At 39.7% G+C, this 123,836-nt stretch overlaps 1 protein-coding gene across 1 annotated transcript; it reads left to right on the top strand.

The window, feature by feature from the left end:
* Window positions 1–14,551: 14,551 nt before the first annotated feature.
* On the top strand, window positions 14,552–117,790 carry wscd2 (WSC domain containing 2). The gene is made up of 9 exons (XM_036598761.1): window positions 14,552–15,039; window positions 61,776–62,843; window positions 81,935–82,049; window positions 87,359–87,543; window positions 92,442–92,563; window positions 94,646–94,820; window positions 102,752–102,924; window positions 103,237–103,438; window positions 115,670–117,790. The coding sequence occupies exons 2-9, from the start codon at window positions 62,483–62,485 to the stop codon at window positions 116,020–116,022; spliced, it is 1,686 nt and encodes a 561-aa protein (XP_036454654.1). The 5' UTR covers window positions 14,552–15,039; window positions 61,776–62,482; the 3' UTR covers window positions 116,023–117,790.
* Window positions 117,791–123,836: the final 6,046 nt, after the last annotated feature.

Raw genomic sequence — 123,836 nt, 5'->3', positions numbered from 1 at the left:
AATGGTCTTAAACGCTGGAGTTAATATAGCCTATAACTGCTAATTCACCAACCTTTAACCCTGTAATGCAGAAAAGAATCTGGCCTAGCTAGTAGCTAATGAAAAGGCAAAGAGAAAGATTTAAGATGGACACTGATAATTTGGAGACTAATGAACATTTGCATTTTTAAGCACCCCAGCTGGTTTCCTGATACGTTTCATCCGCAACAAGAAATTGTCAAAAACTAAAAAGCTGCGAAGCTGAAGTCGCTTCTCATTTGCCAGCTTCTTGTAGAAATGTTCCCCGTTTCACCTTAGAAGGTACAGCAGTTACATTCTGGCACCTCAGGCAACATTTAAAGTGGAATGGAAAAATTCAAACAAGAAACTGGGAATGAGAATCGACTTCAGCCTTGTAAAAAATCAAACATTGAGAAATATTTTACAAGAAACTATTCTACTTTGTGGAAAGGTTTAGGGTTCCTGCCGGAGATGCGAGAAAAGTATCTATAGCTGAGCTAAACTTTAACAGACATCGTGACATTGACTGATTCCCTGGTACCTTTTTAATATTTTTAGTTTTGGTGGTGGTTAGTCCCTCTGGAGCAGAAGTCATCGAGTTTGTATACTGCCAGTTTCTTGTTTTTCATAAATATATCTTTGAATTTCTATTACAAAACACAATTTACAGTAAGTTTCTGCTCTAAATAACATTTGGGCATTTCCCACATTGAGAAGCTGACCAGCTGGTCATAAAATGAAAACTGGAGAAATTTTTTATCTTAAGTGGATGAGAGTTAATATGCTGAACTAAAGCTAGCTTGCTAGCTAATTAAGTTCCTGGCAGCTTTTTGCCACTTGCCTTCCATCTTCATATTAGTCACACATGGAAATTACTACATCGGTGGGTTTGTATGCTAGCCCAAAACATTACTGGACCATCAGGGATTCTCCCAAAATCCAGAAGGAGGTCATGTTTGAAGTGGAAATTAAATAGATTGATGCATGTATAAAACATGCTAGCAATTTAGCATGAATACATTTAGAATGAGGTACTATTTTAAGTGGAAATAAAAAGACATGACAGATTAAAGCCAAGCAGAAAAGATATGCAAAATTGATTTTCATGAATGTCAAGATAAGATAACATTTGACTGGCCTACAGGACTACATTCCAGCAATATCAACAGTGTTAGAGTTTATGCTAATCCCTGTGGTGGTTACACCATGCAGAGACAAACTCAAATGAACTCAGGATGTTAATCTATCCCCAAAGATTTCATAGCATTCACTTGTTTAAGCTGTAGGTCAAAGGCTAAAATTACAACAGATACGATCCCCTCACTAAATATAGTACGCTGTAGCAGGAACAACTCTTTTCTTAGGTTCTTAGCCCAAGAACCCAAGGCTATAGGCTAGAGTTTCTTATGACTAGAGTTTAGAGTTTCTTTGGCTGCATGCTAGAGTCGGACATGGTGGCGTCGTCTCTGTTGGATGTGTAGAATGAAAGGCCTTTTTTCAACAGCCAAGGTGGGTTACCTGTGGAATAAGCTCTGCAAAAACAGGGTGGGTGCTGTTACAAAGGCGCCATTGTCGCTGGGGGCCATAGGCCACGGCAGTTGAAGCCGCCCAGCTGCAACCTCGTCTTTGAGTGTGAACATTATGAGGACATTACAAGAAGGCTGAAGCTTCCAAACATGCCATGAACCCCAGCTATTCTGAACATGGTGACAATGGTGGTTTTCAAGACTAGTGTTACAAAGCAGGCTTGGTTTGGGGAAAGAGGAGACGGAAAGAAGGCCACACTGTAAGTGTTGTTGTGGTTCCCGGAAAATCTGCTGCCCTTTCAGAGGTGAATCAGTTTATGACTTTGGTTCTACTTCGATTTGGATTGTGTAATATAGATGATCTACAAATGGCCAAATTATTTATAACCTACAGAGAAGCTTTATTTCAGGATTAGTGTTAGGATTTGGGTTAGAATCATGATTAAGGTTAGATTTAGGTTTAGGTTGAACAGGCATAGTGGCCTAAAATTAGTATTTAATGTGTTATTTGTTCTGTTTTCATCCCTCAGTTCTTTTTTCTTCATTTAAGTATTTTCTTCTTTGTTAAAGTAATAATTTAGTTGAAGAATTAGCCAGCTAGCAGAAAAAAAGTTCAGAGTGAGTAAGGTTTAAGGTTAGGATTATGGTTAAGGTTAGGGTTAAGATTTATTTTTAGAGTCGAGGCTAAGATTTAGCTTCAGTGTTAGGGTTACGTTTAAGTTTAGAGTTGAGGTTAAGCTTGGAGCTAGCTTGAGTGTTAGGGCTAGATTTAGGTTTATATTCATGGTTAAAGTTAAGGTTAGAATAAGTTTTAGGATAAGGTTTAGGTTTAAGTTAAGGGTTGAGACTAAGTTCAGAGTGAGCTTGAGTGTTACGGTTGAGGCTAAGAGTCGGCTAAACTGTTAGGGTTAGGTTTAAGTCTAGGTTGAGGTTAAAGTTAGAGTTAGCTTGGGAGTTAGGGCTAGGTTTAGGTTTAAGTTTAGGGTTGAGAATAAAGTTAGGGTTAGAATACATTTTAAGACTAGGTTTAGGTTTAAGTGAGGGTTGAGGCTAAGGTCAGAATGTGCTTGAGTGTTAGGGTTTCTTCTTTAGTTTAGGGTTGAGGCCAAGAGTTAGCTTAAGCATTAGGGTTAAGTTTAAGTTTAGGGTTGAAGTTAAGGTTGGAGTTAGCTGGAGTGTTAGGGTTAGTTTCAGGTTTAAGTTTACAGTTGAGGCTAAAATTAAGGTTAGAATAAGTCTTAGGATAAGGTTTAAGTTTAGGTTTAGAGTTGAGACCAAGGTTAGAATTAGCTTGAGTGTTACGGTAGAGGCTATGTTTCAGTTAAAGCTAAGAGTTGGCTTAACTGTTAGGGTTAAGTTTAAGTTTAAGTTTAGGGTTGTGGTTAATGTTAAGACATACAACAGATGTAGCTAATGTTGAATTTTTTAAGGTTTAAGTTTAGGTTTATGGTTGAGATTACGGTTATGGTTAGGTTTATTTTTAGGGTCGAGGCTAAGAGCTTGAGTATTAGGCTTATGTTTAAGTTTTGAGGTTTGAGTTAAGGTTAAAGTTGGAGTAGGGCTAGATTTAGGTTTATGTTTACAGTTGAGGTTAAAATTAAGGTTATAATAAGTTTTAGGATAAGGTTTAGGTTTAAATTTAGGGTTGAGACTAAGGTTAGAGTTAGCTTGGGTGTTAAGGCTAGGTTTAGGTTTAAGTTTAGGGTTGAGGCTCAGGTTAGAATGTGCTTGAGTGATAGGGTTTCTTCTTTGGGTTTAGGGTTGAGGCTAAGAGTTAGCTTGAGCATTAGGGTTAGGTTTAACGTTGAAGTTAAGGAGTACGCTTGAGAGTTAGAGTTTGTCTTTGTTTTAAGTTTATGGTTGAGGTTGAAGTTAAGGTTAGAATAAGTTCTAGTATAAGGTTTAAGTTTAGGGTTGAGTAAGGTTAGAGTTAGCTTCGGTGTTACGGTTGAGGCAATGTTTTGGTTGAAGCTAGGAGTTGGCTTAACTGTCAGGATTAGGTTTAAGTTTAATGCTGAGGTTGAAGTTGGAGTTGGCTTGGGTGTTAGGGCTAGATTTAGGTTTAAGTTTAGTATTAAGGTTTAAGTTAGGATTAGAATATATTTTAGGTTTAGGTTTAAGTTTAGGGTTGAGGCTGGAGTTAGAGTTAACTTGAGTGATGGGGTTAGGTTTAGGTTTAAGTTTAGGGTTGAGGCAAAGGCTAGGGTTAGGTGTAAGTTTAGGGTTGAGGCTGAATTTAGAGTTTGCTTGAGTGTTAGAGTTAGGTTTAGGTTGAAGTTTAGGGTTGAGGCTAAAGTTAGGTTTAGGTTTAAGTTTAGGTTTTAGTTAGGGATAAAATGAGTGTTAGGGATAAGTTTAGGTTTAAATTTAGGTTTGAGATAAGGTTAGCATTTGCATGAGTGTTTGGGCTATTTTTAAGTTTAAGCTTATTAAAGGTCAAAATGAATTATGGTTAGTTTTAAGTTTACTGTAGGTTTTAAGCTTGGGGTTGTGGTTAAGATTATAGTTAGAATGAGTTTTAGTATTAGGTTTAAGTTTAAAGTTGATGTTAAAGTTAAGGCTAGGGTTAACGAGAGCACTAATTTTAATGTTAGAGAAATGTTAAGGAGAATAATGGATGTTCAGTGGATGTTTGCAGTTGAAGTTATTGACATGGTGAACACAGTAGGCCATCAGAATAAAATGTTGCCTTGATTTTCCATTATGAAATGTGTGAATGAGTCTAAAATCGTAAGGTTATGAACAAAAAGTCTTTTCTAACAACCCTCATGGGCTTTTACAGTGGTAGCAGCTGAGGAATCCATCATGACTGTGGTGCATCTGTAATCGGTAAAACATTAGTATTCTGTTTAAATTTGACCTAGGCCGAGCCCGCGTTCCCCTAGAGACTCATGTTTGAGGGAATATTAAAAATGCTTGATACCTCAGCAATACCCCCATCCCCCTCCCTCACGTTCTGGCCTCCAGGCTATGAGGCCTCTGTTTATAGTCAGTGGTGCCTTTGCAGCCTCAGATTGGTGTTGCTGTCGTGCACTAGCAGAGAGACCACCTACACTGGCAGAACTGTATTCTAACTGAATTGTGTGGAAATAGAGGGGCGAAACAAAAAACAAAGTAATTCATGTGGTCTGAAGGCATTTTCTAGCATGTAGGCAGACAATGTGGAAGTCCTTGGGGAACTTTAGTTTAGGAGTTCAAATCTGTTTCACTGTGCAGCCAAAAGCATCATTTTTACCGCACTAACAAAAAGGGCACAGTGATTCACCAGTTAAGACTCAATCTGTCATCCTGCTCACATTGTGAAGTTCGTTCTCCTCCATTGTGTTCCTCAGTCAGCCAGATCATAGTTGACTGATAGCCAGAAAACAGTTTTCCTGCTTGCAGTGCTTAGTCTTTAGCACCATCTCTACATGAATCAAATGTAAATCTGACACATTTCTGGAAATTTTGATGGACAATTATTATTTATTTGCTGAATGTAGCATATTGGAAAAAAAATAACATATAATATGTGGTGTATTTTTCTTGATTTTGGATTTGTTTTTTTGTTTTTTGTTTTGATGTACAATTTGGATCCAGTCTCTTTTCGTCTTCAGTATCTTCACTGACTATGTATCATTAACCTTAAACATTTGTAGAATCATTTACATTTCCTGTGCCTCTGGCTGTCACACTTCCCCAAAGAATAATAGATCCGCCCCCATGCTTAACAGTTAGCAAGGTGTTCTTTTCATCAAATGCTTATCCTTTTTCTTCCAAACATACCATTGGTAATCGTGGCCAAAAAGTTCAATTTTTGTTTTATCAGTCCCCAGCACTTAATTCCAAAATGCATCTGGTTAGGTATCGAGCACTGCAGAATGGGCCAGTACATCACTAGTCTTTTGTTAGCCAAATCTTCTCATAGGTGCTTGGCAGTGATGGGGGGCTTTGCTTTGCATACCTGAGCAGTCTAGTTTTTCAGAGATTTCTTCTTGGCCTAGGGTCACATACTTTATTATGCTCTGGAATTGTCTACATCTGACTTGAAGTAAGGCCTAATGAGTGCAATAAGCTCTGAGACCTGGAATGGAATTGACTCAAAGACTGCCCAAACTTTTGAGCATGCCATATTTAATTTTTTTTTAAAGTTTTTTAACATATTACATTTAGCAAATAAATGGTATTTGTAACAAAACCTTTGTATACAAATGTATTTCATTGTTGTAAGGGTTCTGATTGTGTTGTTCCACAATAGGAAGATACATTAAAATTTTGCAAACCTGCTCAAGTATGATCTCAGACTCAAGTCTGCACTTGTACTCAGACTTGTCTTGGACTTCTTGCATCCTTGCACTGCATCTGTTCGTATTTGTTTTGGACAAATGGTCTGGCCACATTTATGTTTGCAAGTAGAAGAGAAGATTTAAAATCCAGTAACGATGGTCACTGAGTGCGAGTTATTCATTTTTCAGGAGATATTTCTAAGGAGATTAGACAAGATTAGATAAGATTAGATAAGATAATCCACTTGCATAAGGAAGGAGGAAGCCAAAGGAAAATAAGCTAAAAAACAAGAGTCTCCAACAACGGAGTTCAAGAAATGATTATAAGCTGCAGGGAAAATGGTTTACAACCACCTGTAAGACCTGGTAGACACTGGAACTGTCCACATCAGATAAGCAGCACTGAAAGCTTTCATCTTTGAGAGAGAGGAGAAAATCAAGCTGCTTCAAATCTGAAAGAATTCACAGGTGTTTCTGTCCATCCTTCCACTGTGAGAAGACAACTCAGCGCTATGAGTCTTAAAGGATGTATAGCTGTCAAAAAAGAAAGTTGACATTATTGTATGTGTTTGGGATTATTTGCACTGTGTCAAGCACGAAACTTCTAAGACTAAACTTTGGAGGTGTGCAGAATTGTTTGAAAAACTGAAAGCAAGTCTTCTGAAATAATGGCAAAAGGTGGATATACTAAATACTGGAAAAATTGGTATTTTATAAAGAAACAAATAGCGGTTTATGTGTAATTTTCTGTTAAAAAAATATTTTTTTTTGTTTTTTTCCTATGGTGCTGAAAAATAAGTAACTAAATAGTTGTTTTGACTGGAAACTGTGGCACAGTTTATCCTGAGTATTTTGCCAATTTCCTTCTATTTTTGTCCATTCTGGTTTAAAGTGGCAAGTAAACAGAATCAGAAGAGAAAAACAGAACATACTAAATCGTTTTGAAGGCTCTGGGGCCGCAATAAGAGTCATTTACAAGGCTATGGGGCTTTATTCAGAGCCATATTGTCTGCATGGAGAAAGTTAGAGACAGCAGTGGTTAGGTTAATTCCGACACTATTCTGGCCAAAACCTCTCAAGAAGCAAACAGTGAAACCATACGCGAAGTTGTAAATGACCCTCTTTTGTCCTCATTAAACTGTTCAACATGTGTTGAAACACCATGAAGTTTCACATGTCAGTGCAGTAGGGACTATATTTTTGGTTTGGTAGGCAGTTCAAGGTCCCTTTGCGAATCTCATGATTAAGCCCCACAGCAGCGGCCTGGAGAAAAAGTTCATTTTGGCCCAGCCAGCAAAACAGCAGAGAGGGGGAGACTGATTGGAATTGACAGCACTTGGGGGCCCCTGCGACTGGAGGAGACCATCCGCTAACCTCTCTGCAGTGATGTCACTCAGAACGGGTTGCGTTTCTATGCTTATCAGCAGAATTCTCTCTCTCTCTTCTCGTTTCGGCCTAATAAAGCATCAGCACTTCCCGAAGGCTGCAGCCTGAGCCAGGCTTTTAGCTAGGGGAGGTCCATCAGAACGAAGTTGCATGCTAAAGAAAGATGTGTCAGCGACCCTCTGTGGAGTGCACTGCGCTTGATATTACAAAAGAAGAAATGTGCCTTTCTGAGAATAGATTTTTGTGCATGCAGTGATGACTCATAAAGGGCAAAACTGCATGTGTTAACTAGAAAAACCCTAAGCGTTTCCTAAGAGCTAACCAGGCTGGACAGGATATTCAAAATAATGAAGTACGCTTCTGGGACATATAATACACTATGTGGCCAAAACAATGCTAATTGTTGAGTTTCAGTGGTTCAGCCGTACTCGTTGCTGACAGGTGTATAAAATCAATCACCTAGCCATGCAATATGCATGGAAAATCATTAGCAGTAGATTGGATCACACTGAAGATCTCAGTGAGTGTAAATGTGGCACTGTCACAGGATCGTTCACGAAATTTCTGCCCTGCTAGTTTTGTCCCATCCAAGTGGAAGCCTCTAGGAACAACACCAGCTCATCCACAAAGCGATAGACCACAGTATGACACGTAAAAACTGCCTCTGGAAGCAACATCAGCACAACAACTGTGCGTCAGGAGCTTTATGAAAAGGGTCTCCATGGCCAAACAGCTGCACACAAGCCTAAGATCACTATGCTCAATGCCAAGCATTGGCTGGAGTGGTTTAAGGCATGCTGCCACCGGACTCCGGAGCAGTGGAAATGTGTTCTCTGGAGTGATGAATCACGCTTCACTCTCTGGCACTTTGATGGATGAATCTGGGTTTGGTGGATGCCAGGAGAAGACTACCTATCAAAATGCATAGTGCCAACAGTAAAGTTTGGTAGAAGAAAGATGTGTCAGATGTGTCAGATAATGGTCCGAGGCTGTTTTTCAGGTTTTTGGGCTCTTTAGTTCCAGTGAAGGGTAACATAAATTCTACAGCATACAAAGACATTTTAGACAATTATGTGCTTCTAACTTTATGGTAACAGTTTGGGAAAGGTTCTTTCCTGCTCCACATTCATTCCCATAGCTTTGGAATGGGATGTCCAACAAGCTCATTTTAGGTGTGATGGTCACTGAACCAAAGCTCAAGACACACCTGGCCGGTAACTAATTGAATTTTCCGTTTTTATTTAAGCTTTCGAATGAACACACTAAACATAAAAACTAATCTGCTTTCAATAGGATACAATTGAGCTGACAATAAATACAGTTTACATGAAATTAACTTACTATAATGATTACAGTTCATAGGCTGAAGTACGTGCCACAAAATCCAATATGCTCAACAAAAGAAAAGAAACTGTGAGGTAGTTACACATGGCAGACATTTTCACAGTTGATCTGCTGCTGCTCAAACTGTTTGAACGAGTCTGTGCCAACTACACCCAGGAGAGCAAAGGAAATGAACTGTGTTTTTAACTACTTTTACTCATTTTCATTACCATTCAAGTGATTTATAAGGCTTTAGATTTTAACACTATGTTGTAGTCATATTTAGCATTTTATTTAGTTTTTCACTTGTTTTTTCAAATTTGTCAGGTTTTTTCTCATTGGAAAATGGAAAGTACCATTTCTGACCATCTTCAGGCAAAAATATTTTGTTGGCAAAAATTCCAGTGCATCCCCAATCTTTATATCTTTATATGCATTTTTTATTTTTTGCCAAATTTTGAGCTTTATATTGATGGACGTCCCCTAGCTCCCCTTAGTCACTGTCATCATCTTCTAGCTAGGTTTCTCCCTACCACGCAGTGCTTCCAAGCTGGGAGGGTGAAAGCAGAGTCATTATTAAAAAGGATTGAAAAATAAATGGGAAAACTCTTAATGCACATTGTGCCCCTCTCCTTAGTAAAAAAGAGCCACAAGAGGGAAAAGCCCCCTTGTAGTGGAGATATGTGTATTAGCAGTTGCCAGAAGAAGTTGAAAAACACATTATTTCCTCATTCAAAGAGAAAAGAGCCTGGTGTGTATGACTGGAAAGAACTGAAGAACTGCCTGAGGGCTTTGTCATGATGCCCGCGGAGTGGACAGACCATAAGGACTTAATGCTAATACATGCTTTCTTTGAGACATGTAAAATGCCATTGCTCAACATATTTGCAGAACACTAGCTGCGAATTCACCCATGTTGGTTAGCATCGTACTGACTGATGGGGAGATGTGCTCTTGGAAATCAACTGAGAAATGAACTCACAATGTGGCTTCAAGCACGTCTTGACTGATCGATCACATTTGGGCTAAGCAGAAAATTGGATTTTTCACTGAACTATCACTTTAAATGCTTGGCGACTTTATATCAGAGGTGCAGCTCTGTGATAGTGTTGCTAGCAGACGTTCACCAGACTAGAACTATACGACTGCTTGATCCTCTGTGTCATCCACTGGAGATATATTTGCAACATTCAGTCACACTGACAGCAGCCCTTATCTAAATAGCCCTCAAAAACAACCACCGCCATATTTAAGGTTTGAAAATCATGAGTGTTAACCCAGTGGAAAATGGAAAAACGAAATCAGAGTGACCTTCATCTGCAAATTAAGGGATTACAGGGGCCTGAATATGGTCCAAACAAAGAATTGTGGGAGCTCTGCTGTGCCCTTCCTTGTGCCAAAGGGTTGGGAGAACCTCCCAGAATCACAGAGGGAAGGAAGCACTGAGGATCACAGAAGATAGAGAGCCACTCATCTGTGTGTGAACTGGCAGTGGTACAGCAGGGTCTTAATTACCAGTTCAACACAGTTTCATTTACAGACAGTCAGGTTCATAAATTTTGCTGACAAAGTTATTGTTTTCTACCATAGCATATTGGAGATATAGTAAACAATATGAGCTTGAACTTTGCTGAAAACTGAAGTCTGCACTTTGAATTTTTGAATTTCATCCCAATATGCTGTGCTAAGCTAAAATAAGAATAATTTTGTGGACATCCAAATATTCAAGTTCATTGTAAGTAGATAGTTGGATGGGTGATGAATGGATAAATGAATGACTGGACAGATGATAGACACATAAAAATGAAGGATGAGTGGTGATTATTAATCACAGAATCATAGTTACTAATCGACTAACACCAGTTAGCTTCCTACCAAAAGGTGGTGTCCTGCTTATTCAAGGTTAACATCACATTGCAAACTAAAGCTGATAATTACTGTGCCCAGTTTAGGAAAAAAATGAACTAGTATCTGTGTAAGGAAGTAGGAACCAAAGAATAATCCTTAGCAGTTAGAGTTAAGACTAAATAAGACCAGAATGATACCTTTTTTTCCTGATTGGCTCTTTACATGTAATGTAACCCACTGCAGCTATGCTAGCAGTGTGTTACCTCTTATTCAGAAGTGGTTGGAATGTTGTATGCCATATGCCAGATGTCACCAATCTTATCTAGACAGCTGTGGGTTTTCATTCCAATTATGCAAAAGCACACCTGATTTCCACTTGTTTGATCATCTGGTCTTGTAGGAGGTGTGCTCCTGCTTGGCTGGAATGGCAACTAGCCAGTGCTTTGCAGATAAGATTGGTGACCCCTGCCATAGCCCCCTGCCAAAGCCATAAAGAAGAATGGAGCAAATGGAGGACATACACTCCTATTTTTATGCCTATTTAAACGAGTTCAAAATAAAACATGCATTTAAGTATACTTTAATGTGTATATGGTGCAGTTACATACTGTTTCAGTGAGTGTCTTAACATCTGTCAAGGTTTGCCAAAGGCTCAATTACTACCCCACTGTACTGTGTTAGTGCCTAGTGAGAAGCTCCAGAAAATTGGTATGTAAGCTCTGAAAGATTGGCATGTTTTTCAGTACAACAGTGATATTGTGTTGCAACACAAATGATGAAATAAGGCTTGGGCTGAAAAACAGCTAAACCATCATTTAAATCTCCTGATGGCAACATTAGGGGATTCTCCTGTAAGGCACCTTGTGGTCCTGAAGGCAGTGCTGACACTTCTTGGGTGTAGGTGTGGTATTTACATTGACGCCTTTGGTGCAGGGCGGCCCATGGTGACTGGTAAAATCCTTAATGGGCGCCTCATATTGACATGGACACAATTGTACAACCATGGCTCACAGAAAGATGCAGTTTCTCAGAGCTTTAACATATTTAAGATATAACAATAGTGAGTAAAAAAGCACATTAGCCCATAAAATTTCTCCATAATTTAATCATTGAGAAGTAAACAAATTAATTCAGAGTGGTTTGATCTAAATGATTCATTGTAGAGAAACTTACCAACTCAGATTTCTTTACAGTGGTGGTGACAGAAACCAGAGTTTATTATGTCTATAAATGCAAATATAGTTGTTTTATTTACTATCCAAAATGACCAGTGATATTGATATTGTGTGAATTTCTACATAAATCTGACCTAAAATGTGACCATATTTTCTTCTACTTCATAACAATAGATAAAGAGAACCCAATAAAACAAAAAGCACAATCATATAGTTTTTCATTCATTTGAAAAAAAAAATTCATTTCACTTTTTGAACAAAATCCAACGTTAAATGTCTTTGTTGACAAAAGTATGTGAACCTCTGCTTTCAGTAACTGATGAGAACTCCCTTCCCTTGAGCAGGAAATACTTCAACCCAACATTTCTATTGGATTAAGGTCTGGACTTTGACTAAGCCATTCCAAAATGCATCAACCATTCAACTATTCTTTTTGGACTAACTGGTGTTTTTAGAGTCATTATTGTGTTTCTGCAGGACCCACCTTTTGTTGAGATTAAGCTCATGGATGGATGCTCTAAAATTTTCCTCTAGACTTTCTTGATAAAATCCAGATTTCATAGCTCCATCAAATGATTGCTAGCTGTCCTGGTCCAATAGAAGCAAAACAGCCCCAAACCATGATACATCCACCACCATGTTTCACAGTTGGGTTGAGGCTCTTATGCTGGAATGTAGTGTTTGGTGTTTGCCAAACATATCATTTCTCCTTTAAGCCATAAAGGTCTATTTGCCTTAGTCCTCCACATAACATTATTTCAGTACTCTTTTTGCTCACCCAGGTTGTCCTTAGGAAACTTTAAACAAGCAGCAATGTTATTTCGGGAGAGCAGTGGTGTTCTCCATGCTGTCATTCCACACATCGTTTTCTTGTTCAGTGTTTGTCTGATTGTGAACTCATGAACACTGATATTAGCCAGTGTAAGAGAGGCCTGCAGATCCTTAGATGTTACTCCAGTGTTCTTTGTGATCTCGCAGAATGTTATGCTCCTTACTCTTAGAGTCATTTTTGTTGGATTACCACTCCATTTGTACATGATCTGCCTGATAGTGGACAGTAGAGTGCAAAGTTACATTAAACTAAAGTCTGTTTTTGTCTTGTTCTGTAAAGAGAATGGTGTATTCCAAATCAAACCACTTTAAAAGACTTTGTTTACATCTTAACCATTTAATAATGCAGAAATGTAGAAAAATCTGGGGAATTTATTTTTGCACTGGGGCCCATTAGACTGTAGTTACACTACTGCCTGAAGGGTTTTCATCGGTGTTGCAGTTTGAGGAAACACTGAATGATCCTTGAAGAACTACTCCATTTTTTCATTTAGGTATTTCTGCTCACTAGGCTACTTGTCACATAGCCTACAGGCAAGTTTGGACAGAATATATTTAGAATACATTATGATTAGACAGATTGGAAAACTGCTGTTGTACTTTCTATTTAATTCACAATCATCCTCACTGTCACTGGTTGACAGGTTTTTTCATGTAATTCATCTTGTTAATATGTTTTATTGAAAATTCACTTATTTAAGTTACGAAATTCTCAACACATTTTTTTGGTTCTCATCCACAGCTGCTCCCAAAATCCCACTGCTTTTTCCTAAAATAAGCAAAACAATTTGCCATATTCCAGTATCAAAATCTTGCATGGTTGACTATAAAGTGAGTAGCTATCCAATTTTCAGATAATGAATGTATGTAATTTGCTGCAAAATGCATACACGAGTACAGCACAATACCAATGCTACATAAACATGTCCACTACTGAGGAGACTTTTTAGTTATATTGTCCCTCAAAAGGGCTCAGTAACACTGAAATGATCACATTGATTTATCAGTCTACTCAGGCTTTAGCACAGCTCAGTAACACTGAGGTTAATAACTGATCATCACATTGATTTATCAGTCTACTCAGGCTTTAGCACAGTTCAGTAACACTGAGATTAATAAGTGATCATCACAATGATTTCTTGGTCTACTCAGGCTTTACCAGAGCTCAGTAACACTGAGATTAATAACTGATCATCACAGTGCGTGCATTTACATTCATTTAATAAACTGATCACAATCAGATTTCTGCAGTTATCTAATTATTAAAATGGTCATGTAAACATCATACTCCGATTTCTTAGATCAGAGTAAGGTGTAGAAATCTGACTAAGAAATCTGATGAAAAGAGCTGGATTTTAGGTCAGTAATCGGATTACTGCATGTATACCCTTACTTTGATTTCTTTCGGATTTCTGTCTGTCAGCACATGTGCGAAAACAGACTGCGGTACCGGAAATAAGCAAGCAGCATTTAATACAGCACCCATGAGACGGCAACACAACACTTTTGTAGCGATGCTGAAACCTGCTGAAAAGTACATGCTTGACGAAACGAAGGATTTCAATATTCTTCATATTCTAGATGATGTATTTTCTTATTTTCAGTTAAAGTGACTCAATGTTTTTAAAAAAGCCATGGCATGAAGTTTGAGTTTTGCCCTACATCTACGTCACGTTTTCTTCTGTGAATTTATTGGCTGGTTGCGAAGCAGAAATACCACTTTTCCCTGACTCATGTAAAATTTTCCTTTATCTGATTACCCAAGTGCATGTTAACGCATTGATCAGATTACTGACAAAATCTGATTTCCTGCAGTTATCAAATTATTCAGTGCATGTAAACGCACTCATTGATTTATCAGTCTACTCAGGCTTCAGCAGAAACTATTCTGTTTGTAAAACGTCTTTAGAATATGTCGTGCATTATTATAAAGTAGTTAATAAACAAACATTGATGGTGTGTATTCAGAACTGTGTTCTGAATACTGCCTACAGAACGTAACCTGGACTGAATACAGATATTGATTTCTAAATATTCTGAAATACATTTTTCCCAATACTTGTAATGCTTTACATCCCAATCCTGCCTACAAGTCTACAAGAGAGGCCGCTGTGGTGCCGTGTCTCTTTAAGAACTGTAGGCAGTGCCGTGTGTGTGGTGTGAGTGTGCGTGTGCGTGTGTGTGTGTGTGTGTGGAAAGCGCCTGCGAGCCGCGGGCATGTCAGACAGTGTGTGTGTGACCGCGGAGAGGGAATCACACACGGCTCTCCGCACCTCCTCAGCCTGCCCTCCATCCCAAACCAAGCGAGAGGACGACACCTCGCCTCGACCTGGTTTGGCGCGCTCCTTCTGTGGCGAGAGACGCTCGCGCCGCGCGTGTTTTCGGCGGGAAAAAAGAGAATCCATCCCCGGTCTGGGGGCGGGGGGGTGTACCACCGTGTGCAGCGGTACACATACGGGACGCGCAGACTCTGCGGCACTGCCGAGGAGAGACGTGAGGAGATAACGGCAACGGCAGCGTCTTCCTCACCACAGAAACGGGCGACACGGCGCATGAGGAGACACGCCGGAGAGAACCATCAACCAAAACATCCCCTGTGTCTCAGCTTCACCCCCCGCCCTGTTTGTTTTTTGAGGCAGCCCGAAAAGTCTTGACCGAGGAGCCGTTAACGTATCGTTACCTCAGGTAAAGCAAGCGTTAAAGACAGTTCGGCCGTTTTTAGTGAGCTGAGGTACACATTCCTGTCAGAAATGTCCTCTAATTCATGTAGGAAGGAGTGAAAAAAGACAAGAAACACGGTTTCTCTCTTCTCACCCCCTCCCTCCTCAAAAAGAACGAGTTCATTTACGCTAACGGCTGTATAGATATGGATGTAGCTGTGGGGCGAGACTGCTAGCAAAACATTTCCTAATAAATTCGGACAGCAGGCTCGTCCGACTGAACTGCTGCGGTTATTAGATGATAAGCCCACTATAAAGTAACCTCCACTAAAGAAGGAGGACACTTGTCCGTTTGAAGGCACTTCACCTTTGGGTTCCTCACATACCCAGACAGTCAGCTGCACTGATCCAGTTAGTGCTGCCTGCTCTTATGAGGCTTCAGGGCCACAGCGCTAGAGTAGAGCAGCCAAACCTCATCTAAAACACCTGCTTCAGCTCAGCAATGCCTTCACGAGTTCAATTCGCATTTTAGAGGAGGGAAAAACTGCTGTTTGCAGTGCTGTGACCACCCAGGACCTGAATTTGGCCACCTGGGCCCATATTCAGAAGCCTCTCGGAGTAGGAGAGCTGGTCCAGGATCTGTCCCTAAAGTGTAGTAAATAAGAGAGGACTCTAATCCTGGGTCAGCACTCCTATGCTGAGGAGCTTTGTGAGTGTAAGCCCAGGTCTCATAAGGGGTGTGTGTCTCTTTTCTTTTTGCTGGACATGTAGGGCTGGACGATTTGTGAATATGTTATTTTGGATAACGAGTTGCGATATTTTTGTACTGTGATTTCAGTTGTGATTATTGTCTATAAATTGTAGTCCAGGCCTGTTTTTTGGCCAAGTAAACCAGCTTTTTTAGGGTTCAGGCTCAAGCACTAAATGTACCCTGATAGCAAGAGGATAGTGGGCCACTGTTGGACAGCTGTTGGCAAAGCTGGTGGTTCGCTGGTGTTTTGTTCAGCGTTTTCTGGGCGGCCCACCACTGGTTAAGCAGAGGGTTAGACAAAATTTCATTCATCATTTTATATTAGGCCTAGTCATTTTTTTCTTTCAGTTGTTTGTAATATTTGTCTAAAATAAAAGGCTGTGTGCATTTAAAATCTTTTTGAGGAGAATAAAAACTAGAGCTGTATGGAGGACAGTAGTCTGGGTGGTCCGAGGGTGGACCAGCAGTGGCAAACAGTCAGCGGCGTGCCGACCTTATCAAGGCAGTGGACTGAGATATGCTTGCTATGCTGGTAGTGTGCCCGGATGGCCAGTTAGCTTGTGTTGTTGTGTTCAGTGGCTCTGATTTGTCAAACTCTACACAGTTCATAAGCTTGGCTTCTTAGGGAAAAAGATCCCAACTTAAAACTTGTCGGTGAGCTCTTACAATTTGAAAATTCCACTTTTTCAACGCCCTATAGACATTGCGTGTAGGTATTGATGGGTATCAGTATCATGGCAATATCAGTAGAAAGTATTGGGTTGGATTTCGGAAGAAAAAAAGAATGAATCCAATTCTGTAACACGTCTGTGCTGAAACACCACACATTCACACTGTGTGATATTGTATACTATTTCTCCTGTGAGATTAGTAAAGTGATTGCATGAGCGAGTTTGAGTCTGATAGCCTACTTTTAAATGCTGTTGTTAAGTCAGTTAAACAGTTCATTTTAAAGTTCAGTCATTTTTAAAGAAATGTGATCTCAAGATATCAGAAAATAAAAAATGGCACTGTGCCATTTCTTGTTTTCGTCTCTTGGCAAAAGATGGTTTGAAACCAAATTATTAGATCTAAAGTGCTTGTGTGGAAAATGAGAGCAAATTTCAAGTGATTTAACAAAACAGCAGCCATTCCTCTAGGACTGTGTTGCAAAGTAGCCTTGAAGAAATGGACGTTCGGAGATGACAAGCAGAAGTGGCCCCTCTTATGTAAGGTAACCGCTGTTTTGAAGCCCTTTCACAGAGTTTGACATCCTGTCTGATGAACCGCAGGACCACTGCAAGTGTAGAAGTTGTGAATATTCTGCCAGAAAGACTCAGCAGTGAAGAAGGTATATGAGAAGAAGATATTTTATATCCTCAGTGGAATTTGAAAGATAACAGTTCAGTAGAAATTAAAGAGTCCTTGGCATAGGCCCTGTCCTTGGTCCAGGTCTTGGAGCACCAAGACCCTTACTGATCCTGCCTGATAGGGACGGCAGGGGCGGAGCCTAAACCCCTAGACAACCAAATAAGGACCCAATTTGTGGTGGTGGGAAGGAAGGAGGGGAACGGCAAAATGTAAGACCTTAAAATCAGAATAGGTACGTAAGGTCGCTTCTTTTTAAAGACAGGTGTAGGCCTGTGATTGGTCAGGAGTAATGAATGACTATCATAGCATTAGCTTTCGCTAAACCTTCCATTTCTGCCCCCATTCTCGAACATGTTGCTGAAGACAGGGACAGAGAGAATAGAGTCATTTGATGATGTTTATGCTGTTTCCTATGCTGTTATGCAATTGTTATTAGAGCTTGAAATATTTGTCTGAACCTGACTTGGGATTTGGTCGGGTTCAGACACCATTTCTGATGGTCCAGTGTCAGGTTCAGATTTCACCTTAACTTTCTCATTGCTCCGTCTTCTACCTTTAACAGTTTTGGCCTTTTTTTGAGACTCATTCTGTGCTCCGGCAACTTCAGACCTTACTCAGTAGCTTCCCTGCAGTTACTGTGTAATTTATAGTAGTTACTGGATAATAAAAAGGCCCAATCCTATTTTACCCCTTACCCGTGTCCCAATTTTAGTTGAGATAGAGGGGTAGGGCAAGGTGTTAGGGCTACATTAGAAGGTTAAGACTTAAGATTAATTACTGATGAATAAGCCTAGAAGTGGTGAACAGTTTTAAATCTGGCACTGTTGTTGGTAGCGAGGTCCAAAAGGCCAGTAGTTTTTCCATTCGGATGCCCAGACGAAGCCGACTGGGTAGACCAATCCTTTTGTGCGATGTAACACGAACGAGGAGCATTCAAAGAATAGCGCTACTGAGGACCCACCTAGCTTTTGGAACAAAGCTAGTGAGGCTCTTGTTAGGAATGAGGAATTTTATTCGGTTTCTGTTTGTTTGTGGTGAAGCTGGGAGAGTATTTTATTGGGCCGCAACTGGGTTCGGATTCAAGGGCCAAGGCAAAATATTCTTGGGTTGGGTTTGGGGTGTGTTAACACTTTCAGGTCCCTTAAACACAAAGAGCCCCAGTTCAGCTCCTCACTCTCATAGCTGTATAACTTGCGTATTACTTTAATAGCAGTTTGCATGATCTGTACTCCTTACTATAGACTAATAGCTGAAGAATAAGCCTGAGTATCAAGGGGTTAAATTTGTAGTTGTTACAGTTTCGTGCTGCCGGAGCACCTCTTGGGTGTACAGCGTGTTCATGCTCACGCTGAAACCTTGCTTTATTTCCGCTGCTTTCCGCTGAGGCGTCTCAGAAATGTCAAGCGGTCACGAGTCCTCTGAACATGTCTTCATTCTTTCTTTATTTTCTCCACTCCATCCCCAGTGCCTCTGTCTGTCTGTGACTGATCTCTTTCGCTCTCTGTGTGCATGTGTGTGCGTTAAAATGTTGTCTGAAATGTAATTAGACTCTGTTAATGCTTCACCTCACAGTTTTTTAATCAGAGCGCTGATGCGTGCAGACTCTCTGACTCCCTGTCTCTCTGGCTCTCTCTCTCTCTCATGTTGCAAATGTATGCCAGAGCACTGTTTACATAATGAAGTGCTAGGACACGGGTACATAATGAACTGCTGGACGAGTACATCTGTCCAGCGGGTTTTTTTTTTGGGTGTTTTGGGCACAAATAGATCTCCCTCTGAAATCTTCTCACCTCTTGCTGTGCTGCATAGAAAAATCAAAGAACAAGATACTTAAGTAATAATAATAATAATAATAATAATAATAATAGTCTTTTTCTTAAGTAACCATATTATTTATTAAAAAGTAAAGAGCCTGGAGCTCCACTTAGGACATTTGTTTGATTTAATGTACCAAAAACAGTCACAATTCATTTTTACATGACCCTTCTTTACTCTTTAGAATTAAACAGGCTGTTTTTATCACTGGAGATTGATATATGTAAATGTGCTCTGTTGTTATTGGGTGCTCTGTGTTGTGCTTCATTCAGAAACACTACGTAAGAGCCTCAGCATGACTGGGTAAGCCTAAACTGTTGCAGTCTGAATGTGTGGATATGTTTGAATGTGTTGCTTTTTTGTGTAGTAACAAAAATAAATCAAAAACAAGCCGAAGCCTAGTTTCCATAGATGGACTGTGGGGAGTGAGTGGTACGTTTTGAAACTTTAACAGTGCTTACGTGCTACGCCAAACTCTTTTATTTAAAAAAAAATGAAAATTTGATGTTTTGTTATATGGGGCCTCTAAGAGTCAGAGTAGCTCTCCGAAAAGGAATAACCGAAGAAAAGTTGGCGCTTGCTTTATGAAAGCATTCTCTTTTGTTCTCAACCTTGAGCAGAATTGCAGTGCAGCTGTAGTTTGTTGGTCTTTTTTGTCTCTTGGTAAGCCTGTTGGCCCATACACAGATTATGCTTCAATTCAGTAGATGCCAAGGACTGATTTCACAATCCATAACAGAACATTATGCATGCACAAATGAAGGGAATTTAAAAAACAGTGACAGTATGTAACTGAATATGCGTAGCATACTCTATTCTTAAATTCGAGTGTTGTGTAACCGAAACTGCAGCCTAAAGATTGACTTGGCGGTAAACATTTAACAACCATTGTTGCCTCCTGAATGACTCCTTTAAGACTGTCTGAGTGCCCCGGAGGCGCTGAAGCACAAAGATCGTCTGAAGCCTCTCTGTAACAGTTAGGATCTCAAGGCCGTGAAGCTTTTGAGAAATTGCCCTGCAGAATGTTAATGGGTGTTCTTCATCATCTGCTCACAGCAGGCCTCTGTGGTGTTGGTCAGCCTTGACAGAGTTGAGGTTATAGTTTGTTGGGCTGAGCTAATGACTTCTGGTCAGTCGAGTGGCCACTATGAGGGCTTGTATAAATAGGCGCTCTGAATTCTGCGAAAGGAATTCTTTAGTTATATTTGTGGCATCAAAATAAAAATGGAAGAAAATATGTGTTGACTATATTAATGCATGCATCTGTTAGGGCTGCATAATTAATGATTTGCTAATTGCTATTGGGTATTTGCCGTACTCATTGCTGCAATATGCAATGAGCCCATTAGGAATTGACTTATTTGAATTTTTAGGGCCAATACCTGTTGTGTTTAATAGTAAACAAGGCTTTAAGCACCTGCACTTAGCTTGCATCAAATCCCATGTAATGTTTATCCCTTTATTAATTTTTTGAATACCTTGTTGTTCTGTTACCGTAAGGTCTTCATCAAGTCTTCAGCATGTTTCCCTATGTCTGTAGTCTTAGTAATTAGTACTCAGGATATCATTCTGAAGGTAATGGATAAATCCACATCATAGACAGTGCAGTGCAAGAACAGCCTAAATGGATTTACACATGCCAGATTGTGACCAAACAAAGAAGAAAGAAGCTTGAGACTGAACACTGCATTCTCACCGGATAGCCTCAATATGTTGGGCAGGTTGCGAGCTGCATGTTTGTTTGGCTATAGTGGACAATGATTTTAAACTAAGACTCGAAAATCTACACACCGGCCGTCATCTCTGGCTATGTGTGCAAGAGTCAATGAAATTACGTTACTGAGGGAGTTGTATTTTTGCCAAACAGCCACGCTGTTCAATCTTACCCTTTCCTCACCTCACAGTAATTTTTTTTTCATTCTTTATTTTTTGCTTGCGCAATGTTGCCCGCATCTGTTCCGCACAGAAATTCGATTTTACTCAACATGTGGTCCAGCCTTCAACATCCCACCCACAGCGTTACTGTTGAGTAAAATCAAATTCCCTTCTTCGCCATCTCTGTGAGCAACAGATGTGGGCAACATTGCGCAAGCAAAAAATAAAGAATCTTTGTAAAACTATACATTAGGGACACATTGGTAAGATAATAGTGATATTATTGATCCGCAATGTTTATGTTGGATTACAAGGTGATTTTGACATGATTGGCCAAGACGATCACAACATACCGTAAAAATACTGTGAGTGATTAGAGGCAGGAGCTGATACTGGTAACACTATTTTGATGGTCTGTATATTATAGTTTTTATACTATATTTGTCCATACAGTGCAGCCCTAATATGTGAAACATTGCATGGATGTCTGTTAAGGGGTCATATCTGTGTCATGCATGGCTGTGATGCACATAACGCAGAGCTCACTGTCAACGCTAGTGCACTATTTAGGGCCTTTTAATGACTCTGTCCACATATAACTGCATGCAAACGATGCACTAGTGATCTAAATGGAAGAATCCAAAGCATTTATGGGTTATGTTAATATGTGTGGGTGTGTTTTTTTGGATGAATATCTCGAGAAGCTCATATCTCTGTTATGCATGGCTGCAGTCCAGATAGCTCATTGCTGGATTGCTATTAAGAGCTGCAGAACGGTGCACCACACTTCTTATCAGGACTCTCTCCACAGATACTACTCCGGGTCTAAAAGCGGAAAGGGTCAAAGCTGTGCCATTACAAGGTCAGGGCGAGTTCTAAACCGGAGCTCGACAGTCTGTGGCAATGGAAATCAATTGGAATTGTCCCGGAGGCTGTCCTCATTGCGCATGAGATCGAACTTTATGTGTCCTCTGCAAGCTGAGCAGCGATAAACAGGGGTCACAACATCATGCGGCGTTCAATCAGTGGAATCTGGGATCGAGACTAATCATGCCTGACTCAGGCCTCTTTTGGCTTCCTCTCCGCTTTGGTTTCCGAAGTTTTATGAGTTGTGTAATTGTTACCCCAAGGGGGTATTGTTAGGTGCATGTGTCGTAGCTCATTATAGCATTAGAATGCATGATATGTAGATAAAGCTCAACTCACGAGCGTTGAACGTAGTGAGCGTTGAGCGTAGTGTTACAGGGTGACACTGAATCTATAAGTTTTGATGATTCCATAATAATTCAGAAAGCTGTACAGCATTGAGAATTAGCATCCAGAATGCCTGTCGTTCCAAAAGGTGCAGGCCAAGATTTTGTGACAGCTAATAGAAATAGATAGTTACACTATATTAATAGAGTTCTCAGAATCCTTTAAGTTGTGAATAAACTGATGCTTTATGAGGGTCTAGAGTGTTTACTGTTGTCTAGACATATAAGTATGACAAATGATTCCAAACTTTTGTCTGTCTGGTAATTTTCTACCAGAAAACAGTTGCTTATTCACATAAATTTATGGCACTGAAGAAAATGTAATTTTAGTGATTTAACTGTATATACAGGTTCCACATGATGTATTACACCAACATATCTTTTGCCAAAAGCATTGTTCGAAGTAATAACTGTGTTGATGCAATATTTACCTAACCTGACCAATAGTTCCTGAACTGATGTGTACATCTGAATTGCTGAAATTTTAAACACTACATGTTTCATATGCTTTTACTGCACCGTAGGTCTGTAATCTGGGCGTGAATGAAGATCTTGGTGTTTTTCTGTTCAACATCAATTTCTTGCTCAGTCACAACGTTTCAAAACAGGGCAGTGCGAGACAGATCAGTTTAATAACTGCCCCGTAATTTGAATTTATAGTCTCCATTTAACTGCTTTGAGGCTTGTGTCCCCAAATCCCCTGAGCCTGACCAGCTCTGTGTGTTCTTTTGTGGGATGAAGCTGTGCGTGTGTCCCAGGGCTCTGAGTTCAGCATGGCTGGAGCTGCACTGTCTGATAGCCAGGCTCCAGATGAAGGCCTTGCCCTGCAGGCAGATGGGTGTAGATCATGGAATATCAGCTGATGGATTGCCACGGGATTGGATTGTCCTGCTTGTGTGTGGGTGTGTGAGACATAGAGAAAGTTTTATTATGTCCACAGGGAGAGAAAGAATGAAATAGGTGGTCAGAGGAAGATGGAGATGGAAAGCTGCAGATCATGAAAAAGAGGAAGACAGAGCAAAGAAAGAGAGAGAGAGACTCCACCAAAGGTCAGAAAGAGGCTGTAAATCCTTTTGCGTATCCAGGCACACCCGTTTTAATAGCGATGATGGAGAACTCTGGAGATGTTAGTGCCATATTTATGTTTGGGACATTGTTCGTCTAAATGCATTTGGGTAGGAAAAGACTTTAAACCGGTGTTTTTTTTTTTCTTTTGTTGTTCTAATTGTTGATTGTAAGCTATCTCTCTTATCCTTCTTATCCTCCTTATCTTCGTATTAACCGCTGGATGACCCATAACATCGCTGAATGGCTCAGTGGCCAGCTAAGCCCACAGAGCTGATCAGTAAGACTTTGCATGTGACGTTTATGTTTATATTTTAGACGCAGCTGCTGACGACCAGCAGTAGCTTCAGAATAACAGATATACGGCATGGCTAATTCTAAGCTCAGAGATGGACAAAGAGAAAGTTTTGGCACTGCACTCGGGATCTACTCAAAATGATAGCGGTGGTCCCACCTAGCTTCATTTTTAGGGTGAGTGAAGTGGAAAGAATATCACAATGTTTATAGGTATTACTAATATTATTGGTGTCCTATGTATTATGACACTAATGTAAGCTACTAAACAGGCCTAATCCAAGTGGTCCAGAATGTCAGCGCTTTCATGTGGAAGGCCAAGAACTAAGAATGGTTGAAATTGTCCATTTTTCATGGTATTACACTGCCTGTTTAAACATTTGAGGACACCTGGACTTCTGCAATTCTCACTGTTACTTTCAGATTCAGTGGAAAAAATACTTTTACCAAAACACTATGTGCTATTCCTTTAGCTTCAGCACTGAGCTCCATGCTCATCAAAGGCTACGTTCCCACAACAGGTAAAAGTGGCCCAAATCTGATTTTCTCACAAAATCCGATTGTTTTGTTTGGCTGTTCACAATATCTTTTAAATGTGACCTATATGTGACATTAGTCTGAACAGATCAGCTCCCAAACTGACCCATATGCGCAAAAGAACAGTGCTTCACGTTGCTTCACGTGACGGCTCATCCAGAGGTAAACAATCCTGACTGCCCACAAACGCTAGTCGCTCCCGGAGCTTTCGGTTTCACCTTCACTAGTGTCACAGGACTGATTATGAAGCTTCACTGACTGACAGCTGGGCTCATCACCCAGAATGTGTTCGAGCTCACAGTAAAAAGGGCGCATTATTTAGACACGGTCACTTCTTTGGTTCGTGTCCTCAGAATCTTTAAACTTTGCTTTCAGACTTTTCCTTGAAGCTACAGCCTCGTTCTCCTACGAGCGGTTGAGATAAGTGCCTTCTAATTTTTTGGGTACAGATACAGAAACATCAGCCTAAATGTTTATGAGTCTTAGCACTGCGAAATGATGACAAATGTCAAGTTGGATTGATGTAAAAGACACATGGATTCCGATCTGGCTGTTCAGACAGAGTGCCTTTGCTGCACATTGGATACTTGAAATTGAATTGAGAATGTCAGATTAAATGTGTTTTTTCGCTGTTGACACTGTCACACAGGTGACACATCTGGGTCACATATAAAGAAAAAGATCGGATTTGGGTCACTTTTACCTGCTGTGTGAACAAAGCCAGAGTGTCCTCCTTCATATGTAGAGCAGGGTCTTTTTTCCAAACTGTTGTTAGAAGCACGTACTGAACTCTTTTGGCCCAAATGTGGTTTATAAACCTGAAAGATGTAAGTGCTGACATCATAACAAGAGATAAAACACATGGCATTATTCCTCAGGTAGCACAAATATTGCTGCAAATATTTACACTGATATTTTTTCCTCAAAATAAACCTGTTAAGCATTTCATGTCACAGACAAAGAAAACTCGTTCTTTTGTCATTTTGAAATGATAATAATTCTCTTACATTCAACGGGTAGCATATCTATTATCATGATATTATACAATAAAACAATATGTAATGGTGTCTACTTTCAAACGATATCATAATATATTCATCCGTCATAATAATGTGTGTCAAATTTGTGTTTCAGCACTACAAGAGAAAGTGTAAGGTCAGCAGCACTGCAGACATCATTCAGCCTCAGATAACAATACAGTAGTGGAAGCTCTGGGCAGATTACAGAACACACCATCACACCAAGAAGCATCTTACCCATACGGTATTTCAAATGGGGACCATACACTCGCTGCTCTCTGAGACTCGTTTTCGCTCCGTCTCTTCCCCTCTCTCCCCAAGCGTAAAAGAGATAATCTGCAGGGCGTTTTGATCGGTTGCGAAGCGAGTCTAGGAACAGGTCAGTTTGCTGCGGAGAAGCTGTATACATCTCAGCCAGATTTCGCGGCTTAGGCTCGGATTACAGGCAACACTGAATCCTTCCACTGAATGTTACTGAATGACTTGCCAGACAGCAGGCTGAACAGGGCAGGTAGAAAGAGGGACAGGACAAAAGCGTAGAAAGTGAAGGAAAAACAGACACTTTGGTAAGTACGGTTTCTTTTTGCATATAGGTGGATGGGGTATGAATGAGTCTACATACATATATGCAAGCTTATTTTTTAACCAGACACTGAAAATGTCCTTAAAATGTTTGATTTAGATATGTATATTGGTTCCACATGGATAAAATATTACATCAACACAGCTATCCACCTCTCATCTGACTTACTTTTAACAATAGCTGGTTTGATGTAATATATGTTCTTCATTTGGAAACAGTGTACACATTTGAATCATGTAAATTTAAGCATGTTTTCACTTATGTGATTTCTTTAAATTGCTCTCCAAGTTTGAGAAAATAACTGTTTTGGCCAGATGGTCAAGCTCCCCAGCTGTGGATGCACTTGTGCGTTTTGCTTTTCGGATTTTAAGGCCTTGAGGCCTTGTGTATGTATGTGTGTGGGTATTTTCATGCGTGTAAAAGCATGCGTGTATATCGCAAAGTAAAAGCCAGCAGGGTTCCTCGCATGCCGGGATCCAGCGGCTTATGTCTTGCAGCTCCGTCAGCGTGTCTGCTATCTCTCAGGCCGTGACTGATGTGCTATCTCATGGATGAAGGGCCGGCAGCCCTTGTGATTGATGCCGGTGGTTTGAAGGGCTCTAAAGGGGCGGCTGGGAAACTGTCCCACTTAGAGCCATAATGGAGGATGGGGATTTGTGGTCCTGTGGGTGATGGATGTGGGCTCATAGTGAGCAGTGGCCTGTGAAAAGGGCAAAGACAGTGGCATGGCAAGAGCCCTAATGGACACTTGGCGAGCTACGGAAAGTCCACCACAGCATCCCCCAAAAAGTGACTTAACAAAGTGTGTGGTTCATTTGAATCTAGAATCTTAAACGCAGATAACGGAACTGTGATTATGACTTTTTCTTGGATGCACAGTGAACATACATGTTCACTAGACACTTTATGCGAGTCTGGGTCGAGTCTTAATTCTCTGAGGTGCGAGTCTGAATTGAGTAATAAGTTATTAGTTATGCAGTTAAGTGTGCTATATAATGCACTGCAATGAACAAAGTACAGTGTACAGTCTTACATTGCGACTTCCTGTAGCCATCTGTCTGGGATAGTCCTCCTGAGTCAGTCTTGGCCAGTTCCTTTTACTTTTACATCCTTATCTACATGAACAACAATGAAATCATATCAACTCAAGATCACTTAGAAGTGATCTGTACCTTTTTCGCCACATTTAATGCATCTAGCACTTCAGTTTTCTCCACCAGATTGAAGGCCTTTCTAACCAAAGGTAACAATAAAAGCCTCAATATTGGAGCCATATCAGACCTAACAGCACTGTGAGCTGCAAGAGGATGGCATCACAGTAAATGACTGCGCAAGACAGAATTGACAGGCAAAGTAGCACCTCTTACGGTTTATTTACCAGCTATTTTCCAGCGTTTCAAGAGCAAGGTTTTTCATTTCCCGTCTTGGAGGGTTGGTGTCCAGCACAATCTGTTAATTTCCCTACTCAAACACACTTAGTAAGCCTGGCAATTAACAGGTAAGTTGAACCAGGTGTTTTTTGAGCAGGGAAATCACCTAACTGTGGCTAACATCAGCCCTTCAGGACTGGAACTGAAGAACCTAGGCTTACATTCCTAATGCTCTTTGCTATCCGGTGTCGACCAGAGGAGGATGGGTTGCCCTTTTGAGTCTTGGTTCCTCTCAAGGTTTCTTCCTCTTACTCTTAGGGAGTTTTTACTTGCCACTGTCACCATTGGCGACACTCATGGGGGCTTGGACAACACCTATTGTAAAAAGCGCTATATAAATAAACGTTGACTTGACTTGACATTCCGAGTTGAGTTGCAGTCTACATCCAACTCAAGTGTGACTTGAGTTTGAGTTGCTGACTCAAGTCTCCATCTTTGTGGGATGGCATCTGTCCCTGTTAGTGCCAAAATGGCACAATATATAGATGCACTTTGTAGATCTACAGTTACAGACTGTAGTCCATCTGTTTCTCTGCATACTTTGTTACCCTGTTCTTCAATGGTAAGGACCCCCCACAGGACCACCACAGAGCAGGTATTATTTGGCTGGTGGATCATTCTCAGCATGTTAGTGTGTGTTGTGCTGGTACGAGTGGATCAGACACAGCAGTGCTGCTGGAGTTTTTAAATACTGTGTCCACTCACTGTCCACTCTATTAGACACTCGGACCTTGTTGGTCCACTTTGTAGATCAGAGACAGTAGCTCTTCTGTTGCTGCACAGTTTGTGTTGGTCATCCTCTTGTTCTTCATCAGTGGTCACAGGACGCTGTTGGCTGGATATTTTTGGTTGGTGGACTATTCTCAGTCCAGCAGTGACACTGTGTGTTTAAAAACTCCAGCAGCATGGCTGTGTCTGATCCACTCATACCAGCGCAACACACCGACTGTTCCGACAGCGAAAATATTCTCTATAGTGGATCTTAATATGTATTTTTATGATACATGCAGTTGTATACTCTAGAATACTGACAATACTCATAGCCCAGAGCTATGCTTAGAAAAGTGTTTTGTGATGTAATTTATCACAATAATGATAAAATATCACATTTCCCTTGTGGTTATTTAACACAGATGAATCCAGAACACTCAAATGCAGATAAAACAGCTGTGTCCATGGCATAAATGTCATGGAATCTGTCCTTATTACTGCCAAAATGGCAGAGATGAATTTCCTGTTGCACGTATGATGGATCCGTAGCCATTACTGCCTAGAGCCAGGACTGTGAAGGCAGTGATGGATCCTTAATGGCAGATGACTACAGTGTATCATCATTACCGTCATGAGATGAGGTCAGTGTGTTGGGGGCACATATGATAACGGAGACATTATCTCCATACACAGCTGCCGGTGGCAAAGAGCTGCAGCTCTGCACTTATATGACATATATGAGTCATACATGCGCAACATCTTATATTATGGATGGTTGGTGAATTGTGTGCTTTTCAGGGTCCTTTAATAAGAAGAAAAGTGCATGCCACTTTGGTGAAACAGCAAGAAGTGAGGGGCTTAAGGTGACTGAAGAGACATGACCTGAGACTGTCTGTTGAAAAGTGTTAACTTTTTTTAAATTGGATTTTGCAGGTTTAATCCCTAAATAGCCAGTAAACTTATATCTTATACATTAGGAATTACTCAGCCCTGTGTTTTTGTCAGTTTTAGTGTAGAAACTGTTAGTAGAAAATTTATTGTAAATGTTAGATAGTTACCTGATGATTTACAACCCCAATTCCAAAAAAGTTGGGATGCTGTGTAAAATGCAAATAAATATAAATAAAAACAGAATGCAATGATTTGCAAATCTCATAGATCCATATTTTCACAATATTCACTATACTATTCAAAAGAGAACATAGAACATATATCAGATGTTGAAAGCGAGACAATTAACAACATTAACTCATTTAGAGCTTGATGGCAGCAACGCATCTCAAAAAAGTTGGGACGGGGCAACAAAAGGTTAGAAAAGTAAGTGGTACTAATATAAAAGAACTAGAGGAGCAATTTGCCAAATAACTCACATGACTGGGTACAAAAATAGCATTTTAGAGAAGGAGAGTCTCAGAAGCGAAGATGGGCAGAGGTTCACCAACATGCAAAAAAAGTGTTTCTCAAAGTAAAATTACAAAGACTTTGGATATCCTACCCTCTACAGTACATAATATCATCGAAAGATTCAGAGAATCTGGAGAAATCCCTGTACGCAAGAGACCAGCGATGAAGGCCAACGGTTAATATTGGATGCTTGTCCTCAGGTGGCACTGCATTGAAAACAGGCATGATTCTGTACTGGAGATCACTGCATGGGCTCAGGAACACTTCCAGAAATCATTGTCTGTGAGCACAGCTTGCTGAGCAAACCACATATGAGCAGGATCCAGAAACGCTGCCAACTTCTCTGGGCCAAAGCTCACTTAAGATGGACTGAGGCGAAGTGGAAAAGTGTCCTGTAAATGAGTTAATGTTTTTCATGAAATGTTAAAATGTCTCACTTTCAACACCTGATATGCAGTCTGTGTTCTATTGTGCATAAAATATGGGTCTATGAGATTTGCAAATCATTGCATTTTGTTTTTATTTACATTTTACACAGCGTCCCAACTTTTTTGGAATTGGGGTTGTAATAATAGCAACGTGATTACATTATACTGCATAGACTTTGTTACACTCCTGGTCAATCTTTATCCATTTCTTGGTTCAGTATTGCTTGTTTGTACAGTGTGGCAGCTTTATTTATATAGGAGAGCTTCTCTCTACAACTTTATCACCTCTTGAATGGCTGAATGGCAGACTGGTTACTGAAAGAGCCGTGCAGAATGGAGAGGAGGAGAGAGAGAGAGACATGGAGATGGACAGACAGTGAGGGAGTGTGTGTGTGTGTGTTAGAGATAGCGAAAGAAAGAGAGACAGACAGACGGAGAGACAGAGTGGGCCAGAGGCCATTGAGAAAGCGTAAGAGTCTGGGTATCGGTCCTTGGGAAAAAGGGGAAAATAATGGAGTCTGAAAATGCAGTGGGAGATAAGCCTGGTCAGGTCAGATTAGGCTACAGGCTGGCAGGGAACGCTAATTAGCTGCTCAGAATAGCAGGCCTTCTCCTGTTCACTTTTCAACTTGTCCATGTTCTCCCAGGCTGGCCTTTATGTGTGAGGGCTGTGAGGGCTGTGGCACGGTGCACAGGCTTGTGTGTGGAAACCCCCTAAGACCCCCAATCTCACTGAGGCATCAAATACTACAGCACCAGTCAAAGGTTTGGAGACACCCGATAAAGGCTTTTGTTCATAAAGGTTTATGCTGTATCCTTGAAGTTTGTCTATAAAACAAATATAAATACTGAAGTTGATTTAAAAATGGTTTTTGCAAGTTGTACTGAGCAGTCGCAGCATATGCCAATCTTCTTCAGGCCTGTTGGTAAAGCATCACAAGTGGTTTCTAAGAAAGCTGCTTGAGTTTGCAAAGCTAGAAAAAAAACACTTCATAAGGCTACATGACAGTTTGCATGCTATGTGCTATGTCATTCCACCCCAGAAAGCGTTATGTCACCACAAACTAACGTCAGCAAAAACCTGTTAAATGGTGCAGCAGTTACATTCTGTTACATTCTACATTTAAGGTGGAACAGGAAAATTCTAACAAGAAGCTGGCAAATGAGAAGCTGACTTCAGCCTCGTAAAAAATCGAGCGTCAAGAGATATTTTACAAGAATATACTAGGACATCAGAACATAATGAGACATATTTAAAGCCCAGATGGAATGAATATAAAATGTTATGGCTCACAAGGTGGTTTGATTTTTGTTGAAAGGACAAAATGGCTCCTCTTAACATTTGGGTTGCCGACCCCAGACATAGGTGTTATGTCAACCTGACATTAATGTTGATAAAAGCAGCCTTTATGACAACTGCTTTTATAAATGTTTATGTAGGTTCATGTTAGCTATCATGAAAAGCTCATGTAATTGTATAAACATGACCTACTGTACGGTGTTTCCAAAAAATCAAACTACCCTCCAAGCATGTTGTTAGCATATCTAAAAATAACTGTGTAGTTCGTTTTGAAACTCTGCACTGCTAGAGGCCTGTTCCACACAGTGACGCAGGCAACCAAGTGACATGTGGACCAATCACAGTCAGGGGCAGGTCTCAGCACCAAAATACACAGTGATTAGTTCTGTTTAGCAGCTGCCGCCCACCACACTAACAAATATTCAAACTATCACATTGTTTTGGCCAAACAGATGAAATTTATTTTATTTAAAATATACAGCCGGCTTATGAGTTGTGTCCAAACTTTTGACTGCGTCTGGTTGTCTGTTGCTCAGCCTGCTGCTTTTCACACCTCTTTCTTGTCAGCTTCACAGACCTAGATCTCAGCCACAGTGGCAGCAAAGTGAGACACACCGTCAGACCGCAATAGAATAAAAGCTGAGAATCAAACCGAGGGAGGGAACACGAAAGAACAGAATCAAAACTGAGGAAGCCGAAAGTGTGCAGTGGAGAAGAATCCAACGTAACAGGACGGAAGATGGGATACAGCCTAGCGGAACGTAATCAAACAGAATGGAATCAAAGGGACAGGAGAAGGATTGGATGTGATATTCCCAGCTTCTCTTTTGATCTTCTGGTAATGCTGCACTAAGCCCGCACCGCAAAGCCCCATTAATATTAAGCATGCAGCTCCTCAAATCCCTCGATTTTTCACTGTATTACATTTAATTCTCCCAAATTAAGTCCCATATTGAAGTAATTAATACTCTGACACAGCTACCATCAACACGAGAGGGAGAGACGGATACCGTAAACAGACTGGTGCAGTTTTCTCCTTCTCTCTGTTTGTTGCTCTCTCTCGCTCATTTTTTTTTTTTCGTTCTGAGAGAAGCTTTTAGGCCTGCTTGGCGTGTTTGGTAATGCACTCATTATGAATCTCTAATTGCATTCAAGTGCCACGGGCTGAAAGTCACAGCACAAACAAACAAAAGCATTAAAAATGAAAGCCGTCCAGGTGCCTGAAAAATGCAAACATTTCTGTTTATGAGAGGAAGCTGTTGAAAAAGAGGTGATGAAACATCCAGCCATGATGTATAGTGCATTTGACAGGACATACTTTAAAATGTTCTTCTTTAACGAGTTCTTTTTGTCCTTTTTTTTTAAAAAAAAAATATTTTTTAAGCAAACATGATTAGGCAGCTTGCGCCAACTCAATTCTGCTTTTGTGTCCTATGATGTAGTGCAATTATTTACAAAGACCTGCAGCATTAAAACATGGAACATCCTTTCGGAAAGTCTGCTTTTCTGCCTCAATTTCGGGCATGAAAAACAGAAATCGTAATGCAGATCAACAGTCTGTTTTATAGCACCCTTACGTGCTATTTTCTTTCCGCTGTTAAATGAACGTGATGAAACATCAAGTAGCGGTTCACCTGGAGTCTGTTCGCCACTCAATGAGTTGGTCCCAGTCTGTATTTGCATGGGACATTCCTCATCCCTCTAGCACGTTTCCTTTGGAAAAATCATCAAGCGTCCACTGTAGAATACAGTCAAAGAGTGATTCAGCGGCTAGAGTAAGTATGGAAAGGTCTGCTGGCACTCATAAATTTTTCAAGGGTGAAGGTTTGGCTTGTAGTAACTAGTGCTTAATGGCTAATAAAATCATAATGTAGAGTTTTATTGTAGCTACTGAAAAATCTGTCCATTAAGCGGTAATTGACACTGGTCCCAAAGGAGTCTTTAGTACCCTATAGTACCCCCTGCTTCTTGGACCGAATGGCTTGCTTCATTGCTGTATCGTTTTGCCACCAGCTGAAGAGGTAGACCTCAAATTGGATAATCTCCTCTAAGGAGTCTTAGGAATTACCCTACATTTGTGTGTGCTTGCGGCCCCCTCCACTTCCGGCTTATGTCAATGAATGAGCTCCACAAAGAGACATTTGGCAAGTCGCAGAAAGACAAGAATGAGGTTGAACCATGTTATCTGCTAATCGCTAGCAGCTTTTTAGAGTGCAGTTTTGCTTGTTTCTTGTCGCTGCTTGACCTCCACCCACACTGTCGGCTGTCCTGGGTTTTCAGATTATTTTGGGACACTTACTGGATTTTTGAATTTAATTCTATGTGTATCTTTAATAAGCAGAACATAAACATCTGAAAACCTCAGTCTAGCTATTGTTAGTATAACATATGTATAGCTGTATACGTGGATAAAATAAGCCTGATCAGAATGTATTTATTACTTTCAATAATTCAGTAATATTACACAGTTCATGTGAACTTGAACATGAAAATCATGTGATTAATCTATATCTCCTTCAGCTAAACAAGGGCTTCTAAAGACAGTTATTACATGGATCAGGTGGGGTTGATGAGGCCTGGAGCTTAAGTCTGCAGGAAGGTAGAATTCCAGGAGCAGAGTCAGAGACCACTGTTACAGAGGTTTTTGAGGGTAATTGCTGTTGTTAGTTGGATGCTTGTTGATTTATCTGTACGTCTCCCGTGATCACTGTCCAGCGTAGTCTGCCCAGGGTGCCAGCAAATATGCTGTATGTGTGAATGTACCAAGTTTTACGTTCTCTATACATTTATTTTAAAAAAAATGTGATTGTGATTGATTTGGAGTTTACAGTTTTATATTTACAGTCATTTAAATTCAGTTACTTTACATGAGTAGAATTCATGTGTGACTGTTAACAAATCTTTAAAGCGACACAAAATATTGTTTGGACTGTGAAGTCTATAGCCATGTCTCAAAGTCAAAGATGTAGCCGAGGAAGGCTGCATTTCCTGGCAGTTACCTTACAGAAGGCTGTCCCATTTTGTAGGATCCTTCAAAAGTGGCTGAGAAATGTGTCCTTCATTTCTGAAAAATGAACGGCTAATGTATCCGTCAAGACATCCACTCACCCACAATCCTCCACATGCAGTGCAAAACTGAAGAACATAAATAGCTGTGAATGGTGAAATTCCGTTGTGCAAGACTTTGTAATATAAGATAAAATTTGAATTAATATTTTTTAAACACAAAAATAGTCACGTTGTGTTGCTTACATCCTGCTCAGAGCACCTCTAGTAGGTCTCTCCTACCTTGTATGCAGCCTTCACTTTGAGACACGTCTAAAACGGCAAAGATGAAATGTCTTTTCACATCTTGTCAACACCATATTTCAGTAAAATTACACCAAAGTGATATTTCGGTTTGCAGAAAAAACTTTGTGTCTTTAACGGCCAAGAAGTTCTGAGATGAAATGATGCTGGAAGACTAGAGCAGAGAAATTATAATAGATCTAGATAGATGCCGTGGTACAAACCACCTTGCCTCTGCCACAGACTGCTATATCTCAGTGCTATATTATTGATCGAAGTTGTGCCAGACTTAGTATCTGCATTTACTGCATCTTTACATTTGAAAATAGATTGAGAATTTAACCAAAAATGAGGTCATACCAAATAAAAACCCAAATGCTAGGAAGCAAACATTAACCTGCTCTTTCCATCCTAATGTCTGCATCTCATCCAAATGGGGCAGCATGTGAGTGTGTAATGCTGATCAGATGTGTCCTGGAAAATAAAAATACTATGTAACTTACTTAAGCAGGTTTATGTTCAAATTGCTTATAATTGTGGGGCAGAATATACTTTGGCCAGGAAGTCCAAGTGGATGCTGTTCTTTAGAAATCCCAGTACTACTCACACTACCTGACATTTTTCCTTACAATCTGTTTACTTGTCAACATAGTGGTGCCAACACGTCACGGTTGACTTTGGGCGAGCATCACAAATTACACAGTCTTTCACCTGGAGGGATCCCTGACAATGAAAGAGAGGTGAAAATACAGCCTGAGGAACTTGCTGCTGTAGATGTTTCTGCCTTCACTGGTGAAAATCATGTAGTGTGAAAATTACTGGTTAGAATTGGCCTGATTGGTTCTTGTCTAGATGCCTGCCAAGCACAGTTGACTCAGCTATCTGAGAAGTCATTTTTTCACACTCTGCACTCATGCTCCAAGTTCACTTAGAGCCATTGACTGAGATTGAAAACCAGCTAGAGTCCTTGCTTCGTTGGCACAAACTCCGTTCTTTGGAATGTGTGCTTCACAGCAGACAGATGGTCATGCTGGGTTTGATTGAGAGGCATGTGAATGATAACAGAGGTGGATTGAGGTTGAATGAAGGTGTTGTTCATCAGTGTTAGTTTAACTCCTAGTTGTCTAGAGTTATTACTTGATGTATGTTCTTTAAATGGGTTCAAGTCTGCACTTCTGGCTTTTTTTAGTTCGTTTCAATGTGAAAAATGACAAAAATCTGTAACACTTAATGAAGTGTTTTCTGACTAATATTGTTTTGCATTTGTTAACATTAATAACACATGAATTACTACATTAATAATAGTTAATTAATAATAAATAAACAAGTAACAACAACAGCAGTTAATGTTATTTTAACATTATTTAATGTATTTGTTAGCCCTAAAATCACAAGATACTACGTTAGTAATGGTTAGCTAATTTTTTTACTTTCATTCTGTTGTATTGATTCAGCTCCTGGACTACTTTACTCTCACTTTGGAGCTTTAGCATTTTATATTAGACCAATAAAATACGAAAAGAGAAGAACAGAGACACCCAAATTTCAGTTCTTGCTGATAGATGCTGGATGGACTAAGTAGTTCCACTGCAGTTCTATGAGTTACTCAATACTTAATATACCTGATGTAAAATGAAAACTAGTCATGTCTTAGTAATAAATGTGTGTTTCATCTAGTTTTCCTACAAAATGTAAACATGCACCAACATTAACCTGGTGTTAACATAACACTGAAAACCCCTTAAGTGGAAATTAGCATGGAAGAATCAGGGGTTTTCTGATCTGATAGGTCAGTCCTTAGTGATTTCCTGACTGTACATTGGTCAGTTTCACACAAAATGTAGATGGACACATGAATCCATTGATTATACAAGGTGAGAGGCAGGTGACGTGTATCGCAACCCTCTTCATAGCCTCATAACTCTGGATGTGAGTCACGTATGACTTTGTGATAAGGTGGAATGGAAAGGGGCACTCTACAGATTCAGGAAATGTTTGAACCATATATCTGCGCTATATTATCAGAAAGATCGAGAATCATATGTAGAAACATCGCAATTTGACGCGCCGGCGAGGACGTGCACCCAAGAGGATTGATGCAGTACTTTGTGCTGTTCGTGTAAACAAATACATTTCTTATTGTATGTTAGTAAACACTTATTACAAAGTGTTACCCAAAAATATATAACTCTTAATCTATAACTATTCATCAACTCTTCTACTTACAAACACAATTATGGTATGAATTAAAAGTTTCCAATCTGCCTTTTCAACATAATGTCTCTGCTTCTTTGAACTATGAGTGAAAAATAAGTCATATGAAATTGTGACAGTCTGACAATAACTGTGACGTCTGAAGGGTAATGGAAAGTAACCCAAGCTGAATTAATATTGAGGCTACATTAGATGATTTATGCAGTGTAAAGGTACATTATAAATTGCATGTACTTTTTCTTTCATACTTTCTTTGCTTCTTCTCTCTTTGCCTTTTTCCCGGAATACTTTAGCCTAGTTCCCCTGTCTCTCTTCCTTCCTATATCCTTCCATCTCATTCTCTTTATTCCTCTCTGACTTTGACTTTCTCCCTCTCACTCTCTCTCTCTCATTCTCTCAGATAGGGGTGGTGGTGTTATGTGTCTGTGCAGCTCATATTTTATTCATGTTTAGAAAGGTTTCCGAATGGAGGCTTTGGCAGTGCCTGCGAGCACACAGTGACTGGGGCATCAGTCACACACATACACACACACACACACACACACTTCTGCCTCCCTGACTGCCCCTCTCTTTCAAGTACACACAGACACTCACTATATAAACAGCCATGAAAAATCTCCCAGCCTCCTGTTGTTAGTTTTCACTGTCTAAACCCCCTCATATGTCTTTCTCTCTCTCTCCATCACTGTCTCTATGTGTCTCTCTCTCTTATATAAGCCAGCAAGACTGAGATCAGGTGTTTTGACAGCTCCGATATCTACAGTGTCCTCCACTGCTCAGCAAGGCGCACAGAGCACATACATATGTCATGTCTGTATTGTGTCTTCTACCTCCATGACTCTGATAAGGATAGAAAGAAGTGGACAGCTAGTCACCGTCCAGCATGGTTCGTCCTTTCGGATGTTAGAGGGAGGGCTCTCCGCTTTAGTGACCAGTCAGCAAGTCGAGAATACGCTAAGCCTATATTGTCTTCCTTGCTCTTGTCTCATCTTTACTCTTTCTTTTTCTCTAGTCTGTTCTCGTCTCTTCTTGTCTGTCTCTTGTTCTCTGTTTTGCTCTTGACTCCTTTTATCTTTTCTTATCTTTACTATTTCTTCTTCACTCTTGTTGTCGTATATATTTGCAGAACATCACCTGAGATAAAACAACTCATGCAAATTCACGTGACTCCTAGTTTTTGAAGTTTTGTCGGGGCGACAGCTTTTGTAAGGAGGAGAGAGAGCAGCAAAAGTGTTCTTGCGAAGGGGAACGATGAAAAGGAACCATAAAGAGCTAGTGTGGAGAGAAACAGAGCTGCAGAGAGAGACAGAGAGCAGGAGAAGGAGAAGCTGAGAGTTCATGCGAAGCGAAAAAGCAAATGAGTTTGAGATTAACTGGCTGCGAGAGATCACAAGTGATCATTCATGCACACTGAACAGATTGAGCCTTAGAGCTCCTGTGTGCGTCTATGGGTGCAAGCGTGTGTAAATCCCTCTGTGGACTCTAAATCATGCATCGTTTTCACACGAGTGAGGAACGTAAAAAGAGATGGCATGGAACCCTCCTTGCACACATCATAAAAGATTTAATATATTTCATTTCAGTCTGAATGTAATATGTAACGTTCTGTGGCGTTAACTATCTCAGCGTAAACACGAAGCGTGATTACGTTTTGTCTTTTCTCAATGGCGTTGCGCTTAATATGTAGAGACAAAGCTTGTTATTATCTAAAGAGCAACAACAAATTTAATATTTGAGAAAGTTTAAAGTTAAGTATTATGCTGATAATGGATCTGATTTTTAGCTGGTGTCACCTGTGGAGCTGCCTGTGATTAAATGAGCAGAAAAATAGGACGGATAAATGCAGAGGGAAGAGATTAATTGAGAGAGATAAAGAGATGGAGGAAAGTAATCATTTCTTCTCTTTAGTCAGTTGCACTTGTTCTACGTGGGCATAGTTTTAAAGGGTTCATGTACATATACCACCCAGTAAAATGAGTGTTGGGGACTTCTTGTGCTGGTTTTGGAGTACAAACAACACCAGGAGTGATAAATGTCCCAGTGTTAAACTATGAACAACACAAGTGTGCATAACATCAACGCTAATCAGTGTTAATCTAACACTGTAAGTTTAACACTGATGACAGGGTGAGTGTTACTCGCTCCAAAGTTGCACCACATGTGCTCTAAAGTTGAAAATGAATTCTTTAGGTTCATTTCATTCTGCTGATTTCACTGTATTAATCACCATCCCAACATCCACATTGTTAGATATAACTACCTTGTACTTTCACTCACTGGCTACATTATGAACTCCACCATATTGGTGTACACTTATATTATACTTATTATATAATAAATTATATAAATTATAAATAAATATGTTTGTCAGCTATTCTGCACCTCATTCATAATGGAGTGTTGGACCATTCTCAACAAAGCAGGAACACTGACATGGTATTGGCATGGTAGTGAGTGTGGTGCTGGTAGAAACGAGATCTGAAAATGTAGCATTGCTAAAGTTTTTACACAGTATTTGATGGCTGTTGTACACATGTTATATGCCTGAAAAGCTAATCATTATCGCTGCTGTCGGAACAAAACCTTGCATCTCGAAAATGCTAATTTTACAGGAGAAGGAAAAAACATACTTTAGTTTCAGTGTAAGTCAGTGGAACCAGACTTTTTTCCAAGTAATTTTGGCCTGTTTCTTTTGGCCCGTTCATCATGAAATTTGAGCACAATGTAAAGGGCTACAGACATTTTTAAATTATGTCAAAAACTGAAAACGGCAAAAATGGAGATATGACAGCAGCAGTATGTAGCACATAGGTGTTGTGCAATTCCATGATATAAAGTTTGAGCTAGCACATACAGATACGTGTCTCACAACCTGATTATAAGAAAGCTTTTATAAGAGAATAGTTTCTTTCAAATGTGGATCTAGCCAAGATATTTCCCTTTCTAGTTTTGTTTTAATTCTGTTTTCAAGACTAATAAAAGCCACGAAACGTGCAGACATTGAGACGCCCCTCAGGGAGGCCTTTGGAATGTTCCAAGTTCAAAACCGTTCTGATCAAAGCCGCTGCCCTCTAGTTGGACTTTCTCCACTTGATTACAGCATCAATCTTTCATGAGCAAAAGCAGCCAACAAGCTAAAGTAACCCAGCAAGAGGAGAAGGTCAACCAGGTATGCAGAAAATAAAGGTTTAGTCAGAAATTTACAGAGAACATGTGGTCTAAACCTCCAAGTCTTGAGCTGAATTCAGTCTGCAGTTCATAGCAGACCGAATAAGGTTGGTTGAGTGGGGGAATTTCAAATGGTGCTGAAAACAAATCACTTGGGCAGCTGTTTAACGGTACCAGATGAAGAATTCCGACTGTTTCATCAACACCCAGCAGCGATGTATGGTTTTGTTTTAATCTTGTTTAAGATATCTAGTGTCAGCTGAACAGCAGTATATTATTGCCAGACTCCACATTCCCAAACATGGTTGAGGTTTGCGATTTTACGCTTCTAGTGTTCTTTGTTGACTTTACTGGCAAACATTTATTGTGGAGCACAAAGCTGGTGGGAGAATGCTTTCGCTCATGAGCGCTGAGGAACGTTCTTGGCCTGAGGCTTTTAAACCGTGTTAAGGTGCAGCCAGAGCTGATGACTGACAGAAGGTGTCTCTCCGGCCCAGCCTGAGCGTTTAGTCTAGAACCTTACCAAGTCATTCCAAGTGTGAGTGACAGCTTTTAGATAACACCAGAGCAACCCCGCCCATCCAGTCTATCTGTCCCTCTGTTTACTTTACTTCCTTTTTTTCCTTGCTTCTCTCTCTTATCTGCTTTGACTCTTTTTTTACACCTCCCTTCACTAGTTTCCCCAAAATCCTGATTGTGCTGTTGAGCGAATGAGAAAATCTGAGGTCTGTCCGACTTTTTAATTCACTGAAGACCAGGCACGGTGCTGGTCTGCTTCAGGCCTTATTCTGTGTGGGGTTAGATCAGATTATCTGTCATTTCAGGAATCCAGTTCCTCTGTTGCCATATCAGACGTGGAGGGTGCACAGAGGGGCAGAACCAGAAACAGAAATAGAGTGAAACTCAGAGCGAAAGGAAAAGCACAAGCGTTTGTGCAGGAAAAGAGAGCCACCCTCCCCTCAGGCTGTTGCAATACTGCAGCCTTCCTGTTGAGCCACGATGTGTGACCACAGCCTGTACTCACATATTCTTGATGACACGACCAAGCAGGGTTGACACAAGAACACACTGCAGGAACACACACTGTATATGTATAGATGAACTGTGACTGTGTTCCCACTGCAGGTAAAAGTGGTCCAGATCCAGAAGTGATGCCACTTTCATATATGTTACTGAAGTCTGTATCCAGTATGTGGCAATGCGTCCTCTGTCTGAACATTCATCACGGATTTTCATGTCGAATCAACTGAATTTTCGTCATAATTTTGCCTGCACAGGAACAGGCCCTGCATGGCAACATCATCAGAATGACTGTTACTAAGGTTACGCTTTGCATCTATCATTTTGGAGGACGAACGAGACAAGCGTGGGTGGTGTAAACAAATAAGCACAGTGCTGTCTAATGAGAGGAACCTAACTAACTTTTTCAAATCATTTGCTAGCATTCTTCTTCATGGCAGACAAACAAAATAAACTAAGCTTCCTTTCTCTATTTGGACAGCTTCTGCAACTACAACTACATCTCCAAAAAAGTTGGGGCACTGTGCAAAATGTAAATAAAAACAAAATGCAATGATGTGTAAATCATTTAAACCCTATATTTCATTGAAAAAATAGTACAAAGACAACAAATGTTGAAACTGAGAAATTTTATTGTTTTTTGAAAAATATATGCCCATTTAGAATTGATGCCAACAACACGTTTCAAAAAAAGTTGGGACCAGGGCATGTTTATCACTGTACCTCTTCTTTTAACAACACTCTGTAAGCGTTTGGAAACTGAGGAGACCAATTGCTGTAGTTTTGAAAGTCATATGTTTTCCCATTCTTGCTTAACATAGGATTTCAGCTGCTCAACAGTTCTTTGACAGTTATTTGTCGTATTTTGCATTTCGTTTTGCGGCAGATGTTTTCAGCGGGTGACAGATCTGGACTGCAGGCAGGCCAGTTTAGCACCCGGACTCTTTTACTACAGAGCCATGCTGCTGTAATACATGCAAAATGTGGTTTGGCATTGTCTTGCTGAAATAAGCAAGTTGTTCAGCATTAATGGTGTCTTCATAGATGTGCATGTCACCCATGCCATGTGCACTAATGTCCCCCTACACCATCATGAATACTGGCTTTTGAACTGTGCACTGATAACAAACTGAGTGGTCTTTAGCCCGGAGGACACAGTGTCCATGACTTCCAAAAAGAATTTCAAATGTTGATTTGTGGGGGACACTTTTCCACTTCCCCTCAGTCCATTTTTAATGAGCTCAGGCCCAGAGAAGGTAGCAGCATTTCTGGGTCCTATTTGTGTACAGTTTCCTTATTTGCCTTTTAGAGTTTTAACTTGTGGATGCAGCGATGAACTGTTTTCACAGACAGTGTTTTTCAGAAGTGTTTCTGAGCCCATGCAGTGATTTCCACTACAGAATCATGTCTGTTTTTATTGCAGTGCTGCCTGAGGGCCCAAAGATAATGGCCAGCAAATACTGGTTTTTGGCCTTGCCCCTGGCATACAGAGATTTCTCCAGATTCTCTGAATCTTTTAATGTTATTATGTACTGTAGATGATGAAAAGCAAAAGTTCTTTGCCATTTTATGTTGAGAAACCTTATTCTTGAATTGTTGCACTATTTGCCAGCACAGTCTTTCACTTTCACCCCTCCTCATCTTTACTTCTGAAAGACTCTGGGATGCTCTTTTTATACCTAGTCATGTTACTGACTTGTTGTCAATCAACCACAACTTTACCATCCTTTTGTTTCCGTGTCCCACCTTTTTTTTTGGAATATGTTGTTGGCATCAAATTCTAAATGGGCATATATTTTTCAAAAAACAATAAAATTTTTCAGTTTCAACTTTCAATATGTTGTCTTTGTACTATTTTCAATGAAATATAGGGTTTAAATGATTTGCACTGCTGGGTGGCTCATCATAATGTAAACAACCAAACAACAAAATCAGATTTGGGCAGTAAATTGGATTTGGGCCACATTTACCTGCAATCTGAACGCATCTTGAAGAAATCCAAAGATCTCACAGTACGGTGGTATAGAATGGCAAACCCTCATAAAGTGTTGCACAGGCTATGTATGTGTGTAGGTGCCTGCAAATGCTCTTAATTTGATCCCTCTAGCCCTCTAACTGCATATATTTCAGCCACGTGTAATCTTCATTATAAAATCATTTAGACAAGGTGGCAGGTGTGTTAAATAGAGCATTGGCTAAACTGTTGTCCATCACTCACCACGGCTACATACGGGGCCGTGTGCAATTATCTAAATGGACTAGGCTTTATTTGTGTATGTATGCCGAGTGATGTAATGCATTGTAATGTGATTTAATGAGAGCGCTGGAAAAAATATCCAATCACTGCTATTGTTTTCACTCTGGTGCCCTTGGTCTCATTATCTTGATTAGAAAAGCTCAAAGTGTTCTCATTACACGGGTCAAACGTGGCACATATGCAGAGAACGTTCTGGACAGTTTGATGTTTGCAGTTTTGTTCTAGAATGTGCAGAAAAAGAGGCAATTTAATGAACCGTAGTGAATGTGTAGAGAACATTCTAGAGTCCTGGCCTTAAGTCTTAATTTGTGCTGTAAGTCCAAACCACTTGAATGACAGTTGTCATGTTATTCATTTTGTTCTAGAACTTCACTTTCATTCTGGAACAGCCTTCATTGTTAAACTTAACATTCATTCTACAACTCAACTCCTGTCGCTCTAGAACTCCATTCGTTTCAGGACTTCAGTTTCATTCTAGAACACAATGTGTCCTTGAACTCACACAACAACTGAATTGTGTATTACTTCGCCACGGCATGGACCACAGAGTGTACAGATGAAGTAAGAACCTTTCCTGTTTAAACTGAGGGGCTGACGTCTTATGGTCAGCTAGCTAACAGGCTAAAAGATAAACAACTCCATCATTAATATCACAGGCTTGAATTACAGTCCTTACGGTATGATTAACTGTAAAATGGCAGTATAACAGCCTAAAAATGTCACTTAAATGGATTACGTGCTTCAAATGTTCGTGTGTCAGTCAAAAGTAGCGTCAAACCCAGGCTAAATCACAAACGGCTTCGTACTGCCTAAATAGTGTGCTAGCTATGAACGTTTAGAAATTCTCGCCTCTACAGCCAAATAATGCATCATTTATCGAGTATGGATGTGTCTGAGTTCCAAATGACTATTTCTTAGCTGTAATTCGCTCTGTTGGGATGCAGGATCCAGTATTTAAATTCCAACGTAGTGCACTATGTAGGGAGCACGGAGCCATTTGAGATTCAGCCCCAGCATGAGAAGAGGGGAGCTCTTGGACTGATGCTAAATAAGACTTGCGGTGGTAATTTGGTGACCAAAAAGTACTTATAAAGCCAAACAAAGCTGTGTTATCATATGTTCATTGCTGTACGACAAAAAATTTAAAAAGTCGTGAAACGATACCATACTCTAAAGGAAGTACATTTCTTGGTGGAATACTTGTTTATGTTGATTATTATTAATAATAACTTAAATTAGTTTCTGAAAAATGGTGTATTTTATCATATTTTATGTTGGCCACCGTTTTACAAAAGCCACTTGAGGCCGTATGATAATGTGATTTTATCCCAGGGAAAGGAGATTTTATCACCCTTCCTGTGATAAAATCGCAGTAACGCACAGCCTCACATGGCTTATTGCTGTCATATTCTACTCATTCCACTCATTGCAGAGCGTCATTTGATCATTTCACACTAGAATGTACAACCTCATTTCCAAAAAAGTTGCAATGTTGCAAATGCTGTGCATAATGTAAATAAAAATAGAATACAATGATATGCAAAACATGTAAACCATATTTTCAAAGGAAAATACTACAAAGACACAATATCAAATATTGAAACTGAGAATTTTTATTGTTTTTTGAAAAATATATGCCCATTTTGAATATGATGTCAAAAACATGTTCCAAAAAAGTTGTGACGGGGACACGTTTACCACTGTGCTTCAAGACCTCTTCTTTTAACAACACTCTGTAAGTGTTTGGTGACCAATTGCTGTGGTTTAGAAAGTGAAATGTACCCATTCTTGCTTGATATAGGATTTCAGCTGCTCAACAGTTTGGGGTCTCCTTCGTCATATTTTTCATTTCATAATGTGCCAAATGTTATCAGTGGGTGACAGGTCTGGACTGCAGGCAGGCCATTTTAGCACCCGGACTCTTTTAATATGGAGCAATGCTGCTGTAATACATGTAGAATGTGGTTTGGTATTGTCTTGCTGAAATAATCAAGGCCTTCACTGAAAAAGACGTCATTTGGCAGCATATGTTGCCAAAACATGTATATATCATTCAGCATTAATGATGCTTTCACAGATGTGCGCGTCACCCATGCCATGTGCACTAATGCAACGCTATACCATCATGAATACTGACTTTTGAACCGTGCATTGATATCAAGCTGAGTGGTGTTTAGCCCGGAGGACACAGCGTCCATGATTTCCAAAAAGAATTTCAAATGTTGTTTTGTCGGACCACAGGACACTTCTCCACTTCCCTTCAGTCCATTTTAAAAGATCTCAGGCCCAGAGAAGGCGGCAGAGTTTCTGGATCCTGTTTATATATGGTTTCTTCTTTGCGTTTTTGAGTTTTAACTTGCATTCGTGGATGCAGCGATGAACTGTTTTCACAGCCAATGTTTTTCAGAAGTGTTTCTGAGCTCATGCAGTGATTTCCTCTGCAGGAATCCCTATTTGAATACTCATTTTGTTTTTTAAAATGCGGCTGTGCAAAAAGGACCAGTGTCACTGTAGAAGGTGGCTCGTTTCACCCTGATGATTGATTTATTTATTTATTTATTTATTTACCACCTAGCAAATGTGGCTGCTGTCTGGCTATTGCTAGTGAAGTGGTAGGACTGAAATGCTCTTCAGGAGGAGTACAGTATGAAGCAGTCATATCAGGGAAGCCCAGACTATGGCTCAAAGAGTACCTTTGTCCTCTTTGGTGAGTGGAGGACATCGTCTGACCTCTCGCTGACAGACTGGCCCTGTTCATCGGTCACTGACGATAATTACCTAAAATAGAGTTTTAGTTAACCCAGCCTGTTTCTGACAAGGTCTGCTGACTTTGGCCCTTGATCAGTTTAAAAGTAATGTAGAGCCGTTTCTTTTTCTCTTTAATTATTTGAATGGCCCTTTGAAGTTTTCAGGGACGGCATGAATTAAACATTGAACGGCGAGTGCAGTCATACAGACGATGCTCCTTGGTTTGTTCTTTAGAACTACAGTAAAACTGTTCAGCATTTTCTGAGGGATGTGTTCCCTCTGCCATGTTTTCATTTAGTCATTGTCTCTACTTTAGGCCTGACCCTCCTCCTTCGAGTCACTACGGTCGCTCTGTTATGCTGATGTGGGAGAATTTTTGGCGTTAACATCTCATGCTAGCTGCTAAATCCCATGCCCCATTGTGGAGCCCTGCTCACTTAGCTCTATGATAATGCATGCCAAAACACGGCCACTGTACGGCATATGGATGAGCGGATTACGGTATTTTCAGCCTTTTTACTTACCTCTCTCTCCCTCTCTGGAGTGAATAAAGGCATGGGCACTGAGGCTAATGGACTGTAGAGTATTACACAGATTACAATGGGGCACTTCTGGCCGATCCCACCGCTTAGCTTTTTAAGCTGTGCAGCCTTTGGCCTAGCCCCAGCTGTGTGAACCAGCGAGGGGCGCTGAGAGTGGTAGATTTACTCTTACTGCTTTGTTTTGTTTGCTCGTTTGTCAAGGGAAGGCAAAAGGCAGGTGAAGTGCTGTCTTTGTGGTTTGTTTAGCAAATTTATTCTTTCTGTTCTCTGACTCTCTTGCGTTCTCTCCCTCCCTTTCTCTTCCTCATTTCTCTCTTCCACTTCTCCCTTTTCCTCTTCTGCACAGCTCTGGTTGGGCCAGTTCCCCTCCCATGATCCCTCCTTTGCATCATCTTGGCATTTCAGCCACTTCTGAGAAATCTCAGCTCAAGTTACTGGCCAGTTCTTGACAACACAGCGCATGCAGTGCAAGCTTGCACGGACTGTGTGATGTGTCATTTAGAAACCACATTGGTTTTCATGCTGCATCCTCCTCCCGGTGCAGGGATGCCGGGCGGCGGAGCATTATTGATGCTTTGGCAGATAAGCATCTGGCTTCCGGCCTGCAGCCATTTCGCTGCTAATTTCAGCACTGCTGCTCTGTTTTGCTGTATCAGTTCAAGGCATGACAGAAATACAGACCCAGAGGAGAGAAAGACGACTCGCAAAGCTACTGAAAAGGCTCTGTTGATAATTGTGAGTTGTAGAGTTTGAGCATAAAAACGTGTTGCTTTGGCTGTTGTTTAGTTCGAGCTGTTAAAGATTTTCTTGTATTTGTGTTTTGCCTGGCACTTAAGTAACATGGAGGAGATGGAGCTTTGGGCTGTGTGTATAAAACCAGGTAGGAATGCTGATCTTTCTTTCCTGCCCATACACATTTATAAATTATGACACAAAACCCATTACACTGATCGCAGGTCAGCACTCTCATCACTGTGAGAGCTCTGATGCATGTGGGCTCAGGAACCATATGAATAAAACATCCCAGAACAGTGCTGATCTCAAATCAGTTCCCCGCTGTTCATACAGTCATACTGTATGAAAGCCTGTAGGCCTGAACATCACAGTGTTTTTATTTTTTCAATGAACATTATGATATTTCACATAAGGAAGGTAAGGGTTCTTTCTAGCATTGGCAAGTGTGTTTTCAGAGAGGTAATTAAGTAGTTTAGTATTCTGGTTAGGATTAGATTAGGACTGCATTGCAATTATACTGCTATATAATGTAATAAACCTTTAGACGTATTGAAACCTGTGATGTGATGCATTATTTTGTCCAAAATTATTTATATTTGTTGGATAATTTGAGTGTATTGATTCATCCAAACCCCCCAAAATGAATGCTGTGATTCTCACAGGACACAATAAAACATTCAGTCACTGGTTAGAGGCTAATGTTGCACATTCTGCAATATCATTACTGCTATTATTTCATTATGCAGTCATTTCTATACATGTAGCTTTTTGTAGCCTTTTCTTACTATTTTCTTGGTGTAGATTGTGTATGCTGATGATCACTGCTTTCATTGGCTGTCTCAGCAGAGTGGCTGGTACATCGTGCCATGTAGGAAAGCTCTATAATAGCTGTAGTGGAGCACAGTATAGAGACACTGTATATGTTTGGCTTTCTAAGTTTGTGCTGAGAGTCAGATCTGTTCCCAGTTTATGAGCCAGGTAAGCATATCATTTCACAGCAATCCTTAATGCAGAAACCTTTGTAAGTAGCCACTACAAGATAATGCCATTTTCCTCTAATGGAGTTTTCAGTGTTCTGTTAACACCAAGTTAATGGTGGTGAATGTTTACATTTTATAGGAGCTCTCTAGATGAAACACAGATGTTTGAAGCTTGTAGCAGAACATATGCTTTACCATGGATGTTTCTGTTTCTACAGTCACATGCTTTCTATGAAAGGGAAAAACAGCAAAAAAGACAAAACAGCAGAGACGTCACGTTCCACAGTTTCTTGGATGGTAGATACAATGACAGTTGACGTACATGTGAACGACGTTTTGTTTACTGTCTCCTTTAACGTGTCATCTTAGGCACAAAAAACTGATCTGAGGCACAGCAATGTGCTGCCTCATCATTTGGCAAAAAAACAAGTTGGTGATGGGTAACTCAGGCAGACTGTGGTAATTTCCTTGTGTGTTAGATCTATTGCCAGAAAGTCTTTATCATGTAATCTGGCTTTCAGCTTAACCGAGCACAACTGATCTCACACGAAATTTGCTCAAGATTTCATTTGCATCTCATACCGTGCGACATGCAATAAATATGTACGACCAAATGGTTTACTTGGTTCTACAAGTTGTGCATCAACAAATGGCCTAACTGCACGGGACCAAGGTTAAACTTCAAGGCGAAGCTTTCTAACAAAGTGCCTGGTGAATGTAAACTGCAAGCGCCATTTCTGGATGAATCTGGCTTTTTAGCACGCAGTGACTGAATTCACTGTTTACCCAGAAGGAAACTGATCCCAGGTCCGTCTTCGGCCTCGGAGCGTCTGTATGAATGCGGGGTCTGTTCACCCATACAAGACACACCGAGAAAATGGCTGTAAGTGGCGCGCAGACCTACTCTGTGGGATCAAACAGCAGAGTGGAACTCTCTGCGGATTACTGGCGAGAGACTGCTCGCCTGCCGTCCGGGCATTTGAGCGGGCACCCGAGTAATTAATTGAAGTTTGGCTTGGGGCCAGTAACTGGCACACGCCATGATCAAAACATCTACCCCCCCCACCCGACGAGAAAAAACTGGCGTGAAACCCACAGACTGAGAGATGTGTATGTGTGTCTGCAGAACCCATTGAGGACGGGGGAGGCCAGACGAGGAGGAATTGCGCAAAGTGCGATACATCATAGGAAAAACAGACAGATGGGCTATGTAAGTTGAGAGCACAATAGGTAGGACAGAGTATTATAATGTGCCGTAGCTAATGTAATGTAGGATGTTCAGCAGATGAGAATGGAGTGGAGCAGATGTAGAGCTTTTATTAGTGAAATTGGACAAATAGGCTGGGTTATGTTTTAAAAGCATGCACCGGCTGCGTGTGCACACACGGACGCAGGATCAGCCGAGTGAAAGAATCAGTTAGGGGGAGTCGCTGGGGCAGCAGATTTTAACGTAAACCATGTAAATCATTGTGGCCGCAGCCGCAGAAGGCAGTGTTTAATTTGACGTGAAAGCCACGCTACTGAACAGACTACAGGAACGGAAAGATCGTCCACAGCCCTGAGAGAGAGAGAGAGCAGTGGCGAGGAAGAAAAGTGACAGAGGTAGCTTGTTATGCATGAGGTCAGAGGAAGGAAACAGTCTACGGAGAGCCATAAACACGTATTGAACGTAACATTACACAGAGCCCTCAACAGAACCCTCATTCTTTGAAATCTGAAGGGGTCTTCTGCACCTCCAAGGTTCATTCTCAGAAGTAAGTTGCATTTCCTGTCGATCCAAGTAATCCCAGCCTCAGTCAGTTATGTTGAGATCTGGGCTCTGGAGAGGCCAGTTCACTGTTCTGAGAAACACCAGCAGCGTCTTTGTTTGATTTGCCAGTTTTCTTCTTTTTGGTCTATTTCCTTTTCTTAAGGGCTTTGTTTGTCTGCTTGACCACAGTCTGCTTGACCACAGTCTGCTTGAGTCACCCATCACCGGCTTGTTTTTTTTTGCCAAAAGATGAAGTTACTCAGTTTTTTTGTGCCCAAGATGACGTTTAAAGTGTTGTCTTCTCTCAGTGGACGGATGGACAGAGACTCCTGTGAATTTTTTCAGATCTGAAGCGAGAGGAGAGTTTGTTGTTCTCCTTTCTCTCAAAGATGAAAGCTTTATCTGATGGTGACAGTGTTGGTGGTCTTCTGTGTCTTGCATGGTTGTTATAAGATCTAATTTCTCTGTCTAACTTCATTTTTGGAAACTCGTGTTTTTTTTCCCTCCCTTGGGGAATAGTCTGTACATAATGGCTGTCCTGACTGAAAATGAAAAAAAAAAAAGAAGGGTGGTCCCTGACTTTTACACAGTATACACACTGACTGGCCACTTTATTAGGTGCATCTACTTGGTATCAACATTCATCGTCCATTTTATCAGATCTGCTTATCTAGTTACCACTGCAGTGCTTAATACCTGCTTAGTAGTGCCCCTGTGGGGAACCTGATGAAGGTAAAGTGGGAAGACAAATTATGCAGAGAAACAGACTGACTACAGTCTGAAATTGAAGATACACCAAATTGGTTTAAAGTCACAGTTGAAAACTTTTTGGACTTGGCCTAGACTAAAATCCTTGGTAACACTTTCTATGAATGTCGCATATGTAAGCATCTATAAACACATTTATAACGTGTTATAATGTATTCATGAGGCATTATAAACGTGGTTATAAATATTTATAAAAAGAATTACACTGAATTACACTTTATAGCCATGTTTATTATACATTATGAATTGTTAATATAATGCATTATAAATAGTGTTAATAACATGTTATAATGTCAGTGCCAAAGAAGTCAGTCCCAGCTTGGAGACTGTAAAGTAAAGACAGATACCAAGCTAACGGTGGTGTACATTGACTTTTCCACATTGGGTAAAACACTGATGGCAGCACTAGTTTAAACTCTGACATTTGAAGCCTGTAATGTGCTTTATTATGTATGTTTTAGTGTTTCAGTAAATCCTTCAGTAAATACTTCAACTTGAAGCCTCACTCTTAACACTGGAGGAGGCTTTAGTACAGTACGCTACACTTTACTTAGAGCAGACAAATACGACTTATGAGCTCTTATAATTTGTTATGATCAGTACTTATAATGCATTATGTTAACAATTCATAATGCATAATAAACATGGCTATAACGTATAATGCATTTTTATAAATATTTATAGCTATGTTTATAATGTCTTATGAATGCATTATAACATGTTATGAATGTGTTGATAGATGCTTATAAAGGTGACATTCATAGAAAGTGTTACCAAATCCTTTTTCTCTGAGTGACACTAAACCTTATATTTATTTTATTAAAACAAATGATTGAATATTTTATTTTGTCACCACAAAAACAGTCATAACATTACAGAGACTTTACCAAATGTTTCGGGAATGACTGTATTGGTGGTGACAATTTCAGCTCATTTTGAAAATAACTCCAAAATGCTAGCCAGTACACGACTGGCAAACACAGCTCTGAATAGTTGTAGACACAAAAAATCGTAATGTTTTTATTAAAAATGCAAAAACGTTAACTCAACAGTTTAGAATGTGTTTTGGTAGTGACAGTTACATTTTTCAGACATGTTCCCTTCAAAGGAATGGGATCTAACTGCTCACCGTTTGGCCATGAAGGACAAGGACGCGCTTAACTTCAGTCTGAATACTTTTTTTTTTCTTAGTTAATAACAATAATAAAAATGAAAAATTATTTATATAGCACTTTTCATGCGGGTTGCAGCTCAGAGTGCTTTATAGGCAGGTGACAAAGCTTAACAGTAATAGACAGAATAAATTATGAGTATTAATTTAAACTATTATTATTATTATGAACTAATAAGGTAGAATGGTCCATATATATGCATAAATTCATCATAGGGCTGTTTTAAGGAGTCTTAAAGGAACTGGTTGGCAAAAAGTCCAGTGTTGTAGATTATAAGGCCAGTGTAGCTACCAAGTAATGAGAGCTTTGTGCAAACTGCCTACTGTAGCGGTTATGCTCTCTGTCCCATCCTGCCACACCAGACAAATGCAGTGTGTCAACAAATGAGAAACAGCTTTATCTGTAGCACCATCACCGTGCCTCATGCAGTCAAAGGGCAAGTGTTTCCCCTCAACCATTATGCAGTGCAGCAATGCAGCATTCTGCCTCTGCAGTGCTACTAATTCTGCAGCTGCCTCAGTCCCCTCACCATGCCTCATCATTTCAACAATGCTGTCTCCATGCTCACATTAATTAGCCAATGCTTGCTGAGTCCGAAATAGCTCCCTGTATGACAAATAGTACTCCACGCAGAGAGTGAAAGCCATTAGCTTATGCCCTTTCTATTGCACTAGAATAGCAGTTGAGATATTCAGCCTTTTTACTACCAGTGCTACCAGAAATGAATGTATGCCAGTGTCACAAAAAGGTGAAGGTTAAGGTGAGACTGAAGGGACTACCTTTTATAGCAGCCACTTCTGTGCCAGTTTTATAAATCATTGACTCGTTTTTCCTCCCCAGACCATCCTGGTATTAGCATTTACATTTCTTTTTTCATTTCAGTTTGCATGCTGTTGGTGCTTACAGAGGTTGGAGGTTACAGAGCAGACTGTAAATTACTGAGAATCCCTAAACAAGCCTCTGTTTCGGCATGGCTGTCTTTGCTATGGTGATGTTTTAAGAAAAATGAGCTGCTACTTAACACAGTATTTAGGCCAAAAGTACTAATATGGTCGATAATAAAAGCTAGTTCGGATGATGAGTGGTTGGCATAATAATATCTGGCCTTTATTGCTAACTTTTATGGGTTATTAGGAACATTAGCTAAGTAATTCTTGGAAAATCAAACATTTCTTTAAATGGGAAATTTCTCCAAACGCAAGATGGGCAAAGGGTTTCATGGCTACTAAACACACTATACCAAGAACATTTTAAGCTTAGCTGCACTGAGGGTAGCTCACCCTGCCCCTCATGATGATCAGCTATACTATGAACATATCGCCCTCACCATCTTGTATTTCCACTCACTGGCCACTGCATGAGCTCCATCTATCTTATAGGTCCACTGTCTACGTGTAGAATTACAGACTGTAGCCCATTTGTTGCTGCACATTTTATCAGTTGTCCTTTACCTGATTCATCAGTGGTCAGTTTCAAACCACAAGACCTCTGTTGTCCAGATGTTATTTGAGTAGTGATTGTCAGTGCTACTGCTAGGTTGGGAGTGGCCTGCCAACCAAAAATATACAGTAAAGAGTGGCTCTGTGGTCTGAAACTGACCACTTATGAAGAGCAAGTGGGTGGCTAACAAATTTTACATGAACAGTCTCTAAGGCTGTTTTTACACCTTGTTTGTTTGCTAAGGTCTGAACCAAAGTTTGGGTTTTCTTGATATTATATCGTTTTCATTTGGTTCAGTTGGTTTCATGCTACAGAGGCTACATTTTGTAGAGATTCAAGTGCTCTGTTACTTTCAGGTTTGCCACAACTTAATCCAACACAGTCTTACTTTGCATGAAATGTGAGACGCCTAGCGTCTATATGTATCACAGGCAAAGCAATAATAATACACTTTACTTGATTTGTGCTTCTTTATGACTGGTTTGTCAGTTTGAATGTAATCAATCAGGTCGACAATGCAATACGTTCTGCAGCCCATGAGCCAACATTAAAAGCACTGCTTTGCTATTATTTTGTTGCTGTTATTAGAAGCAGCTTGTGTTGCAAGAATCAAATGGTAAAACTAGCAGATGATTTGGACAGTAGAGTGCTAATGTGCTGCTAAATGAAGCAGAAAAACATGCTGTGATGTGGAACTTTCTCGTTTAATGTGGACCACCACAAAATTATGTTCCCTCCTGCAGAGAACTGAACCAGGGTTTAGTTGAAAGCCGACCGAGACCCATTGTTTTTGATGGACAATGCTTCATTATTTTACTGCACTCTCGAGGACGGGTGGAGTTTTAACACTTGTCAAAACGGGCCTAGACTATTATTAGCACCAAATGAGGTAGGTGTAAAGGAACCTTGTTGTTCTCCAACATGCTGGACCTGATAGAGGTTTCTAATAATATCAGGAAGAAAGTTGAGTGGTTCTCGTTTATGGGATAAAAATTTGCACGCTTCCCTGATTTCTTTTCCCAGAGGTATCAAAGAATGTGTTCTAAGCGTGAAACATCTGACCGTAAGACGAGGAGCATGGGCGACCTCGTTAATTGACTCCACCTGCCTTCCCAGGATGCCATTGGCCAAAGCCTCCCCTGTGGTGACAGGCTGACAGCAAACAGAAAGTTTGACATGGGTTGAGACAGAGCCAAACCAGACAAACATGTGGAACGGATCAGCAGAATAATTTACCATGGGAAGCATTTTCATTCCTTAAACACATTTTTCCTGATTTGTTTTCGGAGATTTCTCACAGTCTGAACAAGCACGATGTTTTATTCATTACCCTTATAAATATTTGTCTTGTGATTTTTTTTTCTTTCTTTTTTATAGCGCTTTGAAGCGTAGGTTACATTTATCTGACGGGGTTGGCAGCATGAGAGTTGAGAAGCAACATAGATTGCTTAGATAGTTTTCACCTCACACACATACGTTATAAATCAGAATTGTTAAATGGTAAAACTGCAGACCATACAAATTCTGTAGACTTGGAACATGTTTTGTTCACTTTTGGTGCACAGCTGTGAAGCCAAAATTATTGATTCCCTCATTATTTTTAACACAGTTAACACGTTTTCCTTCCACAGTAGTCCAGGATAAATCCCAGCTGATTGCATATCATATATTGCTGAGATAGAATTCACTAGCCTACTTGTTTGACTGTATATATGACATATGAGGTATACAGTAATTAATATAAACTTGCAACCACTGTTGCTCTCAGAACCTTGCATTCACATGATGAAAATAACATTATTGTATTATCGATTAAGCTTATTTTGTCCATTAATCTACAGCCCCATTTCCAAAAAAAGTTGGGATGCTGTGCAGAATGTAAATAAACATATAATGCAATGAAATGCAAATCAGATAAACCGTTTTTTAAAGGAAAATACTACAAAGACAACATATTAAATGTTCAAACCGAGAAATTGTTGTGAAAAATATATGCCATTTTGCATTTAATGGCAACAACACATTGCAAAAAAGCTGGGACGTGGAGCATGTTTGCCACTGTGTTCTTTTAACAACACTCTGTAAACGCTTAGGAACTGAGGAGACTAGTTGCTGTAGTTTTGAAAGCGAAATGTTTTCCTATTCTTGTTTGATATAATATTTCAGCTACCCAACAGTTTTGGTGCTCATCTGTTATACTTTCCATTTCATAACCCTCCAAATGTTATCAGTGGTGACAGGTCTGACTTGCAGGCAGGCCAGTTTAGAACCCGGACTCTACATGCAGAATGTGGTTTAGCGTTGTCTTGCTGAAATAAGCAAGGCCTTCACTGAAAAAGACGTTGTCTGGATGGCAGCATATGTTGCCAAAACATGTATATATCGTTCAGCATTAATGGTGCCTTCATAGATGGGCGTGTCACCCATGCCATGTGCACTAATGCACCACTATACATCATAAATGCCAGCTGTTAAACTGTGCACTGATAACAAACTGAGTGGTCTTTAGCCCGGAGGACACAGCGTCCATGATTTCCAAAAAGAATTGCAAATGTTGATTCGTCAGACCTCAGGACACTTTTCCCCTTCCCCTCAGTCCATTATAAATGAGCTTGGGCCCAGAGAAGGTGGAAGCATTTCTGGGTCCTGTTAATATATGGTTTCTTCCTAGCGTTTTTGAGTTTTAATTAGCATTTGTGTATGCAGTGACAAACTGTTTTCACAGACAGTGGTTTTCACATTGCAGTGATTTCCACTACAGAATCATGTCTGTTTTTAATGGGATGTGTTGTTTGGAACGTGTTGTTGGCATCAAATTAAAAATGGGCGTATATTTTTCAAAAAAACAATAGAATTTCTCAGTTTCAACAACTGATGTGTTGTCTTTGAAGAAATTAAATATAGGGTTAGGGTTAGGGTTAGATCATTGCATTTTGTTTTTATTTACATTTTGCACAGCTTCCCAACTTTTTTGGAAATGGGGTTGTAGCTACAACATCCAAGGGGCAGAGAATGTGATGGCAGTGCGGGTGGTCTTGCTGGGTCTTTGAGCCGTGTTTTATTTACAGCCTTTTGCTGCAAGGTCCCATAATGCAGTGCTGCAGCAGCATGGCCCAATGCCCAGCAGTAATGAAGTGTGTATTTACTGGATGGCCTGAGGACAGTAACCTACGGCGGTTGCCCGTGTGGCCGCTGTTAATTCCACCATGGCATTCCTGGAATGACCAAATATTCACAGACCTGTTTGGCATGTGCGTTGAGCAGTAGCCAAATCAGAAGTGACTGGCCTGTCCAGTTCAGGGGAGGGTCAGCCCGTGATTTGTTTTGTGTTCTTAATCAGGCTCACATCTCTTGTTCTGGCCTGTCTCTCACTTTCTCTTTTTGGCTGGCTGGCTTTCGCCCACCACCCACTCCCTTGGCAAAAGCCCAGATCCTCGGATCATAATTCGTCCCCAAACTGACAGACTCACTGACCCTCTCTCGCTCTTTCTCTCTGCTGGTAAGAGTGTATCAGGCACAGGGTTTTTACACACGTTAGTGTCACTGCTAGGTTGAGGGTGGTCCACTACCCAGAAATTTCCAGCCAAGAGCAGCTATGTGGTCAGATACTGACCACTGATGAAGGGCTGTGCATCAAACGTACATCTAACTTGTACAGCAGCAAGCGGCCACTACTACAGATTACTGATAACAGCCTTTTGAGAAATAACCTCAGTAATTGGTTAAAAGGTTGGGGTGGCTGGTAGTCAAGTGGTAGGCAAATGGCCAAAGGTTGTGGGTTCAAATCTCAGGACTGACTGGGTATACCTGGTTGAGCTCTTGGGCAAGGCACTAAACCCATCTACTGCCCTAAGCAGGGCATAGTCAGGCAAGAAAGTTCCTTTGGGGGATCAATAAAGTACAAAACGTAAGAGAGGAGGTATTTTTTTACTTTGTATATTTGACGGAAATAAGCTTCAGCTCATATGCCATCACTGTGTTTGGTCCCACAGAGTTAAAGATCACTACCTCAGGATCTAGCACTTAAAGCGCTAGCTTAGCCAGAAGCTTGCAGTGTTTTTTTTAGAAGCACATGTCCCGGTGTCTGTTCTCGACAGCTTTAGAGGTGGAGCTTACAAGTACTGTACCACCTGTAATGTGGTAATGAGACTAATTACTACACATGCATCTCAGTAACTGTAGACAGAGACATATGGAGCGTAACTGGACCCTCATACCTGCCAAGCAAGGACCAAGCTATAGCGCAGATAAAAAGGGACTGTTTCCATGGTGTCTTTCTCAACTCTGGATATAAATGTGTATGTGTGATTGTGACATTTCCCTTTGTGCCTGAAGGAGAACGAAGCGGGGAAAATATCAAATAGCATGAATAACGTGCACTCTGAAAATTTGCCAGAGCCATCTGCCGCAAATTGCTCATACCTTTTTACTCGATCCATTTTGTTCCTTTTATAGCAAACCTGTATCACGGTCTTTAAAATGTCCCAATAAGAAATTGCTGAAAAGTAGATGGTCGGTGCATGACTAGAAAAAAGAGAGTGGTCAGCGTATATGTTGTGTGTAATTGTAAGTGCCTTTATTTGCTGTTTGTCCACTTTATTAGAAACCCCTACCTTGTAGCTCAATTTGCTGGTGTACAGTTAGAGACTGTTAAGACTATTAATGCTTAATTTGTCTTATCCACTCTCTCACTCTTTATCAGTGTATTGAAAGCAAACTCAAAATTCTTGTAAACTAACGTAAAAGTCAAGTGGACATTGAAGTTAACTTACTGTGATTATTGTCATCTCTTATAACATCACAGGCAGGTGTATCTTCTGGAAAATGGAAAGTCCATGAGTGTGTTTACGTGCACTTAATAATCCGATAACTGCAGAAAATCAGATTTTGTCGGTAATCTGATCAACACGTTTACATGCACTTGAGTAATCAGATAACACAGAAACTCTGGGTCTACATTAGTCAGACAGTAATCGGATTTTTACTTTGCAACCAACCATTAACTCTCAGAAAAAGACGTGACGTAAACATGACGTAAAACTCAAACTTTATGCTGTTTTTTTTTTTTTTAACATCATGACACTTTAACTGAAAATATGTACATACATCATCTAGAAGAAGAAGAATATTCAAATCCATTTTTTCGTGTTTGGTTTCCTCTCTCCAAAAGTGTTTTGCTGCCATCTCGCAGCAACGCTGCTTGCTTATATCTGGTACTGCTGTCTGTTCTTGTGCATGTGCAGACTGAGAAATCAGAAAGAAATCAGAGTAAGAGTTTACATGTTCTGAGGAATCTGACTACTGAGCTAAAATCCAGCTCTCTTAATCGGATTTCTTAATCGAATATCTAGATCGGAGTATGGTGTTTACGTGACCGTTTGAATAATCGGATAACTGCAGAAATCTGATTATGATCGGATTATTGAGCTCTATTTATCCACTATCTCAATGGAAGTTCTGTGGTTAGACAGTAACGTTGAATAAGGTAGATGCTATAATGGGCTGCGCATTAGATGTGTGAGATTCTGCACACATTGTCCAATTGCGCCCCCTAGCCATTGCTGATAGTATCATGAGGAAGCAAGCTTTAGCCAATTTTCAGAAAAAAATCAAAAATGTGTTTTCAGCATGCATAAGAGGAAGGTGGACCTCAAATCTGCCATTAACCTACACACTGAGGAGCGTCTGAGATTCACAGCGCTTTTCTCTAGTAACCTAGTGATTCAACATGGCAAGAAACATGGTAATGCTGCATAGAGCTCTGCTCAGGAGAGCATAAATATACTTGTGTTTTTCTTCTGAAACTTACTAACTTGCTAAGCTAACTTTTTTTGTTGTGGTTTGGTAAAATCGCACATTTACAGCCTATAAATCACTTTTTGTTCAAGTAATAAAATGAATTATACTGTCTGTGTTATGTTAGCCTGCATGCTAATTTAACTGTAACCTACAATTATTATTAGGCTGGGATATATAACTGTTTCTTTTGGGCTTTAACAACTTTGATGGAACCACATCAGTCATTTAAGTCAGTGTTCATGTTCTGCAAGGAAAGATGTCCTATGTGTAGGAGGCTGCAGCACGGCTTTAGCAAGCATGACCACTAGACATAATAAAAATTCTTGCCACCTGCTGATGAAGAATGTTCTGAAGCCACACTATGTTGGGATTGATATAGAACATGGACTATACATTAAAAGAAAACAGGTTACAAGATGCGCATTCTTTACTTTTGTACAATTTAAAGTCATGGATGCTGTGTTTTCTGACATTTTCTTTATCCAACGTCATAGCCACTGCAGTTTGTCTACAATGATTCCTGACACTAAATCAGCTTAACCATCTTGCGCATGACAACAGTGGGGCTACAGTCTGTAATTGTACGCCTATATAGCAAGTCCATAAGGTAGGTGGACTTCAAAGTGGCCAGTGAGTAAGCACTGGTTTTGCTATTTGGAAGGCTCTGTTATTGCAGTGAAACTGGTCTGCATGCTCGCCTTGACTAAGCCTTTAAATGGTCTTTAAACTCCAATGGACTGGCTCTGGCGTTGGCACCATTTTGGCACCACACTTATGTTACACATGCGTGCACACACACACACACACACACACAACTTCAATTGTGCCCAGAAGTCTGACAAGTTAAGAGACCTCAGAACAAAAAAAATACTTTTATAATGTTCCCCTCCTGGCCTCAAAGGAATCCAGAGATTTTTTCAACGTTTTTACTACACTTCAGTAAATGCCTGCCTAACTAATCCAAAGTAATTTTTTATTCCAATGGGGTTTTTTTAGTGTGAGGCTAAGGGAGAGGACAGCACATCTTTTTGTAGCAGCACATCCTGGCTTGCAACAAAGAGTGTGATGCTAATGAGACCTTCTTAAATGAACAAAAGTGAACTGTGGAGTAATTTTAGGGAGCCATTTGTGAGATGAAAGTGTGGGGTGAAAATATCACGTTTTCAGAATTACCCTCACTGGCCACTTTATTAGGCTACGTTTACACGGCAGGTAAAAGTGGCCCAAATCTGCATTTTCTCACCAAATCCAATTTTTTTCTTTGGCTGTTCACATTATCTTTTAAATTAGTCTGAACAGATCAGCTTCTAAACCGACCCGTATGCGCAAAAGAACAATGCTTCGCGTGGCGTGCTCGTCCAGAGGTAAACAATCATGACGGCCAGCGAACGCCAGTGGCTCCAGGAGGTTCAAGTTTCTTCTTTGCCAGCATCACATGACAGCTGGGCTCATCACCCAGAATGTGTTCGAGTTCACCGTAAACAGGGCACGTTATTCGGTCACGGCCACTTCTTTGGTTCGTGTGCCTGGATTTTTTAAACTTTTTTTATATTATTATTATAAATGTTTATGAGTCTTAGCAGCACAAAATGATAGTGAATGTCGAGTTGAACTGATGTAAAAGTTGCATGAATTCCGATCTGGCTGTTCAGACTGAGTCGCATTGCCGCAGGTCGGATACATATCGGATTTCAGTACCACATATGACAGCGTCTGAAATTGGAATTGAAAACGTCAGATTCAGTGCATTTTTTGCTGTTCACATTGACACACAGATGACACACCTGTGTCACATGTGAAGGAAAAGATCGGATTTGGGCCACTTTTACCTGCTTTAGCTTTAGAAACCTTTACCTCAGAGATCCACCTTGCTGGTGTAAAAGACTGTAGCCCAGCAACACTGCTCTGCACTTCTACCAGCACCATACATACTACCATGTCAGTGTTACTGCTGCGCTGAGCATGGTGCACCACCGAAACAAGATCTGATTAACAGTGGCTGTGTGGCCAGAAAATAACCAGTGATGAATGAAGTAGAGATCTGTAATTGTACACTTTTTTAGAGGACCTATAAGGTAGATGGAGCTCATACACTGACCACTGCGTGGGTGCGCAAGATAGGGGTTTCTGATGAAGTGGACAAATCCTGGTGAGATCATTCAGTTTTTCCAAAATCTGTTTCCAACCCCACGCACCGTCTGAAAGTGGGAAGCCACTTTCTTGTCCCAGTGATCTCTTATACAACAGTGCAGTGTGGATCTTGTGTTACTGATGCACGCTGTCATGCAGAATTTAGTGCTTAGTTAAGACTCTCACTACTGCTTTTGCCTAACCGAATGTGAATAAACATTCACAGGACTACACTGTCTTGTCTGCCAACAATGTTGGAGACTTCAGCTCTTCAAAACATTATTTAAAAAGCAGTTGCTTGCATTGATTCTTTCTACTTCAATGAACTTGATTTGGGTAATAGTATTATATTATTTGGGTAATAATACAGGGTGATTCAAAAAGGTTCATCTGATTTCGAAGCGCCATATTTTTACAACCATGAGGAGCCTAGGAACCAATCACATACCAATTGAAAGACTGACTGTCATCGGAAGATGGCTCCCTTCAGTCTGCGAGGAGACGGCAACCCCTGAGCAGAAAGCGTTTTGCGTTCTCCACTTCAATAAGAGTGAATCCGTCATAATTGTGCAACGTGATTTTTGGCAGTGAACTTCCAACAGCTCAGAGCATTTGCCGTTGGTTCCACAACACCGGTTGATCTCCAGAATCACATTGAAAGAGCCGTGAGTACAGTGACACCCGACATGCTCAATCGAGTATGGGATGAGTTTGACTATCGCATTGGTGTTGTCCGTACAGCTGGAGGAGGTTCATATTGAGCACTTAAATTTACATAATAAACTTTATGATCACTTAAACCTTTTTTCTGAATCACCCTGTATATGTAATAGTCTGAAGCTGAAAGCAGTCCTAACCAAAGGAAAAGATGAGACTTCCAGAGAAAGTCCAGAGTTCCTTACTTACTTCTTTTTTTTCTTTTTTCTCCATTTCAGTCTGAAAGCAAAGGATGACTCAGGAGTGAATCAGCGGTGATTTGACTGACAGGCGGCTTGGTGGGAAACGAGGCCTCGAGAGAGAGAAAGTGAGTCTAATAACAGAAGGGAAAGCGGCACCACGGTGAGATCGCCTTTCGGTCAGCGAAGGGGATCATCTTTCTCAACATGGCCTCCACCACTGAATCGTTTTGGACGTAGAGGGAGTCACTGGACAGACACACCTGTAGTGACAGGAGAACTACTTTAGTTGACTTTGGACTGCGGACAAACAGCTGGAGTCTAATGCTCTCACATGCCCTAGTCGTAACAACATCAGTCCATGGACCTAAAGAGGAAACTCAACAGGGCACTTTTGGAGACCCTTTAAGAAAGTTTTTTTTCTCGACTCCTTTTCATGTTAGCTTGTTGATTCTATATGGTTGCTGAATTCAGCTGAATGCCCTGAGTATCCTCCCCTTGCAACCAGACAATTTTAGGGAACCTTGTGGAACATCTCCTGTCGGCTTGTTGACACTGTCCTTTAGTTGACGAAGCAGCTTGAGGTGAATGCTCTCAATGTCGTCCCTTAGCAGCTTCAATCTGTGGAGCTAAAGTGGAAACCCTGGACAGTTTTAGGGAACCTTGTGGAATGTTTTTGTAGGAACGTTCGCTCCTCCCCCTTTCATGTTTGTTCGAGGCCCAAGTGTGCGGCTGGAGGCTCCATCATGGCCAGGGCCCTGCTGAAGATCCAGCGCTACTTCCGTCGGAAGCCCGTCCGCTTCTTCTCCTTCATCCTCCTCTACCTCACTGCCGGCAGCCTTGTTTTCCTCCACTCTGGATTCTCCGGTGACAGTGCCCAGGCTGGCCGTGACCCGCTCACCTTGGCCGAGAATGGGCCTCTGTCCTCGGAGGGCCGTGGCCTGGGGCTCATCGGCAGAGTGTTCAAGGACACACGGAGGGCCGCCCGCAGGTTCGGGCCGGCCTGGACGAAGGGGAACGGGCAGGACAGCCCGGCGTGGGTCGGCGCCGGCAGCAGGAGCCGAGGTGCCAAAGGGAAAAACACCAAAGAGACAGAGGAGGGGAGAGGTAAGAAAAGGCTGGTGTCTATCAAATTACTGAGGGCGAATGATTTGGGTTCAACTAATCTAGTTCAATCTATAATTTCATACATGAAAAGAATCAAAACAAATGATGCAGTTGCTGGAACCACTGTTTATTCAAACAGCAGTGATGTTGGAAACTAAGCTTATGATTAAATGCTTGAAAGTGGTTGCAGTCGGTCTGATTATCTGATAGTGTTGCCCTTGGCGACACTTATTAGGGGTTGCACCTGCATTTCTGGAAAGCTGCTTTGGGAAAAGCCTTGTATAAATACATTGAATTGAGCACATTTGTCTGCCTGGTTGAAATGTAGTGGATTTAGAGAGGCTTCTCTGAAAATTAGGGTTTTGTCTCAGCTGGTTTTATCATTGTATAAAGAAGTGAATAGAATAATAAAGTAATTAATTACACAGAGATACATTTAGTTATTTGCATAGGCACCGCAGCATGATATTCAGTAACACAACTATTGTCAGTAGAGTCTGCTAGATCACTGGAACAAATGGCCACATTCAAATGAAAATCACCAGTTGGGTCTATAATGAAGCCGTGTTTGCTGGGACAGGATGTTCCTGTACATGTGATATTGTCGTCTACCCTGCCAAAAAAAAAAGCAAATTAGCAGAAGGGGCCGGAATGCATTCAGAGGTTCAGTGGTGGTTCCTGGCAAGAGTGGCAACTTACCAAGGGAAACACCGGTGCTCCTGGTTTCCTGTGGTGTGTCTCAGTGCCTGCCAGACTGCTTAGTACAATATACACTGATCAGGCATAACATCATGACCTCTTGTTTCTACGGTCATTGTCCATCTCCACTTACTATATAGGTGCACTTTGTAGTTCTACAATTACTGGAACAGGGTAAAAGGGGGCTAACAAAGTATGCAGGGAAACAGATGGACTACAGTCTGTAATTGTAGAACTACAAAGTGCACCTATATAGTAAGTGGAGCCGATAAAATGGACAATGAGCGTAGAAACAAGGAGGTGGTCATAATGTTATGCCTGTTTATTAATACAATTATTAATTGATTCCGGATTCTGGACAATGCACACACACATACACCATCTACTAAAGCTCAGGCAACTTTGCTCTTTAGCTTGTGTGGTTTTCAGAATTAAGTAAATAAATAAAAGTCACATATGAAATAATATTAAATGACAATGAACAGAGCAAATGCTTTGGCTAATAAACTACCCTCCTGTTTTGTTAATGAGGTCCAATGTGTGGGAATGAGATCCGATGTGGGTGAATAGCAGTTTAATTTCTTTTAGTGATGCACACAAAAGTTAATAGCGCCCCTTAAGAACTACCTTTAGCATGCTCAACATGAGCGAGTGAGTTACAACACAAGGTATAGTCATTATAGTGGAGGTGCTTTGAAATTTAGCTTTAGATTTCTGTGGGAAGCCAGGTTTTATCATTTTATTCAAAATGTTCAATCCATCCATACCAGTGATCTTGAGGGGCCAGGTATGTTCTTTCTGTTAAACTTTCGCTGCTGTATTGAGGTGAAATCTGCCACAAAAGAGGGTACTCCATCTCTGAAACCCACTCTCAAATTTTAACATGCTCTTTTAACATTCTGAGGATAATTGGTACCACAAGCAAAATAACATCATTAGCTAACAAACAGGTTTTCCCTTGAATCTGCATGTTTAATTGTAGCTTTTTTGCAGGGACTGCATGCTAACTTACATTACATCCATTGGCTAACAACAGGTCTTTTGTGTTGACGAGTGCATCATCACCGCGTTCACGAGGCGTTGGAGTGGTTTAGGGCACCTAGGGCACCTAGGGCACCAAAAAGTTCTGGCCAACCCCTGCAAAAGATGACTCAAGTCTACTGCTTCCTCTCAGTTATTAGCAATCAATATGTACTGTCTAAGCTGTTTCTGGCACACTAAAGGAATAGTTACACCAGTTACACCAAAAGTAGTCCATGATCCAAGACATTTGGTGTTAGAAGTTCTCTTCTTTCTGCACTGGAATAATGATGTTAATGGGCAGTGTAGCTAACAAATGAGCTTTTAGTTTATAACCACCAGTTAGCATTGTGCAAATGATCACATACATCAAACCAAGTTGTTAAGTAAAAACTCAAATAGACTTTTTTTATGCAGTTCCTGAAACTGATCTCTATAAAAACTGTTTGATTCAAATGTGTGATATTTTAGGCATACAGTTAGCACAGGGCTAATTGGTGCAATATAACTTTCCACTACTTGTTAGCCTCATAGCTCCAGTACAAAATGAAAAAAATCAAACATGCCTCAGATCAGGGGTATAAATATAGCTCCAACCCTAAACTAACACACCAGATCCAGATAATAAAGGCCTTTAAGGGCATCTGTACATGAGAGCCAGTTGTCTTAGGCAAACCTGCCTTAGATTGTCAATGACATCCTGAGGAAAACTGTAAATTGCGAATAACTGAGAAGGGTGAGGATACTTGAACCGTCCTTTGGAGTAGTGGGCCAAACCTATTTGGCTATTTGCTTCTTTAGATTTGTATTGGAGCTACAAGGTTAACAAATAGTGCAAGCTTTTAATGGAACAATTAGCATTCACCATTAGCATTATGCACACTGAATGGGCACATCATAACATGATTTTACTCAAAGATCATCAGCTTTTTATTTAAAACTGTTTTAGAAACTGCATAAAAAGTCTATTTGAGACGACTTAACAACATGGTTTTGGGCAAGTGTGTGATCAGGCATTTAGGCTTTCAGTTTACAGGTGGTGGTTGCTAATTGGTGGTTGTCAGCTACTTTGGACATCAACATCATATCTCCAGTGCAGAACTGAAGCAGAGTTTGGACACCAGTGAATCTGTTGATATTTTATGTTCAGCGTCTGGGCTGATCCAATGCCTCAGAGAAACGGGGAAAATAGTGCAAACTTTATTTTCTGCCAAACCGTTCTTTTGAACCGAATGTCATTAAGTAATTTGAGGTCAGGTCTATTTGAAAAGAAAAGGTCAGCGTTTAACCGCAATAAAGACTTGACCGGCAAGGTCACATACCTCTCCACGACTGCCTTTGCACGCTAATGATTTACTACAGATGTGCTAATTGCTGCACACGCCTCTCTCTCCATCTCTCCGTCTCGCTCTCTCTCTGGGGAAAAAAATGAACATGTCTCATATTTGGCATGTTTAATGGAAAGAGCAGTGTTTATGGCAGTGAAGTGGTTCCTTTGTTAGAACAGGCCTAATTGGCGGAACAGGGTTTGGCGCACTGGCCAGTAGAGACAGCCAGACAAGTTAATGAGGTGAAGGGCCATGGCCCTGTGACTGGGAATTGGGCCTGTCCTCCGACAGTCTGAGTAAACAATAATAATAACCTTTTTGGTTGTTTGTTTCCCTACCGCAGTTCTAGAAGGGCATTTTTAGTTCACTGTTGCACGAGCTTGTCTGTTTGAAAATCCATTTTTGAACTTCAGGCCAAAAGTGTGGAAATAAGTAGGGATTTTTGACGTTGTAAAACTATTTTAGAAGGTTTAGTTTACCAGCTAACCAGCACAGCACATGTATTAATGCCTAATTTAACCAAATATGTTGTTTCAGAGTATTCTTTTGCAATATTCCATTGTATATTTACATTGTTTGTTGATAACATTGAGCCCTTTTTAATTCTTCGCACACCCCTAAAGCCAAGTGTACACTACACTACATGGCTGTCTCCAACCTGAGAATAATTATATGGAGCTCTCAGCACGGATATCATGAAAATGTGAATAAAACTAATAGCCTTGGAGTTTCTGTCTTAATGGTTCAATTATGCCAGTTGACAACTGTTTTTAGTAATAACGTTACATTTAATATCACATTTGTCAGTTTTGGCATCAATATTATATCAAAATATGATCCGATTCTTTTCTGACAAAGATAAAAGTTACATTAAAGCCTTTAAATTAACAAAAGGAGCTGTTACCAACAATGATGCCACCGATTTGATCAAAAACTGTGTAACTGTGTGTATAGAGCAGCTGCCTTCGGTTGACTGATGGTAGATTATTTTCAGCACTTGTGGAATTGTTTAAACTTAGCAAAAATCTCATTTATATGGAATACGCTTTCAGAAATAAAGGTATGGAACTGTCACTGGGGCAGTATCTCTCTTGTCACTGGGGTGGTGCTGTCAAGAGTACATCTCAGTACCTTTAGTCAGGGAACATAACTGTACCATATTCCATTGATATTATATTTTCTAAGTTGTATTGACTCCACACACCCCGTCTCGTCTCCAGGCTTTTTATTTTATTGTTCTGTTTTAAAACATTAGGTTAGGAAATGGTACAAATATGTACTTTTCACCATGAAAAAACTTATTCAAGGTGCACAACTGGACCTTAAAACCACTGTTGTACCTTTGAGGGAACATTTATGTTGTTTATATCTTGATCAACAAAAATGTACCTGCACAGAACCTTTATTCCTAACAGTGTAGGTCTACTGTACAGACACTGATTTAGCTTGCTCAGTTGTCAACTATGTGACCAAATGCTTTGGCATTACTTATAACGACAAATATTCTATGTTTTCTCAACCACTGGGCCTGGACCACAAGTGGGCAGTGAAGTACCCTCTTTATTAGTCCCACAATGGGGAAATTTCACCTCTGTATTTAACCCATCCGTGCAGTGAAACACCACATACACACTAGTGAATGCACACACACTAGGGGGCAGTGAGCACACTTGCCCGGAGTGGTAGGCAGCCCTATCCGCAGCACCCGGGGAGCAGCTGGGGGTTAGGTGCCTTGCTCAAGGGCACTTCAGTCACGTACTGACGGCTCAGGGGATCAAACTGGCGACCTTCCGGACCCTCCAGCCCATGACTGCCCCCACTCACTCATGAGTGAAGGGTTTTGCTGAATTTGCCTCCATTCCACCTGATTTCAGGTATAAAACAAGCTTATATTAGCTTAATCTGTGTTTTAGGTTTAATGACAATTTTTCAAAAATGTATTTTTTTTAGCAAAAACATTTTTTTCTAGTGATGAATAGGTGGACACTAAGGTGGAAAAGGTTGTGAGCCCCTGACCTTGGCTACTTAAAGTTTGAGAGCATAATTTGCAAATTCACTTAGTTGGGTATTTGCAGTATTTTAGTTTGAGTTTAATTATCATGAAACAAGGGAGGATTCCATACGTACTTACACGATGGTAGAAGTGAGAATTGTGACACCTAACGTGTCTCCTCTGTACCAAAAATGAACGAACTTCGGGGGGATATTTCCTCCAGATTTGCTCGTCTGTTTTGGATCGTTGTTTTGCTGCATAATCCGATTATGTTTCTGCTTCAGCTTGTAGACAGATAAACAGACGCCCTCCTTAAGAATTTGCTGATACAGGACAGAATTCAAGGGTCCTTCAATAATAGCATGTTGTCCAGGTCCTGAAGCAGCAAAACATTCACACTTCTTCAATCTACCACCACCATGTTTGAATGTGGGTTTAATATTCCTTTGGTGGACTGCACTATTTGCTCTACAGCAGATATAAATGGACCTGTGTTGTCCTGCGAACAGTGTTCCAAAAGGCTTAACAATTGTTCAGATGCTTTTTTTGCTAATGTGAGATGAGCATTGCTGTTTCTAGTTCTTTCTTACTGTGGAGTCATGAACGCTGACTTTAGCTAAGGCTGGAGAAGCCTGCAGCACCTTGGATGTTCTCCTGGAACCTTTAGTGGGTGATGTGGCGGGCTGGCCACTCCTGGGAATATTCGCCAATGTGTAGACAATGGTTCTCACTGTGGCTAGGTGATAGTGTTCGGTCCTAGAACCTTAGAAACCTTCTTCATGTCTTCATGTACACTTTTTTTATCATGGCCTAGTCTACTTGTTAAAGTGACCTCTTCACTCTGACGGTAAACTTTAATGAGTGAGATTAACTTTCAACAGGGTTGCATTCAACAGGGCTGCATTCAAGCCTGGCTGTGTTCAAATAGCTGAATCTCATCATCAATTAGATTTGCTTAATTTTTTAATTAAGGGCAGTTTACAGAGAAACACCAAATAAATGACATCAACGTCAGAAGAATAAGGTCTTACAACATAAACTGATTTCAAAATGTAATCTATGCCCAAAGGATTGATCTTAACTAATCAGTTGGTTGTCAGAAGTTGCTTGTGAACAAAACTGATTCAATTATGCTGCTTTTTCCACTTCCTTTCTGTTAAAGCCACTTGTAGCCTTGGTTGAATTATAGATAATTTTGTGAATCATCAACAATAAGACAAATGTACTTCATAATGCTGGCGTTGGATTTATTTGATGTGTAAAGAACCGTGATCTAACAAAGCTGAATATTAATTGCTTTTTATTTAAATTGACTAACAAACTGCCTTTGTGAACAACAGAACCATGACAAAGAATAAGTCACAAATCAGATGGATTTTGTCAAACAACTCTAATAAAATTGCTCTGAAGGGAAAGAATCACAAAGCAGTCAACAGGCCCCATGAATCTTTTATACAATGATAGATAGCACTGTAGAACAAAGAACGCTCTGATTCTACCAGCTACTACATTTTTCTCTCACCACTGTGCACATGCACACACTAGGGGCGGGCGATATGGCCCTAAAATAATATCACAATATTTCAGGGTATTTCTGCGATAGCGATATTTTTGGCGATATGACAAAACACTGAATAATATTTTATTAATTTCAAAAACATACTATTGCAACAAATTAAATGTTAAAGTTTTATTTTGTATGAATATGTGTTTCGAATATTCAGTAGAAATAAAAAAAACCTTATTTTTCTATTTCAGTAACTTACCAACTCTGATTTTGTATAAAATAATAATAATAAAATCTAATAATGTAACAAAGGTAATGTATTGTAACAAATGTAAAAAAAATCGACCACAGAATTAAAGTGCGGAACGTTTGTGCATGCATATAAACTGCAAATGTAAACAATTACTCGTAAAAAAGAATAATTCAAGTAAAGCTTCACAGTAAATGCAAAACAAATACGGCCTTCAAAAAAAGGCATGATGTGCAACACATGCACCTTCATTTCTGAAATGCTGCCTAAACATGCTGACAATTAGAGGCAGAAATTAGTAACCCGTGTGGCTTTCCATGCACCAGCATCACAGTCTCAGATTCTTTGTCAAGAACACAAGCATGTTCACTGTAGCAGGCTTCAGTGCTGATTTTTGGCAGGTCACAATATTGCCTCCTGTGCTAAACAGCCATTCAGAGGCTGCACTGGTAGCTGGGATGCACAGGTATTTTTTCGCTAAACGACTAACCCGAGGAAAGTTAATCTCGTGCAGTTTCCACCACGCAAGAGGATCACTCTCACTGTCTGCTGGAGAACACTGTAAATAGCTGTTCAGCTCTGCCTCAATTGTCTCTTTTTCAGACTGTCCACCCTTGTCAGGTACTGCCCTCTTGAAAAAGCTTCCAAGAGTCTTCTTTGGCCTCTTTGCATCACTTACTATGCCTTCTGCTGATCCTGAACCTTGTAAAGGTGCTTCAAAGGCAGAGGTGCTACTCTGTTCTGACAGAAAAGATTCCATCTCTTGAACTGCTCTGGCTTTCATGATCTGGATCTCTTCTGGGCCCATGTACTGAGTGTGGAAGCGTGGTTCAAGCATAGTTGCCTGACTTATCAGTTCCTCAACCTCAGGGTCTTCATTCTTGCTGTTCAAGTACTCCCGTATTGAGTTTTTTATAGTCCTTCACTTGTAGAATGTCACTGTTAAATAACTGAAGCACAGGCTTCAAACATGAAACAGTGACATAGTCCTCAGCAGACAGTGCGTCTGTAAATTCTAGAAGAGGACCAAGGGCCTTGTTCACGGAGTCAAGAACCTCTAAATCTTGTCACGTCAGGACTAGGTGCCTTGTTGACCTGTCAGCAGTCAAGACCTGAGTGATGGCCTTTTCTTGTTCCAGTAGCCGCTGGATCATCCTTTGCCTAGAACCCCATCTCGTGGGAGTTTCTGTTACAAGTTTATGTTGGGGTAGGCCCATGTCTTTCTGAACATCTTGAAGAGCCCGTTGCCTCTTCCAACTGTGAGAAAAAGCACTCACAATCTTTTTGCAAACTCCCACTGCTCTGTCAACCCTGGCGTCCTTCTCTCTGCAAAGCAAGGAAAAAAACGTTAAAGTTAGGCATTTGGAAACCGTATATTTTTAATATCAACATTAGCTTAGCATGAATATTAAATGACTTGATAATGCAAAAACTATGTAACATTTCTCAATTTATAGAATTTTAATCTCCTCAAGGTCCAAACAAAACAAAACAAAACTTATATCTATAGTACGATTTGATGGGTAAACAGAAAACAAACCAGTCAGTTGCCCAGGCTAAAATATATGCTACAGTTCCACCGTTCACCACTAATGTACACTGGCTTTGATTCACTTGGTAGCAGTGAATCAGTTTGACACTGACAATGACTCTATAGCAAAACGAATTAGTTGAATCACAGTCGGTTAATTGAATCACAATCGGTTAATTGATTCGCAGTCGGTTCAGGAAAATGAATCAAACTTTCTATCAGGCTCTGAATGAAACTTCAGACAACGTAGACGTTAATTTCACATGATATCAGACGTTTTATGGGCCCTCTGTGTAACGTTATTGTAAGGGTATTTGTTCATGTGCTATCTTAACGTCAAAGGGTGATATTTCATAGAAATTAATAAAGGAAACTTACCAATAGCAATGTGGAGACGATGTCCAAAGCATGACAGTCTGGTCCAGTTATTCAGTTTGATTGTCTTAACAACGTTTGCCCCGCTGTCCGTTGTCACACACACTTGTTTCTCCTCTTTGAGACACCACGACTGGAGAAACTCCCTTAAACCATCTGCTATATTTTGCCCTGTGTGGTCCTCGGGAAAGTAGCTCGTCTCAAGACAGGAGCTGCACAGCTTCCATTCGCCGTTAATGTAGTGCACTGTTAGGCTAAGATAAGGCTCTGTAGTTCTGCTTGACCATATGTCCGTGGTCGAGGCGTAGAACTCTGCACAAGACAGTGAAGCTGCTACCTTATCACGGCATTTTTCATACATGTCCGGGAGTGCTGTCCTTGAAAAGTATTGCCTTTTAGGAACGCTATATCTGCAGTCTAGCTTTTTAATAAGCTGTGTGAAGCCTTCCTTCTCAACTGCTTGAACTGGCATCATATCTTTAGCCAAACAAGGTGTTTCCCCCTTTTGTTGTTACAGGCTTCTTGCATATCTTGCATATTACTGTGGTCTGTTGTACATCCGAGATTTTATAACCAAACCACCTCCACACTACTGAAGTCGCTCCCCTTTTTTGGAACAAACTCCTCCACCACAGAGCTGCTTTCCGCCATACTTCTTTCTGTTCCAAAATGACTCACGTAACGAACGTACGCAATGCGCATGACGCCATTATGTCAACAAGTCAGAATATCGCTATTATCACGATATGGATTTTTTTTATCGTTTAAAGAATTATACCGGTATTAACGCGCACGATACGATATGGTACACCCCTAGCACACACCTTCTTCAGCTCTTTTCTTATGCTATATTCTTCTCAGTCACTGGCCATTTTATTAGAAAACTCATAGGTCTAATTTGCTGGTATACAGTTGGAGACTGTAGTCCAGTTGGCCCATGAATTTGCATACAGTGTTCTCCTTATTGTTTTTTTTAGGATGGTCAAGACAGCATATTCATATAGGTCACTTTAGATAGCTCTCCTCTACTACCTTGATTACTTCCATTAATATTCATTTCAAAGTTAAGCCAGTCCGGCTCCCAAAATCCTTTGGCCTAACTGTTCTTTGAACCACAGGGAGATCCTAAAAAAGCTGGAAAAGGCTAGTACAGGGAGTGTTTCCGTCTCCTCTCATTAAGCTAATCCTCTGCCATGTTTAGGCATCACGAACAGATGGTTCTGGAGCATAAAGCTCCAGTCTGACATAAAACCACATGCCGCTCATTCTCCTCAACCATATGCAAAGCGTCTTCTACAATTAACATCTGATAAAGACGAGGTGGCGGCACTCAAGAGATCAGAATGTGTTTAATGTCGTAGAGAATGGGAACCCTCAGAGAGAAGGGCTCAACTGGATGCTAACAGCCGGTACCAGTTCTTGAAACCCTTTGTAAGCGTGGCTGGCAAGTTTCAGAATGAGGCTTTGGTCTCATTTAAAGGTGGAAATGGCACAAAATGTTTACCCAGTTGATTTCAAGTCTTTGCAAATCAGATTAACGCCACTTTCATATTTGGTCCCAGATGGTATAAATACATGACCATATGACTAAGAACAAATCAGGATTTGTTTTTTGTGTTATTGTTTTTCTACAGCACGTAACTGTGGTCATCATCCATTATTGCCAGTGGGTCAGCAGAGGTCTTGCGTCACTCATTATAAAAATCCAAACTACCTCTGGAAGCAACATCTGCACAAGAACCGTGCAGTGCGAGCTTCATGAAAAAGGTTTCCATGGCCGAGCAGCTGCACACAAGCCTAACATCACTGAGCGAAATGCCAAGCTTCGGCTAGAGTGGTATAAAGTATGCCGCTGCTGGACTCTGGAGCAGTGAGAATGTTTACTGTGAAGTGATAAATTACGCTTCACTATTGGACAGTCTGATGGATGTGTTTGGCAGATGCCAGGAGAACACTGCCTAACTGAATGCATAGTGCCAACAGTAAAGTTTAGTGGAGGAGGGATAATGGTCTGGGGTTGTTTTTCAGGGTTTGGGCTTGACCCCTTAGCTCCAGTGAAGGGCACTATTAATGCTACAGCATACAAAGATATTTTAGGCAGTCATATGCCTCCAGCTTTGTGGCAGCAGTTTGGGGAAAGGCCTTTCTTGTTCCAGCCCAAGGTGAGGTCCATAAAGACATGGTATAATGAGTTTGGTGTGGAGGAACTTGGCCCCACTGAACACTTTTGGGATGAACTGGAATATTAATTGCAAGCCAAGCCTTCTCATCCAACATCAGTGCTTGACCTCACAAATGCTCTTTTGACCAATTGGGCATAAATGCAATGGAGGCTGTTACAGCAACAAAAGATGAGGAGGCAACTCCGTATTAATAGATGATGTACAGCAAGCTCATATGAGTGGCCATATAGTGATTTTTTATTATATCGCTTATTTTTGGACATTGATCAATACAGACTGTTGTTCAAAATTACAGGCAGGCTTAAACAAAGTGCCATATTTTCCTGTGGTGGTAATTTAGCTCTTGGTGAACCTCAGAACATTTCCAAACATTGCATTATTACAGCTCTTCACTGTTAAAATTGGAGCAAATTTCTCAAAATATTTGTGGCATCTTACATCGTCTCAGAGGATTCCAAAAGAGAGTTTCTCAGATTTGCATGGTAAACAGGAAAAGCGGCAACGATGCAAATCAGATATCTGACTCTTACTTACCATGTTTTCTAAACTTCCTGTATGTGTCCCATGCAATCTGTAGATCCTATATATCTTCACAGACTTCAGTCGGTCATTTTTTTTTTTCTCTGAAAGATGTCCTGGATTCATTGTGTCGTAGTTCTCAGTGGTTCTCCCTCATGCTCTGAGGGAGTTTTTCATTTGAGTCTTGGTTCCCTCTCAAGTGGTTCTTCCTTATGACCTTTGGGAGTTTTTCCTTTCCAGTCTGGGTTCCTCTCAGAAGCCCGTTTCCATCTAGTTTACTAGTTTTGAACCGTTTGGATTGAGCATCATAGCATACACTGCAGCTGCAGTTGTAAAGGTACATGAAGAGTAAAGTTGACTTGCTTGAGTTTCAGTTTCCATCCGTACAGATAAAACTTTCACCATTACGTTTGTAAACATCCGTCTGAGAAACATGGAGTGAGTTTACAGAGAAACTTATCTTTGCACTTTTATTAAATTTTATGGATGGTGATTTTGAAACCTGGCTGATGTTTTTTTCCGCTTTGTTTTTCACAGAAACTGCTACCCTCATCTTGCTCATTAGAATCCTGGACTCATGTTCTTGTGAAGCTAATGTGGGACTATGGGCCAAATTCATAACATCTATACAAAATAACCTTGTGGTAGTACCTTTGATCAATCTCAAACAAGGATTTTACTGTGGACTGTTTATGTTTATGTAACATGGGGCACCACCACACTTTTCCCTCATTTGCACATACCATTAGGAATTCATAACAAAACACCTCAGAAATCCACACCTAAACCAGTCCAACAGTAAACTGGAACAAAGCCATTGTGGATCGAATCTTCTTATCTATAATATCTTTAGACATGTTTGGTTACACATGCAAGTCATCATCAAATATGCATGTACATCTACTAGTTTTGACCTGTTTGGATTGAGCATCATAGCATACGTTGGATTTGTAAAGGTACATGAAGAGGAAGTTGACTTGCTTGATAAGGCTTACAGACTGCCACAAACATTTGCTCTAAGAAATGTAAACACAAGAGCACCTTAATAAAGTAATAAGCCATGGCAGCCCATGCAATACAGTGATTTTACACAGTTAAGGGATGTTGTTGTTCAATCAATACAACAAAGGCAAAATACAATAAAATACACCAATAGTAATAATAAAATACCGCAACCGCATAAGAAGACTGGTGCACTAATCACTGCCACAATGACTTAATTCCTGTGGCACACATTTTGCATGTTCCTGCACAGTCAGTCAGTTTCAGGAATGCAGCTCAAAGTCTCTTGTTAAAAGCTTTATACTTTGGACTGAATTGAGATGGTGGATATTTCCCTGCAAGTTTGTTGAAAGGAATGAGTTTGATAGCTAGACCATGCAAGTTCAAAACACCAAGGAATGTCTGAAGTGGGTCAGTGTGCCTACAACAATTACGGACTGATCAGAGAGCCAATATTACAAAAAAAAAAAGTTATTTGAAATATTGCACAGCTTGATTTCAGATGAGCTGGAAAGATAGTGTAGAGTGAAAAAAGTAGACTGTTAGAAATAGAGTTTGAAGAATTGCACTTCTTGAATAAGGTTTTTTATTACATTTCATTTTCTCCCAAACAGTCGTGTGCAAAAGTTTTGGTACCCCTCGTCAAATTACATTTTGTTGGTCATCATAATGGGTTACTGTTTATTTGCTGAATTTAACATTTGCAACGTGTTGTTTCACATATTTACATATGGAACATGGCCTGTGCAAAAGTTATGGCACATTTTATATATATATATATATATATATATATATAAATATATATATATATGGGTTTTCTAAAAAAATTTCTAAAAATATTCTCCTAAAAATGCAAAGTATTTGCAAAGTATAACTTGGACTGAATGCGGATACTGAATTTTTGTATTCTGGATACATATTCCCAATACTTGTATTCCGTTATATCCCAACGCTGCTGCTATTGTGCAAATACGGTTACCTAACAACCTGCAATCACAAACTGTTTATGACACTCAGAATATTTTATTTTTATACACACATACTCAAACGCATCCTGTCTGTGGTGTTTTTTCCAGTCTTCTGTATGAGTGTATGTAAATGACCCTAACCCTGACCTCAGAAAGCAAAAACAAAAAGGGTTTTCCTTGTGGAGCACAGCCAGATAGTAATATTAATAATGAATATTAATATGTTTTATTTATGTTTTATGTTTAAGCTTTACGGAGCAACCAGAACAGGCCAGCAAAACAGCCAACTATGAAACACAAGAATATCATAAAGAAAACAAAACAAGAGGATGTAAAGAAAATCAAACAATACAACATACATGTACAGTAATAACAAAAAATAACAGAACAAAACCAAAAATGTCCACAGGAGATCATAAGAAAAGAACAAAATAAACACAGTAAAAGACAAACACAACACAAAGGAACAAAATGAACAGGACAGAAATGGGAGTACAACATACAACAAAACTATGAAGTTAATGAAGAAGAGTACTACTGAGTGAAGAGTCAGTCTGAAGTCAGTTTTCAAAGAGGAAATGGATGAACAATCACAAATGTGTTGGGAATTCCAGAGCTTATGGTGTGGGTGAAAACGCTTGCAGCCGAGTTTTGAATATATTACAGTCTATTTAAGGTATTTGCAGGGAGACCAGTTAGAACAGAAGTACTGTAATTAAGTTGAGAAGTGATAAATGCGCAGACCAGTGTTTCAGTATCCTTTAACTTGAACAGGGGGTGAAGACGTGCAGTGTTATGGCGGTGAAAATATAGTTTTGGCAAGCAAGTTTATGTGAGGGGTGAACGTAAGCCAAATAATACACCAAGATTACTGATTAACTGAGAAAGCTTAACAATAACTTAAACAATACCAAGGACAAAAATCGACATTTTGATATCTGAGACTTGGAGGCAGCAAGTATAACTTCAGCTCATTTGGCATTTAGTTTCAAAAAGTTGGCATTCAAGCAAATCTTTAGCCCAGACATACTTTCAATCAGAGAACTAGGTGAAAAGTTGGTGTAGGATTCAGTGCTAACATAAATCTGGGTGTCATCAGCATAACAGATAATTTGACCAAATGGGAGCATGTAAATTGAGAAAGGGATGGGACCCAGGACAGAACCCTGAGGCACCTTTTGAGTAATTTGGGCAGAAGAAGATTTCTGTTTACCTATTGTAATAATAAAGTGCTGTCAATCAGTAAGGTAAGCTGCCTCCACTCTGCCTCCTTCTGGTCTCAATTACAACTTTAGTCATTAACACTGCAAATGTAGGATCAGTTTTAACTTCCCATTTCCCATTCCCATGGTCATTTGGACAGTGAAGGAGCGTCTCCCAGATCAGCAGTCCATGCTGTTATCCATGCTAGCTAAATGCTTGTTCAAGAAGAGGTGGTACACCCAGAATGTTACATATATTCCAGTGTTCAGGTCTTTCTCTATCCTATAAAGTTTCTTTATGATAGATTTTCGCACTAATATGTGAATAACATCACCACTGAGACTCCGTACAGAATAATATGTAAGCTAGTCATTATAATTTACACTTCCAGTGTCTATTAATAGTAAAAAATGATTAGTTACCCTGAGGCTGAGAGTATAATTCCACAACCCTACTTCTCTCTGCCAAGCTACATATAGGATTCAACACTAAAGTGATAAAACTGGGTCACTAGAGCACTTCTGTACTTCTGAGCACTACAGTACGGTAAAGTGATCTGTATGAGTTGTGCCGAAGACAGGCTGTCATGTTCCATCTAACTGACCACGAAACTGAACAGAGGTCAGCAGCTGAGATGGTCCATTTGGGGCCTTACTCAACATGTAAAATTCATTCTGTGCTAGAAAATATTTTCATAATGTATAGAAATGGATCATAATGCATTGTACGTGTTAGAGTGGTGGTGCATAATGAAAGACATAGTAATGTGGTGGTATTACGCAAGATTTCCATTTCTTTGAATGGGTGTCCGGGTTATGTAGCTCACACCAGAGAGTGAAGTTTTATGAAATGACATTTTTGTCTCGGCTCAAAGGTACTTGGTCAGCCAAGACCTGTTTGGCATCTGAAGTTTACTTCTTTGGTTTTGCACTGGAGTTATAATGCAGCTAACAAGTAGTGGAAGCTTAAGCCCCACCAAACTGCATGGCTAAATCATCACACATCGGCCTCCAACACTGTAGAGTTATTAAGTCATCTTGAATAGACTGGTTTATTTGGTTTCTGACATTTAATGACATACTGTGATCTATAAAAATGGACAGATGTACATTATATAGCTAAGAGCTGCAGTAGAAGCCATTTTGAGGCCTGAATTTTGTCTCTGTTCTGAAATTTGTCTGTCCCTAAGATAACTTTCAAACATTCTGCATGATCCCTGAATATCCAAAGTGCTTTTTCCTAAGAGCCTTATCACTTTTACTAGGGCTGCTCTAAACAATTGTTTCTTAAACATGTGTTTTCTTGGTTATTTTATCAATGCTTGGATTAATGTAAGTGAATCATAACAAAAAAAGGCATAAGACAGTCCCATTACATCCTGTGCCGAAATATTCTGGCCGCTAGGATAGTGCCAACACCATAACAGCCCTCTTGTATTAGATCAAACGATTCTTTGGCTGCAGACTTGTTCACTGGGATACAATCAGTACCACAGTACCCCTCGTGAACTGGGATTGAATCCATGACCTCTTGTGGCAAAGACTTTTAACCACTAGGATAGCCTGAACACCACAACAGCCCTCTTGTAATGAACTATAATCAGTCAATTCTTGGGCTACAGCTATGTTCTGAGACCTCTGGGATAGCTAGAGTGAACTATTACTCCTTATCAACTGGAATCAAATCCATGACCTCTTGTAATCAAGTCCTTCAACTCTTGGAAAGTACCATTGGGATCAAATGATTCTTGGGATAAAGCCATGTTCTCAGATGACTTGGATACCATTACACACAATACCCCTCATGAACTGGGATGAAACCCATGAGACCCATGACCCTTGTGGTCAAGTTCTCTAACCATGAGAATAGTACCAGCATCTCAACTTGTAATGGTCTGGAATCAAACAAATCTTGGGCTATTGTTGTTCTCAGACTGCTGGGATACTACCATACAGCAGTACCCCTCATGAACTGGGATAAAACCCATGACTTCTTGTGGCAAAGTTCTCTAACCACGAGGATAGTCCCAACACCTCAACTCCTTTCTTGTAATGGTCTGGAGTCAACTGATTCTTGGGCTCTTGTCATGTTCTCAGACTGCTGGGATACTACCATACAACAGTACCCCTCATGAACTGGGATAAAACCCATGATGTCGTGTGGCCAAGTCCTCTGACCACTAGAATAGCACCATACCGCAACACTTCTCTTTTAATGAACTGAAATCAAATGGTTTCTGGGATACAGCCGTGTTCTCAGACCACTGGGATACCACTATACCACAGTACCCCAGATGACCTAGAATGCAAACCCTTGACTTCCTGTGGCCAAGTCCTCCGACCACTACAATGGCACTAACACCACAACACCCCTCTTTTGTGAACTGGGATCAAACCTGTGATTCTTAGGCTTCGCACAAGACCTTTGGCCACTCTAGTACTGCCATTCGTCACGAACTGGACTCGAACCCCCTGCATCTTCGCCGGTAGCTAATTCCTCTGGCCACTGGGGCACCACAGACACCACAACATGCCTATATATCTTTTCCCCTGTTCCATTTTTCGTCCACCTCAGGCACTTTGCTGCTCTAAATAGGCACAGTACTCAGGGGAATCAGAGCTTTGGCTGTATATAAAGCAGATTACTAACCTCAGCAATACGATTACCTTACAGCACCGGATACTGGGCCACTCTCAGCTTTTTAGACAATTGCAATTATCATAATGCTGTGGGTTAGCACACATATAATAGAATCCAGCTCTCCTCTTAGACGGCTATTAGAAAAGGCATTAAAGACTAATGGAGAGGCCTGATATGACATGGCACAGACGGATGTCATATATAAAAGTGTGTGTGTGTATTGTTTCTGTGAAAGATGAGATTGATGTAGCAGATAATGGCGTATCATTATATAACTGCTGGACTGCTGAAAGGCTCAGTAGAGGCTGATGATGTTCCATAAGAAGACCATACTGAAGAAAGGCTTTTTATAGATACATCATTGGTTCCTTTTGTTTGGACCTAAATTCTCTTCCTTCGTGGAAGCAACTGCTTTACGAACTAATTGATAACAGAAACAAAACAAGCTAGCCAGCAAAATGCTATAATCAGCAAGAGGTTATGTTTATTAGTAATGTGTTCTCGACACACACAACACACATCTACCTGCTTAATTGGAGTTTTCTGGGGGGACTTTTCAGCCACGGCAACTTACATTACATCCATGGGCTAAAGACAGATTGGATTGGTGTAGAAAGTTCACACTTAACTTGTTCCTGCCTTAATAAGTCTACATTCCCACCCACATTTAGCCCCAAATTTCTTATAGTTGTCCTCAGACGCCCATGATCTTTTTACCAGCATCTAATATGATTGTAATGATAAATATGACGATGGTGGTAATAATGAGAAGGATGTGGATAATGATAATGGATGTGATGATAAGGAGGATGTGGAAGATGATGGAGGTGATAATGGTGATGATAAGGAGGATGCGGATAATGATGATACCATTAGAGGGGGCACATGCTCAAAGTTAAAACATGGCACATGGGTGGTTAAATATAGACTTTAGGACTAGTTTTGAAGGTCTTGAACTGAAATCTCTTCATCATCATGGTGTAGACGAATGAAAAATATGGTAATGACAAAGATGGTAATCATGATGACTGTCATTTACCTCAGGTTTGACAATGAGGGAAGAGCTCAGCTTCTCTTTACTAATGTTGTCAGTCTGGGCTGCAATTGCACCAGTAGGCCTCTAGAGGGCAGTGTTACCCAGACATTATGAGCTTAAGACAGTGTTCTTCAGTGGGACTCAAAGCAGTCTACTGGACCCCCTAGACAGTCCACATTTGTATCCCAGCTGTATCCCAACTCCTGAAACCATTAAGAACCCTGAATTCACTGGTTTATGTGTGTGGAGAGCTTAGATAGAGTGAAATGAGGGACCAGACGAGGGGCCCTGAGGACTAATTTGAAAATCACTGCTTTAAAGGGGCACCCAGGCCTAAAACTAGCATTTACTTTGTTATTAGTCATGTTTTGAAATATTCTGTAGTGCAGCATTGCATCCTTCAAGCTCGCCAGTCTGTCGGAATTAAAGATTTTGTATAATTTTTGTGTTTTTCTCCATCGATGTTCTCTTACTAGAAAGTCTAGCGTGCATCACACATTCTGAGCTTCCTTCTACACACATCAGCATGCAGTAAAAGAAAAAAACAAACAAAAAAACATTTCAAACAGACTGCCCTCAAATATGTACCCCAAAGCATTTGAAGTTCCTTCCACTTTCAAGAAGACTTTCCTAATCTTTAAACTTAAAAATCTCACTGAAGATGCTACTGCAGTACCACTGTAGGAGGCCAGTAGGCCTGTTTACAAGAGATGCATCAAAGGCTAGATTTTTCATTTGGACTTAGTGTCCCTGATTTTGTATTTTAACAGTTGCATACTGTATATAATAGTTTTACCAGTTCTATTTCACCTTCGCTCTCTCTTTCTTTCTATCTAGCAAAGTACATTGGCTGCTATGTGGACAACACGCAGAAGAGGGCGCTTCGGGGAGTGTCTTTCTTCGACTACAAAAAAATGACCGTCTTCCGTTGCCAGGACAACTGCGCCGAGAGGTTTGGCAACTTTGAGCTGCAACTTGCGCCACATGCACGTGTACACTGAGTCACACGTGAATGCACCCACTCCAAAACCCATACGCATGACTCATTTCAGGCATATTATGATAAGGAGATTCTCCATTGAATGCTTATTTACTTAATGAATTCTGACCAGAGGGTACTTTCCTCATACGCTACAATTCCTTTCTGATTATAGACATCAACTTATGGATATGACACATATTCATGAAACACAAAGGCATACAGTGGCTGCAGGATATAAGATGTTAATCTTATCAAGTGCGTAGCATTGAAGAAAATATGGAATGCCAGCTCTCTCTCTCTTCTCCTTCCTTCTTTTTTTCCCACTCTTCCTCTCTCTGCTTTTAGTTCAGTTCAGCTTTTGTTAAAATTGACTGAAATAGATACATAAATAAAGAAATAGTTATTACAATTGATAATGATACCAAGATGAAAATGAGCCAAGATGATTCTGTCAAGTTGATCTGCCAGATTGAGACAATGACAAGATCTCACTACTTTTTCTGTGGAAATGTAGGCCAGTTTTTCTCCATTTCAGTGTTCTGGAGGCTCATGGGAGACGTTCCAGAACATCCCAATCACGTTATACAACCCCCATTTCCATAAAAGTTGGGACACTGTGCAAAATATAAATAAAAACAAAATGCAATGATGTGCAAATCATTTAAACCCTATATTTAATTGAAAATAGTACAGACAACATGTCCAATGTCGAACTGAGAAATTGTATTGTTTTTTGAAAAAGATATACCCATTTAGAATTTTATGCCAACAGCATAAAAAAAAGTTGGGACAGGGGCAACAAAAGGATGGTAAAGTTGTGCAATGCTAAAAAAAACACATGGTGGTTGATGGGCAACAGGTCAGTAACATGATATGGGCAAAAAAAGCATCCCAGAGAGGCTGAGTCTTTCAGAAGTAAAAATGGGGAGGGGTTCACCACTCTGTGAAAGACTGCATGATCAAATAGTGCAACAATTCAAGAATAAGGTTTCTCAACATAAAATAGTGAAGAACTTTTGCTTTTCATCATCTACAGTATAAAAATAAAATTTAAAGATTCAGTGCAAGGGACAAGGCCAAAAACCAGTATTTGCTGGCCGTGATCTTTGGGCCCTCAGGTGGCACTGCTTTAAAAACAGACATGATTCTGTAGTGGAAATCACTGCATGAGCTCAGAAACACCTCTGAAAAACACTTTTTGTGAAAACAGTGTGTCGCTGCATTCAAAAAGGCAAGTTAAAACTCTAAAACACAAAGAAGAAACCATATATAAACAGGATCCAGGAATACTGCCACCTTCTCTGGGCCCGAGCTCATTTAAAATGGACTGAGGGGAAGTGGAGAAGTGTCCTGTGGTCCAACGAATCATAATGTGAAAATCTTTTTGGAAATTATGGACACTGTGTCCTCCAGGCTAAAGACCCCTCAGCTTGTTATCAGTGCACAGTTCAAAAACCAGTATTCATGATGGTATAGGGGGGACATTAGTGCACATGGTATGGGTGACGTGCACATCTGTGAAGACACCATTAATGCTGAACGATATATACATGTTTTGGCAACATATGCTGCCACCCAGATGACGTCTTTTTCAGTGAAAGCCTTGCTTATTTCAGCAAGACAATACCAAACCACATTCTGCATGTATTACAACAGCATTGCTCTGTTTTAAAAGAGTCCGGGTGCTAAATTGGCCTGCCTGCAGTCCAGATCTGTCACCCGCTGATAACATTTGGCGCATTATGAAATGAAAAATACAACAAAAGTGATCCAGAACTGTTGAGAAGCTGAAATTCTATATCAAACATGAATGTGAAAACATTCACTTTTGGTCTCCTCAGTTCCCAAACTTTTATAGAGTGTTGTCAAAGGAAAAGGTGATGAAACACGGGGTAAACGAGCCCCATACTAACTTTTTTGGAACATGTTGTCGGCATCAAATTCAAAATGGGCTCATAATTTTTTAAAAAACAAACAATTTTTCTGTTTCAACATTTGATACGTTGTTTTTGTAGTATTTTCCTTTAAAAATATGATTTACATGATTTACATATCATTACATTCTATATTTATACACATTCTGCACGGCATCCCAACTTTTTGGAAAATGGGGTTGTATTTGCACCGCTCTGTCAGATGGCGTACGTCTGCTTCTCTTTAATCACAGTCCAATTATAATGAGAGCACAGCCTGTTCTGTCTAGCCAGACAGGTCAGATAGTTCTATTATTACAATAGTTACATGATGGTGTAACATGCTGGCCATGTAACTTGCTATTTCACTAAGTCACTAAAAGATGGAGGCTTCATCAACCAGTTCTAATTGAACTGCAAACGATTTTTGGGGGGTTTTACTAACATAGCAGTTAAATCGCTTGCATGCAGGAACAGTTGCATTCAGAATTGCATCACGCACCATGATCTGCAGGATCAGAATTTAGAAACCCGGGGGTTTAGCAAAGTTGCCGCACTAGTGAGGCCAAGGTTGAGAATGGGGTTTCCTGAATCTGGGCGTTTCGCTGAAACAGTACCAGACCGTCTTCAGTGTTTTGCTATAGACCACGGCGGGTGTTGGTTCACAGCTGATCTCGTAGAAGCGTGTCAGCATATTTCTGAGTGGTTTCATGAGCGTTTCCTTCATGCAGAAGATGTACTGGTGGCCTGCGGTGAGGAACAGGAAACGCTTAGATGTGCTAATTGACTGTCACACTGAGATGGCTTCAGAAACATTTAGGCCAGCCTAAAATAAACTTTTGTCAAACACAGTTTAATAGTGAAAACTTAGTGGCGACAAAATGACATCATGCATTATTTCAGTAGAAATACATTTTTTTTTAATGTTTAAAGCAAAAAAGAAAAGGTTATGGCAAGCAAAAGATTACCCTGTTCTTCAGTAGTCAGGACCACCACAGAGCAGGTATTATTTGAGTGGTGGATCGTTCTCAGCACTAGTGACACTGGTGTGTTAACGTGTGTTGTGCTGGTACGAATGGGTCAGATGCAGCAGTGTCTGGAGTTGTAGAACTACAGAGTGCACCTATATGATAAGTGGAGCTGATAGAAGGGACAATGAGGGTAGATACAAGGAGCTGTTCCTAATAAAGTGTTCAGTCAGTGTACAAATTTTAGCAAATGTGTGAAGTTGACCGTGTTAAGGCCTTTGTAGAAAAGGGTCAGATTTTTAATGTTATCCCTTTCATTGAAACACGTATTCAGACGAGTCTCAGCTTGATTTGATGTACTCATCAAAGGCTGTTGCACAAACTTATGTCCAAGCCAGTTCGAGTGCATGTTGTCATGAAAGTGAAAGGTGGACGTTCAGTAGAAAATACTAAGAAATTCTGAAATTCAAATTCAGATTTCAAATGTTATACTTTTCATTCAGATCAAAATAGAAGCATTTTCAGGCGTAACATTATGACCACCTCCTTGTTTCTACGCTCATTGTGCATTTTATCAGCTCCACTTACTATATAGGTGCACTTTGTAGTTCTACAGTTACAGACTGTAGTCCATCTGTTTCTCTGCATACTTTGTTAGCCCTCTTTTACCCTGTTCTTCAGTGGTCAGGACCCCCATGGACCCTAACAGAGCAGATTTTATTTGGGTGGTGGATCATTCTCTGCACTGCAGTAGCACTGATGTGGTGGTGGTGTGTTAGTGTGTGTTGCGCTGGTCTGAGTGGATCAGACACAGCAGTGCCGCTGAAATTTTTAAACACCTCAGTGTCTCTGCTGGACTGAGAATAGTCCACCAAGCTAAAATATCCAGCCAACTGCGTCCTGCGACCACTGATGAAGGACTAGAGGATGACCAACACAAACTGTGCAGCAGCAGATGAGCTTTCATCTCTGACTTTACATCTACAAGGCGGATTGACAAGGTAGGAGCGTCTAATAGAGTGGACAGTGAGTGTTTAAAAACTCCAGCAGCACTGCTGTCTGATCCACTCAGACCAGCGCAACACACACTAACACACCACCACTACATCAGCTTTACTGCAGTGCTGAGAATAATCCACCACCCAAATAATACCTGCTCTGTGAGGGTCCGTGGTGGTCCTGACCACTGAAGAACACTATCTTTGTTTTGAGTGGAATGACCACATATTCACTCAGTAAAAAAAATCACTTTTATGTTTTGTAGGCTCCTTGTTTCTCTCACGTCCTAATGTAAACAAGGGCCATGGGGAACTGTGACTATCCTTCAGTTCATCAATACTGTCAAAAAGTGTCAAAACTCTGTCAAAAAAGAGGGAAAAACATGACTATATATCTACTACATAATGCTGTTTTCTCCTAGTGTGCATGGGATTCTAGTAGCAAATTAGCACTGAGCTAACGGCGATTCATATGAACATATTTTGGCCGTTTGTACTTTAACACGAACATTCGAAGCTTGCAAAAGACAATCCCTGTTTCACCTGAAGCTTAATACAGAAATATTAGCATATATTTAGCCTTATGACATTTTACAGTGACTCTGTCAGTATGTCCTGACTTTAAGCTGCAACTACTGTTTTCTATAACAACTAACTGAAACCTGGTTAGACTACAGCTTGTAGTTGACGTAGCCAGCGTGACTGTTTTTCTCACAGAACTGGTCACGCCTTGTACATGAAAGCGTGATTGGTTGATTCCACTTTCAGCTTCTAATTATATTGGTAGTAATCTAATACACTAGGCCTTCAGTTCTGCTCCTATTTACATAGATGGCTGTATCTACATATATGTCACATTAAACTCTTTAGTTTCCAACTAGACGTTAACAATGAAACTAGTGCAACTCTGGCAAAGTTTAAACACAACAAGCATGATGATCATAATAAACAAAAATAAGTCAAATCTACAGATGGCCCCGAGCTTTCACTATTGCGTGATGGGCACTGACTGGTGGACAGCAAGGGTCACGTTATCATTCAGTGCTGTGTCAGCATGGCCAAAAATTTTCCTGAATTACGTCACTACCTCATTTTGTGTTGCAGTTTCAGAACGCTTGGCTTACCCATGGCTGGGGATCATGTTTTAGTCATGTACATTTTTAATTAATTAAATTAATTTTGGATCCCTGAAAATAAGCATGCAGTAAAAATAGACTAAATGCTCCTAAGTTTATCCATATTTTAAATGACCTACAACAAATAAGACCAATAATGTAATAACCCAGTGAATGACCAAAGAATTGAAGGTGTTATATTATGTCTGAAATGTAAAGAGAATTGAAGCTAGAATTGAGAAAAGAAGACAATGAGTCTAACCTAACATCTCTTGCTGTTTAAAGGGGATATATGTATGCTGGCCTAGAGTTTGGAGCCGAGTGTTACTGCGGCCACAAGATCCAGGCGGCGAATGTGTCTGAGAGCGAGTGCAACATGGAGTGTAAGGGTGAGAAGAGTAACCTGTGTGGAGGAGCCAATCGCCTGTCCATCTACAGACTGGAGCTGAGCCAGGAATCAGCCCGCCGATGTGAGAACTTTACACACACACACACACACACACACACACACATACACACACACTTACAATTCCATGCATATTGGGATTGTCATGATGCCAGAATTTTTATTTCGATAAAAAGAGCAGTATCAGGATGTTTGGTCCTGTGGTACTGTGGCAAAATATTAAAAACACTTATCTTTGTCTAAACACTAGACATGAATTAAGCCTAGTCTTGGACTAAATTGCAGTGGCAATGGTAAATCACCATCACAAGTTCCTTTTAGTCTATGATTAGCTTTAATCTGGGTCTTGGAAACCAGCTCTTAATGTCCATTGAACTGAACACAAAAAAATATGCAATTTAATTTGCGTATAGACTTAAAATAAAGGTTCTTGGCTTGGGCCTAAAGTTCCAGGTAAAAAAAAAAAACTTTAATTGGTATAGAACCTGAATATTACGTAGGAGATCCTTAGATTCTAAACACATCTAATTTACAAATATGAATTTTTGAAGAACCATCAATTGACAGGTTCTGTCATTGTTGTTATTAAGTGCCGTCAAGTCTACTCCAACTCCTGCCGACCATATGGACAGTGTTTCTCCAGAATAGCCTGTCTTCTGTTGGGGTCTTCTGGCTTTTGAATGAGGCTGGTTCATGATTCCTTAAACTATATCCATCCATCTTGTTGCTAGTTGTCCTCTTTCCCATTTACCTTCAACTCTTCCATGTTTAATGCTCATTTCTAATGAACTGACTCTTCTGAGAAGATGTCCAAAATAACAGAGCTTCAGTTTGGAAAGGTTCTTTAGGGAACCGAAAATGGTTCATCTCTGTCATCGCTTAAAAAACCCTTTTGGCACCTTTATTGTTTAAGAATGTCAACCTGATGATAGCTTATTTAAAAGTTTGAAACGTGTTGAAAGTGAGAGTTGCAGTATTGAAAATGCATTGAACTCATTGTGCAACCTCAGTGGATATGTATGCATATATGTACATATGCAGGCAACCAATTCACAGACTGTTTTTTCCACAAAGAATGTGTGTGTGAGACAGGCTGACAGCTTGATTGCAAATATTAAAAATCCATATTAAATTAACCAAAGTTTAGAAAAAAATATATCCTTACCCATAATTCAAATAACTGAAAGCTAGAAAACTCGACTGCTCTGCCTGATCAGGACTGCGTTTCACACCGTGGCGCAGACACGGAAACATAAACAACCCTGTGAAAACCAGGGTTAGAGTTTTTGTGAACTTGTGTGAGACATTTAAGTGTGGAGGAAATATTCAAGTTCACTGCCAGATCAGCTCCTCTGCATCATCAGCTACATCACAGTGTAGTATGGTAGCTCCACTGCTGTGGAAAGGAAGGCACTGCAAAGGGTGGTGAAAACCACTCAGACCATCATCGAAGGCCTGAGCAATAAAGCAGCGTAATGGATATCATTGATAACGGACTAGTAACACGATGGTAATGTGTAAAAGGTGATGAGGGAGCGTGTCCCAATAGTAATTTTTCTTCTGTTTAAGAGAGACAGAGAGAGAGAGAAGCTTGTTAAAAAGCTCTTTTTTTACCTTCTAATTATTTTACTTTACGTTAGGTTTAGCTTGAGTAAATTTAACCGACAATAACTTCAGCTTGCTTCAGTTTGACTGGCTGGAGTAAAACAACTAAGCTAAAATGACTGGGTTTTACCCTAGAGCAGCTAGCTCCAGCACTGGAGAGAAAGTTCTTCTGATCCCCTCGTTAGTGGTCCTACCGAGCGTGCACATATCATTAGAATAGTGCGGTAGCTTAATGTTGCAAATGTTTAATGGTGTTTTTAATGTTAATTCAGTACAGACTTAATATTACTACTTCCTTCCTGAGATTATCAGAACATCCTAAGTATTCTTTTATTGCTGGTAATGTTTTCATATATGGTGATTTAAGCTATTAAAATGTCCTAGCTAGTTTTATGCGGAGTGCTACCTATAAATATGCGCTAGAGTAGGACATTTTGACAAGGTAGCGCAATTCATCAGAACACCAGGAAATGGGATGAGAAAAAGGTAATAAATAATATTAAATAGTATATATGCATAATATTTTATGCACTTTTTCTCTTAAAATATTGAGTTATGATGGGGCCTTTAAAAGGCTACAATGGATTAAACTTAAAATTTGCAGTATTTTCTGTACAGCTTCAGTGTCTTAGAGGATAGTTGAATATATGGAAACGTTGTTACGACAGAAAATGGAAAGTCTTGCGTGGACAGACTTTGGAAATCGCTTGCAGTTTGAAGTCCCCAGACAAATGCACACGTCCTCCTTTTAGCACGCAAGTCGCCATAAATCACCAGGAGAAGCTCATGAATGTATGTATTTTGTGGTAGCATCTGTTAAAACGACAGGTGAAGAAATTTACACAAGGTATTGTGTTACTTAGTATTATATTGCTCGATATTTGTTTTTATTAAAAAAAAAACAAAACATTAAAACAATTAATGTTTAAAAAGCATATAGACTGAAAATAGAATAGAAAGTAGATCAGGGCTGCGATGGAGCACTTGTGTTTTGGGGGTGGGGGTCGGGGGGATGCAATATTTTCAATAATCAATTTTTGTAATTAGAAAATATTGTGCCGATTATTTTTTTATGTCGCTCAGGCTCACATAACCGCAGCTGTCCTCCCGCACATACAGGACATCAACAATAAAAGATGTCTGAGGAAAGCCAGCAGTATCCCCGCAGACCCCACACACCCCAGCCACTTCCTGTTTCACAACCAGCAGGTTCACGAACAGTTTCTACCCTTGAACACTTAAACTAGTCACACCCTTGCCCCCCCCAGATCATGAATACAAAACACTAACTCAAACTATATGCACATTCTGCCTTAAGCTTATTCCGAATACTCTCCATGTTACTGCTAACTGACTTCAAAGTATGCAGAGAAACAGATGGACTACAGTCTGTAATCGTAGAGCCACAAAGTGCACCTATATAGTAAGTGGAGCTCATAAAATGGACAATAAGCGTAGAAACAAGGAGGTGGTCATAATGTTATGCCTGATCGGTATATATATATATATATATATATATATATGTCGTTTTTTTAGCTACACTTGCTATTAAGGTACACTTTGTAGTCCTACAATTACAGACTGTAGTTAGTTTCTATGCAAAACTAGCTTTTACTCTGAAGACCCCTCAAGCAAAATGCTGGATCGGTTGGTAACAACAGTCTACATTTTTCAGGGGGATGATGGAGTGAAAACCTATGGAGAAAAATAGGCTTATAACGTCTGTGTGTGTGTGTGTGTGTGTGTGTGTGTGTGTGTGTTTGTGCTCTTCTTGGCTCCTGAATTTCTCTTCAGTGCTTTGATTGCCTTCCAGCACTGTTGGAGCATCATTAACCGCATTTGGGAAAATACAAAATAGGTTTTTTAAAGAACAGTGTACACCTCCACACCCGTTTATAAACAACACATTGAAACCAGTTCAATAAGCAGAAGGCCTGCTTGTGTTGTCAAGACCCCTTCCTGTTTCCTCAGTGTGAGAAGCAGAAATATAACTTGCTGCCTCACACGATACTTTACCCCTAATGACTCCTGAGTAAACACAACCTTCATGTGACATTGTGCGTGCATCAGCAGGACACAGTAGCCACTTCCTCTGATATCTAAAGCATGTCTGTGATCGCAGCTTTTCATTTTATTTATATGACATTTGTTATTTTACAGTGTAGCTCTGATGAATGCCCACTGTCCACTTCATTAAAAACACCTACCTTGTACTTTCACTCACTGTCCACTTCATTAGAAACACCTACCTTGTACTTTCACTCACTGGCCACTTCATTAGAAACACTTACCTTGTACTTCCACTCACTGTCCACTTCATTAGAAACACCTACCTTGTACTTTCACTCACTGGCCAGTTCATTAGAAACACTTACCTTGTACTTCCACTCACTGGCCGCTATATTAGAAAGACCTACCTTGTATTCCCACATACTGGCCACTTTATTAGAAACACCCACCTTGCATTCCACTCACTGGTCACTTTATTAGAAACAGCCACCTTGTACTTCCACTAACTGTCCACTTTATTAGAAATACCCACCTTGCATTCCACTCACCGGTCACTTTATTAGAAACAGCCACCTTGTACTTCCACTCACTGGCCACTTTATTAGAAACACTTGCCTTGTTCTTCCACTCACTGACCACTTTATTAGAAACACCTGCCTTGTACTTCCACTCACTGGCCACTTTATTAGAAACACCTCCCTTGTACTTCCACTCAGTTTTTGAGCTCCTCCTACCTTATTGGTCCATATGTGTACAGTTACAGACTGCAGATTATCTGTTGCTACCCCTTGTCTACCCCAGTCATTGGTCAGTTTCTGACCACAGGACTGCTATTATCCACATGCTGTTTGGGTTCTGGATCATTCCAGAGCTAAAAGATGGTTAACACAAACCATGCATCAACAGATGGGCTACAGTCTCCAACTCTAACTGTACTCCGGCAAGGTAGATGCTACAAAGTAGGGGTTTCTGATAAAGTGGCCGCTGAGTATTGTGCCTTTATTATCCTCTTCACCTTTCCTGACCTGCTCTGTTTATCTGCTACTGAGTTACTCTTTAAATCAAAAACAGTGAAAAGTATTCTTGTTCATTAGTTTATTTATCGTCCAGCTTACAGATCAGAACACTGTACATTTGTTTGGAACAACTATAAATGTCGTTTTCCACATGGTGACTGTGTCGAGAGTATTAGGTTATTGGTGTATGGTTCTGAGTTGTGTGTGCTGTTCAGGCACATTTCCCTAAAAAAAAGCTTAACGCTTGTCATTTGCCATTTGTTTTCAGTGAAAAGGTAATGAATTAAAAATTTGACTGGTATGTTTTTTTTTCTATTTGATTGTTTTTCAGATGGGAGCGCCATCTTTAAAGGCTGTTTCAGGAGGCCGGACAATGTCACCTTAGCACTTCCTGTTGGTGCCGTCATTCAAAACATGTCCGTGGACAAGTGTGTGGACATGTGCACAGAGAAGGTGTGTGTGAATGTGTGAAAGTGTGAATTCGCTTGGGTCTGGAATGTGGTATTGATGTTGTAATTAAGTTAAATACAATTTTAAATGCACTTAATTTGGAGAGAATTTTAAAAAGCTGCTTTGTGAAATATATTAGGCTTCCCACTGATCCAATATCTAAAAATAATTATCATAAAATTCTTTAGTTGAAAAAAAAAGATCGCGATTCATGATTTTATTGTGCCGTCACCCTCCTGGGCAACCAGTCAATACATACAGTAGACTGTGGCTTTGACCTTTGACCTACTTTATGTTCTAATTTGAATTGATATGCTTTTTTAAACATTACCTGTTTTAATGAAAATCTTTAATTAAATAATATAATACTAAATAACTCAACATGTTTTGAGAACTGCTTTGCCTGTCGTTCTAATAGATGTTACTGCAAACATGCAGATTCACTCTGTAGTTCAGCTGTATGTGTTTTTGGAAAGCCTGTGGTCTTATGACTTCTCAGTTTTCATTATTCAACTAACCACCAGGACCATAAAGCAGCACAGAAAACACTGCAAAGACACTGGGGGACAGCTTCGCCTAACAGCTTTTAAAGGCCTCATAAAAACCCAGTGTTTTATTAGTAAAAGTCAATAAAACATTGTGTACATAATATTTAATATTAGTTGTTACCTTTTTTCTGAACCTGCTTCATGGCTGTAGACAGCAGTGAGTTACACTGAAGCAAGCTGCAGTTCCAAAGCACGTTAGCATTCATTTTCGGTTCCATGCACTCAAGCTAAACCTAATGTAAATTAAAATAAGTAGAAGATGAAGAGCTGTGTGGTAGGTAAAGCTAGCATCACGGTGCACAGCAGAGAGACCGAATAGGCAGCTTCTTAACTAATCTCTCTCTTAAAGGAACTTCTTAAAGGAACATGAATGCCAGCATATTTAGCAGGCTGTTTAAATTCTAGTTCTCCTTCCCAACATGGCAATTATTACCTTTTATGCATCGCCATTGGGTTACTTGTCGATCACTGAAGATTTCCATCTGCCTATCACTCAGGCTTACATAAAGGAGCCGTAATCTAGCTTTTCTCTAAACCCCGGCATGTAAAATTTGTGCACACAGCTAGTGACTGTTTTGTGATGTTTCCCTTGAGTGCCATGCTGGCAAAACTATTTAGTCTCGACCAGTTAATAATCTGGCCGTGTGTGCCATTTCTGTTTCAGAACTGTTGTTAGCAGACATGTTAGCCCTTTCACATTTGAGAGAAAAGAGCAGGTTTCTGTGGCTTCTTAGAACAATATGAAATCTGAGCATATTCACCACCCTATAAAATGGTTAAATAAAAATGTAAATAAATAAATAAATAAATCTAAAGCTGTAAAACCAAGTCTATACTGCTACACACATATCAGAACTGAAGAAAATAAAAGTAACTGGCAGCCAGATCATCAGAGCAGTCAGTCAGAGTGGATCATAAACCAATATTAAACACACCAAAATTAGCATAAGTTTACCTAAAGTGTGCAGCTGTATTATCTATGAAATATAATACAAATAACGGATCAAACCGTATCTACTGATACTTGATATTTAAGTATATTAGTAGATTTGACCACTGTCCTGCACTCTGATGGATGAATCTGAGTTTGGCTGATGCCAGAAGAATGCTACCTACCAGAATACATATTGCTAACAGTAAAGTTTGGTAGAGGAGGGATAATGGTCTGGTGCTTTTTTTAGGGTTTGGGCTTAACCACTTAGTTCCAGTAAAGGACAATATTAATGCAAAGACATTTTAGACAATTGTGTGCTTCAAACTTTGTGACAAAGGTTTGGGCCCACTGAACACCTCTGTGATGAACTGGGACGTCGATCGTGAGCCAGGCCTTATTGTCCAACATCAGTGCCTGACCTCACAAATGCTCTTTTGACTGAATGGGCACGAATTCTCAAAAACACACTCCAAAATTCTTGTGGAAAGCCTTCCTAGAAGAATGGGATAGGCTGTCCAACAAGCTTATATAGAGGCGATAGTCAGGTGTCCACATACTGGTATATGTGTAACTGTATGATATCTCCCTGTGTCTCTCGTGTAGGAGTTCTCTCTGGCAGCTCTGGCTGGCGATAAATGCCACTGCGGCTTCCCAACAACTCTCTTCACCCTGCATGAGCCAGAGGAAGAGGAGCTGTGCATTCATCGCTGTGCCGGAGAGGACTTTGAGAGCTGTGGAAATGATGAGTACTTTGTGGTCTACCAGACGCAAGTGCAAGGTAATGGTCATGTCTCACTACTTGGTCATGTCTTGCTATTTAAGTGCTGATAGCGCCCCTTGTGGAGCATCTGAGGTCTTGAAAAATTCTTGAAAAGTGTATGTTTTACAACTGTTTTTTTTATGGTCTAATTGACAAATTGTTGGGATTAGTAGATTTTAGAAGAATTAGTATGGAGTTTTCATGTCAGTCAGTATTTTAATGTTGTGCTGCTATACTTAAAACTTTCCTAGTGACAGTGCTCCAAAAGGTTACATTCAGCCTTGAGTGCATTACTATTAGCTGGATTGGTCAAGCTGTCCATCATTCAAACCCTGGAAGTCACGCTTCCATTTGTTAGTGAAGGTGTCAAACCAAGTCTGTCACTTGATTGTACCCCACTACATCCAGGGACTTCATATTGTATTCAATGTCACTAAACTGCTAAGGGCTTTTGGCCAACACGTGGCCAATGCGACCTTAATGCAACTGGACGATAATGTGTGCATGCAGGTCATTTCAGGGTACAGGTATATCCATGATAATGACAGATATGGGTCACTTACAAATGGACAGCAAGGATCTGAGCAAATAAATCAGAATTGAACAATGAGGCAAGTGATGTGAATGTAGCCTAGACATTATTATCAGCTGGCTACGTTTTCATGAAGTAGATGATAAATTCCTGATATCCAGATATTTTCTAGTGCTACATGGGCAGCCATTCTCCTGAATTCATTTAAAAAATAAATAAATTGTTTTATGAACTTAATTATGCCAGATAAACAGTTAGAAATAAAGGTTCTGTACAGGTACATTTTTCATTCATCAAGGTACAAACAATGTAAATGTACCCTCAAAAGGTACAACAGTGGTTTTAAGCTCCAATTGTCCACTTAAATAAGGTGAAAAGCACATATTTGTACCTTTTCATAACTTAATGTTTTAAAACAGAACAATAAAATAAAAGGCCTGGAGACGAGACGGGGTGTGTGGAGTCAGTACAACTTAGAAAATATCATTTCAGTGGATTATGGTACAGTTATGTTCCCTGACTAAAGGTACTGAGATGTACCCTTGAGGGTTCCACCCCAGTGACAAAGAGGGGTACTGCCCCGGTGACAATTTACTACCTTTTTTCTGAGAATGTAGAGTAAAGACAGCATAAAACTTACCTCATTATGAACTTGTTCTTTTTTTAATGTTGTTTGTTTTTATATGCTAGGGGCAGAATTCAGTTGTATACGCCTATATTCAATGGTTTGGAAGCACTTTTCATATTAATAATTATTATTCATTAATAACTTATACTGGGTAGGTTAAACTGTGATAAACCAAAACAAGTATTTTCAGAACAAGAATTTTAAAAAATTGCACGTTATTTGATAATCATTTCTTGTCACACATGAATGTATGACGATATTAAAGTCACATGGGAATCAAAAAACAGCTGTCAGGATTGGACCAATGTTTAGATTCGACTGATATTTCAAAGCAGTATTTGCTGATGTATTTATTGTATTCAGGAAAAGCCGAATATTTAAGTGGTGCTGAATAAAATGCAAAAAAATTGAAGTTCATTAGTAGAACTATTAGTAGTATAAAAGTTAATAATGCATTAACGCAATAAATTACTAATGACACACCATTTTTTAACCATTTTCCTAGTTCAACCATCCTCACTTCCAGCCTGAAGCCCAATTGCTTGTGCGCTGTTGCGACTGTAGTCCTCCTGTTCAAATACAGTTTTTAAAGTTTTTAAACTGATCTGGTAATATTAATAATATCAGTAACATTAGCACGGGAAGACGCCTAGGGGTGGGCGATATAGCAAAAATATGATACTTAAAGACAATTTCACGACACACAATGCGTATCACAATATTTTTGCTTGCAGACAAAAAGCACCAGTAGTCCCAGATTCATAAACTCTTAGTACAATGACTTTTACTCTAAATTTGCTGCAATACTTTAAATTAAACAGGATGATATTGGTATTTGTTTATTGCTCTCTAGCTATTGATTATATGGTATGGTAATTACACAATTCTGCCTTCAGATAGACTTTTTAGAGTACCAAGATGAAAAACTTAATGAGTTTAGGAACTTTTATTTCCCTTAATCATTTGCGATACTTAATCAAAAGAACAGCCTGTTTAGTACATACGCAGTGACATACACACTTACTACGCGATTTTAGAGGTAGTGTGGGAGCATTGTGGGTTTCGGTGATGGTGTGAAGTGTATTATTGTGGTTTGTTGTTAGGTGTGTTATCTGGTTGTCTGTGAAAGTTTTGTGGTGGGTGTGGGTGTGGGTGTTATGTAATGGAGCCACTATGACAAGACAAATTTCAGAGAAACAAAATGTATTGTGTTGTATCATATAATATCGCGTCCACAATATTGTTCATCACGATGACAGAATTTATCACAACAACGATAAAATATCACCATATTACCCACCTCTACCTTCAGGAGACTAGACTGGACAGTGCTTATAGGAGACCTATGGATAAACCAACAAGAAACAGCAAACAGTCACCCTCGATACAAGACGTGATGTACCTGTATGAGAACAAGAGCTGAAACATGCAGCCACTGTTGCTCTCACTGGACCTCGGCGAAACTGTGGAAGCTAGAAACTGTGTTCAGCCTTTTTTCTTGTTTACCCTGCGGTCATTAACTAATCATTAGCTGACTAAACTTATTTTGTCCACTCATACAATCGTATGCAAAAGTTTGCTTACCCCCGGTCATCATATGAAGGAAAATAACTTCAAAAAATTCTCAAATGAATCTTCATTTAATTTCATTTCATGTCGTTTTATTAGCCAACCACTTAATTACACACATACTGACACAAACGGCAACTAGCACATGGTGCTCTAATACTCAGATATTTTGCTCTTTTATTATAAAAAGTTGAGAAGAAAACCTTTAACTCCAGTTTCTTCTGTGAGAATCCTTTACTAACTGTTGTAAAAGCATGTATGATCATTGTTATTCGTGTTCTTGGGTTTCACTTTCGCAGACACTGTTTAGTTTGCAGTTGTAGTGAGTTGTTAAGTTTTACACACGGCTGTGATTACTTATATCACTGTCACCTCTCACTGTAATCATCTGTTTAGTATTAAGTAGCGCTACAACTTCAAGCAGCGCTACTTAATACTAAACAGATTACAGTGAGAGGTGACAGTGATATACGTAATCTGTGGCTTACGTTAGTGAGCGTTCTGTTATTCACTGATGATTTTACAGCCGCAGACTCTCTTTCACATACACGTGGCCTCATAGGGATGCTGCTGCCTTGTGATTAAATATAATGATATAATGAAGCTTGGGTATAAAAGGACCATCCAGGAAAGGCCTAGTACTTTATGAGCAATGATGGGTTGCATCAGCAAATAGTCTAAACTAGTCTAGACTCTTTCTCAACAAGTATTTGCAAAGATTGTCGATATTTTACCTCTATAGTGCATAAGGAATCAGGAAAAATCTCTATAAGGCCAAAAACCAAAACTAAATGACCATGACCTTTAATCCCTCACATGGCAGTGTGTTAAAAACTGGCATGCTTCTGTGATGGATATCACCACATGGACTCGGGTATACTTTGACAAACAGTTGCCAAAAAAAACACTGTTCATCTCTGCATCCAAAAAGTATGACTGTACTATGCATAGCAGGAGTCATATGTCAACAATGTCCAAAAAAACACCGCCGACTTCTCTGAGCTTCATGTGTTGTGGTGTTACAGACTTACTACTGTGGGGGACATTAACTCCTCTCTAGAGTCTAGAGTTTAAGAGGTTACAACATAAAAATATAAAGATCAGCACACAAAGTCATATTAAAGCCAAGAAGTTACATTCTCTCTTTTTATTGCCAAAAGTTGCACCTTATTTACCTTAAACTTGTTCAAAGTTTACATGAACATAAATTAATTTGGGCTAAGGCCAAAACAACAAACAAAAAGACTAACCCATGAAGCTTCCTTAATAAAAAATAAAATACAGACCTCCTGACAGACAGCTCCTGTAAGTCTTAGTTGATATTAATAGAAAGTTTACAAGCTAAGCTAGATCTACAAAATTGTGGCAACTTTTAAGTAATCTGTAGTAAAGAGGTCAAGAGATTAACGTAGCTGAAAAACAGCACTTGACACTAACAACAAGGCTAACCATTAACAAGGCTGATCATCTAACAAAAGATCAAAAGCCCAAACTGACACTGTCGCGAGGTGTCTGCCGCCAGCTGAACGCACCCTGGGCAGCTACTGCTCACTGCTCTGGGTCTTTTCAGCATGGCACCAATGTCGTGGACCAATCACGAGGCACGATTAAAATGATAATCCTGCACTACGCCAACCCCCAAATCTGGAGCGCCAGTCTGGAAGATAGATGTCAAACAGAAACAGTGAAAGGGGCAATACCAGATCTGTTGCAAGTTTGAATAACATTACAGAAAAGGTCCTGGGACGTAACATGTAGTCTGGCAAGTCAACCTTTTGGATTTTTATGGAAATAATCCAGGCCGAAGGCGATTGTTACCAGCATACAGTTCAAAAGTGAGTGTCATGATATGGAGGTGTTTTAGTGAGTAAAAATCTGTGAAAGCACCATTAATGCTGAAAGATATCTACACATATTGGAGCAACACATACTGCCTGTTAGACAATCTTTTTGCTTGCCGAGAAACAATGTGCATGTGTTATAGCAGCATGACTACATAATCAGAGAGTGTGGGTGCCAGTCTGGCCTCCCTGTCTTCTATTGAAAACGTGTGACAGACTATGAACCGCAAAACATGACAACAGCCCTGTATGGTTGCGCATCTTAAGACTTGCGTATGAAGAATGGCAAAAAATTCCACTTTCAGAACTGAATCAACTGGTGTCTTCAGTACCTGTTGCTTAGTAAATGCTACTATTATGAAAAGTGTTGTAACAGAGTGGTAAACATGCTCCAGTCCCAACTTTTTGGAATGTGTTGCAGGCATCATATGTAGAATGACATTGGCATTGGCAGAAGAAGAAATACAGGGAAGACCATGATTTTGCTTCAAGATGGGCTCTTTAGCAGAAAGGCACATACATAGAACCAAACAAGAGGGAGAGGTCACCATTAACCATGCACTTCACCCAGATCCCACCACTTTCAGACAAACACTGAACATCACACCTAAAATTGGTTTTATATTATACAAAACAGTGATTCCAAACTTGGGAATGAAGTCGAGGCTTTTTTGTGTTTGGACCACAAAATGAACCACATAAGAACTATATGGAGAATCATCGTTTTAGATGGGCTGAGTTCATTTGACACGCTCACAAAAAAGGCTGCATCAGACTTGAAACCCCAAAACAGGTCAAGTGTGAAAACACCCATAAGGCCACTGTTTCCGTGCAGATTCTAGCATGAGAGGAGTGGACTGGCGTTCAAAATCTGGTTACGAAATATGCTGATCATCGGCTGAAACAGAAGATTCTCTCTAGTTTCTTTATTTTGCTTCATTTTGATCAGCTTCTTTCAAATGATGCAATTTAAGTTGTATAGTATTAGAATCATATAAATCCCTCTGCAGCATATTCACTGTTGGTAAGCATTCCTGTGCTTACAGTCATGTAATACATATATAATTTTGAGAAGGCCTGTTTCTTTCTAAGCTGTTTTTCACTTCCGTTTAACAGCATGACAACATCAAACACATGATGTTCCCCAAATCCTCCAAACTTCCCTTTTACTTGCCCAAAAACACTGACCACGTTAACACACAGGCATCATTGGGTTCCAATACAAAACTTAATAATAATATTTTGTTTTCTTCTCACGCAGGATTTAAGACGTGACGTGGTTGATACTATATAAAAAACAGTTTTTATATTGGTGGAGTCAGAAATGCCTAGACCAGCAGAAAGACCACAGAACTGTGTATGAAAACAAGCAGTGTTTATGCTGATGGAATCAGACTCACAGCATAAAAAACATCAGCAGTTTGGAATAATTTTTTGTTGTAGACTGTATCAAATAAGGCTGCGTGCTATGTAAGGTGGTGGCAGTGTGTTTCTAGGATAAAACCTTCCTTAAAATAATGTTTCTTTCTTTAATTTTTTGTATGTTGCTGTCCGTAGGTAGAGGTTGTTGACCTGCCTCTCAATTCTACATTTTAACGAAAAACTATACGACTAAAACTTTTGCGAAAACAAAAATTTGGAAACCAATTGTGACAAAAGTGCTTTTCCACTTTACCGACCTCAGAACTCTCTTTATTATTATAATTTCAAGCACAAAGCGTTTTTATCTTCCTTAGTTTTTTTGCTTGGTTTGTTTTTTTTTTTTGTTCGTTTTACAACTGCTTCCACTGTAACACTTATGTAGGGCACAGGCAAGCACTTTGATAGACTGCTGACACAGGCTGATGACTACTCAGGGAAGGAAAAACAACTTCAAGCAGTCTGGGGTGGTGGAGGTGGGGGTACTATGGGTCAAATGGTCCATAACTTCTAAGCCATGAAGCACAGAATCAGAGTTGTTCTTCATTTTGGTCACCATGCCCAAGGCCGAGCGTTGACTAGAGGGGATAAAGCCCCCCAACATTGGGCTGTGGAGCAGTGGAACTGTTCTCTGGACTGACGAAGCTCCAGCTAATATCTTTATTATGTGTTGGAGAGGCATTTCTGGTCATGCAACATCAGTACTTGCCCTCACTGATGCTCTTATCAGGCCCATAAATATTTGGGCATCACCAAAGTTATTGTAATGTAATAGAAGGCAGTATTATCAGCTAAATGCTTAAAATCTCATTAGACAGAGCTTCCCATTGCAGATGCACAATGACTTGAAACATCCTGCTAAAGCAACCTAAGACTTTTTTGAGGCAAAGAAGTGGAATGTTCTGCATTGGCCAATGAGTCACCTGACCTCAATCCAATTGAGCATGCAATTCACTTACTGAAAACTGAAGGTAAAATGACCCAAGAACAAGCAGGAACTGAACAGCTGTAGCAAAGGCTTGACAGAACAGGGAAGAAACCAAGTGTCTGGTGAAGCCTGTGTTCCACACTTCAGGCAGTCCAAAGGATTTGCGACCAAGTAATAAAAATAATTTATGCTTATGTTAGTTTTGTCCAATTACTTTTGAGATGCTAAAAATTGGAGTACTATGTATAAAAACAGTTGCAATTCCTATACCGTTCATCTGATTTTAAATTGGATTTGTACATGAATGTACAACAAAATTGGTTTTATATTATACAAAACAGTGATTCCAAACTTGGGAATGAAGTCGAGGCTTTTTTGTACTTGGACCACAAAATGAACCACAAAAGAACTGTGTGGAGAAACATCGTTTTAGATGGTTTGAGTTCATTTGACACGCTCACAAAAAAGGCTGCATCAGACTTGAAACCCCAAAACAGGTCAAGTGTGAAAACACCCATAAGGCCGCTGTTTCCGTGCAGATTCAAGTGTGAGAGGAGTGGACTGGCGGTTACCAAATATGCTGATCATCGGCTGAAACAGAAGATTCTCTCTAGTTTCTTTATTTTGCTTGATTTTGAACAGCTTCTTTCAAATGTTCATCTGACTGGGATGCAAATACCGTCAAATTAAAGCTCATTATTTAGTTTCAGCTCCAGCGTGCTGTGGTAGACAGCTAAAATAGCAATAATTTTGTCAATGTCCAAACATTAATGGACCTCAGTGTATCATCCAACATTTAGTGTAAAGACTTCCCAGAAAGGTGAGGCTGTTACTATATGTGGCTCCCCAAGCAGGGCAGGGGAGCCACAAATTTCCTATTAATATTCTTGATTTTGAGAGAAACATTGGATGAGCAGGGGTCCATGCACTTTTGGACATAGTATACATGCTGATACACTCTTTTTTCCTTATTCTCTTATTCCCATTCTGTTCAACATCTTGCAGCTCTTAATTTCCATCTCTCTTCCTCAGACAATCGATGTATGGATCGGCGCTTCCTGCCCACGCGTTCTAAACAGCTGACGGCTCTAGCTAGTTTCCCCGGCGCTGGAAATACTTGGGCTCGCCACCTCATAGAGCTGGCCACTGGATACTACACAGGGAGCTACTACTTTGATGGGTCACTATATAACAAGGGTGGGTGTGCAAAGCAGTTTTACAGTATGTGTAGTTTTTACAGTCTGACAGTAATGTTTGTGAATGAATGGGGAATGGTGTTCTGTATATTGCTTAACTTGGAGCTCTCTCAGTAATATTTATAAAATATTAAATCAACATATTGTTATTGGCTTTGAGCATTGTTAAATAACATCAACATGAACATCTGGGCTATGACCTTTCAACCTAGGCTATGGTAAATGAGAAATTACACAGGTACTTTATCTCATATCAGTCTGACAGTCAAATCTTATGCATTACGTCATACACATAATACTGCTCCTTCTGTGTTTCTGCAGGGTTTTAAAGGGGAGCGTGACCACTGGCGCAGTGGAAGAACCATCTGCATAAAGACCCACGAGAGCGGAAGAAAGGAGATTGAAGCCTTCGACTCCAGCATCCTCATAATCCGCAACCCATATAAGGCCCTCATGGCTGAATTCAACCGCAAATATGGCGGCCATATTGGTTTCGCCTCCCAGGCGCACTGGAAAGGGAAAGGTGAGAGTCAGTAACCACTTTGCTGGGAGCCTACTTTAAGATATTTTCTTGAGAGTAGGTAAAGCTTCAATGAAGCCTAGGTTTAAACCTTGTACTACGTTCAGTTAAGGACCATTGGCCAACTTGCACATAGAGAAATTTGACCTCTGCATTCATTTAACCCATCCGTGCAGTGAAACACCCACATACCATGCACATTAGTGAACACACACACTAGAGGGCAGCAAGTGCACTTGCCCGTGTGAAGGGGAACATGAATTTGAGGGGGGGGCTGAATTGAATGCAACACCAGCAAACGCTGCAGAGTGGGCAATTCTAAAATGTGATCTTAGCTTAGACATATTTCCTCGCGATATAAATACTCGCCCATGGTTGCCCATTGTTGTCTGGGTCAAAGCAAAAATGTGCCCAAACTGGTGACACCACGTTTGGTTTAGGAACTAGATTCTTGACCATTGTTGAATCATATAATGTCGACTGGCTAGGGCCAGCTGTATAGGCAACACCACATAAGGGAAGTGTGTTAACTATGAGCACATACAGTTAAACTCTAACTCCAACCATTTGGTTCTGTCTTTTTACGTCTGTGTATTGTGTGTCTATATATTCTGTTGAACATGATCTGTAGAAATCACAAGTAATCAAGCCAAGAAATAGTTCATAATAATCAGACACACACAAAAGAAATCCCCCCAAATGTTTACTGGGCTGTCCCTCTGCCATGCACACAAAACTGAAGAAAACACACAAAGCCCTTAAATATAGGATGGAAGAGTCAAGGATGATAACTAAACAATGATTAGAGTGTTTATATTTCATATCACACATCATATGCGTACATGTAACTTTCATCAGCAAAAAAAGAAACAAATATAGAAAATAGAGAAATAAATTGCAGTGATGACGGTCGGCATCACATGACCACAGTATTGCGGTAATGCAGCTGTCATCACAGTGTGTTTCCATGGTTGTCATATTGGGAAAGCATGATTTCCAATACAAAATTGGATTTGTAGGAAAAAAGGTCAAAGTGACAGTTGTACTCAGTTTTCCTGCTTATCCCAAATACAGTCAAGTAGCCAAGTCCTGTTTGCTGTCTGAATTTTGCTTTTCCAGTTTTACACTAGAGCTACAACGCTAGTGTAGCTAACAAGTAATTTAATCTTACTCCTCTCCAATTGGCATCATACAAACTGCCGGCTTTAATCATTACTCACTGTCCTCAAATTACATTGTAAAGTAATCTCAAATAGACCTTCTTATGCAGTTTCTGACTGTATGACATACTGTTATCCTATTAATGGAAAGTACTTTACATAGCTAAAAAAAAGCAGTAGCCTGAATTGTATTTGTGCTTTTATCCATGTTCATAGATAACAATCTGTCATACAGTGTCAGGAACCACTCAAGCAAGGTTAGTGTGAGTGTTTTAGATCTGCAGCTTGGACGGTAAGAAGTTATTGGTATTATTTGTTAGTTACATTAACATTGTGAATGCAGTGCAGTGCAAAACTAAAACAAGCTAACTTCGGACACCAAACATGCATTTCGAGTACATTCGGCACAAGTGGACAAATGTGTAAACATGATTTATTGCAGAACTATTGCTTTACAGCACGAACTGAAACAGAATGAAAATAGAATTCTGAGACAGAATGACAGAATTCTTGGTAAGCTCTGGTAAATATAAACTTTCATGTTCCTAGCTTTTGCTTCTCTTTTCTATTCTGGTGATTGAGTTAAATTGTGCCTTTGACGTTCCATTTTAGTCGCTTTGTTGGGTTTATAAAGAGAACTTATCTTTTTTTCCATACAGAGGATTTATTAGAGCATTTTTTAATGCTTAATTCTTTTCATGTGTTCATTCTGCCGCTTGCATACACAATTGCATGCAGAAGTTTGGCCGCCCATGGTCACATGATGTTTTTGGCGATTTTTTTTAAAAGTGAAAATACGTGAACACATCCTGAACAGAGAACACAATTAACTTAGTACTGCTTTTTTGCTGAATTTAACATATAAGTAAACAAAAAAAATAAAATGTGGCCTATGCAAAAGTTATGGCGGGTTGTTTTACTTTTTTTCAATATGTTAAACTTGGAAAAATAAATAGAAATTGTGCAATTAGGTAAGCAGAATCATGTCATGTTTAAGCATGTTCCCTGTAGAGGATGTGTTAACTTATTTTCAGTTAGAAAATCAACAAAACATTAATTTGTATTCAAATTTCTTGATTGGAAAAAAAGAAAAAGGACAGACTTTTACTCTAAAATGATTAAACCACCATTACAGCAACAACTGCTGCCAGTTAGGAATATGTATTACCTATCAAACATCTGACGGTCATTTTGATACATGAGTTTTCAAAGCAACTTGAGATGACTGTGTTCCAGAGTGCTCAAATTGCAGGTAGATCAGTGAAAAAGCTGCATTGTTTTTTCAAAATCATTAGAAAGAACATATGCCAAACGTAGACAAACTGCATTAGAAAAGAGGAACTGAGGAAAAAACACTGACAACAGACAAACAGGATAATTGCTGAACACAAACAAAAAGTACAGAATTGAAACAGCACCTTTTATCAAAAACCGGGTGTTCTGGGCTTTACAGTCCATACAAACAGTACATTCTTCGGCAAGGCCAGAGCACAAAGCCGTGACACGATAATGTTTGGAACCAGCATTTTCAATAATATAAAGCCATGTTGCTGTGCCTGATTTCATAGCTTATGTTATTAGAAGGATAATAGGAAGCTTAAAAAAAAGAAATATTAGATTTTAAAGAAAATTTAGACAGTTAAACAGAACTGTAGATGACTCTAAAATCTATAAAGCCTCAAGAATGAAATTCCACTGAATTTATTGTTTAAGTTCAGAATACGTCATACCTGAAAAGTGGAAATCTTGAGGTAGATAACTTCTTTGGAAATAATTGCAGTCTATGGTTTATAATATATATCTTCAAAACTCTGAAATATATAACATCTGGAAATACCATTTGGTATCCAGTATATAAGGATTAAATTTACATTATGATAGTTCTTATTATTATACTCCTTATATATTGTATTTATAGTATTATGTTTATATATACATGTATATATCATCTACCTATCTATCTATCTATCTATCTATCTATCTGTTTATTACATAACACAACACAAATAATAACACAAATTATTGAAATAGCAAGTGATTCCAATATTGTATAAATAAACCCTGGATCCTTAAAACCTAGAAACAAGTAAATATAATATGACAAGCTGTCTTTTACCATTTTTCTTACACAACAGGTCTGAAACCAGCTTTGCTTAGTATGACTTTTTTTGTCAAGACAAAATGGACATTAATGTGTTTTAACATATATTTGAGACATGATTTGATACATTTTACTATGTGGACATGCTTTCAGCCCAGCTACTCTGAGGACAGATTTTAATGAGTTAAAGGGGGCAACACCAAGGTACACAGCCCCCTCCACAATTATTGGCACCCCTGGTAAAGATGAGTAAAATGGTTATAAAAAAAATCACTTTTTGGTGAATTAGTTTAATCTCACACTGAAAAAAAGAGAACAATCCAACCTTTAATTAAAGTCAATTTATTCTGAGACATGAAAAAAATGCCTCATGAAGAAATATATTTTCACATGTGCCACAATTATTGGCACCCCTAGAAATTGTAACTGAAGTATTTTTTTCATTGATATTTTACTTTTTGAAATTGGTCAGTGTCTAGGAACTTCCAAGCAGTAATTCATGACTTCTTGTTTCACTGGCGGATATATATGAGGTGACACAGAGGTCAAATTCCCTTAGTTCAATATGGGGAAGACAAGAGAACACAATTTAAACACGGGAAGAGTGTGTTGACCTTCAAAAGTCTGGGAATGGCTATTAAAACACCTACTGTCCTGAAAATGCCCATATATAGAGTAAGGCCAAAAATTAAAAAGTTTGAGTCAACTGGAGCTGTGACAAACTTGCCTGGATGAGGACCCAAGTTTAGTTTGCCCTACTACCGGCAGATGCCACCTCCATGCCAACAGATTTTTTGGAAGGCATGCAAGGAAAAAGTCTTTCCTGTCATCTAACCACAAATGTAAGTGCCTGGAATTTGCTAAATACTAATAGTACCTTGACTGAAACCATGTTCTATGGTCAGATGAAACAAAAATTAAGCTTTTTGGCAACAAACACTCAGGTGGGTTTGGTGTAAAAAGAAAGATGACTACTCTTTAAAGAACTTGATGCCCACTGTTAAGTATGGTGGAGGGTCTGTGATGTTGTGGGGCTGTTTTATTTCCAAAGGCCCTGGGGACCTCGTTAGGTTACTTGGACTCCATTAAATACCAGAACATTTTAAATCAAAATCTGTCTGCTTCTGCTAAGAAACTAAAAATGGGTCATCATTGAATCTTTCAGCAGGACAATGATCCAAAACACTTATCCAGATCAACATAAAGATGGTTTACTGAACACCAAGCTTTTGCCATGACTATCTCAGTCCCCTGATCTAAACCCCATAGAAAATCTGTGGGGTGAGCTGAAGAGGAGAGGGCACAAGACCAGGTCTAGGACCCTAAGTGATCTGGAAAGATTCTGTAAAGAGAAACTGTCTCAAATTCGGTGCGTTGTATTCTCCAACATTATATGATGTTATAGGAGAAGACTAAGTGCTGTTTTATTGGCAAAGGGAGGTTGCACGTTTCAAATGCAGGGTCACAATAATTGTTGATATTGATAAATAAAAAACAATGAGCCATAAACCGAGCAACCCTCAGACAAATAAAGCAAGCTTGAACAGCTCAAGTAATTCTTAGAAACTCAACAAAACAACATTTTGGATGAGAAGAAGTAACTGCACCACTGACTGCTACTTGCAGTTGTTTCTGCATTAAACATTATAGCCTGATCCAACAGATTGGTAAATGTGGAATAGCGAGCTGCCTCTTTTACTCGTGCAGAGCGGAATAGTATTTTAGACACCAACTACAACTAGCACGATCTAATTAAGGGAAGAGGTAAATACAGGATAAGAGGTGCTAGGAGAGAACGATAAAACTCCATAAATGGAACTGATGAAGCTATTGAGTGCATGTTAGTATTTACAAAATAAAAAAGGGAAACTAAAACTAAAGTTAGAAAGAAACCTTTTATTTTTCAATTACTTTCAAGTGCTTATAAAAACTGTTATATTCAGAGCAACGGAAAATAACATGATGCAGAATGTTGCGGGAAACTTTTCTGCAAAAGTAGAACAGTTTTGTGTAAAATGTCTCTCAACGTTCAACTTTTTGAGATGCTTAAGTCAACTTCACATTCGCCAGCTTCTTGTTCGAAGTCACTTGTTTGAAGTCAGTTTCTTGTTCGAATTTGCCTGTTCCACCTTAAATGGTGCCTGATGCGGCAGAATGTAACTGTGGCAGCATTTAAGGTGGAACAGGAAAATTCAGACAAGAAACTGACAAAAAGTATACCACTATTGTATTTGCTTATGTTTATTTGTCCAAAGTATAGCCCAAGATGTTCTCGTTCCCTGTGCTTTATTTAGATCAAGGGGTCCTGCTTGGTGTTATAACAGCATACTAAAGTTGAAAATAAATATGACTTCATAGTTCAGTATGCTGTAGTAGACAGCTAAAATAGCAATAACTTTGTTACGTTGGACTGAATACAGAGCTATTGTTGACGAGTGTGTCAAAGACTTTTGTTGTCAGCAGAGGAAGGACATGCCAGCCATGGTGTGCATCACACCATGAAGGTGTGAAAGATAAAAAAAACAGCCAAAAAGAAGTCAAGCGCTGTCAGCAAGCAGCCTCTTTTAAAGAAATTTGCTGCTGAATGAAATTTGCTTGCTTGAATTGTCTAACATTGGAAATTGGACTAAAGGCGGCAGTATACCTTAACTTCCCTATTATCAATGTGAGATGATTCATTTGAGCTTGGCCTTTTCCCTTTTTCTCTGCCAGGCTGTGAAAAAAAGATGAAGCCCATTGCAATGTGGTGCTTATTGCCTATTATTAGCCTCCTCAATGCGGTGGTCAAAGTTTTAGCCAATGTACTAGCTTGTTTTCTTATGTCCGTTCTACCCAACATCCATTCGCATTGCCATTGAACCCCCAGCCATTTCTGTTTGCAGTAACCCACATTATGTGGATAACATAGCAGTTGTTCTTTCCAAACTCACCATTTCTCTATTCCAGCTTTCTGACTATTAAATAAATACTGCAAAGAGTGAATTATTTCCCATAAATATTGCTGAAATAGACCTCCCACTAAACACATCCACAACACACTCAACATAAATTTCATAACTTGGGTGTAACTCGACAATTTGCTGACCTTATTAAAAGTAGGTGAACAACGACCTTTCTCAGTGCTCCTCCACTTCCACTTATCGGCAGTGTAAACTCAGTTAAAATGAAGGCACTCCCAAAAATCTTCCCATTTTCATACCGAAATCTTTTTTCAAAGCTTTAAGTCTGAGTGTTTTAGGAAGAAAGATCCTCCTGAAATTCACAACTCATTTCTCCAAAGGACTGACATTTCCCAATTATTTTTTTTTTTACTATTGAGCTGCAAATATACCCTCTGTTCTGTACTGTAGAGAACTTCATCATAGACTCAATAATTGGGTTCCACCTCTAGCTGCTATAGAAATAGGCTGTAGTAGACCTTTCCTTTAAAGACATTACTTAACCCCAGTACATGCTTTTAACCTTCGCAGTGCCCCTTTATCTATGTAATCCCTCATTTCCTCCTTTGCTATAAGAGTTTGCTATTAAGGATTTGTACATTGATGACCTATTTATACTAGATTTTCTGACCTCTCTTGAAAATTTTGCCTCTTAAAACACATTTCTGGAGATGTCTTAAACTCAGAAATACTCGAAACTCGAAAATATGTTAAAAAGCAATTTAGGCCCAGTTTTCATTACTCTCTCCCGTTCTTTTAGAGGGTCTATTTGAACATATCATTTACCTATCAATCTGGCATACTTTCAAAAGAGAGACACAAATTTCTGTCTGTACTTGGGGGGGATTGCTCTTTCCTTCTCCAAAACCTTGATGTCTGTATTTTAGATCTTCACCCCTTCCTTGTTTCCTTTTGTAACCTTTTTTAATTTGCCACCCCTTTTTTTCCCCTACCCTCTAGTTTGGCATGTTATTGTGTCTTTATGCATTATTTAGCCCTTGAGATGTTTGGGATTTGGTGGGATGGGTGGATTCAAAGTAAAGTAAAAAATAAAAGTAAAAAAACTTCAATTATCTCACTTTATTGGCAGATATTTAAAAAACATGCATGAAACAAGCAGAACTATCAGTAAATGTAGTGAGATAATTTCACTTCATAAAATTAAAAAAAAACAGTAAAAAAAAAATTAATTATCTACAGTCATTGTGCATTTTATCAGCTTTTTTACAGACTGTAGTCCATCTGGTTGGAGTGTTTAATAGTGTGGACAGTGAGTGGACACTCCAGCAGCACTGCTGTGTCTGATTCACTTGAATCAGCACAACACACCCTAACACACCTCCACCTGATCAGCTTCACTGCAGTGCTAAGAATGATCAACCGCTCAAATAATACCTGCCATGTGGTGGTCTTCTAGGGGTCCTGACCATTGTAGAACAGGGTAAAAGGGGATTTACAAAGTATGCAGAGAAACAGATGGACTACAGTCTGTAATTGTAGAACTATAAAGTGCATCTTTTGTTAAGTAGAGCTGATAAAATGGACAATGCATGTAGATACAGGAGATGTACTTAATGAAGTGGCTGGTCGGTGTATAACCAATAAATGTTCTGTAGTGAGAGATAAATAATTGTATTTTAGGAAGTATTTCACCTCTCCACTGTCCTGGCCCCATGAATATGAACTGTTGAAAGGTCCATTGAGATGATATCCAGTAATTGTAGGGCCCAAATATATCTTCCCAAGGCTTAGTGGCTGTAAAAGCAGCTAGCAGTAGTTTTCTCAGCCATAGTAACACATGAATATTTGAAAAATGATTTTAAATAATACATTTGGTGTTAAATGAATGTTTGGTGAACAATATAGAATTTTAACTATTTTAACAGATTACATCATTTTTTCATATATTATATCACACTTTTATTTAAAAAAAGTGAGAAAATTTCCATTTTCCATGATATGGGCTGTTCAAATAACATTCGATTCAAAGCAGCACTGCTTTAGTGATATTCTCATCAGAGCAGACATTCAGTCACCACAGCTGAACCCCTACTCTTCTTCACTTCTCAACTTTATGCATGAGGTCACCTCATTTCAGGGTCTGACTGGCTCCCTCTGCTCAAATTGAACTTTCAGCTGTGTTCGTGCTGGGGTAGCATGTTCATGAGTTCACACAATTAAAGGCAATTATGGTGGAGAAATTTAATTAGACACTGTGGGGATCTTATTTCACTGATCAGAAAAATAAGATGGAAATGTGATTGAACTGGGATTACAAAACTCTATTCTGTGATCAGACAGAGTGAAAGTTCATATTAAACCGCACCTTTCATTCTTTGGAACTCATTTGCATTTACATTCAATTTACATGCTTTTCTTCACGACAAAAAATAACTTTTCATCAAATTCATAATCGTAATAAAATATCTTCTTTTCTATTGTTAAACATAAATGTGGTGTTGACTGAAAAGTTAAGTCCACACTTTCAATGGATTTTTTGTTTGTCTTACCAAAACCTAACTTTACCCAACTTTACCAAAACCTAACCTTACCCAACCTTACCAAAACCTAACCTTACCCATCCTTACCAAAACCTAACTTTACCCAACTTTACCAAAACCTAACCTTACCCAACCTTACCAAAACCTAACCTTACCCAACCTTACCAAAACCTAACTTTACCCAACCTTACCAAAACCTAACCTTACCCAACCTTACCAAAACCTAACTTTACCCAAACTTAACAAAACCTAGCCTTACCCAACCTTAACAAAACCTAACCTTACCCAACCTTACCAAAACCTAACTTTACCCAAACTTAACAAAACCTAACCTTACCCAACCTTACCATAACCTAACCTTACCCAACCTTACCAAAACCTAACCTTACCTAACCTTACCAAAACCTAACTTTATCCAGCCTTACCCAAAACCTAACTTTACCCAACCTTACCAAAACCTAACCTTACCCAACCTTACCCCAAACCTAACCTTACCAAAACCTAACCTTAACCCAACCTTACCAAAACTTACCTTTACCCATCCTTACCCAAAATCTAACCTTACCCAACCTTACCAAAACCTAATCCTAACTCTGGCCTTAATCCTAAACCTGGCCTTAATCCTAACCCTAACCTTAACCTCAACCCAAAACCTAACCATAACCCTTGTATGTTTCTGACATGTTACTGAGAGTCCATTGAGTGTTTGTTTCATTTAAAAAGGACCACTCGAAATAAAGTGTCACCAAATAAAAATAATAACTCTAGAGGACATGGTGCTGTCATTAGCTCGGCTGTGGTGTAAAGTTTTAGACAAGTTTAAACCTGAAGGAGTCACATGAGTCAGTTACTGTGTCCTTGGAAGCTACAGTTGACCAACTGAGTGGTCTTATCGCTTTTACCTCTGACATAAATTTGGCTTTGGTGAAAAGAGCATTTCTACACTTCTCCTATGGCCTCAATGTGCACCAGTGATATTATTTCCCCCCACTTCCCTCTTTCAGGTGGCACATGCCAAGAGTGCCCTCTATCACTCATTCTTGCCACTAAACCCTGTAAAAGATGTGGCTAGAAGCTAGACCATGTAATACCACGAATGCAACAGCATGTTCAATGATGTTTTAACTAAAAAGTGATGTTTCTCAGATTGGGCTTAGCCATCTTCACCACATCACTCTCTTCTAGTTGGTGCTCAAGTGTAGTGTTTTCCATATATAGCACACCATTCACCATGAAGTTGCTGCCAACTAAAGCTTTATAATGATGGATTTGTATGCTGTAGCATATATTTTCTGGTATATTGCATTGTATTCTTACTGTTTTATTGCATTCTCAATTGTCCTTTGCTGATACTTTCCAGATATTTTCAGAGGTAAATCAGATGAGACAAGCAGGCTACTCAGTAATCACTGTTAAAATGATAATATAGCATAAAATAGCATAAAAAGAGCCCACGCAGACAAAATGTAGTGTAATGTATAGGGGTCAAAATGACTTCCAGTGACCTTACAAGGTAGAAGTACTCAGAACATTTTTGTGCTCTTTAGTATTAATCTGAGAACAATGTTAGTCTAAAATATTTTAGTGAAATTTCATAAAAATCAGGACACAGCATATATAGAAGTTTTATTCTGTTGAAACTATGACATCTTTGCCTTTCTAGTGTTGAAGTGTACCAGCGTTCGAAGCTAAACCCAGCTGCCACCAGATGTCTCTGTGTCTGAGTTTTATCTTAAACCTGCTAGTGGTTTAGCTGAGGTTTAATGCAAGACTGTTGTAATTAAAACACATCTTCAGCTTACATATTTAGATTTTCAGTACACTGGCCTATATACCTTCCAACGCAATGTTTTGCTGGCTTTGGACAAGTTTTATTAAAGATAGCAGATTTTACTTAAAATACACTTATGTGAATGTGTATCACTCAGCTATTAAGGAAGTGTTAACCATTGCATTCTTTATTACGATTTCTTCTTTTTAATTCGCAATTTGACTAGTTTGTCAGTCAGGCTGGAGAAACTTATAGCACAAATTCAATAATTCTACCTAACCACGTGTGAAATATGACTGTGTGTTGAGCTGCTAGCGAACAATAAGGGGGGAGGGTAAGGGGTGAAAATAACTCAAACCTCCTGTGTACAACCTCCACAATAAAAAATACTTTTAATAAAACCTCTGTTTGTTGTAGTGGTGCTGTGTATTGCTTATGACAGAAAGGGTCTCCATATCTCTACCCCTAATGTTAGAATTCGACCTCCTTCTGCCTTCTATGCTATGCCAGTGGACTGTTTACCTCAGACTAATACATAACAGCCTTACACAGCTTAGCATTAGAACTATAGCAGCACCAAGCTTTTATGGGAAATAGTATTAGTAGATAGGATTAGGTAATGATGAACGCTATATTGTCCCTTCCAAATAAACAGCAAATGACATCACAAGGATGTCAACAAAGTTATTATTAAGTGTCATAGCATACTGAAGCTGAAAATATGTATGACCTCATAGTTCAGTAGGCTGTGGTAGACGGTTAAAATAACAATCACTTTGATATGCTGGGCAATAATACAGGGTTATTGTTGACAAGATTGATTGTTTTTCTACTTGCTATGAGAAAAAAAAGGCCAGTTCAAAACCAAAACAGGCCAGTTCAAAACCATGGACATTCATATAGAATGTAGATGTACCAATAACAGCTTGAGTAGATTTGAGTATTTTTGGGGAATTTGTGCCCATTACCATTAAAAAGAGCATTGGTGAGGTCAGGCAGTGATGTTGGACAAGAAGGCCTGGATCACAGTCAATGTTCTAATTCACCCCAAAGTTGTTCAGTGGGGTTGAGCTCAGGGCTCTGTGCAGGCCACTGGAGTTCCTCCACACCAAACTGGTCAAACCTCAGTTTGTGCAAAGGGGTCCTGCTAGAACAGGAAAGACTTCCCTGCAAACTGTTGGAACAAGATGCTCCCATTTCACAATAATAGTGCTTACAGTTGACTGGGGTAGATTTAGCAAGGCAGAAATTTCATAAACTGGGTTGTAGCAAAGGTGGCATCCTAAGACAGTGTCACATCTGATGGCTATGTGCTTGATTTTATACACCTGGTAGCAATGGGTGTGGCTCAAACACCTGAACTCAATAATTAGGATGTGTCCACATACTTTTGGCCGTACTGTATATTCCTTCAGTTGAATAATGCATAGCTGAATGCAAGAACCTCCATTTAATGGCTACTGTGATAAAGGGTTAAACTGTGAATAAACCACTACTACGCTAATGACAGAGCAGTAAGGTTAAAGAATAAAGCTTGTGTGATCTGACCTGACCTGTTATAGGCTGAGTATCATCTGTTTTCATTGATGCACTCTAGTTAAAAAAGGTAAATAACCCTTGGAAGAGATACATGAGATAAGACTGGTCCCAGCAGTGCACTGTTTTACTGAAATTAACCCAAAGAGCTCAAGCTTAAGCTAAATAAACACTAAACTAAACGTGCACTCTCTCTTTTTCTTCTTCCTTGCCTTCAATCCTCCAGAGTGGCCGGAGTTTGTGAAGAACTACGCACCGTGGTGGGCATCACACACGCTGGACTGGCTAAAATATGGTAAGAACGTGCACGTTGTGCACTTTGAGGACCTGAAGCAGGATCTGTTCTCAAAGCTGAAGGGCATGGTGCTGTTCCTGGGCCTGGAGGTGTCTGAGGACCGGTTGCTGTGTGTGGTGGGCCAGAAGGATGGCAACTTCAAGCGTTCAGGCCTCCGGAAGCTGGAGTATGATCCATACACCCCTGAAATGCGGGCCAGCATCGATGGCCTCATACGGACCGTGGATGCCACGCTCAAGCGGAGGAAACTGGCCGGGGTCCCAGAAGATTACAGGCCTAGATGATACCATCTCTTGCTTTTCTCATGTTCGGCTCATCCCTATCACTTTAGCTTTCACTCTCAAACCAGGTATTTCACAAAGAAGGATTTTCTCCGTAAGCTGGAAGCCCTTAAGCCCAAAGTGAGGACTGTTCAACAGAAAGGTCCCTTAGCTCTTCTCTTATTAGACCAGCACAGTTTTTGGTTTACGTTGTCTGGCTAATTGAGCAACCTTGTGTGAAATGTGTGAAACATCCATAGAAGTTTTAAAAACAGCACGTAGCATGTTCTGTCTGCGTGTCCACTTAAAGAAAACACATTTAAACACAGCCAGTGTTGTATCCAATTTAACACAGGAAATGTGTTTAGGCATTTTTTCTAACTACCAGCGCTTCTCAGAGTACAGACGATATGATCTTTCACACTTTTCGCACGTTTTGCTCGTCTCTGTCGTTTTAGTTTTTAGTAGATGACTTGATGAAATGCCCTGAATCAGTTCTCTGGTTTTTCTTATGTCCTTTTGACAAAAAAGAGGACCTACCCTTGAAGAAAAAAACAAAACCAGCGCTTCTCGTTTTCAGACTTCCTTTGCTTTCTCTTCTTCAGCTTTTTGGTTCCTCGTCAGAGCTTTTATACACAGAGACACAAGAATGAAAGGTCCTTAATAGACACATGTGACTAAAGGAAGACAATCGTGTGCAACTTGGATATCTTCAGTCAACATGGGGATAGGAAGTGAAGCACTTTCAGTGTGTTAGCTTCTGAGTGTGTGTGTGTGTGTGTGTGTGTGTTTGTGTGTGTGTTTGAGTGTGTATGTTTGAGTGTGTGTTAAAAACCTTAAGAGCAAGCACATGTGCCCATCTCAATGCTGAATCATTCACTTTATGCTGGGCAGAAAACAATCTCATTTTTACCCACATGTATTATGATTAAGCACTATTTGAGCTGGATTAGTTTTACCAGAGGACGTTCTGTAATGTGGGATTTGACTGGTATAAGATAAAGTATCATGCAGTTTCCCTAGTACTACACAGATTCATACTGGATTAAAATCAGTTCACAACTATTACTGGCAGACTGTAAAACTGCACACACTGCAGATTCATTCTGGATTAAAATCACTCCATATTTATTATTATCAGACTGCAAAAGTTACAGACACTGCAGATTCATACTGGATTAAAGTCACTAAAAAATGATTACTGTCAGACTGTAAAACTAAAGACACTGCAGATTCATACTGGATTAAAATCATTCCACACTTATAACTGTCAGCCTGTTAAAACTACAGACACTGCAGATTCATACTGGATTAATTTTACTCCACAATTATTGCTGTTCAGAGTGCAAGACGTATACATATTGCAGATTCAACTAGATTAAAATGAATCCATAGTTCTTACTGTTAGACCTACAAAATTACACACACTGCAGATTCACACTTACAGAAACAACCGAAGTGGAACTAATCAAGCTCAAATAGGACTTTATAGTATTTAGCCATAATTCCGTTCTTATTTCTCCTAAAGCCAGAACATTTCAGAGAGAAATGTAGGGTTGTCTTTCATAAAGATCTAGATTTAGGTTTGCCCCAGTGTGACAGATTTCAGAAAAAAAGAGAAAAAAAAACAATTCCAGATAAACAAAAAGACTTCAGTGCTCTACTTGGAGCACATTGAAGTTCTGCAGACCTTTCCTGGAATAGTGCAAATCAACACTAATGAGCCCATAATGCAAACCATCTGTCTTCCCCCTTAACTTCAGATGCATGTAATCTGATCATGTTCACCAAGACCTACCACAATGACTGATCTAATCACATTAGTTGTTGTATTATTTGTCTAAATTTGTCTAATTGCATATATTATTTTAACCATCCACAGTGCTAGAAGAAGTTAGATAGCTGTTTTTGCCCGGCTTTTACACCCCGTCTGCACTGTAAAAAGTGAGAGGCTGACTTTCTCATGTTTTAAACTGCAAAGAAATATGCGATGACTAATAGCTGTATGTTTTTATGGTGGGAGCAAAGAAAGAATAGTTGAATAAGAGTTTATATTCTGTATAAGAAATTATAAGAAGCTTTATAATACGAATGCTGCTGATGCCATAGAGCTCAACCCCACATTGTGTTTCAACTTGCAACTTTTTTTCCAACGAACAGTTTTACAGGCACATTCTTAGGTGACAGTGGACGCGAACAGATAAGAGGATGTACTGTGCTTGACCTTTGAGAGCATTGCAAAACACCTCAGAGAATATGAAGTCAAGTCACCATCTCTTTCCAGTCCATCAGTCACTCAGTAACTGTGGAAATTTAAACCAAAAGGTCAGTAAAGAAGCTCCATTCCCACACAAACCACCAGAGACTGCAGACGCACCTGGACATGTGGACAAGACACTGTGGGCTAGCTAAAGCCATGATAATCACTGTTTCAGGCCACTGGAAAATCATGTTATTATGAACTGTCTAAACTGTCTAAACTGTCATTTGGAGATTACTGACATCTACTTTATTTTATGTTATACAATATTATTATATATGCTGTATCCAATTTGCTTTCCCCTCTCGAAAGCCATTTGAGTTTTTTCTCAACACAGTCATCTCTGGTAATGTAAACCTTTGGTTATTGGTTCTAGCATTCATTTTAGCAACGTTACTTCAGCAGTGCTACGGTGGAGAAGCACTTTGCATTGCTGTGTTCCATGCATCTCGTCTGGCACAGCTGATAATGGCAGTCCCATGGTTTCTTTTCAATGCCGTTGAAATCCAGATTCAGAGAAGTTCTTGTGGTGGCTGCCTATGAGTGAAATGGTTGTTTTGAGTGCAAAGACTGACTTTAGGAAGAGCAATACTAGAAATGTTGCAAGTACACTACACAATCTAGTGATCTCTGGCTGCTTCGGATTGCTAGCCAGAGATTTCTAGAATAGCACTCATGGAGTGCAGTCATTTTACACTGCGGTGTTCTTTTAATCTCTCTAAGGCTGTGTTCAGACTGCAGGCAAATCAGATTTGTTTCTCAAATCAGATCTTTTGAGACGACTGTACAAGCATCACCGGACTGTCTGCATGGGTTGCTGTGATAACGACATAGGCGCCAGTAGCTACGTAGCTACGCTGGTGACGTGGATTTCAAGCGCAGATGCAGGAGAGATAGAGGTGCATCATCTCGGCCTACAAACTTTTCAGTTTCACTGGCATAAGCATGAATCTTTGGCACTCTTCTTGAATCCCAGCACTTCCGTCACTCTGGATTTGACATTGTCATTGTTACGTTGCAAGTGACGCAAAAAAACACTTTGAAAATCCGATTTATGCAGCCAGAACATCCAGACTGAGAAAAACAGACTGTAAAAATCCATTTGGAATCACATTTCAAACCACCTCCAAATGTCTACGGATCTGATTTGCAAAATTCATGTGTTTTTTAGCTGTCCAGACTATCAAAAATCAATCTTGGTACAATCTGGATATGCCAAAAATCTGATCTGGACTGGTAGTCTGAACATAGCCAAAGTTCTTAAGTGGAAAAGAAGCTAAATAATGGCCTGTTTTTAGGGCTTGTCTCCTGATTTTAATCTGTGACGCTTTAAAAATGTGTGTGTGTGTGTGTGTTAGAGGTCTGCTACCCAACCTGAACCCAACAGAGTCTGGAAAAAACTACCAGTTTTCAGGCCGATTTTTCACGTACAGCATCAAGTTTGGGCCAAGCTCACGTTTGTTTTCTATTGAGTCATTTTCTATGTTGCATTTGAAGAGTTTGTGAACCTTTCCATTATTCCTTCCTCAAAACACACCTGCAGTGACGACAGCAGTGGCAGCAAATTAGACAGAATTATTAGACTAAGAAATGGGGGAATTAGTGTTAGCATTAGCTCATCTGAAGGCACTTCTTTGCAATAACATTCTTCTTAATAGACAAGAACAGCTGCTGTTTCAACCTTGAGTGACTAAATGATTCCACTGGTTCGATTAATGTGATTGGTTCACTTTAAATTGGTCCACATGCCTATTTTGTCAGTTCTCAAACAAATACACCAACCAGCCACTTTATTAAGTACACCTTCCTGTACCTACACTCCTTATCCATTGTGGACAAAGAGTGTAAAAACAAAGAGGTGTACTTGAAGTGAATAAAGGGGCTGGTTGGTTTATGTCTGCACTGAACACCCTGTAAGTTTTTCTTCTTCTTTGTACTAAACCTTTTTGGTCTCTTAGCACGTGTCACAGTTGCTTTCTGTTGGCCTGAGCTGAACGACTCAAAGCCATGGGTACAGATTGGGTTCAGGCTTCCAGACCTCTGGTTTGTCTCCATCGGTCTTATCTGCTATAAAATGTCTAACCTTTAGTTTATTCAGTGAGAAACCCTTAGTGTTTTACTGAGTAATCCAAACTCTATACTCATCAGACTAGTTTATGAATGTGTACGTGTGACAGCTCACACTCGTCCACCTTGTATGTGTCTGCATACTCTAAACTTGAATATTAAACAATAATTTATTTCATTTACAACAGTAACTGCTCTCAGTTTACATTCGCCAGTCTGTTTGTATTGTATGTACATTAACCCCTATGACATCTTGTTTTGTTTCATACATTGACATACATTAGGTTGCCACTTGTTCCTCACAATAATTCAAGAGGTACTGAAAGAGAAAGTGAATGTTTAAAATTTGTCACCTGTGAAGTTTGAAGGATTCCTAAGTAAGAGGTACGATGCTAGACACATTTCAGTTCTAGTCCTGCTTTAAAAACCCAAACATTGCTAACAGTGAAGAAGGTAATTAACTACCCGTGTATGTATATATACATATATTTGTATATATGTATATATATACACACACATATATTTTTGTATCTCATTTAGTACTGTATTTGTAAGTTGCAACAGAAAAATGAGAAGTTTTACTTCTATATTTTTGACACAGGCTCCAAACTTGAGTGGTTGCAGAACTAATACAGAGTTTCGGTCTGAATGTATTTTGTAAGGAATGAATGTAATGTATTTAGATAAAATAATGAAGAAAAACAGCGAGATTCTGAGGGCAGTGCTGTGAGCTGTGCAATGTTGGTTTGTTGTTTCACTGTACACCATGGAGATGACGAGAGAAGTTAGTTCTTGTCCCCCCCCAAAAAATGACATTTTTATACTTGCCCACGCTCAGGATATCCCCGTAAATAAACAGTTCCAAATGCATCAGTGTTCTTTTTTTGGTGTGTTAATTATGTTAAAAGTTGTTCAGACAAATAAACAAGAACTTAATTGCCTACAGTGGTGGAAAAGGTTTCCATCTCTTTTGAAGTACTTAAATGAATGTGAAAATGCATTGCAATACACTGAAGATAAGGAATATCAAATATATTTGCAAACTTGTCACCTTTTGGCGAAATTAGCCGTTTTGAGTGATGAATATCCGATTCGGGTGAATCGTGTACATTTGAGTTTGAGTTTTTCATTTTTGGAAGAGAATAGGAGGATTCCTGCAGACAGGAAACAATTCATCAATTCAGAGAAAATTCCTCAGCAGCAGCTCACAGTCATGTTTCAAAAGCAGTGATGATGGTTTCATTTTTGCATATTCTGATATCTTTCTTCAATAACAGTTGGCAAAAATTGTTAATATGTTTATTTAATATTGTTGCAACAAAGACAATCAGCCACCCCTCTTGCTTTTGTCAGAAATTGATTTTGTTTTGTTTCTGTGTACTATCATAACCTTTATGAGAACTTATCCACCGTCCACGGATTACATCGCAAATAGCAATCATCAGGGTCCAAGCACATTTGGCCATTTTGAAGCCAGAAACATGAATCATGAGCTAAGTGCCATCTATTCATAATAGATATGAGGTTTCCGAAGAAGTATGCCAAAAATCATACACATTGAACTTTTGACCGTGGTATGGTAAGAGACAGAAGAAAACAGAAAAACCCAGAATTTCCACGTCAAAACACTAAAATGTCTTTGAGAAATGATCCCGCCGGACCTCACAAACCTTTTTTGCTGCTCATGAGATTTCATGTCGAATCAAACTAATGTTTATGGAGACTAAAAATGGTCTCAGAAATTTGGATACCTCAGAATGTATATTTTGCTTTTTTAGATTCCTAAATGCCAAAATTCTCCAAATGTGTTCAAGTCAAGCTCCTGTCTTTGAGTCCTGTCTTATTTTTGTCCCCCACTTGCCATAGTCAGAGTTAACCAGGCTAATGCACTCCACATGGCGGGGTTAGTTTTAACACTAAACTACCCAAAAAAACAATCAGAGATATCCACATCACCCCATATATAGTCACAACAGTAATTTTGTTGGCACTTTTAATTTGCACATTAATCAAAAACATGCAATAGATATCGCAAAAATAAAATCTATTTAACTTTTATGGTGTTGATATTTTCTGTTATGATATTTGTGGCAACAAACAAATTTGCCAGCAATTTTTAAAAACATTTTCACCAATCATAATTATTACAATTTTGTATATATGTTTGAGTATTCAGGTTGGAAAGCTTGTCTAGTTCAAAAAACGTAGAACTGTAATAATTTGTTTGTGTTTTACCAGAGTTTCCTTGCGAATGTGACAAGCCCCACTCTCTATTTTGAATAATGCCACTTATGGACTTGGTCACTTTTGGCTGAATTGTTCAGAAATGCTAAGTGTTCAAAACAAAGTTTACATTTTCATTTATAGCAGAGATGAGTTGCTTATCTTGCTCAAATATATTTAAAATTACCCAGCAAAAATGAGCATATTTTAGGTTGTGCCTAAAATATCTACACAGATGACCATGAAGAAACCTTATTGAAAATGACGTGGTTCTTGACCTTTGGAAACATTGTGAAACTTTCAACTCTATGAGGATAGGAATCCAACCATCATTGAATCAGTCTTGCTGAGTGACTGAGTGACTCATCAGTTATTATAGAAATGAAAGGCCAATAAAGGGCATGAAGACAACAAGGAGAACATCAATCGATTAGAATGAGCGCCTGGACATCAGAGATTTGTCAGGCCAAAAAAGATGGTCTGTGAATTCTGGCTCTGAAAGGTTTCTGTCATGCTTTGGGGGGAGTGCTATACCCCCACCCGAAACAGGCTTTTGCATTACAGCATCTGCATTCCAGGGACCAGAGGTGGTGGTGGTGCTTTTTCAGGTTGGGGGACGTTTCTGATGCAGTCACTTTTGATTGGTCAAAACAGGCAAGCTCTAGGTTTTAAACCATAACAGTTTGGTCTAAATAAAAGGTGAAGGAACTCTAAGTTCCGAGTCAGAAAACAAGAGGATAGTGAGCCATCCGGGGGACCGTGAAGACTGGTTTAAAAGCCAGCTGTAAAAATGGGAAATATATGGGTGAAGGGAAAGGTCTTTTGGCAATCCTTAAAGAAAAGTGCCGTAAATTTAAGAAAAATGGTTCCACAAACCCCCGATTGTAGCCTTGAACTGTTTTGATAAACTAACAACTTTTGTGATATTACATCAGAATTGTGATATGGATGAAAATATCATCGGCTCTGTATGAAACTGGATAATTTTCTGGATGGAGGTCATTATTTTTTTTCTGATGAATAAAGAGTACATACATACATACATACATCATCTAAACCGCTTATCCTTCTGGGTCGCGGTGGGGTGCTGGAGCCTATCCCAGCTGTCATTGGGCGGAAGGCAGGATACACCCTGGACAGGTCGCCAGTCCATCACAGGGCAGACAGACAGACATACACATTCACCACACACTCACTCACACCTAGGGGCAATTTTAGCACGTCCAATCAGCCTGACTGCATGTTTTTGGACTGTGGGAGGAAACCGGAGTACCCGGAGGAAACCCAC

The sequence above is a fragment of the Colossoma macropomum genome, unplaced genomic scaffold, assembly GCF_904425465.1.
Source record: "Colossoma macropomum unplaced genomic scaffold, Colossoma_macropomum, whole genome shotgun sequence".
Taxonomy (NCBI): domain Eukaryota; kingdom Metazoa; phylum Chordata; class Actinopteri; order Characiformes; family Serrasalmidae; genus Colossoma; species Colossoma macropomum.
The sequence above is the reverse complement of the archived record's forward strand: the minus strand, read 5'-3'. Positions and strand labels throughout refer to the sequence as shown.

What these genes read in the sequence shown, in the direction of transcription:
- wscd2 (XM_036598761.1), top strand. Translation starts at nt 62,483, where the DNA reads ATGGCCAGGGCCCTGCTGAAGATCCAGCGCTACTTCCGTCGGAAGCCC. An exon ending in CTACCAGACGCAAGTGCAAG is followed by an intron (nt 94,821 to 102,751) that starts GTAATGGTCATG and finishes TCTCTTCCTCAG; the next exon opens with ACAATCGATGTATGGATCGG. An exon ending in GGCGCACTGGAAAGGGAAAG is followed by an intron (nt 103,439 to 115,669) that starts GTGAGAGTCAGT and finishes TCAATCCTCCAG; the next exon opens with AGTGGCCGGAGTTTGTGAAG.